Source organism: Myotis myotis, unplaced genomic scaffold, assembly GCF_014108235.1.
Source record: "Myotis myotis isolate mMyoMyo1 unplaced genomic scaffold, mMyoMyo1.p scaffold_m19_p_11, whole genome shotgun sequence".
Taxonomy (NCBI): domain Eukaryota; kingdom Metazoa; phylum Chordata; class Mammalia; order Chiroptera; family Vespertilionidae; genus Myotis; species Myotis myotis.
Window position 1 is genome coordinate 25,974,117 of NW_023416315.1, and position 144,179 is coordinate 26,118,295.

A 144,179-nucleotide genomic window follows, 5' to 3' on the forward strand; every position below is an offset into this window, starting at 1 on the left:
CAAGTGTGGCTCCAAAGGCCCAGTGTGAATGGCAAAGACTCTCCTTCCTGTCAACTCCCAGTAACCAGGCACAAAGGCCAGACATATACATTATTAAACAAAGGGAACCAAAATATTATAGGAGAGTGGCCTTGTAGAGAGAAGATGATGGAAATCTGATAATTGCACTTCAATTTTTAGATTATTTGTGTAATTATAATTATATAAGTTACTCTGGGACACAATGTCGTTTGTGCTTAATGAGTCCAACTACAGGGTGAAGGTATTGCTGTGCATTTATCACACTGACTGGTAGCAAAATGAATTTTTAAGAGCTCTTTTATTTTTGCGAGTTTCAACTATCCAACATTCATTTTCATTTTACAAAGAAAGGAATTACCAGGACAGCACAATAGTTGTTAGCTAACTATGTGATAGAATATGGCAATTTTCTTTTTTTTGTAAAATGTTAAAAAAAACACACCTTTCATTTTGATTCAGTATCAACTTCCTTGTATAGGTAATTTGATTTTTTGAAAGGAAGTCAAGATTAAAATTCTGACTTACTTTGAGTTAATCAACATTTTGCACGTTACTCAAAAACTAATATATTCTAACTTATTATTAAGACTTAATGATGTTTATTCACTGAGTTTTGTATTTAACTGCTTATAATTAAACTAGAGGCCCAGTGCACAAAAATTTGTAGGAGTGCACTGACCACCAGGGGGCATCTCCTGCATTGAGCATCTGTCCCTTGGTGGTCAGTGTGTGTCATAGTGACCAGTCATTCCCAGGTGTTCTGCTGTTAAGGTCAGTTTGCATATTACCCTTTTATTATATAGGATAGAGGCCTGGTGCATGGCTGGGGACTGGCTAGTTTGCCCTGAAGGGTGTCCTGGATCAGGGTAGGGGTCCCGCTGGAGTGCCTGACCAGCCGGGTTGAGGGGCTGAGGGCCGTTTTCAGGCTGGCACTTAGGAAAGGATAGAGGGTTACCTTAGTGTAGAAGGACCACACTATGGGAATTTTATGTTACACAATGTTGTTTCTGTGTCCTATCTTTTTGCCTTATGAGCCATCTCATCATCAGTGTGCAAAAAACTCAGCCAATGGAAAGTGCCTGGAGTGTGCTATAGGACAGACACAGGAGCAGGGATGCCTAACCACAGCTGTAGCTTGCCCATTAGCTTGCTGAGCAGTTGTAAATATTATCTGCATGTCTCAAGTAAAGGACCTGTGAGCCAGAATGAATATCATCAATGGAAGGGGGGCATTTAAAAATATAAATATTGACGATCTCATGAATATCTCAAATATTTCTTTGACTCAGAAATATTTAAATAGAAAATGAATTTTGGTTTCTCATGTGCCATATGAATATTTGGTACCTTTGGTCTTTCCATCTTCACCTGTGTTTATCATTTTTGTTCTTTTTACTCTATGGATGTCTAAGAAACCTACCTCATGGGTTACTAACTTACTACCTATGCATAACACAAATTAAGGGTTTCTCCTGTGCCTCATAATCTACTTTTATATTTGTTATCTGTGTTTATTGTTTCTTATGAGTTTCATTGATTCTATCTGGTTCTCTTATCTTCTATAGGAAAACTAAATATTCTCAAATAAGATGGCAAACACACCTTACAAAGGGGAGGATATGAAGAGAGGGGATCAGGGGATATACTGAGGGAAGATTTCTGTGTGTTTGTGGAAAAGTTTCTCAGTGTGGTATGGCTCTGCATGAGCTGACAAAGGGTGAACAAGGTACAGTACTCCTCTTCTGGGTACGTCCTACATTCCCTTTCAGCTCAAATACTCTTGATTTTCTATACTGGTTCTCATGAATGATTTATAGAAGTCTTCTTCAAGAAGACTTTTTAGCCCTAACGGGTTTGACTCAGTGGATAGAGTGTCAGCCTGCGGACTGAAGGGTCCCAGGTCCGATTCCAATCAAGGGCGTGTACCTTGGTTGCAGGCACATTCCCAATAGGGGTGTGCAGGAGGAAGCTGATTGATGTTTCTCTCTCATCATTCTAACTCTCTATCCCTCTCCCTTCCTCTCTGTAAAAAAATCAATAAAATACATATATTTTTTAAAAGGAGACTTTTTACATAGCTGTAAACTTGTAAAACATTCCTTTTATAAATTATTTTATGCTGTTTATTCTTCTCCCATCACATCTTTACTAGGACTAATACATTATTTACTTGAGGATGACAAAGCTTAACTGGAAAAACATACCAAAAAACAGAGTATCAGAGGATAGAAGAAAGGAGAATACATAGACTTTCTTAGGCAGATGGCTCCTAAATTATTCAAGGTAGAATTAAAACTTGCATGTAGAATTTGATTGTGGATAACACGTAAAACTGGCATTCATAATTTATTCTAATCTGTAATTCCTACTGCAATTAATGTTTGTTTGTAGTTCAAGGTATACATTTGACTTTGACCATTGAGTGCTATAAATTCTAGCTGAACTTAGTTAGCTGGGTACTAATACAAGGGAGAAAAATCCCCACTATCATTTACAGTATAAGACTTTCTTCTTTGTTTTTCGTCTTGGATCATGGAAATCACCAAATTTTTACTGCTGTGTTTTAAGATTCTGATCTAGGGGTTAGGGCAGAAGGTAGTGCTAATCCAATATTTGGTAATTTCTGTTTACCCAGGCAGTTACCATGTACTATGTCTGCCACACTAAGGCAAATAATTTTTAAAAGGATCATTAAACAATTTTTAGTTCCTTACCCAGGTAATTTAATAATCATCTGGAGACAGTTATGAAAGCCAAAACTGAAAATGTCTGAGAGCTTAGGTGACAAAATACTTCCATGGAAACAGGTGCCAGTTTTATCACAGGAAATCCTGACAGCACCAGAAGCTGCACTGTTCCAAGATCCCATACAGTTTTAATTAGAAAACCTGGCTTTCACCAATTCATTTTTAATTTTTAATGAGAACCAGTTTTCTAGATTTTAACTGGGTTTTCTAGTCAAAGATGAGAAAATATTCAACATGAGTTTTACAGATTATTTAATAATTGATAATGAAACTGGTTGTGTAAAACTATACAAAATAGTACCAAGTTAATTATGTTTTTATGTAATCATGTATTTTAGTATTTGTATATTGAATAGCACTTTTTCCTGGTTGGAAGGTAGCTGAGTGTGTGTGTCTGGGGCAGCAGACTACAAAGGAATAGGGATTTCAAAATAAGAAAGAATAAGTATATACAGGATGTTATGTGTAATTTAAATTTAGAGATGTCAAACAGGTTTATTTTTGTATCTCCACAAAGCTTGACAGTGTTTCACACAAAGTACTTCTGAGAATTTATTGAGTAAATAAATGTAACATTTTATCTTATTCTTTTACCCATATTTTTACAAAAGATTTTCAGAGAACAGGACAGTCTCTTTATCTTTTCAGTTCCATCAAAAATAAAAAATAAAATTGAGTAGTCTTCCAGAATTGTTCCAGGAGCAGTAAGGGTGGGAGGAGGATTGTCTACGAGCATAACATTACTGGAATCTCCCCAGAACTAGTACAAGAAATTCCCTGTGTAATTGTACCAGGAAAAAAATCATTTGTAATACTCAAATACTCTTCTCTACCTTCCCAGTACTTTCTCACATTGACTCTTATCTCCATCCACTGATCCCCAGCAGTTTCTTCCTCCTCTTAACATGGTTTCTTGCTAATAAAAAATGGTTTGGAAGAGTGCTCAAGTCCAAAAGATTGGCCCATGAAGAGGGAATTTAGAATGGAGAGAGGTTCATGGAGTAGGTGGAATTAAATTAAACCTTGAAGAGAGATAAGGATCCAGATAGTGAAGGGAAAAGAACATTGTGGGGCAAAGGATGAGCATCAGTCAAACAAGATGGATAGGATTTGTGATTGTACCTTGTGCAAAATATGGTTGAATCTGTAGAGTGAAATTATGGTGGGTCTTTAAAAGCAGGTGAGTTATGGTGATTACCAGAGGGGAAGGGGTTGGGGAGAGGTAGAAGAGGATACAGGGGGATAAATGATGATGGAAGGAGACTTGACTTGGGGGGTGAACACACAAAACAATGTTCAGATGATGTATTATAGAATTGTACATCTGAAACCTATACAATTTTATTAACCAACTAGAGGCCTGATGCACAAAATTCGTGCAAGCAGTTTGGTCCTCGCAGCTGCAGCAGCTTGCCATGGCTCTCCCAGCCCTGGCTTCGTCCAGAAGGACATCCAGAAGTTTGTTCGGCTGTTCGGTCTAATTAGCATATTATGCTTTTATTATTATAGATATCACCCAATAAATTAAGCAAATGAATAAATAAGAAACAAATAAATGCAAAAAAGGCAGCTGGGTTAATTCAACATTTAAAAAAATCAATGAATGTAAATCATATCAATAAGCTAAAAAATGACATGTCAATAGATGCAGTAAATACATTAGAAAAAATTCAACATCCATCATGAAATAACTCAGCATATGAGGAATAGAAGGTAATTTCCTCAACTTCATAAAGGGCATACATATAAAAGCCAATAGCTAATAAGTGAATGGTGAAAGACTGAATGCCTTTACCTGAGAGTTGCAGGCAGTGCAAAGTGCCTGCTTTTCTCATTCCTATTCACATTGTACTGGAAGTCCTAGTCAGTGCAGTAGGGTAAAGAAATAAATGCTATACCATTTGGAAAGGAAGAAATAATATTATTTTATTTACAGGTGATCTAATTGTCTAAATTCAAAATCCCAAAAAATCTATGATAAAGCTACTAAAACTAATAAATGAGTGTAGCAAAGTGACAAGATAAAAGGTTAGTAAACAAAATTAATTGCATTCTCTATGCTGAATGGAAAATTTAAATATAACATACATGAAGATATTAACAAAATATGGGTAATATTTATAGATGAAAGCTATAAATCATTAATGAGAGAAATCAAAGAACATTTGAATAAATGGAAATATATCTTTTTATGGACTGGGGAATTGAGATTATTAAGATTTTGATTCTCCCTAAATTGATCTATATATAATAGAGTCCTAACCAAAACCTCAGCGAGATTTTTTTTATAGAAACATTTTAAAATGTATATAGGAAAGCAAAATATCTAGAATAATCAAAGAAATTTTGGCAATGAAAAACAAAGCTGGAAAATTCATAGTAACTGATTTCAAGATTTATACTCTATAATTAGTGTAATAAGGCCAATACATTATTGGCATAAGGACAGACAAACAGATCAATGGAATAGAATGGAATCTAGAAATAGAACCATACACACACAGTCAACTGTTTTTTTGTTTGTTTGTTTTTACAAAGGTGCCATTTTACGTAATGGGAAAATCATGCTTGAAACAATTAGACTTTCAAAAATTGAACTCAAAGTGTTTTTTTTAAAAACTCAAAAATGGATTATATACCTAAAAATAAAACCTAAATTTATAAAACTTCCAGAAGGAGGTAGGGGGAAAAATCTATTGACCTTTTATTAGGCCAAGAATTTTAAGCTATGACACCAAAAGCATGAACCATAAAAGAAATAATACTAGTAGACAAATTGAACTGCATAAAAATACATTTTTCCCTCTTGAACAATTCTATTAAGAAAATGAAAAAACAAGCCAACAGCTGGGAGAAATATACTTGAAGAACACCGATCCTATAAAGGACTTATACACAAAGTATATAAAGAACTCCTTATTAATAAGAAGACAAATAATCCTTTTTAAAAATAGACTGAAGAGTTGAACAGACATTCTACCAAAAAAATGTGAATAATGTATTACCTGTTATTGTGTAATAATTTACTAAATGTTGGCTTAAAATAATAACAAACATTTATTTTATAAGTTTTTGCAGGTTAGGAAATCAGAAACATCTTAAGTGGTTGCTCTGGTTTTATAGCAGTCTTCTAAAACCTTAACTTGGGACTTGAGGATCTGCCTTCAAAATGGCTTACTCACCAGTTTATGTTGTTCATTATAATCCACAAATGACTGAGAGCACGTGATATTTATCTTTCTCTGACTATTTCACTTAGCATAATGCTCTCCAGCTCCATCCATGCTGTTGCAAATGGTGCTCAAACCTCAGAGGGAAGGTAGGGAAGGATGGGGGTGAGGATATCAAGGGTTGGAGAGATCAACCAAAGGACTTGTATGCATGCATATAAGCATAACCAATGGATACAGACAACAGGGGGTGAGGGTGAGGGCATGATTGGGGGGGGCAGTGAGGGGGCAATGGGGGGATAAGGACACATATGTAATACCTTAATAAAGAAAAAAAAAATGGCTTATTTGCCTTGCTGGCAAGTTGCTGATGGCTACCGTCAGGAGACCGGAATTCTTCATCATGTGGCTCTCTCCATGGTGTTTTTTTGAATGTCCTTATTACATGGCTGGTTTACCTCAAAGTTAGTGAGCCAAGAGAAATCAAGGAAAAAGCAGCAATGGCTTTTATGACCTAGCCTTAGATGTCACACACTATTGTTTCCACAGTCCAGTTGTTACACAGCCCTATTAAATTTAGGAGCTAGCTACAGAGAGGTGCGAATACCCGTATTTAGGGATCATTTTGGGGGCATCTTGAGTGCTGACCACTACAGATAACAAAGAAGCACTGATATGTTTCACATCTTTAGTCAGCAGGGAAGTGCAAATTAAAACCACAAAGATAGAGCAGTACACACCTACTAGAATGGCTTTTAAAATCCTGACACTACAAAGTCTTAACAAGGATGCAGTGCAATGGGAACACTCCTATATTGCAGCTGGGAATGTGAAATGGTAGAGCCAGTTTGCAAAACAATTTGATAAAGTTAACCATACACTTAACCATTTAACCTAGCAATTTTACTCCTAGATATTTAAAGGAGAAATGAAACATATGGACTGTGCAATATTTTATGAGAATGCCTATAGCAGTTTTACTCACAATAACCAAAATCTGGAAATAGTTCAGATGCTGTTCAACCAGTGAGTGGGTCATTAAATTGGACTCTTACAGTTCAGCAATAAAAAGGAATTACTTATACATGCCAACATAGCTGAATCTCAAAAGCATTATTCTAAGGGAAAGAAGCCATATACAAAAGGTATATATTGCATAATTCCATTTTTATAATACTCTAGTAAAAGGAGGCTATTGAGACAGAAATCAGATTAGTGGTTGCCAAGGGCTGAGGATAGGGAGAGTGAATTGACTATAGGAACATTGGAAAGTTTTGGAGATTGTGGAAATGTTCTATATCTTGATTGTGGTAGTGGTTATACAACTTAGTGTATATTTGTCAAGATATTTCTGAAAAGAGTGTAGTTTTCTATTATACTACAGTAAACCTGACTTTTAATAAAGCAAATGTAATGTATTTAAATATTATGCTAGCTTTCATACTTCAGTATTGTTATGAGAAGAGTAGGTTTGCGTAAATGTCAGGTGAGTGCTATTCTGAGGGAAATGACAAGTTAGAAAGTTGTTTAAATAGAAAGAGACAACAGACTGACAGTTGTCAGAGGGATTGGGGCATGGTTGGGAAGCTGGGTAAAAAAGATAAAGGGATTAAGCTTTACAAATTAGTAGTTACAGAGCAGTCACACAGATGTAGATGAGAACATAGGGAATATATATATATATATATATATATATATATATATATATTTCATAATAACTATATATTGGGCTAGGAGAGTACTTGAAGCCGTGGAAAGGAGGTTGCACTCTGTAAAGTACATGATTGTCTAGTCACTTTGCTGTATATATGAAACTAATCCCAAATAATATTGAATGTGAACTGTAATTGAAAAAAAAAATAAGCTGTTTGGTTATGGTAAGCGAAATCAGTGATTGTATTGAAGAGGAGGGATACTAGGTTTTCCAGAGGAACAGAACTAAAAGGGGGTGTGTATATGTTTGCCTGTATAACTAAAAAGATTTATTTTAAGGAACTGCCTCATGTACTTGTGGAGTCTTGATAAGTTCTGATGGGGGAGGCTAGAGACTCAGGAAAGAGTTGAAGTTTGAGTTCAAAGGCAGTCTGCTGGAGAAGCAGAAAGAGCTGATGTTTCAGATGAAGTCCAAAGAGCTGATGTTGCTCCAAAGGCAGTCTCCTGGAAAATGTTTTCTTGCTTAAGGGAGGTCAGCCTGCTGTTCTATTGAGCAATAGAACAAACTGATTCAACCGAAACTGATTGGATTAAGCCCATTGTGGAGGGTAATCTCCTTTACTCAAAGTCCACAGATTTAAATGTAAATCTCACCCTAAAATGCTTCACAGAAATATCCAGAATGGTGTTTGACCAAATATCTAGGCACTGTGTCTCAGTCAAGTTGACACATAAAATTAACCATCATAGGAGGGGATTTATTAACTGGAAAAGGACATAAGAAACCTTCTGAAGTGACAGAAATATTCGATATCTTAATTGGAGTGGTGATTACGTAGGTGTGTACATTTATCAAAACTCAAGTTGTAATCTTAAAATCTGTGCACTATATTGTATGTAATTACACATAAGAAAAAATCCTAAAGTGCTGGGGCAGCTGTGTCATGAGGTGTTATCTCATAGAGTATATGTGTGTGTGTGTTTCTGTGTGTGTGTGTGTGTGTGTGTGTGTGTGTGTGTGTGTGTGTGTGTGTGTAAGGGCTGGTAGATAAGTGAGGAAGATTTTCCCTGCTGTGACATTGTCTTCCCCAATTGTCTCTTTTAAAATATATATATTTTTTATTGATTTTTTACAGAGAGGAAGGGAGAGGGATAGAGACTTAGAAACATCGATGAGAGAGAAACATCGATCAGCTGCCTCCTGCACACCTCCTACTGGGGATGTGCCTGCAACCAAGGTACATGCCCTCGATCGGAATTGAACCTGGGACCTTTCAGTCTGTAGGCTGATGCTCTATTTACTGAGCCAAACCGGCTAGGGCTCCTTTTTTTTATTGAACTACCCACACACATTATAAAGACTCACTGACACCTTCACTCATCATCATTTTAAAGAATGTATTACTTTCTCCCTAATTCTTTGGAAGTGTATGAGTTTCTTCATCTATTCTCTTATTTTCAAATGATTACTGACTAGGCCAGTGGTCGGCAAACTCATTAGTCAACAGAGCCAAATATCAACAGTACAACGATTGAAATTTCTTTTGAGAGCCAGATTTTTTAAACTTAAACTATATAGGTAGGTACATTGTTATTAACTTAATTATGGTACTCTTAAGGTTTAGGAAGAGCCACACTCAAGGGGCCAAAGAGCCACATGTGGCTCGCGAGCCACAGTTTGCCGATCACTGGACTAGGCAATTATCTACTCATTACTAGAATAGAGAGTTAAGATATATGCTGTTCTTACTAAATGACTAAGGAACTAGGAAGAAACTAAAATTGAATACTTATTTTTTATTAATAAAGGTAGTTTAAAAGATGACATATATAGTTACCATTCTAGTCATCCAATTTTGACATATTTTTTACTCAGACTCAGTGTCATCAGATTGAAATGAAATCTTGAAGCCTTCTGCACAGCAAAAGAAACCATCAACAAAACAACGAGAAAACCCACTGTGTGGGAAAACATATTTGCCAATGTCATATCTGATAAGGGCCTAATCTCCAAAATTTATAGGGAACTCATACAACTTAACAAAAGGAAGATAAACAATCCAATCAAAAAATGGGCAAAGGACCTAAATAGACACCTTTCAAAAGAGGACATTCAGAAAGCCAAGAGACATATGAAAACATGCTCAAAGTCACTAATCATCCGAGAGATGCAAATCAAAACAACAATGAGGTACCATCTCACACCTGTCAGACTGGCTATCATCAACAAATCAACAAACGACAAGTGCTGGAGAGGATGTGGAGAAAAAGGAACACTCGTGCACTGCTGGTGGGAATGCAGACTGGTGCAGCCACTATGGAAGACAGTATGGAGTTTCCTTAAAAAACTGAAAATGGAACTCCCATTTGACCCTGTGATCCCACTTCTAGGAATATATCCCAAGAAACCACAAACACCAATCAGAAAGGATATATGCACCCCTATGTTCATAGCAGCACAATTCACCATAGCTAAGATCTGGAAACAGCCTAAGTGCCCATCAGTAGATGAATGGATTAGAAAACTGTGGTACATCTACACGATGGAATACTATGCTGCTCTAAAAAGGAAGGAACTCTTATCATTTGCAATGTCATGGATGGAACTGGAGAGCATTATGCTAAGTGAAATAAGCCAGTCAATGAAGGAAAAATACCACATGATCTCACTCATTCATGGATAATAGAGACCATTATAAATTTTGAATAATAATAGATACAGAGGCAGAGCTGCCTCAAACAGATTGTCAAACTGCAGCGGGAAGGCCGGGGAGGGTTGGGGGGCAGGAGGTAGGGGGGTAAGAGATCAACTAAAGGACTTGTATGCATGCATATAAGCATAACCAATAGACATAAGACACTGGGGGATAGGGGAGGCTAGGGGACTGTCTAGGGCGGGGGGATAAAATGGACACATATGTAATACCCTTTGTAATACTTTAAGCAATAAATTAAAAAAAAAATCTTGAAGCTTAATAATCGGTCTTTCACAATTCTTCCAAGGGCAAAAGAGAGCACCTTTTATATGTTAATGTGGTTATTTTATTTTATTATTATTATTTTAATTTTAAAAATATTTTGTTGTTGTTTATTCTTACCTGAGGATATTTTTTCCATTGACTTTTAGACAGAGTGGAAGGGAGGGAGAGAGAAACATCGATGTGAGAGAGACACATTGTTTGCCTTCTCCATGGACCCCTACTGAGCCTGCAACCTAGGTATGTGCCCTTGACCAGAATCGAACCTGGGACCCTCAGTCTGCAGGCTGATGCTCTATCCATTGAGCTAAACTGGCTAGGGCTATTGTCATTTTATTATTATTATTATTTGTTATTATTTTTTTTAACCATCATCCAAGGATACCCTTTTATCAATAGCCAGAGAGAGTGGAAGAGGGAAAGAGAGAAACATGGATGTGAGAGAAACATGTCAACTGCTTGCCTCCTGCATGTGCCCCAACCAGGGCCTGGCAGGGGAGGAGCCTGCAACCAAGGCACAGGCCTCAGACTGGAATCGAACCCAGGACCCTTCGGTCCCCAGGCTGATGCTCCATCGACTGAGCCAAACCAGCTAGGGCTCAACATTGATGTTTCGATTTCTCTCTCCCTCCCGCTCCCTCTTTGAAATAAATAAAATCAATAAAAAAATGTATTAAAAAATAAATGTTGAAAAATATCTTGTCTCCCTTCCTTCCTTCCTTCCTTCCTTCCTTCCTTCCTTCCTTCCTTCCTTCCTTCCTTCCTCCCTCCCTTCCTCCCTCCCTCCCTCCCTCCCTCCCTCCCTCCCTCCTTCCCTCCCTCCCTCCTTCCCTTCCTTCCTTCCTTCCTTTTTAAAATAAAAGCTCTTAATCAAACAAACGGTAGCTAGGAAATTGCCAAGTGAAAAGTAACCTATATTTGCAAAATCAATCTGTAGATTAAGGTGAATATTTTTATGCAAAGTAATCTCATAAACTTTAAATGCACTATAGTATAACAATTAAAGAATATAATAAACAGTATTATTGAAAATTTCTTCAATATATACATTTTATTTTCAGATTTTCTGGTCAGGTGAGAGGGAGTTGTTAGATCAAAATCATTCTTGAGAATTATTATTTTGATATAATCTGATATATAATCTGATATTATTTTGATATTTGAAAGGAAAAAATGTCATTTATTTATTTTATTTCAAATTATACTCTAACCGACAGAATAATAATAATACACAATTAGAATTAGTATAGACACACCTAGTCCTGGCCACTTATCTCCGTTAGTTTTTCCTAGGAGATAGGATCCAGGCCATAGCCATATGTGTTATCAGCACTAATCTGTGAGAAAGCTTTTTCTGGCATGAGCCAGACATCAGACTTCTCTCTTTATCCCAGAGGTCAGGAATACATTTCAAAGCTCCTAGTGGTTCCCTTGAAACTCCATTAGGCTAGAGGTTAGAGAATATTCCTTACCCTATCATTAAAGAAAGGTGTGGTAGAGACTTCAAGCAGAGATCTCTCAAAGAAAAAAAAAATTAACCTTCTTTCCTTCCCATCCCTGCTGTCTCTTTATATCCAGAGTCCCAGAATAGGTTCTCAGTACCATTTCTTATTCTTTGGGTCTACCTTACCCTTGCATACATACATATTATCTTTCTCTTTTACTATTTATTGGTACCATAAGGTTTTCCCCCTTTTTCCAAGCCCAGAAATACTTGCAAAATTTAGTGGACTAGAGATAGATTTGGATGCATGCCTGTAGAGCTACATTTTTTTTTTTTTTCAAGAGGAGATAAAACTGGATCTAGGGCAAGGGAGAAAGGAGTGTTTTAGATATGAGAGGAAAAGAGTAAGCAAATGTGATTCCTCAAAATGTGACAGAGCAGAAGGATTTTCTACTACAGTGACCAAGAAGTGGAAGGAAGCGATGCTGTGTCCAGCTGTTCTGTGTGTGACTGTTCATTTGTGTTCCCTGAAGACAACCAACAGACCCAGACAGTTTTTGTTATTAATCTTAGAGAGGAAGGGAGAGAGAGTAAGAGAGAGAAACGTCATAAAAACCAAACTGTACATGGGGATGGAACCCGCAACTTAGGTATATAACCTGATTGGGAATCAAACCCACACTTTTGGTGTATGGGATTGCACTCCAACCAACTGAGCCACCTAACCAGGGCCAGACCTAGACAATTTTCAGTGTCTTTGAGGGAGGAAGGAGAGAAGTTGTATACTTTGGTGGAGATGAGAAATTGAAAGATTTAGTCCTCTAAGATGGAACTCCACAAACCATGTTAGGAATTTCTCTATTATTTAGGGCAGTAATGGATATCCTCCAGCTGTTTCATACACATACAGTCTGTATGCATTTAGCCTTTGCTAAGACTAGAGAGGGTTTCTGTGACAGAAAAATGAGACCTGGCTGTGGATGATAAGGGTATTTAATGTAAGACTCTGCATATTTAATGTAAGATGTGTCTTGTTATAAAAAGTAATTGAAGTCCACCTTATTTTTTAAAATGACATGCAGAGAATGATTTTATTACTTTGATTTTAACTATAAAAATATAAACATTTTGAGCATAATATTTTCTCAGGGACATGTCTGAGGGGCTCATAGAAAAGAAAACATCTTTAACTGACTCAACACTTATTTGAGTACTGGGTATTGAGTATCATGTATTGGCCCAGGTCAGTGATGGCGAACCTATGTCACGCAAACTCATTTTTTTGGTTGATTTTTCCTTGTTAAATGGCATTTAAATATATAAAATAAATATCAGAAATATAAGTCTTTGTTTTACTATGGTTGCAAATATAAAAAAATTTCTATATGTGATGCGGCACCAGAGTTAAGTTAGGGTTTTTCAAAATGCTGACACGCCGAGCTCAAAAGGTTCGCCATCACTGGCCTAGGCGCACTGGTAAGTATAATCTATAACTATGGTCTCCTGATGCTAGTTTTCACTCTTCATGGAAATGGCTCTCAAACTATATTATAATTACTTAGAGAGTTTGTTAAAACACAGATCACTGGACCCCATTCTCAGAGTTTCTGATTCAGAAGATTTGGAGCAGAAACCAAAAGTCTACATTTCTACCAAATTTTCATGTGACACTGATGCCTCTGTTCTGGGAACTACTCTTTGAAAACCATAACATCTCAAATATAATAGGGGAAAATGTATAAAAATTGTTGGTAATGGTAAATTAAGATTTTCTTAAGTGGTTAATTATCTCTCATGACTTTAGTGATGGTTAGAATATATTTTATAGTCATAACAATGTTAAAACAGTATGAAGAATGACAAAGCCCAATAAAGAAAGAATTCCCCTTTCATCACTATAGTCTGAAAATATTTTTAGACCTAAAGGTAATTCATTGGAAGAAGTCTAAACAGTATTAGGATCTAAGGACTAAATAATATACCAGTCCAAAAGAATACTAAAATATTACCAAGTTGAAAGCCAAGGTTACACTTATTTTTTGCAGTCAGCCCACCACTGCTGCTAATTATGATAAAAACTAGATGTCTGGTGCATGAAAATTCATGCACTGGAGGGGGGGTTCCCTCAGCCTGGCCTAACCTCTCGCAGTCCAGAGCCCTCAGGGGCGGGAGGTGACCCTGTGATCAGGGGAAGGCGACGCCCCCATCACAACTCTGCAGCAAAAGCCTCAGCCAGCCCTGGTTACCTGAGCCTCCGGCGGCCCTGGGCGTCTGGGCAGCTGCCACCTGAGGCTTGCTTGTGCCTCATGCTGTCCCTGGGCGGCTGGGAGGCTGAGGAGACTGGGGGACTCTGGAAGCAGGAGTGTGCCTGCTGCCTCGGTGGGGCTGAGGGGACTGGGCGCTGTCATCTTGGGGCTGTGGATGTTGCCATCTTTGAGGGCGTGGCAGTCAATTAGCATATTCCCTCCTTACTGGCTGTGGGCACTGCCATCTTTGCAATGGTGTGAGGGTCAATTAGCATATCCAATCTTTATTAGATAGCATATTCATAGATAAAAAGAAGTTACTGTATATCTTTTTAGATGGGTTTATTTTCATAATATTGAAAGCATAGTAATTGACATAGTTTAAAAATTTACAGCTTTAGTTTTGTCTGGCCAAATGTTTTGATGAAGTTAGAATTTAGTCTAATAGTCATGGATTGGCAAGAACAATGTGGTGTGCGAGACCAGATTGGGAATTTTATCCAATTTGGATAGATGTCTATAGTGACTTTCAGAGTTGGCATTAGAATTTCCTTTGACTAACTTCTTTCTTCATCACCTATATCTAGCCAGTCCCTAAATTCTCTCACATCTTCTTGCAGCTGTAGCTCATATTCCCTCTCTTTGTCCTTTTGTCTAGATATTTACTTCATGAAAATTCTCCAAGCTTGTTTGACTGACTCCTCTTTGTCACAATTTGAAATGTTCCCCTATTATACTTTAGACCAATCCAAACTTTCCTAACATAAACATTTCTGTCTACATTTATTCATTTTCCATTATAAATATGTGACTCTTTCCCATTCAGAAAAGTTTATTTAACCATCTCTTGTTAAATGCTGAAGTTCTTAACCAATATTTTATACTTGGTATCATATCCTACTCATTCTTTTTCTCAATGAATTTAAGAGCTATGATTATGGCACATTCATGTTTGGGATATATCCACCTAGCAAAATGATTGTTTAAATTCTTGACATGGAATTTTAGCATGTCCACACTCACCTTTCTTCCAAAGCCTGTAAGTCAAATTTGTCTTCATGGACCCTGCTGCAGTCTAACTCAAGCATCTGAGTATGCTTAGCTTTTTGTTTTTCTTATTCTAAAGGTCTGTTTACTTTTTCCTATGTAGTATTTGTACACATATATTAGCTCAACTTTATTACACATTTTTGGGGGCGTGGAATAGGGACATAGTTAAACTACTAAAACTAGTTAAACTAGTAAAATCTATTATTTCATAACATAGGATCACTCATTTATGGAGAGTAAAACAGATCTGGGTATGAATCTTCCCTTGGGCACTTGCCGGCTGCATGCATTTATACAAGGTCACTAACTTCTCTGTGCCTTGTTTTTCTTATTTGAAAATTTGTGGAAAATAGAATTTAGTATTGCTAAGGATTCAGTGAGACAATTTTTTGAATAACACAGATTATCTGATATAGCATTGAGTGCAGTGGTTTAGCTAAAAAGAAATTGTTTTCTACCAGGGATGTCTTGAGGTGAACATTTGATGACTGAAGAGGAAGCTCTGACAATTTCAGCACATGGCTTCCTTTGCTAAGGTAGCTGCTTTAGTTGATCCAGACAACAAAAAAGTTGTTGTGATCTGGGGTTGCACATATCATTTCCTCTCCCATCCTGTTGACTAACATTTAGTCCTGTAATCACATTTAGCTGCAAAGGAGTCTGAATAGTTAAGTCAGCTATGTGCTCTACTGAAACTCAGGCAGGTGGGTCTCATTACTAAACAAGGAAGGGAAGGTTGGGGCCAAACAATATTCATAATGAAATCAGGATTCTGATCCCAAAAGACTGTAACTCACACTTCTGAGTTGTGACACCTCCTGATAATTTCCCTTTGATCTCGCTAGCCCAATCCTATAGATAGAAAGATAGATAGATAGATAGATAGATAGATAGATAGATAGATAGATAGATAGATAGATATAGATTTGCTACACATACCTTTTCCTGCAAAGTGTTAAAACTTCTAAAGGACAGGGACTCTGTCTACATGTCTTATTTAGCTTTTAATGTGTCCCCTCATCTGCTTTACTACATTCTCTACATGAAATGAAAATATAGCATTGAGTGCAGTGGTTTAGCTAAAAAGAAATTGTTTGCCTACCAGGGATGTCTGGTAGGGGCATTTTATAAATTTCAGTAGTTTAAACACGACTCTAGAGAATGTGCGATTGAAGTTTGTGAACATGCATATTTATATTAAGGTGTTACTTTTTCAGTTCTTTGTAATTAGGATAGTCATTCTGCTTCCATCATTGGGCAGCAATCAAAAGGTAAGTAGAGCAATTAGGATGGTCTCCACCCTATGTCATTGGCCCTACAGTTATCTAGAAGTAGTAGTTTTTGGAATTATGTAATGTTCTCTACCAATGACAACATATGAATGTTATGACATTTCCTTTTGTGACAATGTGGTCTGGTAGTTGTGAGGGTTATGTATGACACAATGGTAAATAAAAGAAAATTCTTAGATTTTTAGATTTTTATTTTAAAACATAAAATTTTATAGTAATTAACAGCTACGTTTAAACAGAATGATGCATTAATTAAATGCCTTGTCATAACTATTATAAGCTCTGTTAGAAAAATAGACATCTTACAACTACAGTGTCAGCTCTTTAATAAATACATAAAACAGCAGTTAGTAGTCAATCAGAATTATATGAACAGCTTCATAGTATATTATATGAAATTGTCATATTCCCCAATCTTCTGTGTCCTCTAAGGAGATTTTATTTTATGTATAATTCAAAGCCAGACATAATAAGAAACTTGCTTAATGAGAATGTTTCTTACACCTATTTTATATTTAAATATTTTAATTTAAAAATATACTCTATGTTAAAAGTTTTTTACAAAGGCAACATTAATTAAATGAAACAAATAAGGTTATATCATTGATAATTTAAAAACATTTCTAAATTTTCTTTGCAGAGGTTTAAAAATTAAGTAGCTATTAAATGTAAAATAGTTCTAGTTATGTTAAATATCCAAAAATGAATTTTTATATTAATATGTGCAAATTTGTATTTTCCTATAATTTAGAATGAAAGTATTTGATATTCAATATCCTTAATAAAATTTACCCTATTTATCATTGTGTGGAATTCTTATCAAAATCATATTTATCTATGGTATAATATAAAGTTAATAAAAGTTCTTTAGACAAATCACAGTTTCCATCCTTGGTAACTGCAGTGTGTGTGTGTGTGTGTGTGTGTGTGTGTGTGTGTAATTGTTGGGTTAAATAATTTTAAACTGAAATTAGATTATAGATGTTCAAACCTGATTAAAAGAGTTAGCTTAAAAGATACATTTTATGTAGAAAAGTATTTCAGGTAGATAAAAGAGTAGTGTTGTTACTCTCAGGTATTTTATTAACATCTGCCCAGATAGCTGAACAACTGTTTCATATAATTAAAATAATTTAATAACATTTTTATGACAGTCATTACATGGGCTTGAAGGTAAATTTATCAGAGCCAAAGGGAAAAAAATCACTCAAAAGAAGGGAAATGTTAAGAATAAAAATGTAGAAGGACTCAAAGAGAAAGTTATTTTTTTCTCCAACAGCACTGATTGGTTATATCATATTTTTCTCCTGTCACTGCTGTAACATATGCAAGATGCTGTAAAATGTAATCATGATGTTTACGTGTAATATTCTCCCACTTAATTTTGTTTAACAGAGAGATGATAATATAGAAGTATTCATTACAAAGGATAGAAAGAATAAAAAATTATTAACAAGACTAGGAGAAACCCACTCATTCTTATCAGTTAAACCAGGGTTTGCAGAAATCATAGCCACTGGCATAAAGAGGAGGTTAAAAAGCTTTAATAACCTAAAGGTCTGCAGGATGTGAGCTTATTATCAGACAGTTAGGATCCATGCTTAGTTGTATGTGATTCAGTTGTACTGAAAACTGGCTCATATGCCATCATAAGTGAATTTTCAAATGTTTGTAAGAAAGCAATGTCCCTATACCCATGAACATGTAGTTAAAAATTAATTAGTGTACTATTTATTCAAGCACAACTTTCAACACTGCATTTAACATGCCAAAAATTGCAAGATACATCACAATTTCAGAGATGTTATACTGAAAAAGCGGATGTGTCAGAATCAATGAAATACGAATGTGTATAATCAGTTACCCATAGTAAATTTTCCATAGGGGAATTATAAAAGAGAAGGGAAATGATCTGAAAGGTAATTCTATATTTCTTTGAAAGGTGATATATTTCAATTTGCATTGCGTGAAATGGAGTTTTTAAGGTCAATATATATTGATAAGGACAGTCATAAATTAAATGTTTAGAGCAAATAAAACAGAATACATTATGCACATGCTTGAACTCCCAAGTAGTTATATTTCTCTTGAAACTTTTATTAAAATAAAGGTCTCAAATCCTTTAAAACTGAATCTTTAACAGTTGTGAGAACTTAAAATTCTTAATTTTCAATGGATCTGTCTTTGTTCAGGTACATAGATTCAAATGAGTTTTAAAATTATTAAGAGGTGTTTGGAAATAAACATTATTCCATTACATTTGATTATTTTTAATAATTGGACTTACTGAGTTTGAGGGCAATCCCTTAGAAAACTGAGTAGAAAAAAAAATAGGAGTAAGGAAAGGAAGTAAAAGCCACTGAATCTAATTTGCTATATCAGGTACCCAGACTAAATAATTCTATAGAAAAAAATTTTCATAGTCCCTCATAAGAATATTTCAATGTCTCATGGATGCCATAAGTATATCTTCAGTGGAGATTAGGAAATATTAAGACATATTTGGAATTTATTCTTTTTCTTTACTTGTTCTTTAATTTAAATTGTTCTTTATTGTTTAATGTATTATATTGGAATTTATTCTTTAGTGAAGGATTACATCTGATGCATGCAGTAATTTTAATAATGATTTTTTAAAATTTTCCTGAAGACAAAAAATGTATTTTGTTTATTTTAATTTTTAAAATCTTTATTAACTAAAGCTGCTTTGAACATTTAGGACATAATCAGATTTCTGGTGAATTTCTCAGTCTTGCAGAGAATATGTATGACTTCTTAAATGTTAACAAATTTTGAAGAAGATATCAAATGTTTAAAAACCCATGTACACTGCAGTGTAAACATGTCCCCAGAGAAATCAAGTGCATACAGTTATATTGTAGTGTTATGTCTGGCACATTGCTAAGTCATTACATGGCACATGTAATTTAAATGTAAGTCATTTAGGGCACATAAAAGCTGTCGTACCAAAAGTGTTCAAGTTCCTAACTTTGTTAACCATTAAAAATGTCATTACTTGTGTTTGATATCAGTAAATCTTAAAAGGCTCCTGTGGTCATATTGAAAATAGGCTCTATTTACAAATATTATTTAATCTAAGAATACCCTGTTTTCCCTTACCTTTTAATTAATTCTAATTAGTCAAATATTAATTCTCTTCTCACAAACAATTATACAGGAACATACCAATTATTCAAGTAAAATATAAGCTCTAAAACCTTTAAGAATTAGATCATTAAGTGGAAAAAAAAAAGAAAACACATAACAGTCATCATCTCGCTTTGAACAGCCTATCAGGAAGTTTGTCTCTCACTAGGGTAACAGCTTCTGTTCAGTTCGTTATAAATTAGTGCAAACTAGTGAGAGTGTAAAAATATAAACTGTGGACTTTCAGGGTTTCAATTTATTTTGCTCTTTTGGATAATTCATTCCACATGGAAATTAGTTTATGAACATTGTAATGTTCATTTTTAAATTGTCAGCATTTTAATAAATGGAATTTTTCCACTTTTTCCTTTTGGGACTGTCAGGTATCAATTTATTTTCCTTTTAAAAAGGATGCTACATGTGACAGACAAACTGAAAAATGTGATTTTTACGTTATCCTTGGTGGTCAAGGGTATCTTAAACAAGTGAGTCACAGTACTGAATTATGTCAGTGTCCCCAATCTCTCATTTGGGGAAGGAAATACAGTTCAACTTAGAGTCATAATTGCTTGGCTATGGGGACAGCTAATGGAGTTGCCCTATTTGTTAACTCCAGAGCAACTTATGTATTAAAATACTCTTTTGGGTAGAATGTGGAGTGCAGACTTTAGTCTTCATTGAAATGCAAATATCTAGCACTTTGATTAACTCAAGTGCTGAAAGACAGCAAATCTGGGATGTTAATTATAAAAAGACATTGTTTTCATAGGCAAAACTCTGACTACTGGACTTCTAGCCAGTAAAATGAGAATAAATCTGTAGGGCTGTGGTAATTGTGAAGAAGTTTCCATTGGGGAAGATAAAAGCTCATCGCCTCTGTATCAATCTCGGGGTGAGCACCGCACAATTTTAGGGGGTGCTGTTCACACAGGCTAAGGTATGAATGGATTTCACACCTGTAAACTCTTGGGAGTTGATTGGCAGGAAAGATTGCAGCTAGTCATGGCCAATTCAGTCTGAATGACTCTTTCAGCTTTGCTTTGCAATTTTCTCATGCTCATATACTTAAGACTTCAGTAAATCACATTTAAAAAACACTTGCCAATTGGATATTCTAAAGACTCAAGAGGTAGCATGATATTGTGCAATGAACACTAGCCTGGCAGTAAGATAGAAATTGTCTTCAAATGCTGCCACTTAATCACTGGGATGGTTTTTGAGATATCACTTAAACTTGATTCCCTGACTAACTAAAATGATGAATTAGCTTATTTCTTAGATACTGTTTATCTTCTGCCAATTGCATACTTTTAAAATTCTTGTCAGTGGAGTTGAGGAGATACTATTTTATATAGCCTAATATAACTTTTAATTTAAAAATGCTAATATCTACTTAAAGTAAATATCTGAGAAAGCTCAGTCAAAATTGTGGCACTTTGCTTGACAAGGCAGTTTCTAAATATCTTCTGAATTTTAACCTGATGATTAGACAAATGAAATGGTGAAATAGTCTGTCCAGTTAACCAGGTAAGAAGATATAAGACTCCACATCTTCAAACAACTAAGCTGTTCAGATTTTGATGTTACTTTACAGTGTCCCTTATTAAACATTCAGCTTTTAAAACCAGTATTCTAATAAAGTGACATTATATTATTAAGTTTTTATGGCAGTAGTAACTTAGCACTTATTTAATCCAGTCATCTGTGACTTATATAAACTTATCCTGTAAGAAAGAAAACCAAACCATAAAGGCAAAGAGGAGAGAATGTTGGAATTAGTATCCATCTTGTAAAAAGAAGAAAACAAACACACATATGCATAAAACTAGTTTCAAAAGCAATAACCCCCAAGATTAATGTTTTATCTGTTCACCTCTTGAGCGAAACACTAATCATTTACTCATCTAGCTATTCTTGTAGATTCACTGCCAAATGTTGAAGTGTTTGGCAACATTAGAATAAATGCCTTATTATTTTTCATTTGCATGTTCCATGCAGGGATTACTGTACCCTTGCAGTGACACAATGCCATTGCTTCTCTCTGGGAAGCTTAGGAATGGCCAGGTACCTGTAAAGTGTAATCAGTGCTCTTCAGATGATCTACATTCTATGCTGATCTAAATAAGTTATATATTACAGTAAAGTGCTACAATGACACTAGTCTCAAACAGTAGTAAGACACATTTTTTTTCTCTGAAAAAGTCAGCAGCGATGTGAGTCACATGATGATGAGGAAGCTTGTCAGTCTCCATTCCAGTGAAAACCAGAAACTAGCATGATCTAGAACAATTTGTCTCCTCCTGTGACTTCTAAAACTATAATTTTAGGAGCAATTATTAAAAATCCAGTTTCCCATAAAGTACTTTTAAAAAAATCTTTTTAGTAGTTGCACCTGAAAGTTTCATGAGCATTTAATTTGCTGATATCCATTTTTATTTCTTCAGGCTTCTCACGTCGGTAGGTTACTGCTCTTGTGCAAACACTTTGCAGAATTGACTTGTCCTTAATGGAGAAGAAATATTAGCATTAATTAAGGACTGAAATATTGGAAGTAGACAATGACATACTGATAGTAATTCTTTTTTTTAGAATTCACTGACCTTTTTTGAGGCCGACACCCTGTAATCTGCTGAGGACTTCATTTTATTACTATTCCATTGTAATATCACCTGTCTAATGATAAGGACTTTAAGCAACCCAATCAAGAATGTAACTATGAAAATGATGAAAAATATCCTCACATAGCTTGGACTAGAGAAGCATTCTGTAATGAAGCAAACAAATAAGTTGATTAAAAATGGGAATGAGTAAGTCAAAGGATTCCAACAAGTAAACAGAGTTTAGCATCTCAATGAATAGGAGCAGGGATATTTGCAAATTTACATTTTGAAAACAGAGGACTGCCATTACTGTAGATTCAAAGAAGACTCTCAAATTTTTATTACACACTTATTAAAATATTTTCAACATAAAACGCTCCTTTGTAGAATAGCCACAATTAAGTATTTAATAAAAGTATTTATTTGCAGCTTGCTTGATTCTTAGGAGTATTAACTGGAATATACCCAAATCCATAACCAAATATAATTGTATCCATGATAGAGAGAGGGACAGTTTTGTGATGTGTTCCCTTGATCACAAGTGGAAACTGGGATTTAAAAAATTATTTAACAGCACCCCTCATTAGCTTATGTTCCCTTTGTTTTGCTCCTCTTCATTTGTTGCACACCAGTAATGGAAAATAAAGTAAACATCTGCAGAAGCTAAAATCAGTACTACTCTAACAGATGAATAAATATTTCCTTTGAAATTGCAGTGTCACTTTTCATAATTATTACACATAGATTCTCCAGGAAATAAGAGTGTCCAGTTCAGGACAATACACAATATCTCTTTCCTCAATTTTTCTTTTTCTTTCTTTCTTTACTTGTCTGTTAACCAAGTTTTGCATCTAAATATTCCACTTGTAGTGTTTTAAGAGTAAGTAATTACTAGCTGGAAAAGAATATGCCTCATTCAGAGGAGGAGCATGCTAGGTCTCTGTTTTAGCACTAGACTTTTGGCAAACTCTAGTTGGAAAGTCTAAGACTCTGTGGCTGCCAGAGGTATTATCCAAATCTAAGAGGAACATGGTTGCACAATATGTCAGTATTCCACAGAACTTACCAGCTGTCCCAGACTCAAAAAATTACCTCCTGGACTAAAGAGCCATGTGTTTTTGCCTCTTCTTTAGACTTTGGGGACTTCACCTAAACGTCTGAAGGTCTGCCTGAGAGGGCCTTTCAGGAGGGGACTTGTCAAGACTTAGAAAAGAGATCACCCGCTATTGGGTGATCTATGACTGAATTCTCAGGGATGACCAAGCGTGCTCTTAAATAAGCCAAGAGCTCAGTAACGAGCAAGGGCTCCTCTCCAAATGGGAAGACAGAGCGCAGTTTTCTTTTGGTCAATGATAAGATTTCCTTGAAAGAAAGGTTAAAGAGAGGCTGGAGGACCTACTAATTGGAATAGAAGCACCAGACACAAAATGCAAGTTTTCCTTTGTTTCACACACTGAGAATCCAGGATGCTCGATTCAACAGTGATGCCCTTGGAGTTTTTCACAGTGACCTCAACGTTTGTGACATGCATGCCTTCCATCCTGGCAGACTGTCATTTCCCCTAGCTGACTCAGAGCTACTCAATCAGCTAATATCCTTATAGGGGGCATGTGGCTTGATCCCACTTACTGGCTTCTCGCCTAGTAGAAGCTTAACTAGAAAGACCAAAGAACACTCTTTAAGTGTGATTGAATGAATAGATAATAGAGGTGGCTAACACATGCCCTTTCTCTCTCCTTGCACAAGAGTTGTGAAGGGAGGGGATTCCCCTAGCTACCCATACATTTTACAAATGTTTATCATGGGTTAGGATACATGACATTTTCAGGGCCCAAATCTGCGTGCATTTTTTAAATGTCATTTTGGATCAGCAAACATTAAGCCATGGCCATGACTATCATCTTAGTTTAGGTCAAGTAAGGGCTTTTTCTAAGGAGCTTTAATGGAATACTTTTTGTAACCACAATTAGGTCACAGTAGGTCTGTTTACTTAACATAATAAATGACATGTTGACAGTAAGGGCTCCATTTATTAGAAAAGGCACTTGGCTTTTGGGAGTGATTGCTACAGCCCCAGCTGGCAGCACATGGACTCTTTTCAGAGCCAAATTCAGTATGGGCTAAAATCAGTATGGATGGGAGAGAAGCAAAACTCGAGAAAGTTTATTATTTTGTACACTCTCTGTAAGAGCTGGGATTATTCTTACAGATTAAGAGAGATTATAGTAGCAGTTAAGAATGTTTTCAGTGAAGTCATAATTTTATTATGTGTAATCTTTTAATTTACATAATTCTTTCATGTTCACTGGCTCATTTAATCTTACACTACTCTGAGATTGGTATTACTATCTTCATTTTACAGATGAAAAAAACTAAGGCATAGGGAAATATTGTAAGACACTGATATTTCTTAACTACTATGTCAAGGGACATGGCTTAAGCCAAGGTCTTCAGACTAAAAGTTCCATACCCTTTCCATTGTGTCACCTTTATAATCATTCATGCTAACTTTTATTTATATCATAATGAAAAGTATCAGGAAGGAATAGCCCTTTTGAACTTACGCACTTTACAAAAGCAGATCATTGCTACTTTGAATTTTTTTGGCTTCACCCGAAACATGAAAATGTTAGTTTGACACGAGGAAGGTTATAACTGGAAGCAAGTTTGGCTTATGAAAAATAATTATGGCTCCATAGATACTGTCTCTAAGGGTGACATTGACTCCACATAGGAAACTCCTTGGTTCACTGAGGCCTCTCTAGAAAATATGTTCGGTGTATTTCCATGGAGATGCACAGCATGGGAATTTACCTGGGTAGTTAAGAAGGGGGATCTAACAGTTCAGCCAACCGTGGCAGACATACTCAGCTAATTTTATTGAGTACCATCTCTGAGATATTGAAAACATTGAAGCAGTTAGTCCATTCTTTAGGATGGTTGCTATGGACCCTTTTGGGGAACATGATTCGATACTTTCTCGGTGCTTTGCTTACTAAGCTTTGGCTTACCTGATGTTTGGTCCACATAATGCTGTTGCATGAAAGCACATGAGGATTTACACCGATCAAGTATAGCTTGAGACAGATTGTGGGGGTGAAGGCATTGCACACAATTCCTGTAAGGGGAAACAGAAATGGAAACATATAATCTTTAAAAGGTGGTAGACTGTAGTATTTTCTACAAGAAATAAATTAGGATACTGCTTTAGGACAGCAGTCTTGTAAAACTGGGAAAAAAAGCTATGACACTTATTTGTAATTTTGGCTGAATTTAATACCATGGCAAAGTTACTTTCTAACCACTTAAAATAGCTTAATAATGTATAAAATCAAAATAATGATTTTTCTGCCTATTTTTCCTTCTAGGATATTTAGGGTTTCAAATCCTACATTTAAGCCTTTAATCCATTTTGTGCTTATTCTTGTATATGGTGTGAGAAGGTGGCCTAGTTTCATTTTTTTGCATGTATCTGTCCAATTTTCCCAGCACCATTTATTGAGTAGACTGTATTTACTTCATTGTATGCTCTTGCCTCCTTTGTCATATATTAATTGGCCATATAAGTGTGGGTTTATTTTTGGGCTCTTTATTCTGTTCCATTGTTCTGTGTGTCTGTTTTTATGTCAATACCATAATGTTTTGATTACTATAGCCTTATATAATAGTTTGATATCAGGTAGCATGATACCTCAAAACTTGTTCTTCTTTCTCAAGATTGCTGTGGCAACTTGGGATCTTTTGTGGTTTCATATAAACTTTTAGATTATTTGTTCTTGTTCTGTGAAAAACGAACTTTGGTATTTTGATAGGAATCACATTGCATCTGTAGATTGCTTTGGGTAATACAGACATTTTAATGATGTTAATTCTTCCTATCCATGAGCAGGGTATATGCTTCCATTTATTTGTATCTTCTTCAGTTTCTTTCTGGAGTGCCTTACAATTTTCTTAGTACAGGTCTTTTATCTTCTTGGTTAAATTTATCCCTAGGTATTTTATTTTATTTTTTGATGCAATTGTAAATGGAGCTTTTTTTAGTTTCCCTTTCTGACAGTTCATTATTGGTATAAAAATACCACAGATTTCTGACCTAGAGGGTATTATGCTAAGTGAAATAAATTGGTCAGAGAAAGACAAATACCATATGATTTTACTTATATGTGGGATCTAAAGAACAAAACAAATGAACAAAGTAGAAGCAGACCCATGGATACAGAGAACAGACTGATAGTTGCCAGAGAGGAGAGGAGTTGCAGGACTAGGTAAAAAAAATGAAGGGGTTAAGAAGTACAAATTGGTCATGACAAAACAGTTATGGGGATATAAAATACAGCCTAGGTTGTAGTTAATAATATTATAATAACTGTATGGTGCCAGGTAGGTGCTGGAAATATCAGGGAGGAACATTTTGTAAAGTATATGATTGTCTAACCACTATGTTGTAGACCTGAAACCAATACAAAGCAATATTAAATGTAAACTGTAATTGAAAAATATTTATAAAATGACTTTTCCATCTTGAGAAGAAAATCTATAGGAAATGAATACTCTTAACACACACACACATACACACACACAAACTAGCATAGATGTTTTAGAAGATTAATATTAGACACTAATAGAAAAGTTTAGCAATAAATACACAGTTCAAATTTTTGTTTAGTTCTTTAGAATTAATTCCATCATTATGTGTAGGAAATGCATTTCTAAGAGAGAGACATAATTTGCTATGCATTCTTTAAAAAATTTTACTTGTACTATTCAAGAAAGTGGAGGTTATAAAAATTTGAATAAAACAAATTGGAAGGCACAGTGATGTTTAGAGTAGTGGCTTTTGTTTGAACAGGGCTCAAACTGTTATTGGGAAATTAATTATTGGCACAAAATAATAATGCTATCTTTATTTAATATATCACCTTTAATTTATCCATAATTTATTTATTTAGTGCTTCATAACCACCATCACTCAATAATACTATCTAACATTTTTCTATGATAACTGTGTATAAGTACAAAGATTTTTTATATGAATCATCTAATTTAATTCTTTCATAGAACTATAGCAAGGTATTATTATTATTCTCATTTCTGATATCAGGAATATTGACAGAGACTATCCTCAGAAAATTCACAGAGAATTTCAACAACTTGCCCTAGATCAAACAGCTAATTAATAGCAAGCTGGGAAGCAAGCAACCCCTAAGTCATCACATTATAAACCTTAAACTTGCATAAGGTTATATGCCAATTATATATCTAAAAAGCTGGGGGGAAACCAATGAACTGCTGTAAATACTGAATATTATTCTTAAAAAAACTCCACCTTATTATCAAAGTTGAAGGCAGTGAATGCCTTGTTAAATTCTTATACTCCACAGCTATCTAGTGGCCAAAAATTGGAATCTAAGTCTTAAAATTCCCAAATCCCCCACTCAGTTCTCTTTTAGCATGATGGTAATTAATTTGGAGGAGAAGATGCAGCACTTCTAGAGTTATGAAAGGCAGAATTAAAAAGGACAAGCATAGCTGTAATGGAGTACTGCTTTATGCATGTTTGGAGTCAGAGAACACATACCAGTTTTCATTGCAGCCTGTGTGACATGTGGGGCAGTGTTCACAGAAGCGGCCGAAGCTTCTAGGATCAGTGCACTCGCACCTGCCACATACACACGTGCCTCTTCCACTGCACACTTGGCCCTTTGGATTGACGCAGTGCTGGGCTGATGTTGATGGGCACTGGCACCGATCTCCTTCCCAGCCGCTGAAGCACTGGCATCTGCCTGCTTCACATTCTCCGTGCCCTGCAACAGACACCACAGGACCTAAGTTATTGGGGCCACCGACTTTGTGAAGCTTTTCCAAATGTGAATTCCCCTCCCATTTCCATGGAAACACACTGACAGTGAAGTGAGTGCAAACAACATCATTTTCTACTTGTCTGACATAAACAATGCCAGGATGTAGTGTCTACTTCCAAAGCTGTTATAGTGTAATCTCCTGATGCTATTTTATTGTGCTGACAATTGTGAAGTCTGCCCAACTACATGAAAGTCACTGTATATTCAGTTTTAAGTTAAAAACACAAATATAACTAAGCTACCAAGACTGAAGTAATGTTAATTGCCTGACTTGAAAACAGGGGTATTTGATTAATAGCTTCCATAATTTATTCTCTTTGTCTCTCCTTATTGCCAAGGGCCTGAGGCAAACCTTCTAGTGCTTCAGTTCTGGAAGTTTAAAGATAAGATTTCTAGAGAAGCCAAACTAATCGTTTCACGTCTTCAGGAGATCAGTTGGCAGGGACCATCAAAAGTATGCTGTGCACTATTATTATGGGGTATTGAGAGAAAGCAAGGTGTGGTAGATGTGGATGTTTGTTGGGGTTGGGGCATTTATGCCAACAAATAAGGAAAAACACTAGTTATATGTAGTTAATGCATTTTAGATTGCAGAAGTATCCAAGATTTAATATGCTAATGTGAACTAGAAGTCTTCAAGAGGGGGTACATTTTATAGGATTATGTAGTGTTTTTCAGGCTTATTTAGCCACAGGCTCCTCCCTCCCTCTCTCTTTCACCCTTCATCTCTCCCTCCCTACCTGCCTCCCTCTCTGCCTCCCTCCCTCTATTGCAGAGCACTTAACAAGGTAACTGTTACATAGAGTTTACTGTTGGATTGGCTAAATTTGCTAGGCGTAAAATTAATGAGGTTCAGACCAAACAAATGCCTGCCAGACCCTGTTCCCTGTAAGCAGGCTGCACCACTGATCCTAGGCAGCCGACCTATGAACATATGTTTTTATTCTCAAAGGAAACTAGTGAAGAAAATGCTTGTCAGCCTACAGTTTGCACTTACAATTTATATACAAATAATTCAAAGCAGATTCTCAGCTGCCTGTGTGTCAGTAGTATCATAGTCATATAGAAGAGCGCCAGTAAATTAATTTTTGATATCTATATATATATAAAAGGCTAATATGCTAAGTGTCTGTCCAGATAATGACGTCACTTAGCAATGCCTGGCTTCCTCTCCCTAGTGACGACTAGCCTCCTTGCAGTTCTTTCAGCCCAGATTTTATAGCCAGGTTGAAACATTTCACACTTTAACCAAATGTATGTGAAGCGTTTTCCAGTGACTCATCTCATTTGATCCTCACAGAAGTCCTGGAGTAGATAAGAGATTTAGAAAGCTTAGAAACTCGACCTGACTGAAAAGAAGTAAGAACTGGTGGACCTTGAGAATGACTTCAGGTTTTCTCACTGTGCAGAATATAGTCAAACACTACTGCAGTTAAATATTTTACCCTTTGTTCTCTCTGTGTGATCTACAATAATAATCTGCTTGGTATTGATACTTACTGCTGTGTTGCTGATAATTACTTGAAAGAGAAGTTGGGGTGCTTCACTGGGCTGGAAAAAGTTTAGTTACATCAGAAAGCAGGTCTAATTAAGAAACTTTAATATATATATATATATATGTATATATATATATATATATATGGCTAAGTTGACTCGCAATATGATGTGCGATACATATAAAGCTCTTGCTGGCACCGATCGCCCACGTGTGTTTCAATCTGTCAGTGTCAATCATAAATTTGGTTGACACTTCTATTATAGAGAAAGGGTGAATAGTGATATTAAAATATTTCTTCTAATTTCCTTTCAATGTGCACGAATTCGTGCACCAGGCCACTAGTTTTATTATAAACAGAGGCTGGGATTTTCAATGCATTTCAAACTACTTTGAGATATCGACAGCTGTGGGAAAGGATCTCAGATTCTTTCTCTTCCCTCTCCCAAACAGGATTAGCTCTAAAAAATTAGCAGATAATTACTGCTTTGTTTTAAAGTCATCTATAATCCATTTTACCTATGATAGCAGGTTAAGCTGAACACATGTTTAAAATATAAAATATTTTGTGTATGTAATAGAATAAAAAGGCAATATGCCATTGCATATTTATGTGATACAGGGCAAAATTTTAGCTTACACCCAAAAAATTTATTTTGTATAGCTTTTTTACTTTCCATATGCTTATGACAATGAAATATTTATCAATAATTTAATTAATGTTTGTTTACCAAAATGCAAATACTAAAAAGGCATTTTAACAATAAGTGGATTTAGCGCACTGTCACAGAAAAATTAATTCATTGAAAAACAAGTGATTTGTATTAATTTTTAAGTGCTGCAGATTTTCTGGACTCTAACCTCTAGATGGCAGTAAACTGAATTAGCCAGAAAGTACTTAGGTTTCTGTTTTAAAATTTGGTCTGTAGGGGCCTCTGGGACTACTCTTCTAGATTACTAATGAAATGAAACCACTATTTTCTTGAAGAATGCTGTCTTTTGACAATTTTGTGTCTGGTATTGTTCCAAAAATAAACTGGAGAGTTTTAAATAACTACAACTTTTCAATATCACCTATAATAATGCATTAAGCATTTTCCAATGAATGAAAAGTGTATTTTTATAGCTCACTATACTCTGAGCAAGCTAGAGGGAGTGACCACTTATGAGAATGAATCAGATCCTCCTAGAAGAATACCCTGATTATAGAAAGCCTCTCAGACATCATCTGTAATTTCCTTTTCTGGCATATATCTTCACAAGGGCAAGTCATACTTGAGAATAACAACTCATTATTGTTTTTTTATTTTTAACTACTTACTGCATACAATTATTTAAGATATAAATATCAGACTCATGTGATATAAATTTGTTGCCATGCCTTAATTTCACAGACTCTGAAACTTTAAAAAATTAAATTCAGATTCAGGGTTAGTAATTATAAAGCTGTGATTTAAAGATACTTTAACATATATGCTAATTTAATAGTGACTAGTGAAAACTGCATGTATATTTATATATTTATACTCACCAGCACACAGATTTCCTTGGTGATATGGACAAGAGAAATCATCCTTTTCACAGTATTTTCCATATACTTTTCCAAGCTTAGTTTTATGACACAAACATTTCCCACAAATACAAACTCCTCGACCGCTGCAAAAAGGTTGATCCTTGTGTGACTTGCAACTCTCAGAAGGGACTTGATCTTCATCAAAATGACATTTATTCTCATCACACTGGAAACACTTGGAGTCTAGTAAAGTTTCATCTACACACTTTCTTTTAGGTCCTCTGATTTCATCACACTGACAGCTGCAGTTTCTGTGTATATGAATTTTAGTGGTTTCATTGAAACCAATAGGTTTGATCATTGCATAGCTTTTTCCTCCTGTGACATCACATTTTTTCATTGTAACTGTTACATTGAAAAGAACCTAAATTTGGGGTAGGGGAAGAGAAAAATATATGTTTTGATTATTTTTATTACCAATATTATATCTGTTAATGATATTTTGAATCAACATTCCATCTTACAGAAATTAATATTTATAAATTGCACATGCACTCTTTCATACATAGATATAACATCCCTCTTTAATTTTACTTGTTTCCTAATTAATGAACTAGAGAGTTAAAGGATGCATTGATTGCTACTTTCTCTGATTTAGTCAAGGAAAAAATATCCAGGACTCTTACTCTCAGTACTTCAGATATCAATGCAAGGTGATACATTTGTCTTAGTGGAGAGGTTTAGTCCATAACGAAGAATCTGGGCTGGGAGATATTGGTTCCCTTATGAAACTACAGAATTTCTTTCTCTTGTCAAATTTTTCCTTTTTATCTATTTTTATTTTTTGAACACAATTGGTTTTATGTGTCTATTTATATTTGTTAACCCACCTTATGATCTAAGGTATTTTGACAAATAAGATTATATGGTTTTTTCCATGTTAGACTGAAATCTGTTATAATTTAAAAATAATCTGTACTAGACTTTTTGTTTGGAATAGAGATAAATATATATAAAGATATAAATATAGCCGGAACCGGTTTGGCTCAGTGGATAGAGCGTCGGCCTGCGGACTGAAAGGTCCCAGGTTCGATTCCGGTCAAGGGCATGTACCTGGGTTGCGGGCACATCCCCGGTGGGAGATGTGCAGGAGGCAGCTGATCGATGTTTCTCTCTCATCGATGTTTCTAACTCTCTATCTCTCTCCCTTCCTCTCTGTAAAAAATCAATAAAATATATTAAAAAAAAAAAAAAAGATATAAATATAGGTAGATGGGTATCTATCTATCGATATTTCTATATATCCCAAACAAAAAGCCTAGCACAAATATATATGATACTATGAAATATCTAAATTTAGGCTTATATATTATATATATATGAATTGAAATCAGAATCAGTCTCATAACATTAAAGTCAATGCAGTTGGTGTTGTATTTGACAAATTTTTTGTCTTTAAGAATGTTAAGGATTAATAGATATGTACAATAATATATTACTGCCAGTATTAATAGTAGAGCAAAATGTAGGGTTTATATAATTAAAAGGTCATATAACTCTTCCTAAGAGTCAAACTGTTTGTATTGTTTACTGAAAGTGAGGAGAACGAATTAAAATAATTAATAACATCAAACAGCATTAGAAATGGAAGCAAAGGGAATTATAAATCTCCTAGTCCAAGCTATTCATTTAAATATGAGGCAACTGATGGCTCAAGAGGTAAATGACTCACTGGAAATCACTTCATCCAAGAATAATTCCCTTTAAAAGCATGGTTTGGTGTGTTTACTCTCTATTGTGCTGGTCACTAGAGAATCTCTATCTCCTCTGGTCCTGTTTCCTGATGCTACCTTAATCTGGGCCTCTCTTTTCTACATTTCATCCTTTCTTAGTTAAATGATGACACTTCTTTTTTATTGTTCTAACAAATTTCCCTACCTCCTCCTAGATCATATGAGTGTACTAGAGGCCCGATGCATGAAAATCCGTGTAAGAGTAGGCCTTCCTTCTCCTGGCTGCTGGCACCGGCTTTCCTCCAGCACCTGGGACCCGGGCTGGCTTCCCCCTGGCCCTGGCTTCGTCAGGAAGGACATCGGAATAATGTCTGGTCTAATTAGCATATTTCCCTTTTATTATTATATCACAAAATGAAATAATCACAATAACATAGTGAAAGATTTTGGAATTCTTAGTCTTTATCAACTGCTCCATAACTCCCATTCTTTTCTGTGGCTTATTCACCTTCAGTTTCACATTTGCTCTGAGAATTTTCAGATTTGAAACCAAAAAAATTATTGTCATCATCGTAAGTGCAGACACTACTTATGTGAGGAGCTGTGATTTCCCAATATTTAATGGCTGTGACACCTAGATTTAAAGATATTGTCATTGAATAAGTATTTAATATAATAATATACTTAACTTGAGAGTTTGAGAGAACAGTCAATAAAGTTAAAACAAGTAGGAACTTTGCAAAGAGACAATAAAAGTTACTTTGAAGTCTAAATAAGATCCTTGGGGTCAGAGGCAAGTAAGTTTTCGGGATGTTTTGATTTTCTGTGAGGAAGCATACCAAACAGCTTAGTTTACTTGAAATAGGGAAAACGCGCACCCACATACTTCGTCATTGCTCGTTACATTTCTGCATCCTTCTGTGCCTTGCCTTCTGGTCCCATCTGGACAGATCGCGGTAATGTTTAAATAGATGCCTTTTACCTGGTTTTCCACCTGAACTTTCACTTCTGAAATAAGTTTCTGTAGAGACATCATTTTTAAATTTTATACTATAGCATTATCAAATGTAAGCAACTAACAGTTTTATTGTCATTCTAGATTTAACTTAAGATTCTGTCTCTATGAAAGGATGAATAAAAACATCATTTCCACATAATAACCCAATTATATTTGAAATATGTAAGAAATACTGAAGATTAAACTATCTGCATTTAATTGCTCTATTTTAAGTATGTTTCCATGCATTTCTTTCATTTTGATAACTTCAAAGATAAATCTTACTCAGCCTGTTACAAAAATAATCATTTAATCCAATAATATTTATATTATGTAATAAAATTTAAATAAAATATTGAGAACACATACCATCAAAGAGGGTAAATCTTGACAGCTTAAAATCTGAAACATGCTTCTGACCTTTACAACTGTTCAAGAAACATTTCAGTTTCAAATACTTGAGATTATCATGAAGGCTAAAATGCCTTATTAATACAAAATTGAAAAGAAATTTTTGGGAGGCAATTTCTATACAATAGGCAAAAGAATTACCTGCCCAATATGGTCCTATATTAGTAAGTTCTCCATGAATGGCCTAGGATTTTTGCCAAGTTCCCGAGGCTTGTTTGTGTCAATCAAATCTGTTCCAATTCCTAATACTGAACTAGATCCCCTTACTGAGCAGAAAACCATCCACTTATTTGTGCAAACTTTGAAAAATCATTTATGTAATGCCATTTATGTAAATGTATCAAGCACACACTAATTTCTTCCATTACAATCTCTGAGTTCCAAAAATTCTAACTACATTAAATATATACTGTAGATCTGTATGTATTTTCATTTTATAAAACTAAGAGTCTACACATGCTAAAATCCTTAACATATACTTGTAAACAAAAGGAAGGAAAAAGATGATGTATAGACCTAAGGAAAGAGTTAGTGGATGGATATGAAGAAAATAAAATAATTTCTACTGTCTTCCAATTCTTTTACTTAAGTAATTTTTCTTCAAGTGTATATTCAATAAAAACATGTATGCTAATTACAATTAATCATGGAATTATGGTAGTGACTCTTTAAAACAGGATACTTCCTCAAATTAGTAAATTTTATTTTGGGTTAGGTAAGACTATATTAGCCACATTTTTTGTCTCCCAAAGAGCTCATTCATTATAATCACTTAATTGAACAATTTCGGCAAACCAAAACTTTTAATGGTATACAAATAGGGTTGATATGGTGATGATTTGACAGGTCAGAAGGAAATTCCTCATATGCTGAGTGCTCTTCTGAAATTCTGCATATCTTATAACCTTGAACTAGTTATACCAATGTTTTCAAGCAGGGTGTTGAAGACAAATATCTAAAGTGTTGATCACTTTTGGAATTTAGAAGTTAAGCTCCAGACACAGGCTTAAGCTTCACTTTTAATGACTAAAAGGTACAGAGGTAGAATCTATTTTTTGTAATGTATAATTGTTTTATTCAATATATTTTCCCTTAATTTCAGCTAAATTACTATTGTTTTTAGAGTTATGATTTTTATGTCATTTTAATTCTACTGATGTTGTTGATGTAAAAGATAAAAAAATAAAATGTAATTAGTACATTCACCATGTACTAAATGTGTATGTACTTTTATAAAATTCTTAAAAATGAAGTGCAAAAAGTGAAAGGTTAGAATGAAAATATTTTTATTCTTTTTTCCATCAATGAATTGTGAGTTGTTTCTGTTGGACTGTGAAAACAAAATGAAATTTCAGAAGAATTTTGAAAATATAGATATATAAAATAATAACAGAATTTCAACTTAAGGAGATTACTTAGCCAGAGTAAGTTTTTGTTAGATTTACTAGTATTTTTCATTGTTTAAGGTTAATCAGAACTGCAATTAGCTTAAGGCTTCACATACCTACCCTAGGCAAATAAGAAACCTAAGACCAAATGCTGCTGTTTCCTTTTCATTGGTGCAGCCTGATACCAAGGCAAGTCTGTCAATTTATATTAGTTGTTTGAGGTAATAGGTGGATTCATATTATAAAAACTAGGGTGGCTTCTAATACTGTGAACTCCTTCCTTATTTTGATTATTCTTGAGAACAAACTATGGATGGGAATGAATTGTACACACTGTTGATTTTCTTTGATAAGAAGCTCCTCCAGTCCTAATGTTTGTTTGTAATAGTGAGAAAGAAATAGAATTAAAAATACATTCATAACCAATGTACATAAGACACTGGGGGATAGGGGAGGCTAGGGGACTGTCTAGGGCGGGGGGGGGGGGAATGGACACATATGTAATACCCTTTGTATTACTTTAAGCAATAATAAAAAAAAAATACATTTCCTTACTTCATTCAGTGTATTTTTGGATATACAAACAGCTTTTTGGTAAAAAAAAATCTCACAGGATTTATTTTCCTTTAAAAACTTTTTTCACAAGATTAATTTTCTTTTTTTAAAAAAGGAAGTTTAAACAAGTCCTTCATTTTCTATCCTGTGTCTACTTTCTGTCTTTCCCATCTGTACCCAAGTTGAAGGCAGATGTTGCATGGAGAAAATGAGTAGAGAAGCCTGGGATTTCTCATAATGCTTGGGCTACTATTTCTGCTATTCAACTCTACTGTGTCAGAAAGGGAATCAGAGAAATTTGGGAAGTGAGACTTTATTAATTGTCCATGAATTTAAGGTATAATAAAGCATGTCTTTGGACGCTATGTAAAATTAAAACAAAAGAACACAAAACAAAATGGGTGGCATCACTTGGGGTCTGGGGTTAAGGAAGACCTGGATTCTTTTCCTGCTTCTTCTGCTTGTTAGTTGTCTGACCTTTGCTTAGCTTCTTTGGGGGTCTACAAATGCATAATGGGAATACTCATCCCTGCCTTATATGTCAGGTGTGCAGATTAAATGAGGTCACATGTGAAAAGTAACTGGTTCTTAGTGGAATTAAAGTAACAGTCACTATTATAACAACATCCTAACAGAAAATTCTTTTCAGGAATGACAAAGGTTGAAAGAGCAGCTGTTTCTTTACATCTTGGCATTTGGCATCCACTCTTCATAGCCTGGAGACAGCATACAACTGTCAATAAAATAGAGTATCTCTTAAGGTGATTCTTTTGCTCAAAGTAGTTTTATAAAACTGCTAAAATAACTGATTGGACAATCAAGTGATTGATCCAGGAAACCCTCTTAGTAATCTCTATATCCCAGGTTTTCATTTTATCTGACAGGTTGCCACTTTAAATACCAGTATGGATTTCTTACTTTATCTTCATGATATACGAAGTTGTGAAATATCTTGGTAAAAAGTGTATTCTATAGTCCTGATTTGCTGACTCACTGAATGTTTGATTTGGAAGGAAATTTAGATTTCCTGCAGCCCAACCTGGATTTATTGTCAGTGAGACACACTGAGGCACATAAGGCTGAAGTGACTTCCCCCCAAGGTTCCATGGCTTGTCAGTGGGAGAGCCAGGACTGAATTAGCTTCTCAATTCTAAATGTAATGTTCTTCCTACCACGCCTTTCAAGATGATATGGCACTAGTTTGTACCTTGTCATAGAAACTGGGGTTAAAAATTATTTGGAATATATATGTACATACCTGATAGGCTTCTACTACCAAATTATTAAGGTTTGCAGCCTTGGATTCTATTTCACCGGCAATGGTACCAGGCAAGAGGGGTAGAAGGTCCTAGAACATATACCAATAAAATTTATTAATGACAATTAATAAATGGTTTAGCAATGGTTTAGCAGTCAACAAGTATAAAAATTCTCATAGTTACCAGTGAGCAGTGACATTACATGAGTCAAAAAATATGAGAAAAGAAGATGGTGTGTATATGTGTATATGCAAGAGTGTGTATGCATGTACAAATTACATGCTGACCTAAAACCCAATCAAAGTACAGGCCAGCATTTCTCAAAGTATATTCCATGGAACATAGTATCAAGAGATTTTAAAAATGAAAGGGTCCTAAGAGAAAGTAAGTTTGCCAAGTTCTACACATGGTTTCTTTCACTTAGAGACTCAAAACGTACATTTGCAAATTAAAGGTTCAGAGAAGTCCTGCAATTCAGAAATGATTTAGCATTATTTAGTGCAGCATTTCCTACCATTTCTTTTAAAAAAAATATATTTTTTGATTTAAGAGAGGAATGGAGAGGGAGAGAGAAACAGAAATATCAATGATGAGAAAAAAATCACTGATCAGCTGCCTTACATGCCCCATTCAGGGAATCAAGCCCTCAACCCGGGCATGTGCCCTGACCAGGAATCGAACTGTGACCTCCTGATTCATAGGTTGACATTCAACCTCTGAGCCACACCAGCTGGGCTCCCACCATTTCTTTATTACAAAATTCTTTTGTTATGTAACATATATAAACATTTTGTAGAATGACTGTTTCATGGAATGAACTTTATCACGTGTTGGCCCAGACTGGAGAAAAAAATAATAGTTACAAGTGGAAGCTTCATGTAGTAGGTGTTCTTGATGGATCTTTTTAATTACTGAATAATTATGGAGAAGACTCTACGTATTCCTGGTGAGAAAGCAAAGCCTTAAGGGTTTATCTGAATTATAGATAAAATAAGAACAGAGAAGAAACCAGTCTGATTAGAGTGAAGGATGCATAACTAACCTACAAGGAATCAGATTATGGAAAGTCTTGAAATCCATTTATACACTCATTTTTGTCATTCATAAGTATTAAGTTCCTGCTGTATGCCAGCCACTATGTAGACACTAACAACTTGGAATTGTAGGTAATAGGGAAAATGTATTACCTGTACATTTTAAAAATCCATTTGTAAAACCTTTGTTGAGCACCTATTGCGTACCACTTTGGAAACGCTAAATTGCTAGGCCACTTACTTTCCATTCTTTTTTTTTTTAAAATATATTTTATTGATTTTTTATAAAGAGGAAGGGAGAGGGATAGAGAGTTAGAAACATTGATGGGAGAGAAACATTGATCAGCTGCCTCCTGCACACCTCTTACTGGGGATGTGCCCACAACCAAGGTACATGCCCTTGACCGGAATTGAACCTGGGACCCTTCAGTCTGCAGGCCGAAGCTCTATCCACTGAGCCAAACCGGCTAGGGCTACTTTCCATTCTTAAGGATCCCACTGGTACATAAATAACAACTTCACAAAACAATGTCCACATGAAGCAAAAGAAGGAATGCACAGACCCTAATGGGAGGGATATCCAGGAAGCATTTGAGGGTTGCTGAAGGTTGTCAGGGACTGCTTCCTGGAGGAGGTTACACATGAGCTGTGTCTTAAAGAATGAGTAAGATTTAGTCAAGTAACAAGGGAGAAGGGCTTCCAGGCATGGTAGGTGCATGGCAAGAACATTGGCACAAATGATAGAGCTTGGTGAATGGTGTGCACAGGAAAATTAGAAGCATGGCTGGGGGGACAGATGTAAGACAAAAATAGTAGGGGATGAGTCCAGAGAGGCAAGCAGGGACCAGATGGTCTCTTATGCTACATTAAAGAATTGTTCCTTTATATTAGAGGGAATCCTGAGAATATTTTACCTTAGGGAGCACTTTGGTCACACTTGTGATTTAAATAAATCTAAATGTGTTCCCTCATCTTTACAATTGGGCATATTATTTATATTACCCTCATTATTAAGAGTTGTTAAGAATATTAAATGAATTAATAAACTTGGTGCCTGACAATAATAAGTACAGTGGGGCCTTGACTGACGAGTTTAATTCGTTCTGAGACCGAGCTCATTAAGGAGCTCGTTAAGGAGCTTGTTAACTCAAATTACTCTGTCAACTCAATGCAAAAAATCAGCCGAGAGACAGCTGGTATCTCAAAAAACTCGTTAGTCAGGACACTCGTAAGTCAAGGCCCCACTGTATTCAATAAGTGGAAGCTGTTACTGTCATTAATAAAGTGGTTTGGGCATTGGATTTGGACAAGAGTCCTACTTCTGTGGATGTTAATGGTTGTTACATTAAAAGGTGGGTTAGGTATTTACATTTGGGAAAATAGTGAATTAAATGAAGTTTCACTATAGATTTCTAAGGAAAGAAACTATGATTAAAGTAGTGCTTTCAGATGGTCAATATGATAAGTAGCCAGGTATTATGGAAGCTAACGGAGGGAACACCGGCTTCAGGCAAATGGAAATGGGTTCAAGTATATATTGAAGACAAATTAAAATGTAGTTTATCTGAAGTATTAAAAAAATAAGTAAAAGGCATCAAGAGTAAGGAAGCACAAGGATGACAAAGGAGATGAAGGAAATCCAAGAACAGACATGTGCAATGAAAATTAGGGTGTAACAGCATCATGGAAATGAAGAAAAAAAGGGTTTCTTGGAAGAAAGAACCTAAGACTGCAAAAAGCAAGCTATAGTAGGGTACAGAAGAATAGTGTTGGTGGAGGGGGATGATGGTCCCGTGATGCTGCCAGAATGACATATCTGCCAAATGTCTATTCTGCTTGTGGGTCTCTCCTAGCCAGAAGGATTCTGGACATAAGATTATTCTTATGTGGGAAGGCTCTGGCTGGTCAGCCACTTCCATGGCTCCTCTTGTTCTTTTTTTTTTTTTTTTTTTGGATGACCTTGACCAAATCTAGGTAAGCTGCTGCTATTGACAAGCTGATATTCCCCAACATAATCCTATATAATAAAAGCCTAATATGCTAAGTGTCCGGTTGTCCGGTTGTCCGTTCAACCAATCAAAGTATAATATGCTAATGATATCCTAAGGCTGCTCAACTGCTCGCTATGACGTGCACTGACCACCAGGGGACAGATGCTCTGATTGGTAGGTTAGCTTGCTGCTGGGGTCCAGTAGATCGGGACTGAGTGAGACGGGCCGGACATGCCCTGGAGCCCTCCCACAGTCCCTCCCCGGCTGGCCAACCTCCCACATCTCTTCCTGGCCCTGATTGTGCACCAGTGGGTCCGTTGGCCTAGCCCAGGGGTGGGCAAACTTTTTGACTCAAGGGCCACAATGGGTTCTTAAACTGGACCGGAGGGCTGGAACAAAAGCATGAATGGAGTGTTTGTGTGAACTAATATGAATTCAAAGTAAACATCTTTACATAAAAGGGTACAGTCTTTCTTTTTTTTAAGTTTTATTCATTTCAAACGGGCTGGATCCGGCCCACGGGCCGTAGTTTGCCCACGGCTGGCCTAGCCTGTGCCCTCTTGCAATCTGGGACCCCTCAGGGGATGTTGGAGAGCCAGTTTTGGCCTGATCCCGCAGGCCAAGCCAAGGGACCCCACTGGTGCATGAATTCGTGCACTGGGCCTCTAGTCCTATCTAATAAAAGAGAAAGATGGTAATTGGCATACGACCGCTACCCTTCCCATTGGCTAATCAGGGAGATATGCAAATTAACTGCCAGCCAAGATGGCAGCCGGCAGCCAGGCAGCTGATGCAAACAGGGAGGCTTGCTTGCTTCAGTGACTGAGGACTCCAACGTTCCTTGCCTGACTTGCCGGCCTCTCAGCTGCAACTCTAAGCAACTATGTTGCAAATATAGAAGCTAAAAAAACCCCCAGAAACCTGCTTTACTCAGCCGGGCTTCAGCCAGCCGGACCGCAACATTGTACCAAATACAGACTGTAAACAAAGGCCAGAAACCTGTTTTCAGCAGCCGAGGCCTCAGAGCTAAAGCTGGCCTAGAATAAAAAAAGAAAAAAGAAAAAAAGGAGCGGTTGGGAGCTTCAGTCACCCGTCAGCCTGAAAACGGCCCTCAGCCCCTCAGCCACACTGGCCAGGCACCCCAGTGGGGACTCCCACCCTGATCCAGGACACCCTTCAGGGCAAACCAGCCAGCCCCCACCTGTGCACCAGGCCTCTATTCTATATAGTAAAAGGGTAATATGCCTCCCAGCACCGGGATCAGTGGAGCCGCGAGGCCTCCCAGCACCGGGATCAGCGTGACACGGTGCAGCGCCCTAACCCCCTGATCGGCCCTGCTCTGTGGGTGATAGAGGGCGGCGCCCCAACCCCCCCCCCCCATGGGCCCTGCTCTGTGTGTGATGGGGTAGAGGCATAACCTCCCCATCGGCCCTCCCTAAGTGTGACAGTGGCGGTGCCTCAACCCCCTGATCGGCCCTGCTCTGTGGATGATAGAGGGCGGCGCCCCAACTCCCTGATCCGCCCTGCTCTGTGTGTGACAGGGGGCGGTGCCCCAACCCCCCTGATGGGCCCTGCTCTGTGAGTGACAGTGGGGAGCTCCTCAACCCCCTGATCAGCCCTGCTCTGTGTGTGACAGGGTACGGAGCCCCAACCCCCCTGATGGGCCCTGCTCTGTGCATGACAGGGGACAGCGCCCCAACCCCCTGATCCACCCTGCTCTGTGTGTGACAGGGGGCGGTGCCCCAACTCCCCTATTGGCCCTACTCTGTGCGTGACAGCGGGGAGCTCCTCAACCCCCTGATCGGCCCTGCTCTGTGCGTGACAGGGGGAGCTCCCCAACCCCCTGATCAACCCTGCTTTGTGTGTGACATGGTACGGAGCCCCAACCCCCCTGATGGGCCCTGCTCTGTGCATGACAGGGTGCAGCGCCCCAACCCCCTGACCCGCCCTGCTCTGTGCGTGACGGGGTGGTGCCACAACTTCCCTATTGACCCTGCCTTGAGTGTGACAGGGGCGGTGCCCCAACCCCCCAATCGGCCCTACCCTGAGCGTGACTGAGGGTGGCATCACAACCTCCAGATCCGCCCTGCTCTGTGCATGACTGGGGGCAGCGCCCCAACTCCCCAGTCGGCCCTGCTCTGAGCCCGACCAGGGGCTGCACCTAGGGATTGGGCCTGCCCTCTGCCACCCGGGAGCAGGCCTAAGCCAGCAGGTCGTTATCTCCCGAGGGGTCCCAGACTGCGAGAGGGCACAGGCCGGGCTGAGGGACCCCCTCTCCCCCCCGAGTGCACAAATTTTTGTGCACTGGGCCTCTAGTCTATTATAAAGAACTAGCACATAAGCAGGACTCTAGATGTAAAAGGTGTAGTTGGAGTGTGAACTATTTTTACATTATTGCCACAGTTAGTACCACATTAAGTATCTGTGCCCACACTTGATGCTAGTTGCTATCAAGAAAATTTATACTTCATCCTAACTTAAGACACTGTGTAGTATACATTAGTTAATACAGTATTCAATTTAGATTATACAAAGTACAATAACTCTAGAATTTTTACCTGGGGTTTGAAGAAGTATTCTAGTTTCAACTACCAAAGCAAACATTTTAATTTTTGTATTTGGGAATGAACATACCTTATACCAATGGAACTGTTTTCCTTGAACTGCAAAGATGACATTAATGTTGTTGTCTATTAACTTTTCTGAGAGTTGGCCTAGCGAGGGATGTTCCTGTTAATGGACAATGAAATAAAGAAGGGAGTGAACTTTAGTAGCTTGATCCCACACATATCCAAACATTTCTTAGGAGGGAAACCACATGGCTGACATAAAAACGTGTTTTGTTGGGAAGGGTTATGGTTTTACTGGAGACATTTAAATTGTTTAAAGAAATAAAATCAACATCAATGTATTAAAGAATATTTTATAGACAAAAGCTCCATGAAAGCTTACAGCATTTGTCTAATGAAAAGGGATGAATTTAACATAGTACACAAAGTATTAAGTGCCTCTTTAGATTAACATTGCGATCAAAGTGATATAACTGAAAGATAATTTAATATTCAGACAGATATATTAGTGACAATCACATTCTGAAGCAAAATTCAATAAAAAGTGTTTAAATGCAAGTATGTGCATATGCATACACATTTATATACACATAAATATTAGTATATGTATATATTTAATATATATGATATAGTACAAACTCTGCTTAAAAGCAGAAAACCCTGTACTCAAATTCCAAGTTGTCACTTTATGATAAAAGTTCTATCTCAGGTCCATCCTCTCTAGCATGTGAATGGTATCTGATTCCATTATTGCTGGCAAGATGAAAAAGATAACAATAGTATGTGAACTATTTAGTGCAGCTTCTTTCATAGAGTAGGTACTCAAACTAATAGCAATTATCATTATTTTACTTCCCTCTATAGTTTACAGATCTCTCAACGTATTATTCTACTTAACCTTTTTGTCACATATATATTATAAATCTGTTTTACTTTGATAAATAAAACTTACATAGAGCCAACTGTGACATTCTTTGTAGTAGTGAGAAAGCTTGGGATGAGTAGAAGGGGAATGAAATTTATTTTAGTATATATGAGAAATCTGACAATTTGGAAATTGGTACATCTAGTGATATTGTTAGATATTGTAGTTGATATTTTTTCTTTCTGTAAATGCTCTTCTAGAAATTAAACTCATAATCTCAAATAACAACTTCATACCACACACCTCTCAGAGAGGTGATGTCAAACTTTACCTGCAGTGGTCCCCAGTGCCTAGTTACATTAGCCACAGATCATGTCATGTGACTGAGCTTAATTAGTATCATGTGGCTCAAGTTCAAATTACTATGTAGTTTTTATTCCCCCTTTTAGCCTCCAATTCTAATTGTGTTTGTTTAAGGGAAACTTTTGTCAAACCATCTTGGTTAACATTTCTGTATTTTGGCAAATAAGTGAACTTAGTAAAAACTAATTTTATTAATTTTGCTTATAGCCTAAGTTCTATGACCCATATATTAAATGTATATACAAAGACGTAGAAGATAGCCTTGTGCTTAAAATACTATCACTAACATGAGTAACTTCTATGATCTGAATATTTGTGTCTCCCTCCCGAAATTCATGTCTTGAAATCCTAACCCTCAAGGCGATGGTATTAGGAGGAGGGCCTTTGGGATATGATTATGTCATGAAGGTGGAGTCCTCATGAATGGATTAGTTCCCTTATAAAAGAGGGCCAGTAGGAAAAGCTCCCTTGCCCTTTTCACCATGTGAGGTTACAGCTGGAAGTGTCGCCTATGAAACAGATAGTAGGCTCTCACGAGACTCTGAATCTGCCAGTGCCTTGTTCCTGGACTACCCACTCCCCAGAACTGTAACATTTAGGTTGTTAGTAAGCCCCCCAGTTTATGGGTTTTTGTTACAGCAGTCCAAATGGACTAAGATAATAACCAGAAAAAATATGCTTTTTTTGGTATATAATTTATAATTGCTGTGGTAGAAGCAAATCAAATTTTTATGAACTGCATTTAAATGTGATATGAAGCCAATTCATGAAGTTGAAAAAGTATTAGCACATGGATTTCCATAAGAAAAATTTTGCCCAGAGCAATTCGTAAAATATAAATTGAAAGTAATGGAAAAATAATTTCCAAAAAATATAAATATAATATAATAATAATAAATATAAATATAATAATAAAAAATGTAAATATAATAATTTCCAAAAAATATAAATTCTACCAGGTAAATTCTTACTCCTTGTTCCTAATAATATATACACTCTTAAAATAAATGCATGACAGTTTGCATAATGCTAGTAAATTAAAGAGAACAAGTAAAGGAAAGGCAAGTCTAGCTGTATTGGGTGTATTTCTAAATGGGAGCAACTACTTTTCAAATATTTTTGCTTTGACAAAAAAAATAATAACAATTTGCCAAGCATTCCCCTTCTTAATTTTTAAAACCATTCATATTTTAAGGAAAATTAAATCCATATGTTTTTAAACTAGCTTACACTAAACTCACAGTCCAAGATATAAGCAGCTTTTGAAGCCTTCTTAATCTCTTTCCCCTTCCAAAAATAGGAAGTTACGTTGACCAAAAGTACACAAAATTTAAGTCTAGAAAGTTCTAGTTTGGTCAAAAGCTCATTAAAAAAAAAGGTCAGCTGGACTTTTAAGCTTAAAAGAACGCATTTATTTTGAACCCTAAAAATAAATCTATTTTAAAAGAAAATTCCAAGTACCTTGATGCAGGTTTGTTAAAATTACAAATGTTTAACAGATGTTTAAATAAACCACTGTTGACAGGAGAGTTGTGGATTAATGGCCATCGTTGAAACCCCTTCCCCTTTCCTCCATGAAGCACATTATCTTTTAAGTATTTTATCTTTTATGTCTAGTATTTCACTAGCAGGAACACTCCCTCTCAGCCAGCTGTTGTGGTGACGTCACTGCTCCTCTTCTACTCCCCCTTTGTCTAACCCATCACACATTGTTTCTCTAAACTCTGAAAATAATTAATAGTGACAACAGGCATTCCTGGAAGAAGGGAAAGCAGTGTGCCAAGACAGCTGCAATGTAATTAAAGGCAAAAGGATTCTTTCACATTTTTCTTCTTCACCAACACCTTCACTGTGACTTGTGGGAAATGACTAAAATGTCAGAGGGAAGAGGGGGTAAGAAAGATGTGTTGAAAGCAATTTTGGTTAAAGAGATAACTGTGACCTGATGTATGGGAGAATTTCTTAAATGTATTTTTATTGATTTCAGAGAGGAAAGGAGAGGGAGAGAGAGACAGAAACATCAATGATGAGAGTCCTCCTCCTGCCCACCCCCTACTAGGGATCGAGCCCACAACCCAGACATGTGCCCCGACAGGAAATTGAACCATGACCTCCTGATTCATAGATTGATGCTCAGACACTGAGCCATGCTGGCCAGGCTATGGGAGGATTTTAATATGTGCATGTGTAGTGGCAAAAAAAGAAAAAGAAAAAAAAAAGAACTGTTTAAGATTCTCTTCATAAAAGTGAGAATCATAAAAAAATTTTGTAAAATAATATAGGATTTGTAGTATTGAATATCATGATATCCCCCCCTCCCCCAAACCCCAATGCCTTCGTTAAAGTTCTCAATAATCTGGACTATTTTTTACAGTTTACCTTTTTGGAGGAAAGAGACAAATAACATGAAAGCAATCTTGCAACAGAGATTTATTTGGAGATGAAGACTTTACATTATGTGTCTTCAGCCTATTTTCTATGTACATGTCTACACAGTAAAATTCATAGACCAGGGTTGACACTATTGACATTCATGAGCCAGGTGTTGTGTTTGGTTGGAGGTCTGTCCTGTGTGGTGGAGGAGATTTAGCAACATCTGTGGCCTCTATTTACTAGATGCTAATTCCGCCCACCTCTCCCAGTTGTAACAGGCAAAATGTCTCTGGACATTGAGATGTCCTCTGGTGGACAAAATTGCTCCAGTTGAGAACAATACCATGAGCAGGATCTCTGAAAACAGACAATTTGGAACCTCAACTCCTGCTTCTGCAGTCACTAGCTATGTAACACTGGCTAGCTGTCTTAACCTCTCTGTGATTCAGTTTCCTTATGTATAAAAGAGGTATAAATACTCGTATCTACTTCTCAGAGTTATGATGGAAATTAAACGTATTACCATATGTAAAGGCTTTTACTTACCATTCTCTAATTATTAAGCTTGCATTAGCGGTCAGTAGCAGCTCATGTCCTGATGTCACACTGCTTGGCATTTACCATAGGCAATACTGATTAGGGCTGGGCTGTCTGACCACACGCAAGTTCCTGATCCTTTTATTGTTTCCATTTTCCTATTTATAAAATGGAGGTGATAGCAATATCTGAACCTCACTGAGTTGTTGGGTGGTGGTGTGTAAATGTAAGGGACAAACACCACACAACGACTGCCTAATAAAAAACAGCCTTCACTCAAAAACTTAATGAAACACATTTTGATGCCATTACTAAAGGCTAGATATTGGGCTCTTAGGTATGCTTTGTTTGACTTGTCTGATTTATGTACCCGTGGTAACTGGCCCCTGAAGCGTTTGAGTTTGTGGCTCCTGCCTGACCCAGTATCAATTGTAATCATGATGTTCTAGTTACTGAAGTGAGGGACATGGACTAATAATTTTTGTATGCTTGTCAATCAATGAGAGGGGTAATAAAATGGTTTGTGCTTAAATGTGAACTGAAACATAATTTAATTGGAACACTGCAATTCATAAATATTTTCGTCAAATTTTGTTTTCATTGTGTCACAGGCAAACCATTATTTTTTTCTCATTACCAGAGCCATTATAAAAGCAATGCTAGTGTAAGCCTGGCCCATTTGATTCTGTGTGCAACTTTTGCTTTCAATTTAAAAGAAAAAGTAAACTAAATATTGTTTGCAGAGATCATTTCCTGGTTACTTACTGCTAGTATGAGAAGCATTCAAAATTAGGTCTCTTCTGAAGTTACTGAAGTCATTATTGTTCTCACAACATTTACAATTTAAAGCAGATCAGAGAGCAATCAGCTGATAACAGGCATGTTGTTAGTTTTAAAAGTTGTAACAATATTTAAAAAAGCCTACTGCACATGGACTTACTAGTAAAACTCTTTTGGGGCATTCTACCTGGGGGACAGTTCCTTTACTTTCCTGATTGTTCATGTTCATAATGCCCAAAAGTGCTAACACTGTAAACTGATCTTATCTCTCTAATTAATTTAAAAAGTTACATTTTTATGCAATGTTAAGTAGAGATAAATAAAATAGGAATCATGAAGTAAGGTGAACATTTTTATTATATACTTTAGTTTGGCCATATTAGAAATACTGTTCTTCTTATTATTCTGAGACTAAATAGATTATACAAATTCCTGTTGTCATAAAAGCCTTAATACTTTGTAAAATTCCACCAGAGTTATAATTTATTTCCACAAGGTTATATGGCATGGCATATGTCTTAAAATTATGAGAGCATTTCTTTGCCTTAAGGAATCCTTCCTAGATGAGCAACAGCACCCTCTAAAATGCAATTATGGAGAGATGACTTCAGTAACTTGGCAAGACTTCAAAAGAATAATGCATGGCAATTTGAGAATAATGTGATCATTGTTTTTATTTTTAAGAAAAGCTTCTCCTTGTTTCACAATAGAATAATTCCTCTTGTCTTTTCTACTCCCAAGAAAATAAATTGAAATTCCATCTCAGATTAAAAGAGGTAAACTAGAAGAAAGGAAAGTTAAAAAATGACTAAATTGAAATGGATGGGTCAACCAAAGTGAAATGTGGCTGAGTAGAAGAGAATTACCAAAGGGAAAGACAGCTGAAATAACTCCAAACCCTACATTTTAAAAGTCAAATTCTAGTTAACTTTTAAAATCTTTAAAATTTGAGGCTGCCGCCCTGACTGGTTTGGCTCAGTGGATAGACCGTTGGCCTACGGACTCAAAGGTCCCAGGTTCGATTCCAGTCAAGGGCAAGTACCTTGGTTGGGGGCACATCCCCAATAGGGAGTGTGCAGGAAGCAGCTGATGGATGTTTCTCTCTCATCCATGTTTCTAACTCTCTATCCCTCTCCCTTCTTGTCTATAAAAAATCAATAAAATATATATTTAAAAAAAATAAAATAAAATAAAAGTTGAGGCTGCCTTCAAGAGACTAAACCAACCAAGGGTTGAACTTATTTTATGCCGTAGTACAATTGCTCCTCTAGACTTTCAATAAGTCTGGTAGGGTGTTCCACATTAACTAAATTTAAACAACTTAAATTTTACTCATGGGAACCACACACTTTCCAGCATAATTTATATGCTTTAAATATTGCAGTTTCCAAACTGAGCAGGAGGTGTCTTGGAGTACTGCAGTACACTCACCAGAGTGCCTCGCAATGTCTTACATTTTTAAGGGAAACACAGTGATACTTGGCATCTCTCAGGTACCTGGATGTAGTTCACAGTTTTGAGACTATCTTTGGCTTGGTTCCTTTAGAAGACACTGTGTCTTTGCAAAGCTGGGCAGAATGAAAATCAGTGTGAAACAGGAAATGAGGGCAGCCATGTCCAATCTGATTCCAAGGCTTGGAAGTTCCCGTTAGTAACTGATTTACTAAGAATGACACAAATATATGTATATGAGTTTCCTAATGTGTATTATATTTTAACTGACTGCTCAGTTTTTAGGACATAAATAGTTAAGGTTTTTGGACTTGACTACTTAAAAAACAGAATGGTCAGGTTTTTGTTTGGTTTGGTTTTGGCTTAATGGCACCAGGGTAAAAATTACTGAGACACTAGAGTACAAAGATGTGAGAAAGTTTGGAAGTTTCTGTTCTAATATTTGTATGAATGTATAAATATGTGTCAGTGTCAGAAATAAATGATGCTTTATGCAGTTGATTTTCTACATGTAGCATAAATAATGCTGGGAAAGATATGATACTAGGAGAGTATATGTAAATATGTGACTCAGAGCTAAAACACCCTCAGGAAGCAATCCAGATATTTGCTGATTAAAAAGATAAGTCCCTAAATATAGATAAACTTCATAGGGAAGGAGTGAGATACAGAATATTGAAAGTTGGCCTTATTTTACTCCCCCTTCCCCCCTGGCCCCCAGCTCTACCTGTTATATTGTGAGGCTTCCTCAGGCCAAAGATACTTTTCTTACCAATCCTTCATATGTTTTTAGATACTAACCCCGAAGAACTAGTTTATTTATATAAAGCAAAGGTATACATGTAAACATATATATATTTTAGGGTCCTTCAATTACATGAAAAGTAAGCTCTTCTATCACTTTTGTTTTCATAAATATAGTGCTTTGTAGCACATCAGAAAGTCAGCTGCTAGATGTTGTCAAAGTATTTTAGCTTTATATTTCATTGACCAGCATTTATAGATTTCATTGTTCCAGAACTTCTCTCTCATGGCTTATCCTGACTATGTGTGATGCTCCTTGAGGTAATTTCTTGGTACAGAAATAGCTGAATTGCCCACTTAAACTTATGCTTCAACCAATAGTCATAACTACTAAGAGGCTACAGCTACATTACCATGCTTGTTGATCTGACATAGACGTTGTTTTTCAGATGGCAGTTTCCATCATTTGGCACCACTATGCCTGCCAATTTGCTATCAAGAGCAAGATGAGATGTCTGATCAGTCATCACCAGCAGCAATCTTTTAGCTTCTTTTCGCCATCCAATATGACTCTTAAAAGAAACATGTAATTAGACCTTGTACAATAACATAGATTTGTACTGTGGTCTTTCTCTCAAGTAAACAATAAGTTCACATGCACAGACATCAAGTCAGGCTGGAAGGATGTTCATAAATACAATGCTGTCTCATAAATAGAATTAATTTTTATTTCCATATTCTCTATTTTATTACAGCCACTTGACCACAATAGCTCTTGGCTAGAGATTTCTGTGATCGCCAGTGAAGACAAGCCAGGTATAAGAAGTGCAGATCACCCAACGTGATGTGAGTAGGACAGCTGGCGCTTCCTGCGGGTGAGTGGAAAGTGCAACCCTTTTGGAAAGGATTTTCCAAGTACATAAGTTAGTCTTTCCCTTTTATCTTTTCCTATTTATAACCCACTCCAAATTTAGCTCCTCAGTCCTAAACATAGACCAAAATGAGTAACATTGCTGATGAATAAGAGATATAGGTATTCTTCTATGCTATGTTTTCAGTCCATAAATCAAAAAGAAAATGAAAATCCTAAATTCTTGGGGAGTTTTGCATTTGCACAAACACTCAACAGTGTGAAACTTCTTACCTCACAGACAGCTGCCTGAAGCATAGCATCAAAACCTCCTTCAGGTGTATCGATATTTCCAGAGATCTTCTGTCTATGTACCGCTTTTTCAAACTCAGTGATGTTCTCTGTCAAAGATAGTACATGGATGTATCCATGGGGAGGCATACAGTCTAAATTGTAGTCACTGTGTGGGTAAAGAAGAAATGAAAATTCTATTTTGTTATGCTTCCTTCAAAGATCCAAAATATTACTCACTGTAAAATTATGTGGTTGGTGTGAGAAGGTAATAGTTGTTGTTTTTTGTTTGTTTTGCCAAGAAAATTTTATTAGATAAAATCTGTACTTTATAAAGTCAAAGGACAGTTCAATATTGGTCAGTATTTCTTTGCAAGTAGGAAATAGGAATATAATAACTTGGTGTTAAAAAAATAAAGAATATTAAACATTTCTTATATAATACTAGTGGGCCAGTGCACAAATTCATGCACATTGAAAGGAAATTAATTAGAAGAAATATTTTAATATCATGATTTGCCCTTTCTTGTAATAGAAGTTCAACCAAATTCATGATTGACACTGTCAGATTGAAATACACACGTGCAATTGGCACCAGCAAGCGCTTTATATGTATTGTGCATGCGTGAGTCAACTTAGCCTTTTGTTTATATATATATATATATATATATCTATCTCCTATCTAATAATAGAGAAACATGGTAATTAACCGTAACTTTGCTACCCTTCCCATTGGCTAATCAGTGAGATATGCAAATTAACTGCCAACCAAGATGGCGGCTGGCAGCCAGGCAGCTGAAGCGAACAGGAGGCTTGCTTGCTCCAGTGATGGAGGAAGCCAAGGTTCCACGCCTGCCGCTGCCAGCCTCTGAGCTGCAACTCTAAGAAACAATGTTGCAATTATAGAAGCTAAACCATCCCCAGAAACCTGCTTTCAGCCGTCAGACCCTGAGCGAGCAGGACCACAACAGTGTTACAATTATAGAAGCCAAACAAACCCAGATCCCTGCTTTCAGTAGCCAAGGTCTCAGAGCTGGAGCTGAGCCTCAGAGCTAAAGCCAGCTCTCAGTTCCAGTGACAGCCATAGAAGGTCACTAAATCCCAGAATAAAAAAAAAAAAAGAAAAAGAAAAAATGGAGAGGTTGGGAGCTTAGGTCACCACCAGCCTGAAAACGGCCCTCAGCCCCTCACCCAGATTGGCCAGGCACCCCAGTGGGGACCCCCACCCTAAAGGGGGTGTGACCAGCTGCAAACAGCCATCATTCCCTCATCCAGGCTGGCCAGGCACCCCAGTGGGGACCCCCAACTTGAAGGGGGTGTGACCAGCTGCAAACAGCCATCATCCCCTCATCCAGGCTGGCCAGGCACCCCAGTGGGGACCCCCACCCTGAAGGGGGTGTGACCAGCTGCAAACAGCCATCATCCTCTCATCCAGGCTGGCCAGGCACCCAAGCGGGACCCCCACCCTGATCCGGGACACCCTTCAGGGCAAACCAGCCAGCCCCCACCTGTGCACCAGGCCTCTATCCTATATAGTAAAAGGGTAATATGCCTCCCAGCACCGGGATCAGCAGAGCCACGAGGCCTCCCAGCACCAGGATCAGCAGAGCCGCGAGGTCTCCCAGCACTGGGATCAGCAGAGCAGCGAGGCCTCCTAGCACCGGGATCAGCGGAGCAGCGAGGCCTCCTAGCACCAGGATCAGCGGAGCAGTGAGGCCTCACTGCTCCGGTGTTAAGCGGAGCCACGAGGCCTCCCAGCACTGGGATCAGCAGAGCCACAAGGCCTCCTGCCCCTTGGAGCAGCATGACAGGGGAAGGCACCCCAACCCCCTGATCGGCCCTGCTCTGTGTGTGACAGGGGGGAGCTCCCCAACCCCCTGATCGCCCTGCAGCTCTGTGTGTGAGCGGGGGGAGCTCCCCAACCCCCTGATCGGCCCTGCTCTATGCGTGACAGGGTATGGAGCCCCAACCCCCCTGATGGGCCCTGCTCTGTGAGTGACAGGGGGCAGCGCCCCAACCCCATGATTGGCCCTGCTCTGTGCGTGACAGGGGGTGGCACCGCAACCTCCCCATCGACGCTGCCTTGAGTGTGACAGGGGGCGGCGCCCCAACCCCCCAATCGGCCCTACCCTGAGCGTGACTGGGGGTGGCATCGCAACCTCCCGATCCGCCCTGCTCTGTGCATGACAGGGGGTGGCGCCCCAACTCCCCAATCGGCTCTGCTCTGAGCCCGACCAGGGGCTGCACCTAGGGATTGGGCCTGCCCTCTGCCACCAGGGAGCAGGCCGAGGCCAGCAGGTCGTTATCTCCCAAGGGGTCCCAGACTGCGAGAGGGCACAGGCTGGGCTGAGGGAGCCCCCCTCCCACCCCCGAGTGCACAAATTTTTGTGCACCGGGCTTCTAGTATATATATAATAAACTTGCTTAATTAGATCTGCTTTCTGATGTAGCTAAACTTTTTCCAGCCCATTGAAGCACCCCAACTTCATCGACTCCATTTACAGGTAATTATCAGCAACACAGCAGTAAATATCAACACAAAGCAGATTATTATTGTAGATCATGCAGGGAGAGCAAAGGGTACAATATTTAACTGCAGTATTGTTTGACTATTTGTGCACAGTGAGAAAGCCTGAAATCATTTTCAAGGTCCACCAGTTCTGCCGTTTCTCTGTAAATGGCCAGTGTACGTCACAGCAGCTCCTGTGTTGAGTGTCTGCCCCCTGGTGGTCAGTGAACATCATAGCAACCGGTCGGACGGTTGGACACTTAGTATATTAGCCTTTTATATATAGAGACTAGAGGCCCAGTGCATGAAATTCGTGCAAGGGGGGGGGGGAATCCCTCAGCCCGGCCTGTGCCCTTGGGGGATGTCCAACTGCTGGTCCCCTGGTGGTCAGTGCACATCATAGCAACTGGTTGTTCTGCATATTAGGGTTTTATTATATACTAGAGGCCTGTTGCACGAAAAGATTCATGCAATATGCCTTCCCTTCCCCTGGCTGCCGGCACCGGTATCCTCCGGCACCCGGGACTCAGGCCTTTGCTCCGGCCGGAGCTGCCTTCAAGCCTTCGCTGCTCCGGCCGGAGCCACCTTCAGTCTTTGCTCTGCTGCTTCGCGCCTACGTATGCAAATTAACTGCCATCTTTGTTGGTGGTTAATTTGCATATCTTGCTGATTAGCCAATGGGAGGCGTAGCGAAGGTACGGTCAATTACCATGTTTGTCCATTATTAGATAGGATGATAGGACACTTAAGGGACTTTATTATGCTAATATGCAGTGTTAGTTTTGAAGAGGAGATAAAAATTTGTAGTGATTTCCTATCACATTTGACCATGGAACAACTGAAAAACACTTTTTAGGAAATGTTTTTTAGGATTTTAGTGAAAATACTATACTATTATTAGGTTATTTAAAAATATTGTCCTATTTGTTAAATTGATGCTTGGTGTGCAATTATTGACTAACATTCAAAGTTCATTAAAATTGTTTTGAGCCCTAGCTGGTTTGGTTCAGTGGATAGAGCATTGGCCTGCAGACTGAAGGGTCCCGGGTTCGATTTTGGTCAAGGGCAATGCCTGAGTTGTGGCCTCGATCCCCAGTAGCGGGTGTGCAGGAGGCCAGCCGATCAATGATTCCTTCTCATCATTGATGTTTCTCTCTCTCTCTCTTCTTTCCTCTCTAAAATCAATAAAAATATTTTTAAAAAATTGTTTTGAGAATTTCATGGTGTTCCAAAAAGTGGGCGTCATTTCTCAGGTGCATTCCTGCAGGGAGAAATCTCAGGAACCCCCCTGCAGTGTTTCAGTCCTGGCTGCACTATGGCAGTGCTGTTTTGGTAATAAATGTGTGTACTTACTATAAAGTGGCCTGGGCTATTTATGGAAGTAGGAAATAAGATGTTAAAATGAAATGTTTTATTAAGGAGGCACTAAACATTTATATTTCTCTCTGAAAACTCAACAGGCTAATTAGACTACTGTAAGTAACTTGTATTCTTAAGGTCGGTTTTGTTTTATAGTGGGGCATATGCTATTTAGAATTGGACTTTCAAAAGAAAAAGGGCTCTTTCTAGAATGCAAATTCTCATTTTATGACCTACCCTCCACGTGTTAGCTGAATTTGCTTAGTAGTCACATCATAAGTAACAGCGTAATCCATAGTCACAATACAGTAAGGGGAAATAGACACAGTACTGATAACATAAGTAGTATAAATTCAACAAACCTTAATTCAACAAATTTGAAGCAATCAAAAAGGAGAAATACAGAATATTCAAAGAGGTATTTACATACATGGAAGCCTGATTATTGGACGTTTGTCCAAAATTACTCATATTATTTGTGTTTTATGTGTGACAAAAAGTGAATGATATTTGAAAAAAATAAAAAATAAAAAGCCCAAGCAACAGATAATCTCAGAAGTTTTCAGATAGGAATATACTTCCCCTCCAAATATTTTCACTTCTCTAATAAAACAAAAATATAAAATTTAGTAATTTCTTTATATAAAAACAGTGAGATTTAATACGAAGAAAATTTCATTCAGCATTATGATAGCCACCTCAAACACTAGATACCTGCATTGATTGTGAATCCTTTCTGGGTGTATGCTAATGTATGGTGAAACTGTTTTATCAACATATGAACCAAATCCAAGACGAAAGTCATGAGAGAAAAATGCCATTTTTCTGGATAAATCATTTCCAATGGAATTTAGCTTTTCAATATTATTGTGCATTGATGCCGAGACATCAACCAGATAATAAAGATCCACAGGATATTTCTTCAGAGGATGAATTTTCAGCATAAAATTAGCTTCAGCTCCTAGTTCAAAGAAAGACAAATATCATGTATTTATTTTAAATATCTCAGGATAAACTGTCAATAAGTCGCATTTTAGATATAGAACAATAATAACCAATTTGTGTGTAATTTATGAAATCAGGAATATTCTGGAATAATTTTAAGGCAGTTTGAAAACCACACAAATGTGTGAGTTTCCAACTTTTACAATGCATTTCTCACAATTTTATAGGGCAGATAGAGATAATACCATCAAATGGACCAGCTCAATATAATTGCAGTAGGGAATGTATTTATTACCATCTGAACCTATAGTTCTAGTATCTAGAAAAGCACAGCACAAGACAACAAGCAGCATTCCATCTCAAGAGAGAGTAGGTGGCTATGTTCATGTAAAGGTTGCTTTCAGGTACAAATTCATTCTTTCGGATTAAGGCATATTTATATATGAGATGTGAAACTCCGTTACTGAGCAGTATATTAAGCAATTCAAAACAATTAGTACATCATCAAAATTACTTGATATGATTCTTCTCAGCAGTTAGTTGTGAGAAGGAATGAGAAAGTGGTCTAAAGAACAGTAGCCAGCAGTGCCACAGTGAGGACCATGCTGGGTTCTTTCTCAATAAACATGTGCAGAGGGGTCATGGAGGCAAGGGAGCTGGGTGAGAAGAGGGTGACCACAAGGAGAGCCGTGGGAGTCTCCCAGGGACAGCCCTGCAGAGTTGGTAGCTCTGTATTCTTTTTTAAGTAAATGGTGAAAACATCAATTTAAATACTTTGTGAATTTTACTTTTTTAAATAATAAAGCAAATGCTTTGTAAGTCATTAATTATTTGTCCATGGAGAATATTTTGAATGGAAATATTTTTTAAAAACACCAATTTGTATGCATAATTGGTAGTCTGATCTATCCATTAAAGGTATCCCCTAATCTAGCCAGTCATACCGGTATTTGTAGTCTTAATGTGCTTAACAGTAGCAGTATTTTCTCTTAAATTATTTCACAAATCAGAAGTTTTCCAGCCAGATTAAGGAATGCATTCAAAGTAATGTTTTTTTTCTGATACCTAATAATTATGGGAGAAAAGGACTATTCACTCATTCCCAATTTGCCAACATATGGATGAAACCCCTTTACTGTAACACTCCTAATTTTTTGGCCCATGAGTTTGGGGGAGAAATTTGGCATGTGTCATCCAGCCCAGCCAACTCTCTGTCCTAACATTTAGGAGCTGGGCTGCCTTACATTTAAGAGCTGGGCTCAGCTTTCAGGTACCTGGTGTAAAAGCCTGACCATGTAGAAGTATCTGCAATTTGGGTAGAGCATTTTAATTCGGGAGAATGATAGAATTTGGCAGATAGGGCTGGATCGGTGAAAAACAGAAATGGAGTAGAACTGGGGAGTGTGGTTCATGAGGAGGACTTTGAACTTTAATGTGTGGGTCAGTATTGAAACATTTTCATTTTTATATTTTTACAAATTGCGTAGTTGCTTTTTAATCATTGACTTGGAGATACGGCTGAAGGCCTTAGGCACTGGCCACATGTTATTTTCATCTTGGTGGATCATTGCAGTTTATGGTGGCTCTGTCTAAAGATGAATGGCTGTCTGTTTTTTATAGTCATTGCAAAATAAACCAGTTAAGTGTATTGTGCAGGTGGTTATATTGTTGGTTATCTCAGCCAACAGGCAGAGTCTGTGAAGCATCAGCAAAACACAGTCCTTGGAGGCCTATTCAGGGAGCTCGAAGCAAATGCTAGTCACATAAGGGCCCTCAGCATATGCCAGTTGCTCATAGCCCAGCAAACAAATCATGGTCTCACTAGATGTTAGTAATTATTATTATTACTATTACTAGAGCAGCTTTAGGGTAAGAACTGTCTATCCATCTCTGAAGCCTCTAGGTTTTGTACATGCATAGCCACTTATAAATGTTCTTTAACTGGACAATATTTGAAGCACGTTTATATATAGCCTTTTAAAAAGCCCACATATTTATCACAGTAAGAGGCTAATATCTATGATTTCTTTCCCACAGTTTAGGGGTGTCTTCGTTTCTCTCTTTAAGAGGAAAAAGGATAGCCCCAAAATGTTTATGCTACTACCATGTATATTATTATCTCCAGGAAAGCTTCATTCTCATATCTTTTGAGATTCTAAAGGCTCAGATCCTTTAATAGAATGAGAAAGAGGACTTGGAGGAAAGTTGAGACCTACTTAGAGTTACTGCCAGTATTGGTTTGAATAGCCCAAAGAATTAATTAAAAGTTCTTAGCATGATTTTGAATTACTCAAATAATGGAGTGAGCATCTCTGAAGTACTGGCTACAACAAATATGACTGGGCATTAAGAAAAGATAATTTTAAAATGATCTTCATAAGGTGAAATTGAAAAACCATAACAGAATATACAAGAGTGTAGCAGGAAGAAAGAGCAGCCAATTACTATTAATTATACTTGGGCAGGGGAAGGAGAAGGCCCAAGAATGAGACTGGTTTAAAACAGGAAAGCACAGACTCCAGCACAATTCTGAATTTTTGTGGTGGGTAAAATGGGGTATATGTGCAGGTGTGTGTGGGGGGAAATGCATAATTTCTGCATTTTTATGTGTGTGTTTTTAAATTATTGAATTTAGGAAGAATACCTGAGAAATCTTACATTTTAAATTAAGCTGCACTAATAGAGAACTTTTTTGTTTACAATATTAAAATGAATCAAGTTTGAAATATTTTTAAAATGAGTGAAGTATAGATTATACTAATTCTTATCATATATTCTAGAGGCCCAGTGCACGAAATTCATGCACTCGGGGCAAGGGTGGGGTGGGGAGGGTGTCCCTCAGCCCGGCCTGCACCCTCTCGCTGCCCGCGAGCCCTTGGGGGATGTCCCCACAGGGAGCGGGCTTAAGCTGTCAGTCGACCATCCTTAATGCTACCACGGAGGCAAGAGAGGCTCCTGCCACCACCACTGCGCTCGCTAGCCATGAGCCTGGCTTCTGGTTGAGCTGTGTTCCCCCTATGGGAGTGCACTGACCACCAGGGAGCAGCTTCTGCATTGAGCGTCTGCCCCCTGGTGGTCAGTGCATATCATAGCAACTGGTTGTTCTGCCATTTGGTCGATTTGCATATTAGCCTTTTTTATATAGGATTGTATTACTCTAAACCAAAATTAGAGAATTTTCTTCTCTTTCCTATTTTCCTAAAGATTTCATTTCAGTGTTCTTAGGAAACATCAACTAGGATCAGTGACCTATTTCTGTTATTACTTTTCCATAGGATTGATAGGTAAAAGTAAGAAAAAAAAGTATAGTTTAAGAAGTGAAAAATAAAATAAAATGTCATTTTAAAAGCTCATTTTAAATATTTATTATATATTATACATATTTTTATATAGTCCTAACATTCTTTTAAACATTTAGTAAGTATGTGGTGTTATAGAAATATTTATAAATTTATTTTTTAAATTCTTAATAGATGTTATATTGAATGTCATGAATTTTTTATCAGTAAGCAATAAAATGATTATCAATAAAATGATTACCAAGCCAAATAAATCACAACAATATTAGGGAATAGATACAGTTTACACTTATGTATGCATTGTATCAAACCCTCAACTTTTTTTTTTTTTAAATTAATTCTCACCCAAGGATATTTCCCATTGATTTTTAGAGAGAGTGGAAGGGAGTGGGAGAGACAGAGAGAGAAGCATTGATGTTGAGAGAGACATATCAATTGGTTGCTTCCCACACACACCCAAACCAGAGCCGGGGTTTGATCCTGCAACAAAGGTACATGCCCTTGACCAGATTTGAACCTGCGACCCTTCCTGGGCTGATGCTCTATCCACTGAGCCAAACCAGTTAGGGCAAACACTCAACTCTTATATGTATAATGGTGGAATGGACTTCGACATTATGAAGAGTGATGTTTCTATATGTCTGGAGTTGGTACAATATAGCTCTATATATTCTGCCCCAAAGCTGGGATGTCTTTGATGTCACAATGCATTGTTTAAATCAGCGGTTCTCAACCTATGGGTCGCGACCCCTTTGGGGGTCGAACGACCCTTTCACAGGGGTCGCCTAAGACCATCGGAAAACACATAATTACATATTGTTTTTGTGATTAATCACTATGCTTTAATTATGTTCAATTTGTAACAATGAAAATACATCCTGTATATCATATTTACATTACAATTCATAACAGTAGCAAAATTACAGTTATGAAGTAGCAATGAAAATAATTTTATGGTTGGGGGTCACCACAACATGAGGAACTGTATTAAAGGGTCGCAGCATTAGGAAGGTTGAGAACCACTGGTTTAGATGAACTTAATAAACCTAATTTAATGACTCTTTGCTATATTTGCAGATTATAAAATACTAGAGGCCCGATGCATGAAATTCGTGTAAGAGTAGGCCTTCCTTCCCCCTTCCCCCGGCTGCTGGCGCCGGCTTCCCTCTGGCACCCGGGACATGGGCTTCCCTCACAGCCTTGGCTTCATCCAAAAGGTCGTCCAGAAGGACGTCCGGTCTAATTAGCATATTATGCTTTTATTATTATAGATAGTTATGTCATAGCTATGTTGGAAAGATGACTTACACACATGAGACAGTTTTATTAATTTTCAAACATAAATTCAAATAGTAGAGGGAATGTGAATAAAATCAAGCCCATAATAACTGACATAGACATCAAAACATTTCTCTTTTCACTCTTCTACTACCAATGATCACATGCATACTGCCTTCACTTATCATCTCATGCTGACATCTCCCATGTCTCTATCTTCAGTCTGTATCTTTCCCCTGAACTTCAGCCTCATATAGATAAGTCACTACCTCAACCCAAGTAGTCCCAATTTGAACTCATTACCACCCCCTCTACAGAGGGCAACCCTCCCCTTCTCACCTAGATGCTTGAACCTGAGCCCACGTGTGACCACACTCATCATCAATCACAAACCTCTGAGGATGCTACCTCCCCATTATCTCCCAAGTCTGTCAATCTTTCTCCTGCCTCAATACCATTATGCCATTATTATCATTATTATTACTATCATTGTGGAAATAGCAGTGAAACTATTTTTCAACTTTTGAACTGTTAATTAATTTAAAGTCTTGGAGGATTCAATCACCATTATATATAAACAAGGGACCAAGCTAAAGTCATTGATGTGTATAAATTTAAATGTAACAAACCAGTAGAAAAAAATGCACCTTGTAATTTCAAATCTTCAAATATTTTTAAAAAAGACAGTTTTAAAGGACATAGTCATATTAATTAGAGGTAAATTATATATACACTTCATGTGTACTTTTATATCTTCATTAGGTTTTTTAGGGTTTCCTTGTTTCTTGAGTCAATTTTTAATCACACATTTTCTACAAAATTATATTATCAAGATTTATACATTTTACCATGGATTTTTGTGTTTAACATTTTCTTAAAGTCTTTTTTCCCATTATTTGATTCTCTAGTTATAGTCTATATAGTAAGGTTATTTACTTTTTTGTTCTTTTTCTTAATTAGATTTGCCAACAATTTATCTATTTGATTAGGTTTTATAAAGAATTTGCTCTTGGATTTATACGTTCATTTTCCATTTTTATTTCTATTTTACATTTCATTAATTTTGTTTTATTCTTAAATTATGAATTCCTTCATCTTGTTTTCCTTATGGTGATTTTGTTTTTGTTGTTCCTATACCTTTACTTGGATACTTAGTTATTTTTTTCATTCTTCTTTAATAAAAAAAGCATTTAAAATTTTGAATTTTCCTGAGAACAGTTTCAATCACACACCATATATCTTGATGGTTTTTGTTGTTGTTATTATTATTAAATAGTCTATGACTACAGTTGTTATTTATACTTGGTGATAGAATTTAATTAGAAGTTTTTATGAGTTTCTCTGTTATTTAATATTTGTTCATCCTCTCATAGTGATTTCAAATTTTATTGTACAGTACTCAGAGATATTGGCCTATAAAAAGTTTCACTTTTTGGAAATCAGTTTTCTTGTATAAATTTGATTTACTTCTGAAATTATGTCATGACCTTTGAAAATATTATTTTATTTATCAAGTGTTATGGACTAAATTGTGCCCCTTACCATTTATATGTTGAAGTCCTAACTCACCAATGAGATGGTGTTTGGAGATGGGCCCTTTGGGAGATAATTAGGTTTAGATCAGGTAGTGAGGGTGGGGCTCTTATGAGGGGGTTAGTGTTCTTATAAGAAGTGACACAAGGGAGCTCTTTCACTCTATCTTTCTCTCTCTGTTACTCTCTCATCCTCTCCAGGAACTGAACCAGCTAGCACATTAATCTTGGATTTCCTAGCCTTTCAAACTATGAGAAAATAAATTCCTGTTGTCTAAGCCACTTTGTATATGGCAGCAACAGAAGGTGGCAAGCATCACAATCTTACTTTCATTTTTGTGTGTATCCTTTTCCAACTGTTGCTCATACTTTGTGCTGTATAATTGTTTTATATGGTGACAAGCACAGTTTTAATTGGAAGCTTGGAATATGCTTATGGCCAAAAGAGAAATGGACTTTGTTTCTCTGGTAATCCAAGAGTGTGGAAGAAATAGTTCAGTTTTGGAATAGGGAGCTTGTGTGTCAATAATGGTTATTTAAAAATTTAATGACAGGACAAGATCACCCAGAATAAAATAATGAAGGCTTGCATATTAGTTAAAACTAAACATTTAATTGAGTGATGCACACCTGTGTACCTGAATTTATCTCGCCATAAGAGGTTGTACACTGGGATTCTCTAGCACTGGCAGAAAAGGAATAATTTCTAGTGGCCTATTACTTATGCCAAACTGTGGAACAATGCGATGGAAGGGCAAGTACAGAGGAAATATAGGAGGTAGAATATGTACTAGTGTCAGGGGCCATCACAAAGCTGTTCAAGTTAATTATGACAATTATGAATTGTAGTTTTGTGTCTAAAAGTTTATGTCTAAAAGTCACAAAGGCTCTAAGGACAGCTTAATTCACATCTCTTACTAATAAATTATTCAACCAATAAATTCAATAAATACTTATAGAATGCTTACTATATGCCAGCATTGGAGAAACAGAGTGGAATAAAATATGTTCTCTTTCTTCCAGGGCTGGCAGTAGAGCAAGAATACAATTACGCTACAGCATGATCAAGTCTGGAAACACATAATTATAAAATAGTGCCGTCAAGTTTGCTGGAGTGTCTGAGGCCACACAGCTAGCTAGCTATAGGCACAATAAAGGCTAGAATTCTGATTTCCTGATTCTGAGCCCACTGTTATTTTCACTACAACAATACTGCCTGCCACAAATTATTAAATATGATCAAGTAAAAATTTCAAATTAATAATCATCATCGATTTATTTGAAAATCATCAAACCTGGTCGCAGCTGGACCAATACTTCTCCTGGTGTCACCTGGGTATTAATTTCATTTTCAGTTGGTATTACATTCACAGACGGGTATTCTATTGAATCAATCAAACATCCTTTGCTTATTAAATTGGAAACAGTATCACAACGTTCACTCCTTGATCCACCTGAAATGAAATCCTGTTTAAAAGAAGGAAAATCACTGACATTTTTAGTGCATATCATCTCAATTAAAACCAAAGAAAACCACATAACAAATTTTGCAAAGAAGCCATCTTCTAATATTGCACCACTTATGCAACTATCCCAAAGAGCCACTTGTTTCCAATAAGAGTACTGGCAAATTTGTTTTAAGTAAGCTTTAATTCCTAAATCTTATTTAAAAAGAAGAAAATGAATATTAAAGAGGAGATTTAAACCAAGTACTTTTGTTAACTGATCACTGTAAAATTATACCAACTTAATATTTTACTTTGGAGAGACTGCTCCAGAAGAAAATTTATCCAAAATAGACCATTCAGCGGTTCCAGATTTAAGCCTTAGTTCTCAAAGAACTCAGCTGGTATGTTTATTACGTATTGTTATGTTTGGAATACGAGAGCGAATCCTCAGAAGTCACATGCTTAAATAAGTACAGAAAATTCATAAGAGAATGAATTGGAAATCTTCATTTCTTAGCCTGTGAAATCTGCCAACTTCTTATACACACAACAGTAATTCAATAATCAAGTACGATTGATGCTCATAGTGAGGCAGGGAGATAAGATGGCAGCTCAGATTCTCCTTATTTTGCAACTGAATCTAAAATGTTCATTATCATTCAGCATTGGCTAGTTGATGTTTATCCAAGAGCCATCCAATAAACTTGGAATTAATGGAACAACCTTGAAATTTAATTTATCTTAACTGTGAAGAAAATGGTATTTTTATTCTTCATGTAATCATTCAGGTTTTTTTCCTAAGAACAAGATATGTCTTGAAAAGTACAGAAATATGTTTATATATAAACATATGTTTATATATAAACATTATATATAACGTCCTGAATTATATGTGATATTTGCTTACACATTAGCTAGATACTTATTTGCTCAGTGATCTTCCTGGCAATTTCGTGTTTTTTTTTTTTAAAAAAATATCTTTTTATTGATTTCAGAGAGGAAGGGAGAGGGAGAGAGAGAAACATCAATGATGAGAGAGAATCATTGATAGGCTGCCTCCTGCACGCATCACACTGGGGTTCAAGCCTCAACCTAGGCATGTGCCCTTGACCTTAATTGAATCAGGGACCCTTCAGTCCTCAGGCCAACATGCTATCCAGTGTGCCAAACTGGCTAGGGCCTTCCTGGCTATTTCCATCTGGCATTCAGTTATTCCTCCTTTAGTTCAGCTGATTCAGAGAACTGGATTATTATCAATTAATCATTCAATCAAAGAATACTTACTCAGAGACAGAAGTATTTTAGGTGCTGAGGATAGAGAATAGAACAAGGTAGACATAGTTCCTGTCATCAAAGAGTCAATAAACCATCGGTGAATTCAGCCATGAAGCAAGGAAATGTAATAATCATGGCCATTAAACTTAGGGGAAGCACAGATTGTCCTAGGGTTATGGAGATTATTAAGTTTAATATTAGTTGATTATGAGATCACTCACTAATTATGGACAGGGACATCCGTGGCAGTGGAGAGTAATTAGATGGGATGGTGGTAGGCAATATAAAAGCATTCATACAAGGATTTTAATTTAATTCCCATCTCAATTTAGAACAAGGGTTGGAAAACTAGTAAGGAACAATGGGACAAATAAAACCCATGGCTTTTTTTCTATGGCTTTAATGCTAAAAATGTTTTTTATAACGATTTTAAAATGCTATAGTACAATAAAAAGGAGAATATGCAACAGAAAAAGTATGTAGCTCACAAAATGTAAAAAATTTTACTATGTGACCCTTTACAGTACTGATCATTAGAGGGTAGAGCACACTCTGTAATATAAATATAATGAAAAGACAATAGAGAATATTTCCAATCAATTTTTTCAGATGTCATTTGGTAAATCACTTCATGGAAATAGAAAAAATGTAATTTGCTTTTCTATTGACCATACACCTAGATTTTAGACGGAAATTAAAAATATTCAAAGCCTTAATTTTGTGTATTCAAATTTACCCTATCTACTGATAAAACTTAGAGGTACTAAGAATGTGAGATTTGGTTTATAAACAACTTGGAGTTCCTCAGAGAAAGTGGCATATACTTCTATTGTATGTGTAACTTTTTGTCAGAAAGCCTCTGGCTAGGTGGGGGTGGGGAATCCCACCTGTGCCAGAGCTTAGGGAATATGTGCTCATTCATGCCTCACATGAAAGGACACAGACCAAGAGCCACATGTGTTTTACAGATGTAAAAATCCCAAGCCTTCAAATCAGGAAAGGGATAAAGTATAAATAACTGATTTTTTTTTTCAGCCAGGGGTTTTGCTATTTGTATATACAAAATGGAAAAGAAGTGAGTGTGGTTGATTCACTGCAAGTATAGATCATGCTATGCCATTTGACCTTTAAATGCCAAATAAGTTTGCTGATATAGACCAAATAGTCTCAATTATTCTGCAATGTCTAAATTAGCCTGGTTGTTTTTACTCCAATGTAAAAATAATGTTGTGCACTTGAAATGAATATAATATATGTCAGCTATCATTTAAAAATTTTTTAAAAGATGTGAAAAGGAGATGGGCTCTTGTTTGCATTTTTAAATAGCATGGTCAGATGAAAACTGTGAAGGATCAGAGAGTGAACTACAGGAATTTCTGGAGGAAAATACACGAAGAGGAAGCATAGTGTGTAAATGCCCATGCAGAAAGAACTATGTCTGGCTTAGGCAAGGCCAATTCAGAGGCCAGAAATAATAATAATAGGAATAAAGTAGCTAACTTCTATTGAAAACACACACACACACAACTAAGTCATAAAAACATTGCCAATTTGACAATTAGGGTTGAAAAGGGAAGAACAGACCATGGCATCAAAATGAAGAATGGAATGCTGCCCTTATCCACTGTGGCCTACTTTCCACTTTGTATAAAAGAAAAGAATTTGAAGCCACACCCGTTTAATTTTTGTGTTTTGTGGCGTTTTAATTTCTTCTAATTCTTATGTTTTACTTTTTCTACAAGAAGCACTCAAGCAAACTCAGACTTCAGCTGTCTGCATCTAAAACCTATTTGGTGATGATGTTTTGTTTAGTTATACACTTGAACCCTGCATGGTTTTGTTAACCGATGTTACCCCAATTAACTCAACAACAGCAAAACTAGAATCAAATTTGAGTTTTTAAATTTGGCATCAAATTCTATAGTATAAATTTAGTTATTTTGGGGTTATTAATTGAATTGATATTACAGTCCTGGAAATTTTTTTTTTCAGTCCTGGAAAAATTATGTCATATAAAAATCTCCTCTAAAGTGTTTCAGTATTCTTTTTCTTTCTAAAAGATATTACTTTATATTTTCAATAAATAAATAAATAATAAAACCTATTTGGAATGAAAAGGCCATGTTGAAGTTACCCTGGCTGGCTTTTCTTCAGTTATTACTTTCACCCATTTAATGGAATAATCTGGGGAGATACATAAGAAAAGTGTTTTATTCTCCTCATTTCTGAGTCCTGAGTTTCAGATTTGGCAATCTGCACAAAAATGAAAGAATTCTCTCATCTTCTTTTTGATAGTGAATGCCGTTTATATCATATTTTAATATAATTATGCTCCACGGCTGCCCTCTAAACTTCTGGTTATGCAATCACAACCAGTATGTGACATATCAGGCAGGAGAGGAAGAGAGACTGGTCAAGTCCTTCACATATGTTAAAAATGAACATGCGGCAAACTAGGTAATATTGATAAGGTTCTGTTTATCTTCAATATTTTTCTATTGCTTTTCTATAGCATGGAGGGAAAGAGAAGGTAATATATATATATATAATGGCAGATTTACATGCTACACAAGAATGTAAGCAAATTGAGTATATATCCTGTGTAAATTTTCTAGAAATCTTTTATTTTTTGTTATTAAAAAGAAAGAGATGGGTGGGGGACGGGAAGAAAAAAGAGAACAGGGAGAGAGAGAATACACAGAGAGGGGGTTTTTTTGTTTGTTTTTCTTTACTGATTGCTTTGTTTATAGTACAGTTGTCATTCTTAGTTCTAGTTATTTCACTATATATAACTAGTGAAATAACTAGGCATATATATATATATATATATATATATATATATATATATGTATATCTACTATATGGTCATAGGTTTAATTTTATTCAGGTCTTAAGAGTCTCTTAGCTAAAGTGTTTACAACAAACTGATAATTAATTTAGCTTCAGGGCATGAATACTGAAGAAAAATAGATACCAATTAAGTTTCTTTAAACTTTTTAAATTTTATTTTTCAATCACAGTTCACATTCAGTGTTATATTAGTTTCAGGTGTATAACATACTGATTAGACATTTATAAAACTTGTGAAGTGATCATCCTAATAAGTCTGATACCATACATAGTTATTATAATATTAGTGACTATATTCTAAGCCAGTGATGGCGAACCTATGACACACGTGTCAGAGGTGACACGCGAACTCATTTTTTTGGTTGATTTTTCTTTGTTAAATGGCATTTAAATATATAAAGTAAATATCAAAAATAAAAGTCTTTGTTTTACTATGGTTGCAAATATCAAAAAATTTCTATATGTGACACGGAACCAGAGTTAAGTTAGGGTTTTTCAAAATGCTGACACACCGAGCTCAAAAGGTTCGCCATCACTGTTCTAAGCTGTACTTTACATCCATAACTGTTTTGTAACTGCCAATTTGTACTTCCTAATCCCTTCACCTTCTTCACCCAGCCCCTCAAACCCACTCCATCAGTTTGTTTCTGTATCTATTAGTTTGTTTCTGCTTTGTTTGTTTATTCTGCTTTTTAGGTTCCAAATATAAGTGAATTCATATGGTAATTGTCCTTCACTGTGACTCATTTCACCCAAGACAATTTCATCCTTTTTATGGCTGAGTAACATTCTATTGTATATTCAGGGTGTCCCAAAAATGTATACACACTTTGAATAATTATAAAGGCAGTGTTTCTTAAAATACATTTCATTTTCAAAATGTAATTGAGTCAGCTAATAAAGTATATATACATTTTTTGGGACACCCTGTAGGTACCATTTCTTTTTTATCCATTTGTTTTTTGACTGGCCCATTTAATCCATTTACATTTAAGGTAATTATTGATAGGTATGTACTTGTTACCATTTTATTAATAGTTTTCTGATTGTTTTTGTAGTTCTCTTATTTTCTTAGTTTCTTGCTCTCTTCCCTTGTATGTTGATAACTTTTTGCAGTGTTTGTTTGGATTGCTTTCTCTTTATTTCTTGTATATCTCTTGTAAATTTCTGGTTTGTGGTTTCAATGTGCTTCATATATACCAAGCTATGATTATAGCAGTCTATTTTAAGTTAACAGTAGCTTAAGTTCAAACACATTCTAAAATCACTACCATTTTTACTCACCCCCTCCATGTTTATGTTTTTTTTTTTTTTTCAATCTATTCTACCTTCTTTTGTGTGTTTGTGAGTATCCCTTAATTTACTATTGTAATTACATACGATCTTCCTACTTTTGCCTTTTAACCTTTGTACTGGCTTAGTGTTGGTTGAACTACTGCTTTTATTATGTGTTTGCCTTTGTCAGTGAAAGTTTTCTTTGCAATATTTTCTTATTCATATATTTTTAAATTTTTTTGTTCTTCATTTTGAAGAAGTCCCTTTAACATTTCTTGTAATACATTTCTTGGTTTGATGGTAATGCATTCCTCCAGCTTTTCTTTTACTTTGACCAGCTTTGAAAATCATATAAGCCAGGCTTAAGAACAGATAAAACCACATCTTCCTTCTCTGTCCCTCTACCCTGCTGATTGAGGAATAATAGACATCAGTTGCATGCATACCTAAGTGGTGGGCGATCTTTCAAAACCAACCACGGCATTCTTTCTCTTGGTGATGTCAGGTCAGCCTGTAGGAGTGGACAGCTCCTTCTGTTAATGATGTGGCTAGTGGCCAAGTTCTAACCCTGGTTGCTTCACCTAGAGTTGTGTTCTTAACACAGGCTATTCTGATTTTCCCAAGCCTGAATGAATTGCTCCAGAGTTTCACCGAAGTTCCTATAATAACAACTCCCATTTCTTAAGCAATGTCTGTTTGCCAAATGCTTCCCACACACTGTTTCACTTAATCTTCACAACAGTGTGTCATCAGTGCAGTTATTATTTCCATTTTAAAGCTAGGGAAAACTGAGGTTCAGAGGACATGTTAATATGGTACTATGGTTAGAAATTGATGGAACTGGGATTGGTATCCAAGGTGATCTCATTTCAGAGCCTGCTTTTTCAACCTCTAAATTACCGTAGACTACCCTTCAGTACATAGAATATTTTGGGACATGAACAGCCAATTCATTTCTAAATATTTTCTGAGATCCCTTTATGGGGATTTGATCAAGAGCATAAACAGGTTTTGTCTTCTCTGCCCTGGCAGCCACCCACCTCTTCCCTTGGCTTACCTCCTTCCATTTGACCTGTCATTCCTCTGAATACGCAAAATCCCTCCTGCCCTGGCAGGACTGACATTGCAACTCACATAACTGTGACTCTCCAGATTTTTTGTGCCAGCAGAGGTGTGAGATGGAGAGGAACCCTTTGGAACTAGACCTTCTATATGGCTGGCATGGTGCATTTAGCTGACAACTGGGTTTCCAAACCATCTTTTGCAAGTTCTTCTAAACTACATACACTAAAGTTCTTAGCAACTGATGTCAAGTTGGCCCAAACTCCATGACTCTAAGGATCTTCCTTATTGATACAGTAAAAATGTAAAATGGAGTATTGGGTTAGGGTCAGGAAACATTAAGCTATGACGCATTCTTGACAGAGAAACTCTAGTTTGGAGTGACATCTGATTTTGTCACTGGTAAAACCCAGGCCACATTCAGAAGCCTTGAGGCTGTCAGTAGGAGGGGCACTTACTTTCAGACATGGCTACTGTTCCATGAACCCCTCCCCTACCACTTTCTTGCCTTGCCTCATGAAAGAAAATAACATCCACTATCTTTTGCTACTTTTCACCTTTCTTTTTTCCTCCTTGGGGATGCATAAGAGCAAGCAGTAATAGGAGAGGGTGGAAAGATGATGGTAGGTGCAGTATTTGAGCTAAATGAGAGGACGTAAAGCTAGAGGTTTCTCTTCATCCCAAGCAAAAGACCATTAAAGATCTATCTGTTCCAATTCTCAGGGGCTACATAAATAAATACAAAATTACCTACGCAGTCTCACCCCAAATTAGCAGATGGCTTCTTCATTACAACTTATATAATAGGTGGTTCTAATTAGAGATTACCAACAACAACACCCACAAAACTACTTTAGAGAAGGAATACGTTATAATTATTTTACTAAGAAGTTATTGGGATATGTTTCTCTTGTTAGGATGTAAAACAAATTTTTAACAATAAACATTTCTTAATTATTTTCTATACCACAGAATTTAAATGTACACATTATCACATGTCAAAAGAAAAGCACCCCATTTTCCATAAGTTACTAAAGAATTGATATACAATGTTATGATAGGGTAAATCACTTATCTCCAAGTATTGCAAATAAAACAAATTAAACCGACCAATAAATTAGCTTGCTTTTCTGTAATAAGCAAGTACAAGACAACGATCCAACTTGGATATATAACCGAATGCCCCAAGCTGCAACAAGAATTTCACACAAAGCCTTCTGACCTAAGCAAAAGTTACTAGCTGTGTTTGCCAATTTTCTCTATAGAACAGATGGAAAACATAAAATGGTTTGCACTTCATTTCAAAATTACCATAATTTTCCTAATAAAAAGGTTATACTTTATATTCAGCCAGATATGCTGTTTCCAGGCATAAAACCAAATAAAATTTTCCTGATGCTCATCAGTATCGTTTTCCTGATACACCTTCAAGGTTACGGAGTTTCAGGGCAATGAAATTATGCTAGAGAGAAGTTCAATTGTGAGAAAAACAGAAAAGAGAAATAAGAACAAAGAAAGAAAAAAAATTAGGCACACCTCTTGAGCACACCATCCACATTCTGGATCTAGCGCAAGGCACTTGGTGCAGGATGCTGCATTCGAAGATGCACATCTGCTGTTTTCTGAAATGGAAGACAAAATGAGGGGTTATGGCTTATTTTCCTACTGGGAAGTATATACAGTTCTAGACCAAAATGTTTTTTGAAAACTGAAATAAGATGACAATAGTTTTAAGTACATGACATCAAAAAATACACAACTTCTTTTGGGAGGAGTTAACCTGCTCATTGCTATTAATTTCCTGGATAGTTATTTGGTTTTATTATTTGGGGGAAATAAGCGTGGTAGAAATACGATTTTAGCTAGGTTTTGGGGTTTGGCTTGAATTCTCCTCCAATAGTGGAGGACCCTCCAAAGTGTTTAATGTGTTGAAGTTTCACGGTATTTATATTATCTGAACCAATGAGGTGTTTTTGGATCTAGAATTTTTCCTGTAAGAATAATCAAATACAGACCTCAATCTCAACAGGAAAATCCACATGAGTCATAGTGAATGACGTTCCTGAGAAATAATCTTGAAGGACATATATTGTAATTAATTTGTGTTAATATTGATTATTTTGACTTGAAGGATAACAGAATCAGATATGATTCAGTATTTTAAAGGTAAAAATGGTTAAAATGAATGAGTTGTTTTAGTTCATTTAATTACTCTGACTGGACCACTTTAATTCATGACCAATTCACTTTTCTGTAGATACCCACACTTGGCTGTGACATTTTAATAACATAATTGTGCTTTGAAAATATTTACCTTTGTTCCTCTAGCCACAAACTACTTACACCATTAGAAAGAGGCTCATTATTATAGACTTAAACACATAAAATATAATAATGAGTCATAAATTACTTTATTATGAGTTTTTAGTGGCATCATCACATCCTTTTTTAAAAAATATATTTTTTATTGATGTTGGAGAGTAAGGAAAGGTAGAGAGAGAGAGAAACATCAATGATGAGAGAGAATCACTGATTGGCTGCCTCCTGCACACCACCTACTGGGGATCAAGCCTGCAACCAGTGCATGTGCCCTTAACCAGAATTGAACCTGCGGCCTTTCAATCCACAGGGCAATGCTCTATCCATTGAGCCAAACCAGCCAGAGCCACGTCCTTTCTATATTATCCCTACATGCTTCCTACATTCTATCCTTTACTGTTTACTCTGAAATATCCCAAGGACACTGGAAACCACAGAATACTGTCCAACTCACTCACAGGCACACAGTAAATAGCATTGACATGCTGGCTGTAAGTACCTCACAGTCCAGGTGAGAAGAGAACTCTTTAAGCAGACAGTGAAACACAATGTGATAAGCACAAGGGAGAGACCATCAGGGCACTATGAACATAGTGAGGAGATGCTCACTCTGCTTTATTTTTATTTTAAAAAATATTTTTTATTGTTAATAGTGTACAGATATCTCCTATTTCCCCATCACCGCTTTAGAGGGACGGTTCCCCTGAGGCAGTGATATCTAGTATGTCTCTTTGCCATCCCTCTTTGTTTCTTCTCATCTGTGCCTGTTTCTTTTAAAAATGTAATAGGCATGAAAGAAGACTGTGTGCATGCACAGTCACACATGGACATGATGGTTTGAAAGAGAATAGAGCCCACAAAGTCTCTAGCTGTCCCCATCCAGTTGGTTTCTCTTTTTCTCCTTTTTCAGCTTGCCCCAAACATTCTAGAAAACAGGGCTAAAACAGTTCAGACCTGGAGATGGTATGGCGTAGGTGTTTGCAGTGAGAAGAGAGAGGAACTGTAGGAGAGTAATCAGAGCAGAGAGGTGCTAACTGGGGTGGTAGTGAGTACTCTGCCCTGTAACTCCCAAGGTAGCAATGAGTTAAGCTGCAAGTATCCTTCCCTAACATCCCTGCTGTTCTTTTATCTCCTCTCTGTATCCCCTTGCACCCTTTGTCCTTGGCTTTCTATCAACTTTTAAAATACATTATCTAAAACTTCTTCACTAATATAGATGCACTGGCCTGGAATTCCAAGGACAAAAAATAAATACTGTTTTGGGCTCCCTTTACTACCAGTGTGGCCATCTACTAGTAACTAGGAAGACTCCAATAGCCTAAAATCCTTCCAACTGGCTTAGCACAAAACTGTAAAAGATGCTTATTTTTTAAGTAGTCAGAAGAGGGAGTGACCTTCTTACTTGTTTCCAGAAAGAAAACCAATTTAAGTCCAGAAATCAAGCACATTTGCAGACCCAACTTGACCTTTACCAGCTCTTTACAACTCTTAAACTTAACCCAATTGGAACATGGAATTAAGGTTATTGCAGATCATACTTGACCAAGCCTTTTACTGACTCAGTAGGACTTTTGCTCTGGCAGTTAAGATTGCAATCTCCTGGAAGGAAGCAGCAGATCCTACAGCTCTGCTCCTCATGTTTGTAATGGTTTTCTCACTCTGTCCTAGGTCAACCCAAATTCAAGTTCAGGTTAGGCTCCCACTCCCATAGCACATGAGGTAAATAATGAATATATGAACAAAAATGTGTTTTCTTTGTATTCTGCTTTCTGGCTTTGTCCTTTAAAAAGCTCTAGGCCAACCTCTGTTCTGAAACTTTAGACACCTAAGGATGATGACTACGAGGGATAGAGACTTGGTTCTGTCAATACTTTCCAGGTTTAAAAGCTGACATTTCTCAGAGTCTACAGAACTACCAGAAATTGATCCCATAAATGGATATGGAGGAGGTGGGTAGGCCTTACGGTTCTGCAGAACTAGAGGAAGGCCATAAATTGAACTCCAGGGGAATAGTGTCCAATGTTATTGCTGTAGAGTGTCATGGTTAGAATTTACAGAAGACAAGCCAGATACACTTTGGTAAATAGCATTTTAAGGAATTTTTTTTGAACTTTAAAACATGCAATTAAGTAAAAACCTAACACAAAAATGTTACACTAATTATAGCAATTCTTTACACTAAATGGATATGCTATTGTGGGGCTATTTGTTACTACGTGTTAGGAATCTGTGTGTGTGTGTGTATCTGTCTCTCTCACACACACTTCTGTGCAAATAGAAAGCTTTACACTGCCCACACATCGATGTATGACATGACTTCTGTTTACTGACACTGGCAGTTTGTCATCAGCCTCTGGGTCTACTCAGTTCATCCCCATCCCTGATTCAACATCACAGGAAGGCAACTTTCCAGAGTTGGTTTCTAGCAGCTGTCATTGCTGACACTTCATTAGAGGGTGTGCCTGAGTGGTTCTTCTTCCCTCTAGGACAGTGGGAGCTTCTTGTCCAGTATTTGTCCAGTGTTGTGCATTAAAGACCGTGTTCTTTACATTCTAGCACTGTGTTTTCATTAAGGATAGTTTTTTAAAATGGATTGTACTGGAAATTCTTAAGCCAATGGAAGCAGAAGGATAATATTTTAAACCACATAGCCTCAGAACCCTCTTTTATACTTTTTTTTTAAAGTCCTAAGTGCCTCACAAATCACACGTCATTAAAAAATGTGCTGCCTTGACAGAAATCAGTGGAGGATTTAACATCATGTCATCAGTATGTTTGTACTTTCTGAATAATTTTATTCCTTCATAAGCATGGGCTGTGAGTCTTGCTTTTCTCTCATTTTACAACTGGAGGTAACAAATGTGATGAGATAGTATTGCTAAATGAATACTGGGAACAAAGTTCCAGATTTTCATAGCACTGCTCCATAGTAGCTATGTGCCCCTAGGCTGGTTACCTAAATTCGCTGGGGCTCCATTTCCTCCACAGTATCACTGGGCTAACCACTTATAAAAAATACCAATAGGAGATGAAATGAGCAAGTATATGCATGCCAAGAATAGCACTTATGGTATAGTAGACACTCAGTAATGGGACTATTGTAGTGTTATTATAATTAATATATGAGTTAATTGGATATATACATATATTCATACATAAATGTGTATTTAATTCTAGCTTTTGAAAAAAGAAGGCATTATGTGTCTTTAAGTTTGTTGTAAATGTAATCGGCTGTCTTTAAAATAAAGTCACTTGGGTCATAAAGGCAAAGGTTTAAAAATATAACTAATATATAAAAATCATTATTAAGGTAAAAGTTACTGTATTTTAGTTATTTAAAAATGATTCTTAAGATCTAACTTAGTCAGGTATACACACATCAATCCAATCTATCACAGGTAAAATTTTGGCACGACTATTGACTATAATTTGATTTCTGAAAATGTCTTAGAACACCTTCATTTTGTTCACAATTTGCAAAGTGAACATTGACTTAATCTGAATAATTTTTGAGTTTTCCCCCAGAATTAAATGTTTAGGGCATATGTGAGATGACTTCTTTAACTTATTTCATGAGGTATAATAAATACCCATTGTTAACATGATAGAATAAACAAAAATTGAGAAACTGTGTACTCATGACACTCTCTTAGATGCTCTTTAATTTAGATAATGGGCTTATTCATACTATTTTGAGAGTGTTTAATCCATAGAAGGGAAAGGAGGAAGAAAATGGACAAAAAAATTTAAAGACAATAGAAGGTTCAATGTTTAGATTGGGATCTTTCTGTAAATCAAGTGATCAGATCAGTGAAAGTTTTAGGAAACACTTTTAATGTTTTTCAGTTCTAAAATTGATGCCATAAAATTTCAGCAAAATTTAAAGGATCTCCACAGTTAACTGGAAGAAGGAACAACTAAAAATGATAAATATTGTAGTCCTTGATATTAAGAATAAATCATTCAAAATTCTCTTGTTACCCCTAGACAGAATGATTTGTGAAAAAAGCAGAAATGCACTTTTCCCCAGGAAGTATTCTCTTCCTAATTACATTTACTCTACAAATTAAATTAAACTTGGGTAATTATAAAAGCTACTTCCTTGAGAAAACAACAACAAAGTAAGAACTATTATAATGGGTCCATAATATACTTTGATAGCATTCAAAACTAGGCAAATCGACCACAAATAGAATAAAGTTTGAAGTATAACTTTGGGTATTCCTGGCTCTTGATGTGTATCATGGTCATGTACATTTTACAGAAACCTTTAAAACATATTGCCTGAGTATTAAAAGCTCTCTTGTATACAGAAATTTAATATATGCTATCATTTGATTTAAAAAATCACAACAAATAAATAGATAATTTGCCATTACCTAGTTATTCCACATTTTGATTGAGGAACTGTTTCCTAAAAGCCCCTACAAAAACATAGGGAGGGGAGGGGTGGTTAGGGATACTTCTTGGAAAAGCAGGCACAGGAAATAAAATCAAAGGCATTCAATTTTAATAAGGATTAAGGAAAGGGGCCTGGGAGGAAAGGTGGAAAGCTCTGAAAATCTCCAGATGGATTTAGAGGAAGATAGAGCCCGAGGCAGTATCTCAAAACACAGGGAACAAGGAAATAGGATAACTCTGGTATTTCTCTCTTCCTCCTACTTATTTTCCCTTGAACTTCATATAAACATAATACAAAACCACATTCTTCAGTTATTAGCATTTTTCATTTGCTATTTTACCTAGTATTCAGAATATATGAAATATAATTTTACTGTTGAAATAGACAAAGAAGCAGATATAACTAAATTAATGAATTTGTGGCAAAACTTCAGCTTACTAAAATATTTTTTGCAACAAATGCATATTTCATCTATGCTCATATACAATTAATTGAAAAATTCATTTTAACTATTGTAGTTTGCTATAAAATTATACATTCAAAAAGTACTACTCCTTAGCAACACCCAGCGGAGTATTCCTCTTTTCTACCATATCGTTTGTTTCAAACTTGTAGCAAATAAGCATTCGGCTCATGAAAATGAAAATGGTATCTTTATGGGGAAAACCAGTTTATCTAAATAATTTTGCCTCTACTTGCACTTGAAAAACATACACCCATATTTATGTTTAGTGGAAAGCAGCTTGGATTTGTTTCTTGTCTTTTCTGTTAGCCATTCTAGAGATTAGGTTTGATAGTCTAAAACTGTATTTGGAGGAATAGATGGTGGTATAATAATGTTCAGTTCTTATATAGGGACTTAGAAGAAAAGATGAGGGAATGAGGATATCATGAGAAACATTCATTGTCTTACCTCCCCAGAGGAAGAACTTGAGATAGAGATTATTGACAAGTGATTTATTGAAAAGGGAAGTGAGGTAAGAAGGTCAGAACTAGGCAAGGTGCCAAGCAAAGATGTAATTGCAGTTGAAGTGGGCCTCAGCCTGATTCCACCCAGAACTTGGAGCACAAATGGTATGACAATGTTATGCTACGCTGGAGCAAACAGGGGGTGGAGGAGAGCTAGAAGGTGAGGATGGGTTAAACTCCAGACATCCCTGAGCCATGTGGCTTGCTTTGATGAAGGCCAATTCTTTGGAGAAGGTGGCAGCTCTGGGCTATTAATGGCCAGAACTCAGAGCAACTGGGGATAGTGCACCAGCTGTCCGGAAGGATGTCTAGACCAGCAATAGCCATCTTCAGACCCAAGAGGTCCTTTCTCCTGGAAGCTAATGCTAAGGGTGGCAAAAGGTAAAGGAGTCTGAGCCACTCACATCATCAGGGAGTTGCTGCCCCCTTTCTGGGTTGTGTCTGAGAACTGTTTCTGATGTAAGGAAAATTCACCCAAGTTTTGATAATGAGGGGAAGACTTGAGCAGGATTAACGTAAATGCTTTTTTACAAATTTAAAGCAGAACATTACTTTACACAAAATAGACCATACACTTTGAAGAGGTGGGTTTTTTTGTTGTTGTTTTTCATTTTTTCTCTTTCCTTGGAAAAGTAAGGCTACTAGGCTGGCAGTTCTTGGAGGAAAGGTGCTTATGTGTATTCTTTAGGCCCAGAATCTGAGCCTAGTGCCTGAAACACACTCAAGAAATGTCTGATGAATAAATGATATCCTAAGTTGAGATCAAGTTGGCAGTTTAATTTCTTAGGCTTATAACTCTTGAATATTTACATTTTAAAATAATCTTCATTTCCAAAACCCATTTATTGAACAAAGCAATATAATTGCATTTGCTTTTTTCCCCTTATTTCTCAGATCTAAATCAAATTTCAATTGACCCCTCCCTCCCCCACATAAGTTTGAGTAATTTCTTTCTGAGAACTTCCATATGATACCAATGTTAAGAAATAGCACTTTATCTTTCCTCTCACTAACCAGGTTTATTAGGCTTTTATTATATGTAATTAGAGACCTGATGCACAAAATTCGTGCAAGAGTAGGCCTTCCTTCCCCTGGCTGCCAGCACCAGCTTCCCTCTGGCACCCAGGATCCAGGCTTCCTTCTGGCCACCAGCAGGCACCTAGGACCTGGGCTTCCCTTGCAGCCCCGGCTTCATCCAGAAGGTCGTCCAGTCTAATTAGCATATTATGCTTTTATTATTATAGATCTTTATGTTTCAGAGACAAGTTTCAACCTCCCTTGTTACATAGCAAAAAATTCATGAGAGTCCAGGAGGATTTTATGCTTGGCATAAAGGTTTTTGGGAAGTAAAGAGGGGAAAAGCCATTTTTAATATTGGGCAGGTTAAGAAATGTTGGGGCACCGCTGCACATTCCATCCGCCTGCCCTGCCCTGTTTGGAGCAATCCCGACTTGAATCAGAACTTAAAGTGGGCTGGGATGGCATAAATCAAAACGCTGTTCATGACAGAATTTACAATAAGAATCACTGAGAAACCACTAATGACACTCGTTTGTGTTCAAACAGGCCATCCCAAGAAGGGTGCTCATTGTTATTCATTTACATACTATCTAATAAACTTTGCAGCATACACTGGATGACTATATAGCTCATGCTCTGCATGAGAACAGTTGAAAGGGGGAACTATTAATTATACTGTACAGCAGGTGTACACCTCCATACTGAGGTGACAGGAAATGTGACAGGAGAAAGAGAATGCCAGTTAGTGATGAAGAAGTCTCTTCATATTAAGGAGGGCCTGACAGGTTTTGAAGGATAGGTATCATGCTGAAACCTGGTTAAAATTTGTTTGTTTTTAGATTACATGCTATCTACACCTTAATATATATTCATTGATGTGAGGAAGAGATAAAAGAGTATTAAGAATATTTGTCATTTACATACGAAAATAACTTTACAGTTTATATTATTTCCTAGACAATGTAGTTTCTCTTGGTGGGCCAACCAGGTATCCAACATACAACAATAACCATTCCTGAAGAGGGTCACGTTTAGTTTTGCAGTTGCTCCTTTACCTGAGCACATCAGCTTGTCTTCTGACCCTCACTCACCTGGTGGGAATTTGGGAGAAAGTGGGAGAAACTCGGAAAGAAAGAAGGGGGTCAAAACACAGCACCTCTCAGTAAAACCTCGGACTTGGAACTTCAAAAGGGATCAAAATCTCAAGATTCAGGGAGGGCTCTGGAGTCCCCCCTGAGGCAAAGTCTGGTTAAAACTGCATTTGTCTAACTTGGAAAAGCAATATTAGTCATGTGCTTTGTGTCTTGTTTTAACTGGAACTTTTCCATACATTCCATCTGTCCTGTTTATGAGGCACACTCCCTTTTTATAAAAGCCAAAATATTCACCGGTTTCCCACTCTGTTGCTCTGAATAATGTTTTTAATCTCACATACTAGAGTTCCAGGGGCTCTTCCTATTTTCCTCTCCGACTCTTGGCAGGTATGAATGTCCTTTCTCCTCCCCACCCCCCCAAAAAAATATCACACCGCAATTCATGTCAAAACCACAAATGCCATAGCTAAGGAGGTAAAAGAAATGCCTCAGGATAGTAAAAATGCATTTTCTACATTATATTTTTTAAAGCTGAAGTTGCATCACAGGTGTGCACTGATTAGAGCAGCAAAGGAATGCCCTATATTATAAAGACTTGTTCTAAGTAAAATAAATAAATTAAAACCTAAAGTGAATTTTAGTTCATTTAGCATTTGGTTTTCCTGTAATTACATTTGAAAGACCAGAAAGGTATTTATATTTTACTCTGCCATTTGAAAATAAAATATATATATACAATAGGTTAAAATTAGAGAGAATAAAAAATAATAATTTACTAAGTAATTACTCTGGGGGCCTGTTCTAAGCACTTTATATGTATTATCTCATTGAAACTTTGTGAAAATCCTATGAAGAAAGCATTACTATGCTCATTTAACAGATGGGGAACTAAAGCTTAGGCGAAGTATCATCCCAAAGTCATAAAGCTGGTAAGTACAGAGACCAAGTTTGAATCCACTTCTGCCTAGAGCCTTTTTTTTCCCCTTTAACACTATATGCAATAGGAAATACCATAAAGAAAGATAATTATACCAAAGTGTGATTTAAAACCCTTGCTAATTGTACTATTATAAGTTCTTAAGTGATGACTCAATAATAATTCCCATTTAGGTCAAGATAATTCTTTCACACAAGTAGCATGTCGTTATTTTTTCTCTCATCAGTCCCATTTTGTAGATGAAGATGTTAGATTCTCCCTGTAGGATTATTTTCTGTCTTCAGTGCCAAAGACCTCCCTAAATGCTTCCTTCAGTGCCCTTTTCGAATTCATTTTGTTTCCATGCACAAGGAAACTTTGAGTTTTAACACCAAAGCCCCAACCTGAACATCTCACCCACTGCCTGAATTAGATTGGTTGGCAGTTGCTCAGTATGGGGGAGCACTTCTCCATTTACAACTGTGTTTCCCCATCCTCTTGCCAGGGGATGGCTCTGGGCTGCATGTTAATTAGGCAGAAGCACTTGAAATGATGTCTGTAGTTGCTGTTTCCATTTGTGAATTTCCAGTTCTGCACTGGAAGCCAAATCTGGAAAGGGCAGCAGGCAGCTTGTTCTATTCTCTGCCTGTCCTCTGACCTTGGCTTCATAATTTAACTTTGCTGAGGTTCTGTTTCCTTGCTGATGAGGTAGGGAAAATGCTCCCCCTGTTCATGAACTGTATGCATCCACTGAGTTGTAAAAACATTTTAAAAAGTAGAATGTGAGACCCGCCGGCATGGCTCAGTGGTTGAGCATCGACCTATGAACCAGGAGATCACAGTTCAATTCCTGGTCAGGGCACATGGCCAGGTTGTGGGCTTAATCCCCAGGGGGCATGCAGGAGACAGCCAATCAATGATTCTCTCTCATCATTGATGTTTCTCTCTCTCTCTCCTTCTCCCTTCCTCTCCGAAATCAATAAAAACATATTTTAAAAAAATAGAGTTTTAAAAGGCCATCAAAACCCTCTCTGCTAGGTATACCAGCTGCCCAGTAATGCAGACTCATTTACTGTTTAATGTTTTAACACTGTCAGCAAAGAGGCACAAGCAAACTTTTTTGGGGATGAAATTGTTCTGTATGCCTACTGTGGTGGTAGTTTCTAGGTCCATCCACACATCTATCAAAATTCATTGATTGATACCTTAAGTAGATGCAGTTTATTGATTTAAATTATATCAAATTTGTTTTAAATTAGTATTTTAAATTTTACTTTTGGGCTCAGACAAAGGAAATTCTGAATTATAATAAAAAGATTATCATCTAAATACTTTATAAGATAGAAATTTAATCTTCTATAATACTTTAAATTATTAATAATAATTGCCCCATTTAATTTCATTGGCTGGAATTTTACTAGGTACTTGCTTATACAAATATATAAATTTCCAATGCTTTACTTCATCATCCTCAGTGTATACTTCTTAAGACCAAGGATATTCTCTTACAACACCACCATAGAAGTGGTTAATTCAGGACATTTATTATTGACACTATATCATGAACTAATCTTTAGTCCATATTATACTATAGAATTCTTGTTCCATATTATTCATATTTCCCAAAACAGTCCAACTCCTATTTCTCCTTCATCAAAACTCAGCTTTGTCAGAGTTCATTATTGTTTGGGTAAATCTTCAACCAATGCTTGTCTCCTTGTTCTCACTGGCTGCTTGTAGAGTTAATCCCCATGCCCTACCTCCCAAAAGTATCAACCTCTATTCTTTAAAGTTCAAAGCTCATATTTAACATGCTCTTCCATCTTTTTTATCACCAGAGATTTTGCTAAAATTTACAATGTATTCATCACTTTGCTGATGGGTTTTCTGCCTCACTAGATGCCATGTGATCATCCAGATTATGCCCTCTTCATACTACCTTCACCTTAGAAATTCTTGGGGTGAAGGACTGTGGTGGGGAATTCTCATGAGGTAAAGGGGCCACTGGATCATGAAACCATGAAAGAGTTCTTAGGTCCAAACGCCAAAGAAAAGCAGAATGAGCGACAAATTCAAGAGGAGCCACAGCATGGGACAGACGGACAGCTCCTGACCCAATAATTCTAAACATGAAGTTGAATAAACAGAAGTAGATCAGACACAAATGGGGTGATGCAACAGCATACATCTTAGCATCTGAAGCTGCCTTTATGGGGTACTGTCATGGGCATATTAAGGATTGTGTCTCTTCCAAATTCCTTTCTTACCTCACTTAGACCCGAGGCCTTCCTTTTCTTCATCTCGTTGACTTTCCATCATCATTTCTCACATTCAGCTATTCTAATTCTTTCTCCTCAAATCCCCAAACACTTCTACCAAGTCTGAATACTTAAGATATGGCCCTAATCATACCTTTGTATTACCCAGAACCCTATCTAATAAAAGAGAAACATGGTAATTAGCGTACATCCGCTACCCTTCCCATTGGCTAATCAGGGCAATATGCAAATTAACTGCCAGCCAAGATGGCGGCAGGCAGCCAGGCAGCTTGAAACTAACATGAGGCTTGCTTGCTTCAGTGACGGAGGAAACCAACGTTCCCCGCCTGCCTTGCCGGCCTCTGAGCTTGCAGTTTGAAACATAGTTAAAAATATAGAAGCTTGCTGAAACCGGTTTGGCTCAGTGGATAGAGCGTCGGCCTGCGGACTGAGGGGTCCCAGGTTCTATTCCGGTCAAGGGCATGTATCTGGGTTGCGGGCACATCCCCAGTGGGAGATGTGCAGGAGTCAGCTGATCGATGTTTCTCTCTCATCGATGTTTCTAACTCTCTATCTCTCTCCCTTCCTCTCTGTGAAAAATCAATAAAATATATTTAAAAAAAATATATAAAAGCTAAACAAAACCCCAGAAACCTGCTTTCAGTGAGCCGGGATCTCAGAGCTGGAGTTGATACAGTGTTTTGATTATAGAACCCAAAAAACTAGATACCTGCTTTCAGCAGCAGAGGCCTCAGAGCTGGAGTCAGAGCTAACGCTGGCCCAGAATAAAATAAAAAAGAAAAAAAGGAGCAGTTGGGAGTTTCAGTCACCCGCCAGCCTGAAAACAGCCCTCAGCCCCTCACCCAGACTGGCCAGGCACCCCAGTCAGGACTCCCACCCTGAAGGGGGTGTGACCAGCTGCAAACAGCCATCATCCCCTCATCCAGGCTGGCCAGGCACCCCAGTGGGGACCCCCACCCTGATCCAGGACACCCTTCAGGGCAAACCAGCCGGCCCCCACCAATGCACCAGGCCTCTATCCTATATAGTAAAAGGGTAATATGCCTCCCAGCACCAAGATCAGCAGAGCCATGAGGCCTCCTGGCACCGGGATCAGCGTGACGGGGCAGCGCCCAAACCCCTGATCGCCCTGCAGCTCTGTGTGTGACAGGGGGTGGGGCCACAACCTCCCTATCCGCCCTGCTCTGTTCGTGACAGAAGAAGGCGCCCCAACCCCCTGATCAGCCCTGCTCTGTGCCTGATAGGGGGGAGCTCCCCAACCCTCTGATCGCCCTGCGGCTCTGTGTGTGACAGGGTGCTGTTCCCCAACCACCCCCCCAATGGGCCCTGCTGTGTGTGTGAAAGGGGGCGGCGCCCCAGCCCCCTGATCGGCCCTGCTCTGTGCCTGATAGGGGGGAATTCCCCAACCCCCTGATCGCCCTGTGGCTCTGTGTGTGACAGGGGGCGAGGCCACAATCTCCCTTTCCGCCCTGCTCTGTTCGTGACAGAGGAAGGTGCCCCAACCCCCTGATCAGCCCTGCTCTGTGCCTGATGGGGGGAGCTCCCAACCCCCTGATCGCCCTGCGGCTCTGTGTGTGACAGGGTGTGGCGCCCCAACCCCACCCCACGGGCCCTGCTCTGTGTCTGATGGGGTAGAGCCATAACCTCCCCATCGGCCCTGCCCTGAGTGTGACAGTGGCGGCGCCCCAACTCCCTGATCGGCCCTGCTCTGTGGGTGATAGAGGGTGGCGCCCCAACCCCCTGATCTGCCCTGCTCTGTGTGTGACAGGGGGTGGTGCCCCAACTCCCCTGTCAGCCCTACTCTGTGAGTGACAGTGGGGAGCTCCCCAACCCCCTGATTGACCCTGCTCTGTGTGTGACTGGGTATGGATCACCAACCCCCCTGATGGGCCCTGCTCTGTGCATGACAGGGGGCAGCGCCCCAACCCCGTGATTGGCCCTGCTCTGTGCATGACAGGGGGTGGCACCGCAACCTCCCCATCGACCCTGCCTTGAGTGTGACAGGGGGCGGTGCCCCAACCCCCCAATCAGCCCTACCCTGAGCGTGACTGAGGGTGGCATCACAACCTCCCAATCCGCCCTGCTCTGTGCATAACAGGGGGTGGCGCCCCAGTTCCCCAATCGGCCCTGCTCTGAGCCTGACCACGGGCTGCACCTAGGGATTGGGCCTGCCCTCTGACACCCGGAAGCAGGCCTAAACCAGCAGGTCGTTATCTCCCGAGGGGTCCCAGACTGCGAGAGGGCATAGGTCGGGCTGAGGGACCCCTCCCCCCTCCCCCAGTGCACAAATTTTTGTGCACCGGGCCTCTAGTATCTAAATAACTTTAAAGAACACACAACAAACTTAAAATTGTCTTTGTTCTCTTTTCAGAGGGAAAAGAGTTTTCCTTTTTGCCAATATCATTCCCTCTATCTGTTTAGTGAATCACTCACTCAAAGGCCACCAATGATTTCCTAATTTTATTTAGCAGCTAGCATTTAGCAATGTTTAAATATCCTCCATCTTTTAACAGTGGGTAGACATTCTATCACTTCTTCCATCCTCATAACTAATCATCTTCTTATATCTTTGACTATTTTTCCATCTCTCTAGACTACACCTTGATGGCTTCATGAATTAACATGACTACTAGTATGTCTCACCTTCTTGCACATGATCACCAATTAATATCTGTAGTTCCAAAGTCTTATGCAAGTTGCTGTCTTGAATTCTCAATCTGCTGGAATTTCCACTTAGATTCACTAGAACTTCCAAATCTGTAAGTCTCAGGTAAAAACCATCTTCCTATCCACCTGTAGCTCTTCCTGACTTGACTGACATTTCTGCTAATTATGTTATTTTTCTGGTTATTCTGCTTTAAATCTTTGTGGTGAACCTTGACTCCTCCCTATACCATAATCCCAACAACCTGTGAATCACCAAGACTTCTTTACTCTTATCTAGATCTCTTTACATTCATCTCTCCCTTAGTTTATTGTAACAACTTCTCACAGTGTTTTACCTTGGTCATCTAAAACTAAGATTCAATATATGCATTAGTGCCAGATTTGCTCCCTGATGCACTGTCCTTAATATATCACATTACTACCCTACTAAACAATAAAAAGCCTTTGGTGATTTATTTCCTGCCACCTGAATAGTAAAGTTCAAACAAATCTACCTATATCTAACTCTGTGTTCTCTTCCACTTCTCCCCTGATGCCCTGTGTCCTGAACAATATGTGTGCCTCCTCTCTGCTGTCGGGGCATTTCCCTGTATTACAGTCCTTCCAGTTCTCCAGCATGCAGTTTAGATACTTATCTCACTTCCATATCTTGGCCATCAATTCCTTTCTGCTCCCTTCAGATGTAGGTGATCTCTCCACTTTTTAAAAATTTGTGTTCTGATCTTTACATTCTACATTGAAATATAGTTATTTTTTATTATGTTCCTTAATTACTTTTGTTTTGTTTATTTAGTTGTGTGTTTGCACATGTGTATATAATTTACATATTACACATATGGAACTATATTTAGCAAGAAGCAAATTCCCCCAGGAAGAGGTAGGTAGTTTTTAGGTAGTCTTCGGTAAACCCTTTCACTTCTAAAATATTGCGGGTTTGTGCCACCTTCAGGTATAATCCTCAGGTATTGTGCACTTCTGCAGGCAGTCAGCTTCATCATCTGGAGTCGGGGATCCCAAGGCATTCAAAGAAACCCATCTCCCACTCGGCAGATCAGCAGATCAGGTAAAGTGAACCCTGTCAAACCAGAACTAAAGTAGGCTTCCTCAGACCTCCTACCTTCCACAGGAATCCAGATCAAGCCCCAGAACCTGCCCCTCCCCCTCACCACTCAGAGCCTCACTACCACTGTCTACCGTGAGTCCACAAAGACTAATCTCTCTTCCACACGTTTACACCAGTCCCTTCAAGGAGTCTGAGACTTGCAGATGCCCTAATTTTCCCCACATACTCTATCCCTAGATGGCTCTTCTTCCCCCATCTGCACTCCTTTACAACCTAGAATCCCCTCCTTGTCCTCTCCAAAATTCATAGTCCATTTCCAGAAGAATTCCCTGTATTAATTTGCTATTAATTTTCCCATTCTTTCTTGCTCTGATGAACCCTGGCTCTCCCCTGAGGTCCGGGCTTCCCTTGCTGACTTCATGAATAATGGCTGATGTGTCTCCCCAAGCCTTCAGGACACTGGGCCTGGAGGCAGGTAGCTGCCCTCCTTAGCTCTCACTGCCACTTCCAGGGTTTTCTGCCTCTCTCATCTCTAAACCCTCCCAGCTTTCACACTCTGTACTCAGGTCATATCGCCCAGAATTCTGAATTATTGCAGGCATTTACTGCCCCAGGATGATGCCTTCTCATTTCTAGAGAACTTTCACTCTTTGCCTGTTACCACACTCTCCAACAGTACTCCTAGTTAGTTCTTGGCAACTTAAGTACATACACAGATCATCTTTGCAATACCTAGATGCCTCACTTCCTTCTTCTCTTCACCAATTATTTTATCTTCTACTCTGATTTAACCACTTGCTTCCATGATCATAGATTTAGACCTTGTAATTACCAGTAACTGCAACCCCTCTACAATCTCAATTTCCCATATTACCCTCTCTGACCATCACCTCCTGTCTTTTAATCTAACTCACTTCTTCTAGGATCTAGACACCAACAATCTGCACCTCCAGTCTTTCCATCCTCCCACCTGTTTCACATCTTACATCCTGTGATATCCTCTTTTCTTGACCCCTTCTCCAGTTATCCATAAGGCTAACTTGGTCACTGCCTTCAAAACTTTGCACAAACATCCCCTTTCTTAATCAGATCAATCCTGTCTAATCCATTTAAAATGGCAACTCCTGCCTATCCCCCTAATCCTGCTCTACTATTTCCCACAGTACATATCATTTTCTAACCTACTACATAATTATAAGTAATTATGTTTACTTTTTATTTTATTTCTTCTGCATCCAAGATGTAAGACTTATGAGGATGAGGTTCTTTATCCTTTGTTTCCTAAGGTCTTTTACACAAAGACCAGAGCTTTCCACAGTTATTGGTGAAAAGTTATTTGTTAAATAACTAGCAATTATTGGATTTTAGTTATGTTATATAACCTATTAGATTATAATATAAGTGCCAATCTCTGCCTTTAAAGTGGTATATCATTGAGGTAGATGTTGTTCTGTTCATATTTCCCTCCAGGTTTAGGGACTGGGCTCAGGTACCACATTCTAATGGGAGAAGGCAGACCATAGACTAAATAGAATGTATAGCAAACTAGAAGTTGCTGTATGTTTAGCACCTTCTGTAGAGAAAAACACACTCTGATGGGGAGTAAGAAGTGCTAGTGGGCAAGTCAAGCTCTACACTATAATTCTCTGCTAAAGATAGGAGATATTATAACTAAGTATTAATATTTAAAAGAGAATTAAAGTTTCTCTCTTGGCATCAGGACACATTTGACCTATATCCTGTCTGAATTAGAAGAAGTCTAAAGCCCTGCGGCATTAATGGTCCAGACCACCCACATCAGCCTCACATCACTCTCTTGTGTTGTTTATTCACACAGTTCCTCAAGCTCAACTTTCCAATCTGTGAAATCTTACTTCCCCTCTGTTCCTACTGCAACTAGTTCAAGCCAAATGTACTGAGTAGGTGCTTAAGAAATACCTTTTGAGTTATTGATTGAATGATAACTGTGGACTTTCTTCAAATCTCAAAGGCTGAATTCTTACCATGACAGGAAATTTTACAAATACATCTTTAAGAGATTTTCAAAAGAAAGAGTCAAAATATGAATGATCATGGATATAGTTAACTAAAATATTACGTTTTACATGCACTCTAAATAACCAGGATTTTACTTTAACTCTTTTTCACATTCTCATGGGCAGCTCTGTTAGTATTATTACAAGATTTCTTGATTACAATGAAGAGAATAGGCAAATATTTGGCCAAAAGAGGAAAAGACATTATCATCTAGGAATAGAAAGCAGAAAATTCCACGTTTTAAGGAATTTGGAAGTTGTATTGATTTGGATAGCATTCATCCATCCATGAATTATCTGGTAGTTATTTAATACCTGCTATAACCATGCCATTATGCAGTATATTAAAAATAGGGTACTTATCTTGCGAAGCTTATGGAATAACAGCATAATTGACATATGACAAATATGCTACAAAAAGGACCAGGCAGGGTGCTGTAACAACAGATGACAGAAGGATGTCACCTCAAAGGGAGACAGGGAGGGGCAGTGAAAACTTGAGGAATTTGCCAGGTCTTTTTATTACATGATTGCCTCTCTATTCTGTCTGGCTCCCAAATGCTGTCTGTTAGAAATCACACAGTATTGTTAGGTTGCTATTGAGAGTTAGCCTGATTAGCTGGATCAGTGAAATCTGGCAAAACATCAGCAATCCACTCAGAGAAATGAAATCATCTCCCAGCATCCAGTACCCCAGGTCTAAATTTTGTTATCTGAACCCCTGTTTTCTACTCAGCTTTCTTTTGTACCTCAGATCTCTTTTGTCTTCCAATAGTTAATTACCCTTTTCACTTCTGCTACAGACTCCCAAGCTGTCTTTAAATATATATGTACAATCAAGTATGATTATATTTGAATGAGTCAAAAGGAGCTATGCCCTCGCTGTGACTGAGGCTATAAAGAAACTCTCTATCTTGTCAGACTTATGTTATAGATCCACTGAGCATGCTGAGATAGGCCAGTTTATATACTTCTTTTAGCCCGGAAGGCTCTGCTCTCTTTCCAAATGACAACCAGACTCCAAACTCTGTTCCTAGCCTTCTGTGCTCTCACCTGTGGCCTCACCTCCTGAACAACCCCCAAAATACCCAGATTTCCAGCACGCTTCACCTTTGCATGCCAAAAGTTTAGAAAGGGAATAAATGAAAGAACTTTTCCCAAATATGCCATGGGTGTGTATATATATATATATATATATATATATATATATATATATATATGTTATTGGTAATATGCTATCAGATTCTGGAATTTCCTGCCAGTCTCCCAGTATTCATGGGATATCTGCTATGATCTTCTGGATGGAGGGGGTCACATCCAGCAGCCTGCCTTGTTTAACCAACTCATTTGGACCATTGTAGGCCATTTACTGTACAGCATCCTCAAAGCCCTGGAAAAGTGAGTTTGTGCTATTATGGGTGAAGTTCTTGAGAACTGAAATTCTTTCATATATAAATAGGAGTGCCACTATTCTGGAGAGGTACTTTCCAAAGTATGTATAATTCCATATTTCTTGGCATTTTCTGGACCCCTAACAGATTGCCACTATGGCAGCTCTACAGAATTTGAAGGCCCAATTCTGGTTGGAGCTCGAATTCTTTATCGTAGAGTTAGAAGCATCTAATTTAGTCAAAGGGTCAAGACAACCCTGGTTCCATATGTGGGGTTTCTTGTTTTAAAAAATAAGCTCAAAGAAATTGTTAAGTACCCAGTGTAGCAGGAAAAAAAAAAGCTATACTATCAGGGAGTATTTTAGAAGTTGATACTGTAGGGAAGAGGCATATAACACCCAGTGATAGTTCTAACTGATCAGACATTTCTGTACTACCAAATAATTCAGTAATTTGTCCAAAAAGCCCCGATATCTGAATTCTCATAATGCCTATAAATCAATTTCTTCTCTAACAAGTCTATCACCCGGTAATCTAGTCTGCAACCATATTCTCAGAGAGCAGTGACCTCTGGCATCAAAGCTGTGCTGATCTCTAAGTAGCTGAAGGTCAGCCCTAGATATGTATATCAACACTGTATGCACCCTGACAGGGAGCACCGGGCTTTATTCTCCAGCTGTTCTATGCTGCCCTCAGTAGGGCATAGGTACATGCTCAGGAACTCCCTCCCCTGTTCCCACCTCATCTTAGTTCCATCAGATGTCACCAGCATCCTGTGGCCTGGGATCCTTTAAGAGGCATCAAGCATTCTACCTCCTCTGAATTAAGGACTCCTGCTAATAAGATTTAGTCCTCATATTTCCATTACCAATCTCAGAGGTCAGGCACTGTGATTCTGTACATTGGCTCTCACCTTAGTGCTCTGGTTCTATGTGATTGTGGTTGAAACACTTATCCAAAGAGACCTTTTATTTTTTAAAATCTTCATTGTTTAAAGTATAACATTTATCACCTCCCCATTGATCCCCTCTAGCCTGAACCTTCCCCTTGCCCCAGGCCTTACCACACTATTATCTATTATGCATAGACCCATAGAAGTTCTTCTATCTCTTCCCATCCACACAACCACCCACACACTCACCCATCACCTTCCCTCTGAGAGCAACAGTCTGTTCCATGCTCTGTGTCTCCTTTTAAACCAAAATTCAGGATGCCTGAAACTGACTCCCTTCTTGGGTGTGTTTTATAGTGTTAGTGTCTTCCAGATACATTTTCTTGGAACTTGAGCCCCAGGTATCATTTCCAGAAAGTTTTCTTTTGCAAATTATGGTCTACTTGACTTCAATTCCATAAAAATCCAAACTAAATGCACAAAAAGACAATAGAGCAGCGGTTCTCAACCTGTGAGTCGTGACCCCTTTGGGGGTTGAACAACCCTTTCACAGGAGTCGCCTAAGACCATGGGAAAACATATATATAATTACATATTGTTTTTGTGATTAATCACTATGCTTTAATTATGTTCAATTTGTAACAATGAAAATACATCCTGCATATCAGATATTTACATTACGATTCAAAACAGTAGCAAAATTGCAGTTATGAAGTAGCAATGAAAATAATTTTATGGTTGGGGGTCACCACAACATGAGGAACTGTATTAAAGGGTCGCGGCATTAGGAAGGTTGAGAACCATTGCAGTAAAGCAATACCTTGGGAGGTATTCCTTTTACTAAGAAACTGGCTAGATCATTTTTCTGCTAATAATACAGTTCTGCACAATGAGTTCTTTGTTTCTAACTAGAACAGCCAGTCCTACAGCAATTCCAGCACACCCGAAACTTTCCTGCATTCTTTGTTCTCCTGCAGTTAATGAATACCTTTACAACACTAGCTGTAGCCAGCCTGGCCTCCTAGCTCCACTCAAGCAGCCAATTAGGAACGACATTCCCTAGTTTGGCACCATTTAAGGTACTTCCTGACAACCTAATTTTGTAGAATTTTGAACTTTTAATTATTTTCTCCGTTTTGACCTCATAATATTCTGAAGTCCCTTTGAAGCATAGTAGTAATACCTCATTCCCTAAGGATGAAGCTTTCCCTTAGGCTCCTTTCCCTACCCAGTATTGGTAATAGTTTCCAGGGAATTATACTAAATATCTGGCCCTCACTGAAATCAGAAAAAATTCTGTACCTGGGAAAACGTGGTTCAATTTCAAGGAAAGGACCCTGATATGTATGCATATGGAACAACAGTATCTCAACTCTGGCTGCATTTTTCCTTCAGCATATCGTGAAATATCAAGTATTTTTGTTGTAAAAAGAACTTGGATCCAAAAACCATGCAAAAGACTAAAACATTCCTGGCAAAAAGCCACTGCACACCTCACATACTTAATAAGACATATTTCTAGTCTTCATTTTCCTGTTTTCATTACTAGTCTTTTCCTCCACTTGCAAATTAGGTCTCTTCCTTGGACCTTGGCTTGAACTAGCCTTTGGCAGCCACTGAACTACCTGGGGACTGTGAATTTTGGAGACTATTCTCTAGACTAATCAAACTGCACCAATACTGATCTGGAGTGGCAACAGACTGTCTTTGACAAATATAACAGTATTTGTTGAATAAAACAAAAGAAAACAAAACAACAAAAATACCTGGGAAAGAAAGATAACCCACTAGAGTAATGATGGCTGGCTTCTTGATAAGGCCAGCATGAAAGGCCAGTCTTTGAGACCTTATATGCTATCTTACACGTGAACTTTTAGTACTTTGACTAATAGCGCTCAAAAGAAAAGCATCTTTTAAAAGCATCTTAAGAGTATATATCCATTAAGACCACCATAATTTAACATTTCAATTTTAATTCAATTATCTTACTCTGACTTCTTAAATTAATTTTAGTTGGGAAACTTTTAAAGTAACTCAGTAAAGATAATTTTTTAAAGTAATTTATGCACTTCTTTACTAATGCAGTATATAATAAAAATACCTTTTAAAAAGCAACACATTTAAGTTTATTTTTGGGAAACATTAGGGTGGCTTAGCTTGAATAATTGCATTCAACCATCGGGTGGTCTTTGGCAAGACAAATGCATCTTTTGTTAGATATGAAAATACAACTGTAATCCCTTTCCAAAACTAGTTCATGGACACACTGAACTCTCCGTGGACCCAGCACAATATGATCTGACCCTCTGCTCTTAATCCCTCAGATCTCCTCCCTCACCTACTCACCCCTCTTGCTCCTCTCTATTCACACTGGCCCTGGTGCTCTTTTCCCAATACTCTAGGCACATTTCTGCCCCAGGACCTTTGAGCCTGCTGTTTTCTCTATCTTGACTCTTCTTGCTAATATCTATATGGCTCACTCACTTCAGGAAAGATAATTTTAACTTATGTTTAATATTAGTAGTTTCTGAGCAAAAATTGACCCTATTAGTTTTGTTGATAGATAAGACTGTTTTAATTAAATTATAAAATGCCAATAGAATCCACTTTGACTTTAATTACATTTTTCTTTGGTATGCAAATTAAAGAAATCCTTTACACACTGCTGCCTTTACAAATTGCTGCCTTTACACACAGCAATTTACTGTGAAAACAGAAAGGAGGTCACATTAACATTGGTTTTTTAAATTGAAAAATAGTCCTTTTAGTCCCTGAAGGCAGTATGGTAGTTTTTTTTTTCCTACATATTCATGTACTTATAGATAGTCAATATAGGACAGCTGAATGATTCAGCCAAATTTGGCTACTTTGTGTCCATAAAATGTTCTTTTCTGTGTCATGTTTTAAGTTAATAAGAGTTTATAAAAATAAAACTAAATCTAAAATATGCATATACTAGACTCACTATAACACCATTTACAAGAAACTGTAATTCAGTGTAATCAGTATATATCTTAAGAGCTTAATAAAAGGCATTTAGTTAGAGCTATCTTGACATGAGGTAGTTCTTATGCAATGATCTCTGGTGCTTTCATTGCTTGTCAACCTCCCAATAATATTTAAATTAATAGGAAGTCTGCTCCTAACTTTTTTAAGGCCAAAACAAAAATGCATATTGTTGTGGGCATAACAAGACTAAATATTTACAACCCAGGCTAAGAAACCAGTAAGTAAAATAAGTTCTGTTTTCCTAATATACATTTATAAAGCCCTAGAAGGCTAGGTCTGAATTTAGAATTTCACACTCCAGATTTCTGGTTGAGAACTGGGCAGTGTGTAAAGGATTACTCTCCATTCCTTGATCTGCCCCTCTTCTTCTCACTTCTAGCTTTATCCTATATTAAAAGTTGCCTATCACTTACCTGCATGGACATTCCTGCCAGCATGGCCAAGTTCTGTATACTTCCCCTTTTCTAGGGTTTTGGCCTATGGGTGGCAGAGTGATACCATAGTATGTCCCTGAAAGTTGTCTTGGACTATTTGGGCAGAGAATTCTGGAAATGATCTAGAAGAGGTTTGAAGTCTCTGGAGAGGTATGCCTCATGGATTCCTTGCCTGTGGGGAGAGGCAGAAAAGGATAGGGATCCCTTTACCCCTGAAAGATAGTTTGTAATAGTGATTCAGAGTGCAGAGTCAACCCCAGAGGTCTGAATTCTGGTTCCATTACTTGATAGTTAAGAGATCTTGAAGAAGTTATTCAATGTCTCTTTAATTAATTTACTTGCCTACAAAATGGGGAATAATCAGAGTATATACCTCAGAGGGTTGTGGGCATGAAAATATTTATTTTCATACAGCATGTCCAGGAGGGTGTCTGGCATAGAGCAAATACTTCACAAATATTAACTATAGTCAAACCCAGAACAGTGCCTGGCACAAGGATGTAAGTGGTTTAAGAAAATTTGAATGAATAATTATTTAAATGGATTAGAATAGTTTGTCTTTTTATTACCTTTCTTAGTGTTTGGTTAAAAATGACTACAGACCTAGCCAGTTTGGCTCAATGGATAGAGTGTCAGCTTGTGGACTGAAGGGTCTTGGGTTCAATTCCAGTCAAGGGCACATGCCCAGGTTGCAGGCTCGATCCCCAGTGGTGGGTGTGCAGGAGAGGCAGCCAATCAGTGATTCTCTCTCCCCCTTCCTCTCTGAAATCAATAAAAAATATTTTTAAAAAGACTACAAATTCCAGTTTATATAGCCCAAATATAAATCAGTTTTAAAATACGTATTGAGGTAAAAGGTCAGGATTACTTTTTATAATTAATTTTCAATGAAAATAATTATCAGAAATTTTGAAAGAAAACAAATTTGTAAAAAGTAGATTAAAAATTAGTGTTTATTTTGATCTTAGCTAAAGATTTGCCTACAAGGTCAAGAGCCTGCTTTCTGGGGTGGACTGAGAAGGCAGAAAACAAGTGTATTATTGTGTTAAACCATTTATAATAGAACCTGCTTTTATAGGAAACTACTAGAGGCCTGGTGCATGAAATTCGTGCACTGGGGGGGGGGTGTCTCACAGCCAGCCTGCACCCTCTCCAATCTGGGACTCCTTGGGGGATGTCTGACTGCCTGTGGGATCGGGCCTAAACCAGCAGTCGGACATCCCCCTCACAATCCGGGACTACTGGCTCCCAATTGCTTGCCTGCCTGCCTGCCTGATTGCCCCTAACCGCTTCTGCCTGCTAGCCTGATCACCCCCTAACCACTCTCCTGCCAGCCTGATCAACGCCTAACTGCACCCCTGCCAGCCCAATCGCCCCCAACTGCCCCCTGCCGGCCCGGTCACCCCCAACTACCCTCCCCTGCTGGCCCAGTCGCCCCAAACTGCCCTTCCATGCCGGCCATCTTGTGGCTGTGGGCACTGCCATCTTTGAGGGTGTGACAGTCAATTAGCATATTTCCTCCTTATTGGCTGTGGGTGCCGCCATCTTTGGGGGTGGGGCAGTGGATTAGCATATTCCCTCCTTATTGCCTGTGGGTGCCGCCATCTTTGTGATGTATGAGGGTCAATTAGCATATTCACTCTTTATTAGAAAGGATAGTTCTTAAAGTGCAAATTCTAGTGTGAATTAAATAGATCAAGGATGCCACCAAAGTGTTACCCTGAACTACAGGAAGACTGATTTACCACCTACTCACATGAGGAAGAGTATGAAAGGTGCAAGCTTGAAGGAGAAATTTGGAGATATGTTAGGATAATTCTGCCTTTAGACATACAGTGGAGATGTTGAATAAGTTTGCTATACCATCTGAAGATTAGATAAGAGGTCAGGACCGAAGTTGTCATCATAGAAATGGTACTTAAGACCCAAAACTGGGTTAGTCCACCTGAGGACTTAATAAATAGCTATAAGAGAAAGTCCAGTCCAAGGACTGAGTCCTGAGCCACTCCTACATTTGGAGGTTGGGACATGAAGAACTGACACCAGAGATAGAGAAGGAGCTTAAACCAAGAGCATGTGGGTCCATGAAAGAAGTGCTTTGAAGGAGGGAGTGGTCAACAGTGTTAACTTACTGACAGATAATAGGATGAAGACTGTGGCTTGGCCCTGGGATTTGGCAATAGAGAGCTCACTGTGTTTTTAACAGAATAGATACTGGGAGAGGTGATAAATAAAGCCTGATTGCAAAGGTTTCAACAGGCAGGTGAGGAGAATTGGAGACAGCAAGTATGACAGCTCTTTCAAGAATTTTGGCTATAGCAGAGAGTGAGAAATAGCAGAGGGATACTACAGCGTGTATGGATATGCATACGCTGTAAGTGATCCAGTAGAGAGGAGAAGAAATGATGATTCAAGATAACAACCCCTCCAACAAACCCTAACAAGGTATACTTTCTGTGATTCCATTGGGTTAAAGAAATTAGCATTTAGTTGGGGAAGTAGATGCATTGATGTTTTTTCCTTCTTCATATACATGCATGTCAAAAAGCCTGTTACATAGGCATATTTTAAGAAAAATATTTTTAATGGAGCCATAACAGAACCATTGAAAAGTAAGTGGTTAAAATTGTCTTTGCTCCAGGCCCTCACTTCTGCATTCCTCCCATGAAAGATAATGAAAAATCTTGTGGCCCTAAAATTCAGCTAAAACAATTCATGCCCTGGGATTAATGAGTGTGTTACTTCTCCAGTAGTATTTTAATTTACAGAAATATTTAGGATAAAATTATATAAGCAATTACTTCAAAATAATCTCGTTGGGGAAAAGAGATAAACTGGGTAGGGAGAGAGAGAAAAAAAAGTTGGCTCTGAGTTGATAGTTCATTTTAAAGCTGGGTGATGGGTATATGGCAATTCCTTATACCATTATCTCTTCTTCTGCATGTGTTTCAAAATTCCCATAATATAAAGCTAAACATTAGAAGAAACATAGTGTCAATACCATGCTTAATCTAAATAAATCCATTAAATGGTGAAATTTTAGATAATTTGGTAACAGGTAAATATTTGGGGGCACAGGAATTTTTTTGGCTTTTTCTAATCTTATCAGTTATTTTGCTTTTATATACAATACAAACTTATTTTTTACTCAGAAGGTGTCTCAGTTGCTTTAAGATAGAATTAATTTGGATTCCTGTTGCACAAATAATTTGAGACTTGGTTCTCTTAAACAAAGGCTTGGTTCTCTTAAACATCTTCTCACTTTAGGTAACCATAAAAATACTTAAGAACACTTATGTTACAGAATATGTTCTGAGGTAAAGTAATACTACAGTTAAAAAACAATGATAATCTAGTTGGTTATTACTTAAAAGAATAAATAGTTGATTATACACAGAAGGTGAAATCACATAAGGTTCGATTCCTGGTCAGTGCACATGCCCAGGTTGCGGGTTCTGTATGGGAGGCAACAGATTGATGTTTCTCTCATATCTCTCTCTCTCTCCCTCTCCCTCAAATCAATAAAAACATATTTTTAAAAAGTTTCTAACCTTTCAAAAGTAGCAAATGTAGAAACAACAGTGTTGCTACCTTAAGTCTTCAAATAGTAACCACTAGGTATTCTTTAGTGCAAGGGGTCCTCAAACTACGGCCCGCGGGCCACATGCAAATACAAATATTGTATTTGTTTCCGTTTTGTTTTTTTACTTCAAAATAAGATATGTGCAGTGTGCATAGGAATTTGTTCACAGTTTTTTTTTAAACTATAGTCCGGCCCTCCAGTGGTCTGAGGGACAGTGAACTGGGCCCCTGTTTAAAAAGTTTGAGGACCCCTGCTTTAGTGTATTCCAGTTACTCATTAATCACTCTTTAGTGTTATTGTTACAAGAATTGTCAGTAATTTCCACCAGGGAAAACTGAATAACAAAGTCCAATAAATTTCCTAGATCAGAAGAATATTCAGATTTTATTAGTAGCATTCTTCTTACTCGTGATATATTCATTAACAAAAGTTCACTATGTAATTTGGGACCTATACATTCTACTTCAAAAACTAAACCCAAAGGTATGTTGTTGTGCAGCTTATGGTTTCTTTTGTATGGCTCTAATGCCCTCAACGATTCCTTGGTGTAAACTACTGAGCAAGGGAACAAGATTTCCTTTGTAACTGATACCTAAATTTCTATTCTGCTTTAAGCGTCTAATTTGCACTGTGAAGACATATAATTTGAGCCTTGTAGCTATATCACAAAAGTACAACAGTTTATGCTGATCTCTAATTTTCTGAGTTGTGCTGGCTATAATTTAAATTTTTTGCATGTTTTTAACTGCAATGCAAACCAGTATACATGAGAAACCTTTGTATATTGACAGAGGCTGGGAAAAAGATGCCTTGTTCTGATTTCAGATAAGCATTCCCTTTTCACAACAGCAGGTGCAAGGGAGCCCATTCATAATATTTGCTTCAAGTCAGTTATAGTTACTGACTGGAAATGCATTGCTATTACAGGAGAACTTGACTAATCATCACAAGCCCAATGAATAAAAATTATTACTATTATTAACAAATTCTAGAGGCAAGTAGGACTTTTTCCTTCGCCTACAAATTGGGGACATAATATATGCTGTTGACACAATTTTGGTCATTTTACTATTGTGTATCTGTTTACTAAATCTAGAAAAACACTATGTCACTTATTAATACAGGATGGAATTATGCTCAGTGGAAAATTTTCTGTAACAAATGCATGTTCCACTTAAGAGATAATTGATAATGAATGTTATGCTTTCCTTTGCCTTAAGTTTCACTTATTTTTAAATCAACACATAAGGCAAAAAATAACCACAAGATAAAAATTTACTCTAATTGCTCTCATTTCACATAAGTGGGTAAATTCCTTTTGAAACACATATGAGACAACTATATAAGCAACCAATAAGTGAAGCTAGCTGGATGTTTCCATTAGAAACCCTTATTTATAAGGTTATGACTTGACCATTTTAATTAGCTTCAGGCAGAAACTTGGCACACCAGTTCAAAGCATTGGAGAAAATTTTGGTCTACAAAACAATTATAATTCTCCTTCAACAGGAGAGGTCAGAGAAAGGCTCTAATAGAATTTAAGGACTGGATGGCCACACACAGATAAAGTAAATTAAAAAATAAACTGCAGCAATAATCATTGCCTTGGCAAAAATAAGTGTTTTGCTTATGTATAAAACCAGTAAGAACGCATCCTAAATTGATGATTATTACTATTACTTATACTGTGTTTGCTAGTAACCTAGTAATGTCACCTAACATTTGCATATAATTCAAAAATGCCAAAATGCTTTTGCACTTTTAATTCATTCAGGCTGAGCACTGTGACAGAAGAAACTTCTATGCTGCCATCCTTTTCCTTCATGTCCCCAAAAAACAGAAGACTCACTCCTGTTACACCCATTTATCCTCAGCCTTGAATCAGATACAGGCTAGTTATTAGACCCACATGCTAGAAAGATGTGGAGCATCTTTAAGGATGCCTTCAAGGATGGGGCAGAACCCCTAAACTGGCTTCTGTAAATACCACTGTCCACACTTCCAAACGTCCATTCTATTACTGCTTTCCCAACATCCAGGAGCAACACACAGTATCCCCACTTATAATTAGTGATTGATGTCGCTCCAGGGCGTTCATGCTTGACACCTGGCCTCCCTCAGGCCACATGTGATGGGGGATAGTGCCACATACCACCCTTCTGAAGTTCTACAGGCAGATGGAGGAGACTGACACCCGGCCACTTAACTGGCCGGGATGCTGCTCCTCAACCCTTGCAAGACCTTTGAGGAAGAGAAGAAAACAAAACACACACACACACACACACACACACACACAACTTACCACTTTGGCCCAGTCCAAGAACAACTGACAACACCCAGGCCGCCCGGAGGAATGGGGTAGGACCGGGCCGGCAGTTTTGAAGGCAGACAAATGCGGCAGTAAGAAAAGCCAGGGCCGAGCAGCACATAATGCAAAGCAGCCCACACAGCGCCCGCCGCTTGGCTGCTCTCTGGATGCGCGCTCGCGCCTCCCAGGCGCACCTTGGGGCCCGCGGACCAAGTGTCGCTAGGATGTTTCCAGCAGGCCCGGCAGGCGGACCCCGCGACTCGGAAGAAGCGGTGCAGGTACGCTGGCCCAGGCACTGCTCGGCATCTCAGGGCCCCTGCGGCCCTCCCAGCTCGGCGCGGTGGGTCCCCGAAATCTCCGCGAGAAGCACCTCCTCCGACTGCCAAAGGCTCGGGGCAGCAACGCGAGCGGGGCTCCGCAGCCAGCTCTGGGACAAAGAAAAGAGCTTTTGTTTCTCTCCAGCCGACGGGAATTCTGCTGCATAAATCAGCTTAGCGAAGAGCCAAACACAATCAAACCCAAACAAAGCCCGAAGCTGGGGGGAAAAACCAGCCTAATGTACATTCACTGGGTGATGCTGCATCTGTGGGAGGGGACGCCAGAGGGGAAAAAAGTCAATGTCGCATCAATCAGCGAGAGCTTCTTCCACAGGTGGGCAGGGAGGCCAACTCCACTTAGTTGCAGCTTTGCAGGCTCGTTAGTTGACCAGAGGACAAAGTCGAAGTGGCAGCGTCCTTGCTGGCCGGGAGGAAGCTTGGGGCGCCAGCAGCCAGGGGAAGCGGCTCCGGGAGCGCCCTAATAGTCCCCCTCGGCGCTGGCGGACTCAGAGCAAGGCATCGCAGCTCCCGGCTTGGGTAGGAGTGGAGCGCACCGCTGCGGGGGTGCTAAAGCCCGGCCTCGGGGGGCGGGAGCTTCGTGCCCTCGTTCTCTTGGCCTCAGTGTACAGCTCAGATGTCCGGCCGTCCAGAGCCCAGGCTGTTGGCGCGCTCAGGGGTGCACCCCGTGAGGATGAGAGGGAGACCAGTTGGTGGGGGGCGGTGAGGTGTGGCCCTGCCCGGGCCCGCGGGTGCCGGGGGTAGGGGGGTGACTCCCTATGTGCTGATAGTTGGGCGCGCTCAGGGCCCTGAGTTGCTAGGAAACCGCCCCACGCTATGGAGCGCCCGGCCCCGGCAGCGAGAGGCTCGGAGGCAGCTCGCTGCAACAGCAAAAGCTCGGAGTAGCGTGGGCGGGACATTAGTGAGGCATGAAGTCACCGCGGCCCACACTCGCTCTTTGTTTTGCTCACTCCAGCTCTTTCTCTCCCCCTTGACTCTAATGGTTGCCATTCCCATAGTTCACAAGAACTCCTGAAGTGTAGCCGCACAACAGGAATCGCACGCCCTGTTCTTTTCCTTCTCCTCCCCGAATTCCTGCTCCCTAACGCTCGCCTACCGGGTGCAGAGGCTGGCTCAGCGCAAGCGGCAGCTGCGCGCAAACCCCAGCCTCTCGCCCCGGGCTCTGCGCACTCCTTTGTTTGGAGATACTCAGTGCTCTGCAGCTGCCGCCTGCAGAGCGGAGTCCCGGAGCCTCACCCCACCTCCAACACCCTCTGTTCTGGGAGCGCTCGCTGCCTACTTTGCTTGCAGTCAGGAGCTCATCCTTTGCCCCACCCCAAGACTGTCCCGCGTCTCCCCAACACTTGGAGAGGTGATCCGTCCAACCAGATTAAGGTGAAATATGCCGGAGTTTCCAGTCTGCAGGAGCTGCACTAGCAGCTGCTGGCTGAAATTTCTCGTGGCTCCTCCACTCGGAGCATCAACCCTGGGCTGGGCAGCCCTGCTCTTTACAGGGTCTGGTGGTGGCTCTGGGCATTTGCTAGTTTACCTTGGGTCTTTTGACCTAAAAGTCAACTTCCCAATAAACAGAACAAAGAAGTTACAAAGGCCGGCGAAACAGGGGAGAGAAGCAGCGAGGGAGGGAGGTGGGATGGCATTTCTGCTGCTTGCAGATCAGAAATTTAGGGCCTGCAGGGAGGGGTGTTTTGCTGGGCAACTGTGGGGGAAGCCATGCGCCTCCTTGGGTCCTGTCACTAACAGGCTAGGCCGAGGGAGAAAACGCAGTCCTCCGGATTGAAAACAAGGCACTGTTTCCAATCAGACCCAGAGTGATGCTTCCCTTTTACCTCTAGGGGCAGGAGTGGTTCGCCCTGGTAAAGTCTGACCTCTTGTTTCCCACTAGCTGCCTGCCAACCTCTTTCAAAGAGCAGCCTCCCCTTACCGGCATCAGACCCCTCCAGCCAGGTCAAGGTGAAATATGCCGGAGTTTCCCTCTTCACTTGCTTAATAGTTTCTGTCTCCATATTTGGAGTAAAAAATAAGTAGGAGGCGTTCTCTCTTTTTTCTTTCTGTTTTCTGTTTGTTAACTGAGTGAATGGAAAGTACCTGATTAATAAACCACAACATTGAAACTCCCCCTTTTCAGGTGTGGACTGCACATTGAAGCCCACAGAATTAGCTAAGCAGACCAGGAACCCAGTTGGAAAATTACAAGTGCCCTGGATCTACAAAGCAGGTTTTTTTTTGTGTGTGTGTTTTTTTTTGAGAGCCCAAATGAATAATTCAAACCTGAAAAACTGGTACTTGTAAGCACAGTTCCACTATAGGCAATGTACTCTAAATATGTACAGTGAAATCCAGCTCAGCTTCATTATTTATTTTCTTTCCTTAGTTCCAACTTGGAACAACTCTAGTTTTGCTTTTCGTGGTCTTAAAGGAAAGGCCTGAGAAGTGGCTGGATGGGGAAGAGGACTTGAAATTTGAACACAAAATGAACATATTCAAACTCTAATTAGTACTCTTCAGTGGGGTAGCATGTATATTTTCCAGAGATTATTTCACAGTCCAAAGGAATGCAGCCACCCTTGAGACAGTGCAGTGCTATAATAAAGAAAAAAAGCCATAATCCCTATAAGGGTGTATGTGATGTGCATTCTATATTGTAAAGAAAGACTTCCACATTTTGTTTTATGAAGCCCAGGCAAATATATGTCGGGATGCCACTTTTATGGAGTTGTTGGAGAAAAAGCACAGCATCATTTATTACCACTTCCCAGTTTCAAAAAGGTTATAATCCGGTTATCAAAATAAAATAAAACAGAATATCCCAGTTGTGAGGCTGTGATCCTTGTAAGTTATTTACAAACAAGTTATCTGTAAATTTTGGGCTATAACGTTAAAAGTGAATTCTCTCGAGTTCTGCAAATAATCTGTAGAGTTTTCTTACAGTAAATATAACTAGTGGCCTAGAACAAAAAGTTTCCTTGTTTTTAATAAATGCCACCGGTCACCACAATTCATTCTTTTTCCTGTAAGAAAATGTACAGAATATTGTGAAGAAATGTGATATTATCTTCCTCATATTACCTGAAAAATTCTAACAGAGAGAAAAATGTTCCAGATTAATTCCTGTCTTTATGTTGTTCTGCTGTCTTGCTTTGAAATTTCTGACAGCTAATTTTTCATCATTTGTGATAATGAGAGCAAATGAAATTCACAGATAGTGTAAAAGTAGTAACATTTTAGCTATTCATTCCAGCCTTCCTATCATCAGATTCTTTTAGTTGTTAATAAGTCATAAAATTAGATGAATTAAGTTTCTTTCCTACTACTTTAACCTTGATTTCTCACTAACTCAGTTTATGGTGAGAATGAATAAGCTATAGAGGAATCACAGGAATGAGAGAAACAGCTGGGAGACTGCCCTTTTCCTGTGTATTCAGCCTTTTAAGTAGATTTTGTCCAAATTATTGACCTCATAGTTACAGCTAAAACCATATCCACATTTTAATATTACAGATGCTCCTCAATTTATGATAAGGGTATGTCCTGATAAAACCATCGTAAGTTGAAAATACCATGTCAAAAATGCATTTCATACACCTAACCTACTGAATATCATAGTTCAGCCTAGTCTATTTTAAGCATGCTCAGAACACTAACATTAGCCAGTTGGGCAAAATCACCTAACACAATGAATACACTGTGGAGTATCATTTGTTTACCCTTGTGATGGTGTGGCTGAGTTCAAGCTATGGCTGGCTGCCACTGTCCAGCATCATAAGAGAGTATCATACTGTGCATATCACTAGCCAAGGAAAGATTAAAATTCAAAATTTGGAGTATGGTTTCTATTGAATTCATGTTGCTCTCACAAAGTTGTAAAATAAAAAAAAATTGTAAGTTGCTTCATCGTAAGTTGGGATCATCTGTATCAGAAATTGGTATCAGAGATATTTAATAGGTTTAACAGATATTCACAAGTTGTCTATAAGCTTGTTTCATCCATAGCTCTTAGGAGATGATGAAACAGCCCAGCCTTTGAGATGTGTTATTGTGACTATGACTTCAAGCTTCTTCCAATGATAAGGAATATAAGCCAGTAAAAGTTACTTTTCACTGAAATATTACGTAAATTACTGTTCTTCATACTGTGGACTGAACACTGCCTCCAACATAACTATCTATAGAGTGATTCCTTAGTTCTATTTCAGGAGTTTCTGGCTTTGTAGATCTGGTGTGCATTATTATGACTTTCTAAAATGGTTCTTTATGCGCTGAGGTTTAAGAACCTCTCCCATAATGGATTAATACAGAGATTCCTGAAAGGCCCCCTGTGTGATTATGGACAAACATCAGTATCAGGTGCAAAGTCAAAGAAAAATGAATTGCTGGAGCCAGTTCTCTTCCCAGGTTATTCTGTGGATGATTAACTCTGAGATATTAGTGTTTTAGGCTATAAAACTTACATAATTAAGTTCGGGAAGTGCTGGGTTAAAGATAAGTGAAATCATTTACTGGAGGATTTTTCCAGAAACTTAAACAGGCCGGAATGCAATTGGATTCTTCAAAGGAAGAACCCTTTATTCGGGGAACATTTCACAGGCTAGTTTTCTATAAAGTACAGTGGTGGGACTTAATCCTACTTTACAAATGTGGAAACTAAAAACCAAGTTGGTGAGGAGACTGACCTCACTTCAGGAGAATTACTGAGCAGCAGGAATCAGAGCTCTGATTTCTTCTCTATCATCTCATATCAATGATGACTTTTGGTTTCAAGTAACAGAGTCAGACTGCGTCTGCCATAAGTAAATAGCAGTATTGGCCATAAGTAAAAAAGGAAATTATTGGAAGAAAATTGGGAATTTCTAGAATCAGCAGGAGGCTGAGTGACCAGGATTGAAAAGGCCAGAAACCAAGGGAGGAGGTATAAGCAATAGCAGTATTGGCCAGGTAGCGATAATGCTTTCTAATCATCCCTTCATTTTTGGACAGCTGGTTCCAAGTTTCACAATCCTGGTTGGGAATGTCTAATTTTCAGAACCTTGGTCACTTACCAGTCCCTTGGCTTACTAGGGGTGGAGTGTGAAGAAGAGGAGCTCTTCTCTTTGGCTTTCTCAGTGGAAAATCTGTTTCCCAATAACATGACATAAAATTGTCTTAGGTTAATGAAGGGAGCCTTGCAAAGTGACAAACACTCATTACTCACATATCCCAATTTCCACATGCTACAGCTTTTCATTACGGTTGGATTTTGGGTAATGATGCAGCTTTAATTTAGCTACCCTGCCCACTAACCCATGCTTTGGTTAGCAGTTCTAGTTATCTTCATAGGTACTTTTGAATAAAACATTTTATCTATGCATAGTTTCATCCTAGCTTTGTGTTATCCTTCCATAGCATGCAGCAAACTAATGCTTATTTAGCCTTTAACTCATTATCAGAATGATTATAGAGATGTGGTATCTGAACTAATTTTTTAATTTACGTTATTTATTGACCAAGTCTGCAACAGATGCTTTGTTGACCCCACCCCCCACCCCCACCCCGCCACTCCCCCTCCTCCCCGTGTCCCTTCAGGCACACTGCTTCATTCCACACAGCTAGAAGTGCAGGGGAATGAACACTTCTCAACTAAGGACCGGCCGGACAGGAAGTGGGGTATAAGTACCCTAGCTCCCTGGCTCCTTCTTTGGCACCACCTTGGGTCTTGTGTTCTACACCAGTGTATCTCACACTATTGTTGGACCAGTGTTTTATTTTCAGTCCATCATGAATTGTTACTTTAAAAAATGAATTATAAAAAAATGGCTGTCATCTTTATTCCAGAAGTGGCTCTGAGGGGGCACACGGCTTAGTGTGGTCTTTGTTAGCTTTCACCATGGCGTACCGTGGCCAAGGCCAAAAGGTGCAGAAGGTGATGGTGCAGCCCATAAATGTCATCTTCAGATACTTGCAAAATAGATATCGGATTCAGGTGTGGCTTTATGAGCAAGTGAATATGTGGATAGAAGGCTGTATCATTGCTTTTGATGAGTATATGAACCTTGTATTAGATGATGCAGAAGAGATTCATTCTAAAACAAAGTCAAGAAAACAATAGGTCGAATCATGCTAAAAGGAGATAATATTGCTCTGCTCCAAAGTGTCTCCTCCTACAAGTGATGTAATGAAGTGAGAAATTATTGAAAAGCAATATAGTTTTATAGGTGTCCTTTGTTGGGAGAATAGTTCTTACCTGTTTATTCATATTGGCTTACAATACCCTTATGTTACTACCAGATGACAATAAATGATGTTGAATTATTTTTATTAAAAAAAAATGAGTGTCATAAAAGTATCAAATTGTTATAAAAGTTTCTAAATATTTACTTTTACTTTTTATACATTCTTTATACTGAACCAGTCTCAAACAGTTCAAGGACTGGTACCATCACACAATACATTTTGAGGAAAGTTGAGCCCCTTTGTCCCAGGTTCCTTATAGGAGTAAGTGCAATCGCTCACAGTGATAACTGTATTCAAGCATATCCTCTATTGGATGCCTTTCCCTCCCTCATTTCCCCACTGCTTCCTGGTATTTCCTTGTCTCAGGGTCTTCTAGAATCTAGAGGAACCTAATGAAGACAAGTAATTAAGGAGCCTGGAAACTACTCTCTGGTGTCCTCCATGTGTGAGTTTGAATTTTATTCTTGTCTAGCAATAAGGCAACCCAGAGAATAAAAAGCACTACGGCTTTGGAGTCTGAAAAATATTAATTTTGAACCTGCTATTTATTAGCTGTAGAACCATGAGAAAATTATTTAACTCCTTGTGCCTCGGTTTATTTATTTATACAATGATGAAATTAAAATAACTACCAGAATCGAAAATTAAATACCAAGATACTTCCCTAGCTGGTTTGGCTCAGAGGCTGGAGCATCAGCCAGCGGAATGAAGGGTCCTGAGTTCGATTCCGGTCAAGGGCACGTACCTTGTTGCGGTTTCCTCAGCCCTGGTCTGGGTGTGGGCAAGAGGCAACCAATCGATGTGTCTCTCTCACATTGGTATTTCTCTCTGTCTCTCCCTCCCTCTCCCTTCCATTCTCTCTAAAAATCAATGGAAAAATATCCTCAGGTGAGGATTAACAAAAAATAAAGTAAAATACCAAAATAGCACTACACTTCTATTAGAATGGCCAAAATCCAAAACATTAATAGCACCAAATGCTGGTGAGGATAGGGAAAAACAGAAACTCTCATTCATTGCTAGTGGGAATGCAAAATTGTATAGTCACTTAGGAAGACTTTTGTGGTTTCTTATAACACTAAACACCTACCATATAATCTAGCAATTGCTCTCCTTGGTGTTTATCCAAAGGAGTTGAAAACTTATATCCACACAAAAATAGAATCTTTATTCATAATGGCCCAAACTTGGAAGCAACCAAGATGTCCTTTCATAGGTGAATGGATAATGAACTGTGGTACATCCAGACAATGGAATGTTATTGAGCACCAGAAAGAAATGAGTTAGCAAGCCATAAAAAACATGGAGGAACTTAAATGCATATTGCTAAAGAATATAACCCAATGTGAAAAAGGCTACATACTATATGCTTCTAATTACATGACATTCTGGAAAAGGCAAAAAATAAAGAGATAGTGAAGATGTTTGCCAGAGTAAGGGTGATAGGGATAAATCAATGGAGCACGGGATTTTTAGGGCAGTGAAACTACTCTATAATACTACAGTGGTGGATACATGTCATTGTACATTTGTCAAAACCCATAGAATGTACAACATCAAGACTGAATTCTACTGTAAACTATGGCCTTTGAGTGATAATGATGTGTCATTGTAGGTTCATTCATTGTTACAATACTGCTTTTATGGGATGTTGACAGTGGAGGAGGCTATATGTGTGGAGGAGTAGGAGGCATATGGGAACTCTGTATTCAATTTTGCTGTGAACCTAAAACTACTCTAAAAAAATAGTCTATGAAACACACACACACACACACACACACACACACACACACACTACCAAATAAGATTACTGTGAGAATCAAAGTGGAGGTCATTAATGCAACATTATAGAATTCACCATATTTTTTCTCAAAGGTTTTTGCAATGCTAATTTAGATTATTTAAATTTCATACTATAAACAACATTGAAAATGCATAAATGCTTATTTCAAGACTTCCATATTGTCATAAAAATAACATCAAATATCTTTGCTTTGCTTAATACATAACTTTCCTTTTCTGGTAACTATACAATTCTTTACCCACATTGATAGATGTAATGAGCATGTCTTTATATAGAAGCCTGTAATCCTAGCATTCTTTATGACAGTCTAGTTTTATGTCTCCTTAATCAAAGCAAATTGTTCCACAATCGTTTTGGCCTGAAGTCATCCTTGTACAGTTTGACATAAAAGCTTTACTAATTTGTACATGATAGAGATGACATACTTAATACTGCCTTTTATTTACAATTTAACATGTTTAAACTTATATGTAGTCAGGAGGTTAAGTAAATATATATGTTTTAAAAATTACTACTTTATTGCTCAGTACTCTGAATGTGTAGCAATTTTAAGGATCCACGACTAGTTCTCTCAACTAAAGGTATCAGCAGACATTATAAATACAACATTTCACTATTGACATAGTTCATCTGTTGAGCCATGGTGGTATGTGAACTGATTTGCACATCATTATACTGTTAAAGGTCTTTGCAAACTTCAATAACTCACAGTGAGTCCACGACTAACATTCCCCCTTTCAGCATTTTCTCATGATCACATTGCCTCTGGAGAATGAAGTCATTACAAATTTTAAATTATTCTAATCAAATTCACATGGTATTTTTATTCTTGGAATGCTTCCATTTTCAGCCCCCTTCTCCAATTTCAAAATTACTTCATGTTTCACCTTGAAGAATGTGACCTTTTAACATAGTGAGGAAATTCTTTGTAAATTAGGCATAGGATATTCAATTTAAACATCCATTTAATAAATATGTAAATATTTATTGAACATTTAGTATGTGTAAAGTGATAGGTCCTATGGAAAATACAAGCATCAGTAAAACTCAGTCTTTTCTCAAAGATATTATTTTACTTAGAAGTAATATGTAATAATAAAAATAGATGACTAAGTTGGTAAATAGAATAGGTCAGAAATATATTCTAATATCAGTAATAATTTAACATTACACAAAATATACTTTGAAATCAATGCAGAAGGAATAAATAATTTAATAAATGCTGTTGGGACAATAATTAGCTACTTATAAAACACATTAATTTAGAAAGTTACTTTATACCAAAATACATTCATGATGGATTAAAGGGCTTAGTATAAAACTATATATATATATATATATATATATATATATATATATATATAATTTTTATTATGAATAAAACTTTTTCTAAATGTGAAAATGATTTATCCAATTTTAAAGAACAGATGAACAAATTTGATGATTTCTTTAAAACTTAGATGTTTATAAATATTTCAGAAGCAGATAAAAGTACATACCATAGAACATGTTCCTACAACTAAATCAGAAGACGTCTCCAGTAGATAAATGGGCAAAGAGCATGAGCATATTATTCAAGGATAGGGACTACAAATACTTAAAACCTGGGAAAAGTTCAGCTTCACCAGTTTTTAAAAATATTAATTTTAAAACTGAGATGAAAGACTTACCCATTAAACAAACTTCAAAATGACAGTACTTAATGCTAACAATAGAGGGTTGAAATAGGAACTCATTTATAGTGGAATGGTAAATTGGCTTTCTTGCAATCAGTTGGCAACATGTAATAAAATCTTTAAAGTATTTGAAACACTAATCTTATGTCTGTGAAGTTTGTCCTCTAAAATTCATAAATATAAGAATATTTTTCTAAAGATGCACATTTCAGTATGATATGCAATCACAACAAAAATGTGATTGATATTTTCCATCAATTGAAACCTTTTCAAGTTAAAGTAGCAGAGATTATTAAGTTTTTCAGTGTGTCCTGGGTATTGTTGTTCTGTCTTAGGGATGTATGCTGCCTAACCCCTGTCTTTTATTAGTTAACAAATTACATTAAACCCACCTCAGTGAAAGGTCTCTAGTCTTTTCGTTTCTATTTAAATATTTTATTGCTCCCTTAGTTCAGACTTTTCCTTTTTTTTGAACATCCCCACATTGCCAGGAGAGTTTTCTTCTGAGACACAAATCTAACCTTATCCTTAAGAAAACAACAACAACTTTCTATGGCTTATCTTATGCTTTTCCCCCAATTTTTCTGCAGGCCCTTCGCATCAGCTATGAAACCATAAATATTCTGGCCCCACATCGTATTTCCAGTATTATTTTCCACGATATCTTCCTTCCCTCTGGCCAACTCCATCTACCCTGCTCTACAGAACAGAAACTGATTTTTTATAAGCACTTTCCCTTGCCTTTTCATTGGTTTTAACCTCATCTCAGCTGACATGATTTTCCCCCCTTTCCTTCTCATTTGTCCTGTTTGATTGTCAAGAATCATTTATAATGACATGCCTATAAAAGCTTTCTGAATTCCTCTAGGCATAACTACAGTGTCTTTCACTTTTAAGTAATCTGAAATAAAAAGGTTTTTATTAAAAAAAGTAATGTGTTTTTAGTATAGTAAATTTGAAGCATATATTGCAATTTTCACGGTGAATTTTATTTGTTTTTTTAAAAAATGGAGTTTTGCTCATACTGGATTCACCATTTTTGTTGTTAATATGCAGGTTGGGGCAAACATAAGTTTATAGTTGTGAGGATGCTAAACACAGAGTTTATTCTTGTGTTATTCTTTATTAATTTTTATATTATTTGCCATATGAGCAACTGTAAATCTACTTTGCCCCACCCTATAAATTCTTCATGAGTATCTTTCTATGTTATGTGTTACTATGTACATATATATATATATATGTACATAGTAACACATAACATAGAAATTCGTGCACTGGGCGGGGCGGGGGGGGTGTGTTCCTTAGCCTGGCCTGCACCCTCTCACAGTCCAGGTCTCTTGCAGTCCAGGACCCCTTGCTCCTTACTGTCCACCTGCAGCCGAGGCAGGAGAGGCTCCTGCCACTGCCGCTGTGCTCGCCAGCCGTGAGCCTAGCTTCTGGCTGAGTGGCGCTTCCCCTGTGGGAGTGCACTGACCACCAGGGGGCAGCTCCTGCATTGAGCATCTGCCCCCTGGTGGTCAGTGCGCATCATAGCCATCAGTCATTCTGCTGTTCAGGCAATTTGCATATTAGGATTTTATTATATAGAATTCCCTAGTGAGTTTGTTGTTCAGTTTACTTAAATACTCTCCTTGATTCCCCCAGATTTTTGGCATACTCAAACTGGGTAGTTTGAGGAGAATTAATGAAAGGACTATTTATAAACATGGGGACAGGGTGTTAGTGATAGTGCTGTATCCTTGAGTTAGAAACTGTGGGGACACATATCACTATTCTTAAGCTTCAGAGGGCAAAAGAAGGGTGCATTACTGAACCCCAGAGATATTGAGTATGTGAATACCACCTGACAAGCTATGTCACCTTTGTTCAAGAGTCATAGCAAGTCTGAAATAAACTACCCCTACTTCATTCTTTTCCACTTTTCTGATTTCCTATCAAGACACACTATTGGTCAAACCCATCCCTAAGCCAAAGGTTTGGAGCCATAGATGGAGTCCAGAAAGGCTGGACCCTCAGGCATAAAGAAAGCAAAAAGTAGTGGGAAGCTGGTGCACAAATGAAATATACCTGGCATGTTCTTAGAATGGGAGGTGGGTTGTTTATCATTTTGACCATTTTATTAATAAACATATTTGCATGAATCTGTATTTAAATTCTCAAATAAGATTCTTTTCTTAGGAAAATTATTTCCAAGGTGAAGTTACTGGATCTAAAATTTGATACATTCTCAAAGTTTCTGATACTTCCTGCCAAACATCTGCTTTTCTGAAGGACCCAGAAAAATAAGGATTACATGAGTTGATGAGAAACTTTGCCTAGTTAATATCCCAACCCTGGGGAATGATTATGTCCTTGGAAATGGCATCTTAAGGCAGGCTCCAAGCAGGAAATGGAAAGTAGTTAAGCTGGGTAATTAAAACCTACAGGGAAGGTTTTATGGAAGGGAACAAGTGATAGGGCATATAACAGTGGGAAGTCGTTAGTACCCTTGGCTTGAAGGGTCAAGAAGAGGTAGTATTGCAAGGAATACACGCACAGAGGGCACAGGGAGCTGTATAAAGACAGTCTCCAGATAGGAAGAAGGGAGCCAATCAGAGAACCAGCAGGGAAAGAGCAGGGCAAATAAAAGTCCCGATGTCAATTTCTTTCTATCCTCCAATCTCCTGCCAATGCCCCAGATGGGCCAATCCCAATGGAAGCCAGAGATAAGTAACCTCTTAATGCAATCTATACTGGCCAGCATCTTGGGACACAAAGGGAAAAGAAGGGAAATGGATGGTCAAATGGAAAATATCTAACACATTTCACTTTAAGAGCGATCAGATGGCCAACAGAAAGGAGATTGGCTTTATTAACATAGCTATAATCTATCTTGGCAAGATTAGCAAAAGAAACATAATAATTGCTCCATAGTCTAAATTTCACACCTTTACCTAATAAGTGTTTGTATTGCGGCTAGCTAAGGTCCCTTGCCTCTCAAATATACCCTCGTTTGCTTGGATTCCTGGATCTTCTTGACTAACTGTTAAACACAAGTTTCAGAATGAAATATGAACATATAAGTTTTGTTAGGCCCTCTTGCTATCTGCCTATAGAGTCGTTTAAAAATTGTTGGCTTTGCCCTAGCTCAGTAGTTCTCAACCTTCTGACCCTTTAAATATAGATCCTCATGTTGTGACCCAACCATAAAATTATTTTTGTTGCTTTCTCATAACTGTAATGTTGCTACTGTTATGAATCGTAATGTAAATATCTGATATGAAGGATGGTCTTAGGTGACCCCTGTGAAAGGGTCATTCGACCGCCAAAGGGGTCACCACTCACAGGTTGAGAACCACTGACCTAGCTGGTTTGGCTCCTTGTATAGAGCATCGGCCTGTGGACTGAAGGATTCTATTCTGGTCAAGGGCATGTACCTTGGTTACAGGCTCAATCCTGGTCCTGTTCTGGGTGTGTGCAGGAGGCAACCAATTGCTGTGCCTCTCTCACCTTGATGTTTCTCTCTCTGTCTCTCCCCTTCCCTTCTACCTTCTCTAAAAATCAATGGAAAAATATCCTTGGGTGAGGATTAACAACAAAAAATTGATAAATTTTTGCCAATTTTATTAAAATCAGAAGATTTCGCCGAAACCGGTTTGGCTCAGTGGATAGAGCGTCGACCTGACCTGCGGACTGAGGGGTCCCAGGTTCGATTCCGGTCGGGGGCATGTACCTGGGCTGCGGGCACATCCCCAGTGGGAGATGTGCAGGAGGCGGCTGATCGATGTTTCTCTCCCATCAATGTTTCTAACTCTCTATCTCTCTCCCTTCCTCTCTGTAAAAAATCAATAAAATATATTTTTAAAAAAATCAAAAAAAAATCAGAAGATTTCATAAAAGCCTACTTTCAGCTTCTCTTGAACAATCACAATATTGGGCACAGCTGGGCCTACATTTCTGCAAGGCAGTGAGCTGAACTGCATGACTGCTGCCACATAAGAAGGAACCCAGGCTCTCTAGTTGCCAGACTCCTCACTACACTCAGCTGTATATTTGAGTTAGTTTCCATTTCTCACTGCGAGTATGATACTGCTTTTCATATACCTAGGCTGGGTTTGTTCATACATGTTAAGTGCCTGAGTCCTGTAGACATTTAAGTTTGCAATCCCTTCCTAGTGTCTGTCTCATGGACAAAGCGGGCAGTGCCCAGCTTCTGATTCTTTTTGTTTCCTTGGGATCAACTGAACATTCAGTATCAAAGCAGTAGGAACTACATGATGGCTAATGGGATGTGACGTAAGTAAAATTACACAATCTTTTCACAATTCCTTTCACCAAATAGTAATTACCTGTTACCTGCTCTGTATCCTGTCCCTCACCAGTTTCCATCGTGCCTCTTCTCTCTGTGTTTTATTTTGCCTGCAGAAAGTCATTTAGAATTATAATAGCTTCTCTCTCATTAAAACAATTTATTTTTATGAAACTAGACCCTGACCAGTTGTTTTGTGGTCCTGGAACTATATAATAATATGACTGTCTATTGTGGACACCAAAGACAGTATAAGATACTAATCAACATCAGATTTTATCATTTACATGCAATGTTCAGTACGACATTAGGCCTAGCATCTTTAAGGAACTACTTATAAATACTCTTTAAAGTATTAACGGATAAAATATAACACAACTTTGAAGAACTTAAAGGTTCATCTTAAATATTTTACCCAGATATCAAACAATATATTTCTAGAGAAGGGAGAGAAGTACCGACTTGAGGCAATTGCCTCACGACCTTCCTTTAGAAAGATACCAGAGCTTGAAAAATCATCCCCAAACCTTATTCTTTCTTGTTCTTTCCTTATATATTTAGGCCCTAAGACAGAAGATTCAAGGAACTATTAGAAGACACATACATTTATGTTTTGAGGAAGGTGAAAATCAATTTTGCTAACCAGGAACCTAATCCTTAAGACTAAGCAGGATTCATAGAGATACAGTTCTTGGTAGGACATGCTAGGTTAAGTGAGTGATTAAAGCTTTTGAAGTAGAACACAAGAAGTTTCCTCAAGGCTTGGTCATCCTGAGACCTAAAAGAACCCAGAGCAGCCGAGTAAACAGGGCCAGAAAGATTAAGCTTGGTACCAGAATGGAGGAGTGGCAGATGTGGGGGCAAAGTGCAGGTGTGAGTGAAGTTTAAAGACTAAAATTAAGAGTTTTAATAAGATGAATAAACCTGAGGATCTAAAGTATAAAATGGTGACTATAGTTGATAACACTACACCGCAGGGTAGGGACAAAATAATAACTATCCCTACTTCATTCTTTTCCACTTTTCTGATTTCCTATCAAGACATACTATTGGCCAAGCCCATCCCTAAGCCAGAGCTATCCAGAAGGTAGTTGGAAGTATAGGTTTGAAGCCTAAAAGAGAAGTAGAAATCTTACTATAGACTTGGGAGTAAAGATATACAAGATGGTATATAAAGTCATGGGCATTCCATGGGGGAATATTTAGGAGGATTATAGAATACGGCCAAGAAGAGTAATCTGGGAAACATAACAATTGAAGGCTGAGACAGGATGGTCAGTGGAGCAAGAGAACAATGATACTAGAGGCTCACTAATAGAAACCAAAAGAGCTGAAACATTTCTAAAAGGAAGGAGTTATTCAGAAGGTCAAATGCTACAGAAAAATCAACTGCCATAAGGCTTCCAGTTCTCGACTGGATTGGAATCCAGGAGGTCACTCTTATTGCTAGGGAGAGCATCCTCCATGAAGGACATGGTAGAAGCTTGAGAACAGTACATGAACAAGTTGGAGACGTCTTTTGAGATGCTGAAAAGAAGTCAGAGAATCATCTGAGAGGGTGAGACTTCTACATTTCTCAAAAAATCTTTACGTACACTGTCATATTTCATATTTTAGAAGATAAGTATGGAAACTTTTGTTTGGGATCACAATATAAGTCATATTGATAAGACGGCTAGCCTGTCAGCAGCTTACCTGGGAGAAGCAATTGATATTTTAGATTTCAGTTTAAGAGGAAATATTATATGAAAAACTTAAATTAAATACTAGTAATCAAGGCTTTTATAATACACATGAAAAATTGAAACTAGAGAGGTGAAGTGACTTAAAGTTGCTCAACTAATTAGTGACAGAGGCAATATCACTTGGTTTTGACAGATTTGATTTTCATTCATTAAGTACATCTATGTGCCATGCAGTATGCTAAGCACTTTCTAATTATGTTATTTTTTAATCTTTAAAACTAATTATTACATCAGTACTATTATTAACATTTTGGAAAAGATAAAACTGAGTCAAACAAGATAAAATAGTATGCCTAAGATCACATTGTAAATGGTGGATTTAGGATTTAAACTTAGGCAATCTGAGTAAAGGGCTAATGGTCTTAATCATGACCATTTTCTACCAGATGTAGCACATACACTGTACAATTAACATTGAAACTATTATAGACATTTATGTTTCCCTTTTATAGAGAGAAAGCATAGTTTTAACATTAAAGAGTCTTTCTGGTTTTGGCTTTAGTGGGAAAGAGTTAAAAACAGAAAAGCTACAACTCGATAATTATTGAAAAATTTAATTTATTAAGTTGGCGTTTTCCTTTGACAAATACATTTTGAAAAGAAAAGTATAGTTGTTTTGTTTTCAACTACAAATGTAATGTAATAATAACATGTTCAGAGAAGCTTACTGTCATGATGTAATAATACATTTTTGCCAAGGTAATTATTTAAATAATAGGCTATTTCACATTTTTTCCTTCTCCATCCAAGTCATTTGAAAAAAAAATGAGCAGACATTTATCTGCTTAGTAGCGGAGGCAGATGGCAATGCACATGCCTCACTCGTGTTTTTCGGAGTGCAGGGGACAAGGCAAATCCCAAATTATTTAGAAGAAGATTAACCTCATCAGGAGATCATCCTATCGACAACTTTAGTCAACATCTTGAACTATATAAATGATATGAATGATCTAATTTAGCTTGACACTTCAGTGGTAAAATTCTATAAATATTCACTGATTTTTTATATCCACCTTAAGCAATGAATGGAAAATCTAGTAAATAGAGCTGATATTTGGTGGAAATGTGCTTAGAAGACTGAGCCCATTATATAAGAATTGGCTGTTTAGCATTTACTAAATGGTGCTGCTTCCTGACTTAACAAGAATGAACTAATAAGCCTTAGGGTTTGCTTCCATCCCAAATAAGTGCAGAAGAATGAAGTAAGAGTCTGGCACCAGATTCTTTTCTTGCCAGAACATGATAGGCTAAGTGCATGAGAGCATGTAGACCAAAGGTTCTCAGTGGAGCAAGGAAGAGAGGGGTGCCCACAGAATTCCCTGCCAGGATTTTTCAACTTCACTCTCTAGATTCCACCAACACTTCTCACAAAGTTAGGAGTCAGAATCTCCAGGAAAAGGGGCCAGTATCTCTGGTTCTCATGTTTAGTTACACATTAGAATCACCTAGGTGCTTTTAAAAACTACTGGCATCAAATATTTTTTGAATCAGAATCTAGAGTTGGGAATTGAGCTGGTATAGAGTTAGCACTTTAAAATACCAAAATATTACAGTAAAAATAAGAATTTCAGAAAAAAATTAAAATTTGACAAATTTTTCTAATTTTTAGCTAGGATTGAGCACCACAAGTTCACCTATATAGGTTTAAAATCCTCACAGATAATTCTGATATTCTAATTCTGTGCCCACTCCCCCAAATACGCAATTTTCTCAAGTCCTGGTTGAGAACTCTAGACCTATATGATGGTGAAGAAAATCATGATGGTGAGAATGGAGTACCTCCCTGCTGGACCAGATCTGGGTCCAAGTTTCTCAACCTCTGCACTATTTAGGCTTCATAATTCTTTGTTGTTGTGGGGAGGAGCTATGCTGTACATTGTAGGGTGTTTACCCAGCATCCGTAGATTCTACTTATTAGATGTCAATTGCATTTTCTCCCCAGTTGTGACAGTCATTAAATGTATCCAGAAATTGCCAGATGTCCCCTGGGAAGCAAAACCATTTCTGATTGAGAACCATAGATCTAGGAAATAAACTAAAATGAGACCTAGCAAGGGAGTCTGGGGTGGATCTGGCTGGATAGAATCAGATATCCTTAAATGCACACTGGAATGCATGAAGGTTTATCTAGGGCTTTATGTTTTATCCAAAGAAGCCATAAAAATATTTGGAATTTGTTCTAATTATCTATTCCTCTGTAAAAAAAAAAACAACACAAAAAAACAACAAACCACCACACTTCAAACTTAGTAGCTTAGAACAGTGACAACATTAGTTTTATTCACAAATCAGAAATTTGCCCTTAACAAGGTAAGATAACTTGTTTTTCTTTACTTGGATTGCTCAAATGTTGATGGCTCAAATCATCTAAAACTTCACTCACATGTCTGGTGGTTGATGGCTGGCTGTCGACAGGGGTTTCATTGGGAGTTATAGCTGAAAGACCCGCACGTGGCCTTTCCTTGTGTCTGCTTAGCTTTCTCACAGCATGGTGGCTGGATTCCAAGGGCAAGTATCCCAAGAGAACCAGGCGGAAGTTATTTTGCATTTTATTCATTGGTCTTGGAAGTCACATAACATCACTTCACTGTAGTCAAAGTCTGTCCAGATTCAAGGAGAGGAAACATGCACCCCTTCTTTTGGTGGAGAGATGTCAATATCACCTTAAAGGAAAAGCATAAAGGTATGTATTGTACAGTCATCTTTGGAAAATGCAATCTGCCACAAAGTTGAAAAGGCAGATCATTTAGGATTGCTTACCTGGAGTCTTACGACAGTGCTCTCTAAAGATTCTTCTAAGGACCACCTATAGCAATAAGCTGGGGAATACTTGTTTCAAATGACAATTTCTGGAGCTATCTCTTAAAGATTCTCACTTGGAAAATCAGCTTTAGGCACCTGGTATCTGGTTTTTCACGAAGTCCTGAAAATAATTCTTACGCGCATTAAGACTGTTCTTTCTTTATACAGATGCTTTAACACTTTCACATTTCCATTACATATTTATTCATTTTCTTCTGTGAAACAAGGTGGTAATACAGAGAGAGCTTTGAGGAATGTAGCTTTCAGAGAGCTGCTGCAAGCATGCCTTCGCATTTGTAATATGCACATGTTACTTGTCAAAAGACACTTTGAAAGGAGTGTTGCTGATTGGGGTTTTGTGGACATTTGATTTGTTTTCGTTTCCATGCATGTCAAAATGAAAAAGGGAAAGAGATAACATTATAGTACAAGTCAAGAAATTCGGGATTTTTTTTTAGTTTAGTTTTATGGTCAAATTTTATGTTACATTTGAAAACTATATTTTAAGCATCAAAAGAAAAACCAACATTTATAATGATGTAGCTGAAGTTGAGTCATTAGGACAGATCCTTTTTAGAAACTTAAAAGGGTAATGTATATGGTAATATGAATTCCATTTTCAAGGAGCATCTTAAAAAATGTGGGAAATAAAATGCTAGGGCATCTCCCTGATTTGAATTTTGCTGATCAAGCAATGACCTAAAATATTCTTGTGAAAACAGCATGTAAAAAAAAACCAACCCGAAATCTTTGTCCAGTCAAAATAGAATGCAAAAGCTCATACTTTACTTAGAGTCTACTACTATTAGATTGCCTGAAAACCTGATAGCAGGGTTCCCAGTTTTAGAGCAGAGGGAAAACATCGAGTTAGAATGGGGAGCTACAGTTCGGCACAGGAGTCTACAGTCTGGCACAATGAGAACTAGCAGCAACATCAACAAAAATTTATTTCAAAGCAGATTAGTTTTAAGTGTTTCAGAGTAAAGAAACCCCCTTTTTTCTCTCATTACATTTAGAGGTACCACTATATTACAGAGACACACAACTATTTCTCAATATTGTAAGCCTGAGTTTTGAAAAGTTTATTTTAAATATATTCCGTTTAAGAGATTAGAGAAATATTTAACAGTTTTAGAAAAAAAAATCCCTTTAACTGGTTAAAATTAAATAAGCTTTGATGTTTTTAATACAAACTAAAATTATTTTTTTTTTTGGTAGATTGCTTCATTTGCGTAAGATGCTAGATAATGTGTTTTTTAACTGGTGTACAAATAGATCATTCTAATTACATAAAACTATTGTTTTTGCTAAATTAAAGCTTAGGTGTGATATAAAATCTAATTTATATATTTAAATCTAATATGGAAATCTATATCAGCATTTCAAAGCTATATTTATATCAGCAAATGATAACAATCTGGGAAAGAATGGTAGAACCAAGTGGTCATCTGGCCTACCACCAAGTCCTGTTGAGTATAGTTCCAAAATTCATCTCAAATGTATTCACTTCTCTGTGCCTCTGCTGTCACTACCCTTGTCCATGCCACCACAGGTCTCCCATCGCATTTATGTTCTAGACTTCTGTCTCCATCTTCTCTTGACTGTCTCCAATACCTTCTTGCTATGGTTATTTTTCATTTTATTTCAAATAAAACCCAAAGTCCTTAACCTACACAGTTGGGTTCCTTCTTACTTCTCCAATACTGTGGCATGAAACTGCTCTTGTCCCTCCCTCAGTATTTTGGCCTTTGCGCAGACAATTCCCTCTACCTCTTTCTATTCTTGTCAGAGCTGGATCCAGGCCTGGTGCACCACATTCACACACTTGGCGATGGAGGGTGGGGGAGATGGTCCCTCAGCCTGGCCTGCGCCCTTTCACAGTCCAGGAGCCCTTGGGGGATGTCCGACTGATGGCTTAGGCCCGCTCCCCACAGTCGGACATCCTTAGTGCTGCTGTGGAGGCTGGCCGCTATGTTCGCCAGCCTTTAGCTCAGTTTGTGGCTGAGCGGCACTCCTCCAGTGAGAGTGCACTGACCACCAGGGGGCAACTCCTGCGTTGAGCGTCTGCTCCCTGGTGGTCAGTGCGCATCATAATGACAGGTCGTTCCACCATTTGGTAGATTTGCATATTACCCTTTTATTATATAGGATATAATAATCAAGAAACCTTTCCTGATTACCCTACCTATAGTGTAGGTTTGTTTCTCCTCAACATTACCTTCTATCACAGTACATATGTTACGTTTCCTTATAGTTTTCTTATTGATTGATTGATTGATTCCTTTACAAGCCCCATGAGGGCAAAGACCAGTCTGTTTTAGAGAACACTGACAATGATGGATACCTGGCACATAGTAATTGCCTAAAGACATATATTTTGAATTAATAAATAATGAATAGTGATCTATAAGTAAAATAAAGGCTAAATAAATGGAATTCATAATGGCAAGTACTCATGCTAATAAAACATGTCTACACATCCAAAAATTATTTTGGTGATTCATAAATGCTCTATGGATATGGATTTTGAAATGAGAAGTTTGTAGAGCTCATATCTAACTTTTCACTATGATATAATAGCTTGCAATAGTTTAATTCTTGAAGCATGACTTTGTCAGAATCCAAGTAGGGGTTGGAGATAATGTGCTTGATTAAATCAAGTGTTTCTGTGGAGGAAAAAATTGAGTGAGAGACTAGGATATGGAGCATGGAATTATTAATTCTGTTACCTCATTTACCCTCAAGCATAATCATGAGGTTACACCTGTTATTAATGTTATCTGTAAAATTTGAAGAGTTTAGCATATACATTGTATTCAGCAATGGTTTTATAAACATCAGTTTGATTGAATTACCTTGGAAAGTTATAAATGAAAAACATTTCTCTTTGTTTAGACGTCTAGATTCATGTCATGGTATCTGATTAATGATAATTCTAATCCAGATTATGACAAAAGAGAAGTTAGTTTCTTACATCATTGGCAACTGGTGCATGCTTCTTGAGTCAGAGACTGTCACGTAAATATTTTCCTATTTCCAAGATGGGCCTAGGATTGTAGGTGGTGCATCATAAGGACACACTCTTTCTAGAGGAAAATTTTCAGATCATTTAGAGGATCTACTTTAAATTGCTTTTGTATATAGAATATATTGGGAAGTGGATTTAATTATATAGGTTGTTAATGTAAATACACAAAGTGAAAAAGACATACTGAAAGAAATCTCTTTACCCTATACTTATGTAGACACATGTGATCATACAACCAACAATTTTATCATAAAAGGCATGCACAGTAGGTCTTATGTAAAATACAACAAGAAAGAAACCTTTAGGTGGCGGCCAAGAGCTATGATTATGAATTCCTTAGCTTGCTTTTGTGAGAATTTATGATCTTGTTTGAAAGTAGTAATGTTAAACGGGCTATTTAAATCAGAGTAATTCAGTACAAAGCAAATACAAGAAACAGAATTAGGCCTAGAAAGAAATGGATTTGAATATTAATATCAAACAATCAAATCTTTGATTAAATAACAGATATTCTGATTATAAGTTCAAAAACTCGATCTGGAAAGATAATTGTTTGGTATTGAGACATGAGATTGGGATTAATTACCCTTGGCAGTTAAATAATTGTTTTAGTCTTGAAAGAAATTATCTTTAAACAAAATGGTAGCAGTTTAAGAACTGAGAGTGTAATAAAAATGTCAAAACTGTCCAGATGATCATTGTGCAATTGGAAACTCCACTCAAAGTTGACACAAGGCCACAGAAAAAAAGAAGGTCAGAGATCTAACTCATTCTTGCAACATCTGCCAGAAGCTATGGCTTCTTGGAGTACTAAAGTTTTTTCTTTTCTTCTTTCATTGCTCCTTGAAATGAAAGTTTGTTATCAAACCCATCATATACCTCTTGCAGTTCTAAAAAAAAAGAGAGAGAGAGAGAGAAAGATTTATTTAAAATTTTTAAAGCATCATGATTTTGTGATGGTATGCACTAGTTTTCCCTCCCTGCTTGTTCTCTTCATTAATATAAATGTCTACCAAAAGAAGAAACATTTTAAACATTACTATTAGCTATTGCTTTATAGTAATTTTAATTTTTTTCTTTAATGATTACCTCTGTTAGCATTTAGATTTGTGATGTACCCTTTTGACAACACTTTTGGCAGCACAGCCTAAATTTGGATGAAGTTTGGATATCACTAAATCTGTGATGAAGTTTCTCTAGGTCAATTCTTGTCTACTTAAATAGCCCATGTGTAACCTCAACTGAATGAATATCCAGGATTGTGGAGGAAAGAAAACAATTATAAGATAAATTCAGTACACATGGAGTTAAACTTTCTAAATGCAACAAGAAAACACAAGCAAAATACTATAGCAAAAACCACACATTATTACCTATATCATAAAAGGCCTGTGGTCGTGACGCCGTAATGGCATCATGACCAAACAAGCAGTGGCTCTCGCAGTGGGCAGGGCGGGGTGCTGGCAGCATCCGCAGAATGTGCAAGGTGTTGGGGGACATGGCCCTGATGTTAGGCTAGGCCTAGGGGACCCTACATGCACATGATTTAATCGTGCGCTGGGCCTCCAGTTGAATAATAAAAAAGAAGACAAGGAAAAGTGTGGGTTGATATTAATAAAGAAAAGTTCCATAGAGAAAATAAATAGACTGATAGTTTCTCAATGCATTATTGAAAAGTAAACATTTTAATTCCTAAGAAACTCTATTTCAATCACATATTTAATATTCTAAAACAATACTGAAGTAATATAAATGAAAGAGTAGCAGTGAACATTCCTTATCTAAATATTCTCAACTACATTAGCCCTCTCTCAGAAAACCCCTTAGTATGCTTCTGGATTGCATAGCAAACTGCACAAGGAGAATTAGCCAGAAATTAAGTCCGTTTTCTAACAATATAAAGTTGTCTAGGAATAAAGTTGGGCTAAAAGTCTAGAAAATTATACCTATGGGATTTATGTGGTAGAAATGTAATATTTTCCTGTGTCACCATGGATGTCTTAAAAAATGATATTCCTGTGGCTAGAAATCAGGAGAGTTGGCTCCAACCCTGGCTGTGTTGATATATACATGGTGATAAAATTGTGGTCAGGATATTAGAGATATTGTGAGTTTAGTTCCACACTACTGCAATAAAATGAATATTACAATAAAGCAAGTCACACAATTTTTTTGTTTTCCTAGTGCATATAAAAGTTATGTTTACAATGTACTGTAGTCTATTAAGTATGCAAAGTATTATGTCTAAAAAATGCACATGCTTTAATTAAAATATACTTTATTGCTAAAAAATGCTAATCATCATCTGAACCTTCAAAGAGTTGCAATATTTTTGGTGGTGGAGGGTCTTGTCTTGATTTTGATGACTGCTGACTGATTGGTAGTGGTTGCTAAAATTTGGTATGAGTGTGGCAATTTCCTAGAATAAGCCAATGATGATGTTTTCTGCATAAGTTGGCTCTTCCCTTTATGAATGAATTCTTTGTGGCATGAGATGCTCTTTGATAGCATTGCCCACATTAGAACTTCTTTCAAAATTAGAGTCAATTCTCTAAAACTCTGCCCCTGTGTTATTAACTAAGTTTATATAATATTATAAATTCTTTGTCATTTCAAGTCTTCACAGCATCTTTACCAGGAACAGATTCCATCTCAAGAAACCACTTTCTTTGCTCATCCATACAAGCAACTCCTCATCTGTTAAAATTTTGTCATGAGATTGCAGCAATTCAGCCTCATTTACAGGCTCCACTTCAAATTCTAGTTCTCTTTCTATTTCCACTACATCTACAGTTAGTTCCTCCACTGAAGTCTTGAACCTCTCAAAGTCACCTATGAGGGTTGGAATCAACTTCTTCCAAACTCATGTTAATGTTGATATTTTGACCTTATCTCATGAATCACAAATGTTCTTATTGGCATCTAGAATGGTGAACACTTTCCAAAAGCTTTTCAATTTCTTTGCTTAGATCCATCAAGGAATCACTATCTATGGCAATTATAGCCCTGTGTAATGTATTTCTTAAATAATAAAACTTGAAAGTTGAAATTATGCCTTGATCCATTGACTGCATAATATTGTATTAGCAGGAATGAAAATACACTAATCTCATTGAACATCTCCATCAGATGTCTTAGGTGGTCAGGCACATTGTCAATGAGCAGTAATATGTTGAAAGGAATCTTTTCTTTTTCTTTCTTTTCTGAGCAGCAGATTTCAGCAGTGGGCTTAAAATATTGTAAACTGATATGCTGTCATCCAGGCATTGTTCCATTTATAGAGCACAAGCACATTAGATTTTGCATAATTCATAAGGGTCCTAAGGTTTTTGGGAATGGTAAATGAGCATTGGCTTCAACTTAGTCACCAGCTACATTATCCCTTAATAAGAGAGTCATCTTGTCCTTTGAAGCCTTGAAACCAGGCATTGACTTCTCACTAGCTGTGAAAGTCCTAGATGACATCTTTTTCCAATGGAAGATTGAAAATTTATTGTTTAGAATAGCTACTTTCATTAATTATCTTAGCTAGATCTGCTGGATAACTTGCTACAGCTTCTTCATTAGGACTTGCCACTTCACCTTGTACTTTTAAGTTATGGAGCTGTCTGTCTTTTTTTAAACCTTCATCAGCCAACTTCTGCTAGCTTCAAACTTTTCTTCTGTAGCTTCTTCACCTCTCTCAGCCTTCATAGAATTGAAGAGAGTTAGAGCCTTGCTCTGAATTAGGCGTTGACTTAAGGGAATGTTGTGCCTGATCTGTACAGACCATTAAACAGTTGTCAATATCAGCCATGAGGCTATTTGCTTTCTTATCATTACTCTGTTCACAGGAGTAGCACTTTTATTTTAAAATGAGAGACAGGTGACTTATTTCTTTCACTTAGATGTCATTGTAGGGTTATTGGCCTAATTTTAATATGATTGTATCTCTGGGTATTGGGAGGCATGTGGAGAGGGAGAGAAATGGAGGAATGGCCGGTAGATGAAACAGACAGAACACATACCACATTTATCAATTAAGTTCTCCATCTTGTATGGGTTTAGTTTGTGAACCCCAAAACAATTACAATAATAATACCAAAGGCCACTAGTCACAGGTCACTATAAAAATATAATGAAAAAGTTTGAAATATTGTGAGAATTACCAAAATGTGATACAGAGACAATGAAGTGAGCAAACAGTGTTGAAAAATTGTGCCAATAGACTTGCCACAAGACTTTAATTTATAAAATTCAGTACCTGTGAAGCACTATAAAGCAAAGTGTAATAAGGAGATATTCATGTACTTTGTTTCTGTGGAAGCATCCTTCTTCTCTGTAACAGGAGAGAGGGAAACCAGATGATTTCCAAGTTTTTTCCCCAAGTCTAAAATGTTATGTTTCAGGATATTTTGAGAATAAACCAAACATTTATCATAGTAAAAATTTTTTCCATCTGGTGAGAAAGTGCATGGCATAGAATCAGTGAGCATTGCAAAATGAATCCAGCTCCATATAGTGCCCCACACATGGGTCAAGAATGGCCCCACCACCTTGCAATGTTCAACTTGCATGACCACATGTGTTGGCTCTACAGTTAGATCAGAAGTAAAGAAAAGAAGATATGGCAAATTCCTCTGTAATAAAAAATTGTATATAACAGTGGTTTAATTTCCAAATTATGGTCTTTGTTAGAACCTGGGGTCTTTAACCAAGATAAAAACTGTTATATGCAAAAGCAGTAAACTGAGGAAAACAAAAAAGTGTGTGAAAATGAGCAACTAAGTCTTTGAGTGCTATAAAGCCAGTAGATGTTGTGTGGTATCAATATTCTCTCATGGATTTAAAAGACTGGAAATTTGTCAGTGGATGAACTTGACTTTTAGGTACTTAATAAATATAATCTACATTAAAGATTAATTTCAACTATACCCACACATAAGTAAAGAATCTGCCACTATGCCAGCGGATTTAGTTATATATAGCTTTCTCATATAATTTATAAAACTATATGGTCATGAATAAATCAGATATTAGGATATATATCTAATAGTTCAAAGAATGCATTTAAACCTGAGTGGACTATTTATCTTTACACTATTGTATACTTTTGGAGATTAGGTGAAAATATAGAAAAGAAAGATGAACATCCAATTCCCAAAACTAAAAAGAAGAAGAAGAAGAAAGAGAAGAAGGAGAAGAAGGATAAGGAGAAGAAGGTGAAGAAGGAGAAGAAGAGGAAGAAGAAAAAGAAGGAGAAGGAGGAGGAAAAGGAGGAGGAAGAGGAGAAGGAGAAGAGGAAGAAGGACGAAGAAGAAGGAGAAGAAAAAGAAGAAAGAAGAAAGAAGAAGAGCAACTCAAAATGTATGTCATTTGATGATATGGGACCAGAAAAAAAATCTGTATTCAAGAAATTTTTACTGTTGTATCTGCCATCTACACTAATAAAAGAGAAAGATGCAAATTGACTGTACCTTTGCTACACTCACCAGCCAATCAGGAGCAAGTATGCAAATTAATCCAACAAAGATGGCGGGTTAATTTGCATATACAGGCGCCAAGCGGCCAGGGGCCGGGCGGGATGCATGCATCATCGCCATGGTGACAACGCAGGTGTTCTGCACCACCCCAGCTGCTCCGGGCCTCTGGGCAGCATGGGAAGGCAGAAAGGCGGCTCCGGCCTGAGCAGAGATGGTGCCAGCAGCCAGGGGAAGGAAGGCTCATTCTTGCACGAATCTTTATGCATCAGGCCTCTAGTATATAATAAACAATATAAAATGATGAAAGTACTTCCACCCCAACACCATACAAAAATGAGTAGGACAAAAACCTTTGTGTCCTATTTCCTTGTCACTATTGCTTCAAAAACTACAATTAATTCTGGGACACATCTCTATTCTGCTGCCTGTCAGTTGACCACATGATATACAAAAATTATTTTATCTTGAGTGGCAACAGCTCAGTATGCTGGACTTACTGATTTCAGAGTCCTGCTCCTCACTATTTGATCAGGGTGAATAATGCCTCATCCACACAAATATAGAAAATGACAAATCTCATTGATTCTATTCACTGTGAACATGGGGAACAAAGAGACTGATTTGTCAAAAGACTGTCTACTGTTTAAGATGTTATTTTCTGAGGCTAATATTTCTTCTCACTTTTATTATATTAAATAAATATTTTAATTTGGTCCAATCATAATCTTTTGCACACAGTCAGCTGGACTAGGATTCAGACAATCAAGGAAAAATAATGCATGGCAGGACAGAGAAAAAGAATGCATCCAGAAGCAATACATAATAAGAAGAAGAGCAAAATGCACAAACATCCAGGAGAAGAGAGGGTGCAAATAGAGGAAGAAACGATGGCAAGAATAAAAATAAGCTAAAGGCAGGGAGGGACACTGAAAATAAGGATAATGCACGACAAGCTAAAGAATGAAGAGGAAAGAATAAAAAACAAGAGTGAAGCCAGAGAAAAGGTGAGGAAAATGTAGAGTAAGAACATCAGAACAAAATGGGGAAAAGGAAGTCAAGACTTAAGGGCAAACAAAACACAAAGGCTGGAGAACACCACACAAAGAAGTGGGATAGAAATGGAGGTGTCTAGATTATAAAGTGGAGGGAAGTAGGCAGGCAGAAGGGAGGGAGGTTGCAGAGCAAAGAGACAGGGGAGTCTGGCTGTCTTTTACAGGTGGAGTTATGTCACTTGAATGCAGCTTGCAAATGAGTGTGAATTATTTTACTGGTAACATTCAAAGTCCTGCTATAGTAAGTGTTAGGAATTTGTCATTGTAGTGTGAGCCTCAACTAAAGCTACTGACTTCCTTTCATATTCAGCCAAAGCACCTGAAATTCCATCCATTTGCAGTTTGCAAGCTCTATTCAAATGGCACAAACTGGCAAGAGGTAGGCTAGGAAAAGTCTGGACATTAAAAAAAAAAAAAAGAAAGAAAAAGAATCTATTTTTATTTAAAAATAATCTTACTCTCATTTACTGACAGTTTCATTATTTTAGTGAATAAGTTATTTTTTTCAAACCAAGTTGAATTAAATTTAGACAGCTTTATGAAAATTCCAATAATTCTTGAAATATGCAAATTGCCACTATGAGAACCAAATTGCTAAAATTAAACAAACCATCAAATCACCATTAAAAAGGCCTGTTGCCAAGGTAGTGAAAAGAAAAACTGACTTAGGGAAAAGAACAGTTTAAGGTTGTTATTAAGGACAGCAAAAATGATTTTGTTACTCACCAAATCAAAAGAGATCAGAAGTAGCTTCTTAGCTCTGAACTGAAAGTTGAAACCTATATATAACTTCTGCTTTTTTGTCTTGTCATTTTGTTCTTTAAGAGCCTCTGAGCAAATTATTCATTGAGTGAAGTTTTATATCTTCAAGTTCAACTCGGTTTAGGTATTCATTTTTTGTTTCTCCATGGAAACAAACATGTTGCCATGGAAACTGAGTTGCACAAAATATAGATAGTACAGAGAGTTTTATAGAAAGAATTAGGCTCATAACACAAAGTTAACCACTTAATCCAAGTACTAGCTGGGCTCTCTAATAGCTAACATATTATGGTATCTCAAAAAAAATAATTTGATCCTACTATGGCGTATCAAATTCTGGAACAATAAAACAAAAGGAAACTATGCTGTTTTTTCATTAGAGAAAATGTAAAGGTTTATTTTTCACTAAAAAAGAAACCAGCAAACGGATTAATTGTGGTGATTGTTTGCATTGAATGAAAAAGATGCCTTTAAGATTACTTTATGTGATGAGTGCTTTTTGCACACTGACAGTCTTATTCCACATCTCACCTACTGTAAGATGTGCTAAGCCTCAGGTCAAAGAAAGAGTAGAAAGCAGGAAAAAGGGGTCTAAGTGTGTAAAGTAGGTGAGTGACCAGCATTTCCAATCACAATATCTGAGGGAAGGGGGACTAGCATTCTGGGCCTTGAATGGTTTATTATAAGGGGTTGGAATCTGGTGCGGAGGATATGGCAACAGGAATTCATGGCAGTGCTATAGTTTCACCTCCAGGCTAGGAAAGGAAAGAGCTCATTCAGTTGGAAGTAGAGCTCCAACCAGTGGCTAAGGGGCAGGGCATGAGGTATTAGGCTAGCTTTTAGTCAGGGTGCAGGACACCTGTCAAACCAGTGGTTGGTTAGCTTAGGACACCACTTGCAGCCTGGGGTGTGGTGTATGTTTCTAGGGCAGGCATCCAGCAATGAGCACTGGGCGACAGAATTGCTGGATGGGAGAGTGGCTGCAGTTTGCTGGGTACATGAATGTGTGGGACACTCCACAGGCACTTTGGATTTTGGGCCCACGACACGTGGTTAATTCTAGGCTCCATTTAATGGCTGTGGATATTGCCTGGTTGCAGTAAGATCTACTCAGAGAGGGGGTGGGTCAGAGAATGAAACAACAAAGTTTTAGGCAATGGAGTGATATTGATGCAAGTAGTGATTAAAATCAAAGACTTGATATGCCAAAAGATCAACCCACAGTAAAGATTCTACATTTATCGTTTACTGTCAGTGCAATTGCATGTAGGAAGAAGCATTTACAAGTTATTGACAAAATAAGGACACTCACACAGGCCCCACCTTTAGTTTTACATTTTTAGTAGTGTGCTAATCCTAACCATTATTGTGTATTAACTTTAAGTATGAAAAATATATCTGACACCAACCATTTTAATAACAGTAACAAAATAAACTTCAGTAAAAGAGATAACAATATAAAAAAATGTGCTGCTCCCTACCTTGTGTTTTGCAGAGTCCTGCAGGGGCTGTTTGACAGCAGCTCACAGTTCCTGCAGGAAATCACTGGAGCTGCACTGTGGTCCATGAGGTCTGAGCTCAACGGGCTGGCCACTCTTCAGCTTTCTGAAATAATGTGGTCATGCTGTGTGTGTCTCACTGCACTTTGGGGTTATGGTTCCTTTAATTTTATGGCAGGAAATGAAGTTGAGGAGTAAGATCATAGCAGGCTATTGAGTCTGGATTTTCTTTCTTAGATGAGAGTCTAGTGCTTCCCAAAGTATGGCACTCAACTACAGATGACGTTTTGCTTGAGGACACAGTTTTAAATCACAAGTCCCACAAAGCAAAAATAATTTTCTTTCCAATTATCTTTTAATCTCTCTAAGGAGAAAGTCTTAGATTGATACTAATCTATGTCTTAAATTGTATTTGTTAATCAGACTTTCAAACAAAGAATGAGTGGATTTCTGCTAAAATTCAATGATTTTGCTTTATTTTCATTGACTTTTTAAAAATATATTTCTTTTATAGTAACTGATAATGGTTTTTCAGTTTAATTAATAATATGAAAATTTTCTTTTAAACACAACTTATTTAAGTTTTTAAAATGCTGAGTCTATTTAAAGACAAATATTAAGTGCAGTAGCAGAAGGAAGAATCAGGATGAGTCCCTTGCTTTCCAGTTGCTCAAAAGAGGGGAGAGGTGGTTTCATTAACTATGATAGAAGTTACAGGAAAGTAACCAGAACAGAGGAAAAGGAAATAAAAACTAAAAATAAAAATGTCTTATCTAATATTACTGGATGTCCAACCAAGTTTATTTAGACCTATAATCTTCCAAGATCCCATTACTTTAAGATCATACCCAATATTCTCTATTATATAGCCAAAAAAACAAACAAACAAACAAAAAACCGAGCCATAAAAACAACCTTATTTGGAAAGCATGAGTGCTTTGCTTCACCTACAACATGCTCAGGTTACTTTTTTTTCTGCCAGGCATTAACCTTAGGTTGTAATCTTGGTCTTGACCTTAAACTTCAGGAATTTCTTTGGCCTTCATTTTACTGCTTTCACTGGGCATTTTTGGAATACCAGGTCCAGCTAAGCTTTGGGCCTTCGAGTCTGAGATCCTGGCACCAGTGCAAATCTAGTAGAAGGTTGTCTTGTGTAGGTATTTTTTCTTTCTTTCATAGGATGATTCCTTGCTCTTTCATGGGGGCTTAGTAATAGAACTTTGCAGTATATGGTTTTTTTGTGTGTATCGTGTATCCAAGGTTAGAAATCCCGAAGTTTTCTTCACTATTGGATATCAGCCAGCCATTTTTCTTTTTTAGAGTAGTTTAAAGCAAAAACCTTCTTTTTGAGCAAGACCTCAAACTTGTTTCTTCCTTTTGAAATAGATAACTTTTTCTTTTTAATTTCTCTTTGAGGCATTCATCTAAAGCTATTCTCTGTCTTCTGAGACCCTGTGCTCTATCATGTAAAAAATGTATATGCTCTGTACTGGGTGCCAACCATTTCCCTGAAGATAGGCATTTCCTGCTGAATTTCCATAGTGAGGTCAGTCTTCCTTTTAATTTCAATAGACTTCTTAAAATTGAGTTTTAGAATAGCCGAATCTTTATGTGAAAAATTAGCACAGCCATATTTTCAATTCATCATAGATTATTTATAATTAAAGGAAGTACTTCATGATCTCATTTTGGGAATTTTTTTACATTTGTTAAAAAAGTAATGCACTTTTTAAAATAAAAAAACATTTAAAATTTTCATGTGAAACTTACTAGTATAATTAAATCCAAGAGTAGATGCTTCTTTCTGCTGATTACCTGTTATTTTTCAATTATAAGCTTCCTTTTACTGAAACTTTGACTTAGCCAAGAATTAAAGGCCTGCAAATGGATTAGATTAATATGTAATACCACAATTACATTACTTCCTATAATTTATTTAAAGAAGTCCTTTTATTTTAAACTTAACACTTCCAGTTTTTAGAAAGATGAGTCATTTCCTCTGTCTGGGGGATGACTATGAGTGGTAAAAGTCTGGGTAAATATGGTAAGGTCACAGACATTGTTAGAGTACAGATCTAGTTCAGTTTTGAATTTTATCTTGACTTTACAATAAAGTGATGGAGTTATTTAGATAAACCAATGAAGTTATGACTGATTTGGTAGGTAAAAATTTAACTTTTTTCTATTACTGTCTCTAGTAGAAACAGGTGATGTCCCAAGCCTTAGGCTTCTGAGATTCTCTTCCATGGATCTGGAATGAGTCTAAATTCTTACTAAGGCATAGGTTCCTGGCTTAATTTGTGGTCAATTAGCGCACACAGGAGCAAGAATTTATATTGAAGAGCGATGTCAAAGTTATAACAAAGGGATGTTAAAGAAAACTTATACATTTATTTTAATATTTAATTCAACATTTAATATGGACTTCACCTGCCCTACTTAATGGCAGTTGTGACCTTGAGAAAGTTACGCAGTCTCTTTAGCCTCAGGATTCTCATCTGAACAAAGAGGGTTTATAATACTCCCTTTATTAATTTGCTGTGAAGTCTCAAATAAAAAGATATTGAATGTAGTAATATTTGAAATATGCCTCAAATAGCATATAGTCACCTAGTATATAGTTTGTTTATTTTCCAGATTCCCCATCTCATTCCCCTTTTCTTCTTTGAAAGAGAAAGAAAAATGTGTTTTCTTCTCAGTGTCGTTCATTTCATGATTGAAGATGATTTGTTAAAGTCTATGAAGATGAGTGATAGGTAATGATAGGTAATGACAGATAATGGCATATACCAAACATATCATGATCTGAGTAAAATATCAGATCCCATTATGCAAGATTGACTTCTGCACTCATATATATTACACACATGATAAAATAGAGCAGTTTTTATTTATTTAGTAGATGGATAGCATAATTTATTTGGAAAGCTCATGAGAAGTTCTTAGATGAGGTAAGATTTTGCAGGTATGGTGTTGGACTCACTTGGAGTTCAGGAATCCTATGTGATGTAGAGATAATGTTGTTGATTTACAAGGGAGCAAAGAACAGAATTAAGAGATGAGAGGGATGAAAATGGAAACAAAGCAGAGGCAACAGGAGATGCAACACAGCTGCTCTATGGATAATGTTGCTTTTCTCATGACCACTGAAGATCCTAGACTCATGGAATGCTTATGGGGAGTGAGGTTCGCAGATCCGAGAAAAGTGACATGTCTAGATTCATGTCAGGCCAATAGGCTGCATGGATTTAGAATAGAAGCAACGGACCTAAAAAAGTAAACCCTAAGAAATTTGTAGGTTAGGATTTAGAGCATCAAACTCAAACTGATGGTTTGAATGAGACTTATTTGGGACTCTATGTGTGAGGGTTTTGGATGACATTTGCTTTATACATGGCCACATATCACTTCAGCCTTCTATATGTAATGTTATGGTTTACATTACTGCTGGTATATCTGCATGTATAGCTCCCTAGAATTATTTTGAAATAGAAATGTTAAGTTCTTAAATTTTTGTAGTCAATATGTTTTACATATATAAATCAAAATCCTTTAATACAATTCTAATTCTGAGTTATGCTATAGATCAAATTATATCCTCCTATCATGACAACACAAGACCTAGTAATGGAGATTCCACTCTTATTTCTAGTTACCAACATTTTAACAATATATATATATATATATTTTTTTTTTTCTGTATTCATGAAAAGTCCGTTTTATACATTGACAAAACATTTTTCAAGTCTAAAAATTTTGGCCCTGGATGGGTATCTCAGTTGGTTACAGTGTCATCCCAATATGTTAAGGTTGTGGTTTTGATCCCTAGTTAGGGCACATAAAAGAATAAACTAAGGAGTGAATAAATAAGTGGAACAACAAACCAATGCTTCTCGCTTCTCTCTCTCTCTCTCTCTCTCTCTCTCTCTCTCTCTCTCTCTCTCTCTCTTCTCTTCCTTCCTCTCCCTCTATTTAAAATCAATAAACAAAAATTTAAGAAAATACAAAATATTTTTCAAATATCCTATATAATAAAAGGCTAATATGCAAATCGACCGAACGACAGAATGACTGGTCACTATGATGTGCACTGACCACCAGGGGGGCAGATGCTCAATGCAGGAGCTGCCCCGTGGTGGTCAGTGCACTCAGCCAGAAGCTGGGTTCATGGCTGGTGAGCACAGCGATGGTGGAGGGAGCCTCTTCTGCCTCCACAGCAGCACTAAGGATATCTGACTGCCAGCTTAGGCCTCTAGTGTACCTATAAAGACAAATATACTCAAATGACCAGCAAAGCTGTCAAATAGAAAAAAAAATATATGATAGAGGGTAATTTTAGAAGGCAAACAAAGAAATGGTTGACTTTTACTCTCATGGCTATCTGATTTCATAGGTATCCTAGCTCCCTAAGCTAATCCAGCTTGTTAGGAAGTAAGGGTGACTAGTAAGGCCTCTTATTGCTTTATACCCTCTAATATATGCCATGGTGGGTCCAGCCTTTTTGAATAGCTGTTACAGTTAGTGGCAGTCAGTATAGTAAGGATGACTAAATGTGGCAATTTCATGTTGCCCACTTTTCCCTCAGTGGGACCTATGGGAATTCAAAAGATGCTTATGAGAAACCTGTGGTTGATCAGTAGGATTGTTGAGGGATGCTTGTTTCCATCTCTTTCCCCATAGGAGTTAGCTGAAATTCCCCTGTAGCCTCATAACATGGAGTTAGCCCCTTTCAGTTCTAAGAGGGAAGAAATTGGGATTTTCCAGGGGAAAGGAGAATCCCCTATCTCAGTCCCATCATTGTTCACAATCATAAATGAACAAAATTCATCAGGTCTCTCTCTATATTTTCATACTTTATATTCTGTCACTTCAGAAACTTTATATTTGTATTTATATCTTACTAGAGTCCCGGTGCATGAAAATCCATGCACTGGAGGGCAGGGTCCCTCAGCCCGGCCTACCCCCTCTCACAGTCCAGGAGCCCTCAGGGGTGGGAGGCAACCCGGCGATCAGGGGAAGGCAATGCCCATCACACCTCTGCTGCTGCCACTGCCAGCAGCGCAAGCCTCAGCCAGCCCTGGTTACCTGAGCCTCGGGTGGCTCTGGGTGGCTGAGCAGCCACCATCCGAAGCTTGCCTGTCCCTCGGGCTGGCCTTGGGAGGCTGGGGGCTGAAGGAATGGGGGACTCCAGAGGCAGGCCCATGGAGTGGCCAGGCCTGCTGGGGGTTGGCCCAGCCTTGCCATGAGCCTGCCACCCCAGCGGGGCTTAGGGGACTGGGCACCACCACCTTGTGGCTGTGGGCACCGTGATCTTTGAGGTCGTGGCAGTCAATTAGCATATTCCCTTCTTATTGGCTGTGGGCGCCATCATCTTTGAGGCTGGGGCAGTCAATTAGCATATTCCCTCCTTATTGGCTGTGGGTGCTGCCATCTTTGCAATGGCGTGAGGGTCAATTAGTATATTCCCTCTTTAATAGATGGGATTGCAGTTTTGTGCACTGATTTTATTCTTATCTAACAGATTATGGTTCTTTAAAAAAGTTATGTGGAGATATCCTTTTTTTTAAAGATAACTCAAATGATATTTACTTTTTGCTTTGTACTTATTGCTCTTCCCCAGTGTCTAAGTTGGGACTTTGAAAGCAAATACTTTTGATACTACAGGCAATATTGCCAGGCGGAAAATCATTTCTGTAAATAAGTATTCCATGGAACCACAGGGGAAACACACTTGTATATTTGAGTTGGAGAGACACTAAGCAGAATAATACACAAGAAAGAATGCTGAAAATTATTAAAAATCTTCAATGCCAAGTCTTCAACATATCTACTAGAGTATATTTTGGAATCACTGGAAAAAAGACTCAAAATTGTGCAAATGTATTGAGAAAGCAGTTGGAAATGGTCCTAGCATCATATTTCATCTTCAATTTAGAAAAATTTTTAAATTTTATTCTCACTCCAGTGATCCATTATATTCATTTCAAGTACAGCAAGCTATTGATAACCCTTAAAAGGGCTTATCGGAAAGGATTCTGGGAAGATGGTGTAGTAGGAAGCACCAGAAATCCAGCTTTCCACCCAGATACAGTTACACTGGCAGGATTTGTGTGATATAACTATTTTGGAACTCTGAAGTTTACTGAAGACTTGATACTACCAAAGGAAGGTTTGGGCATTAAATTGTGATTAATTTCAGTTAATTTCATCACTTTTCAGCTACTCATTCCCACTCCCAAGCCAAATGTCAGGCCACTGTGCACATGTTCCTGAAGCAGTTTACACACAGCTTGCCGGAGCCAGAGTGACAATAAGGACCCTGTCCTCCAAATATCAGGAATCTATGTTCTGATTGCTAGTTGCTGCTTCTGATCATAGAGGTACAAACAGAAAAGAAAATGAGAAGGGAATTAAAGCATTTCACTACAAAAAATAATACTAAAGAAGATACTAATACAGAACCTGAGAGATAAAAAAAAAAGGTGCAAATCATATAGAAAACAAAATGACAGAAGTCTCTCCTTATCAGTAATTACTTTAAATATAAATGGATTAAATGTCTAATGAAAAGACTGGCAGAATGAACTAAAAAATAAAAACAAGATATAGCTATATGCTATCTATAAGAGATTTACTTAGATCTAAAGACACAAATAGGTTAACATGAAAGTATAGAAAAAGATATTCCATGTAAATAGTAACCAAAAAAGAGCTGGGGTAGCTATATTAATATCAGACAAAATAGACTTTATGTAAAAGAATTTTACAAGAGACAAGGAAGGACATTATATGTAATAGAAGATTTTTTTTATAATAGAAGATTTAATACAGCAAAAGATATAACAATTGCAAACATTTATGTACCTAATAACAGGCCATCAAAATATATAAAGCAAAAATTGACAAACAGTTCCAAAATAGTAGTTGTAGACTTCAATACTCCACTCTCAATAATGGATAGAACAACCAGATCAATGTTAAGTAAGGTAACAGACAACACAATAGGCCTACTAGATCTAACAGATATATAAAGAACATACTCCTTAACAACAACACAAAACATATTCTTTTCAAGTACACATGGGACATTTTCCAGGATAGGTCATAAATTAAGTTTCAGTAGATTTAAGAAGCTATCATAAAAAATATATTTTCCAACCAAAATGGGATGAAGTTAGAAATTATTAACACAGAACACTGAAAAATAAGTTAAACAGCACATACTTCAACACCCAATGCTAAAGAAAATTATCACAAGTGAAATTAGAAAATACTTAGAGTTGAATGAAAATAAAAACACAACATACCAAAAACACCAACATGCTGAAAATCAATATTTGGGACACTGCGAAAACAGTATTAAGAGGGAAATTATAGCTATAAGCTTGGGAAAGAAGATACATCTCAATCTTGTAATTGGCTTATTGTAACCTATGTCTACAATTTAAGGAACTAGAAAAATTAAACCCAAAGCTAGAGAAAGGAAATGAAATAATAAATATTAGAGAGGTAGAACCTTTACTTAGCACCATCTAGAAAAATGAACTCAAAATGTATCAAAGACCTAAATGTAAGACCAAAAACTATAAAATTCTTAGAAGAAAACATAGAACAAATGACTCATGGCATTGAATTTGGCAATGGTTTTTGGATATGACATCAAAGACACAGTCAACAAAAGAAATAAATACAAATAATATTTAATGAAAAAGTAAAAATATTTGTTCATCAAAAACACTTTCAACAGAATTAAAAGGCAACCTACAAAATGGGAGAAAATATTTGTAAATCTATGTCTCATAAGAAGTTATTATCCAGAACATATAGAGAACTTCTAAAACTCAACAGCAATAAAAAAGTACTGCCTGAATAAAAAATGGGCAAAGGACTTGAATAGACTTTTCTCTAGAGAAGATGAATACATAGATTGGTCAATGAACATTTGGAAAGATGTTCAGTATCACTAATTATTAGGGAAATGCAAATCAAAATTACAATGAGTACCACATCACACACACATTAGGATTGATATTATTAAAAACAAACAAACAAAAATAACAACACATACCAACACTCTTACCCCCCCCCCCCCCGCCAGAAAAATAATAATGGATAACCAGGATTTGAAGTAATTGGAACTCTTGTGCACTGTTGGTGGGAATGTAGAATGGTGTTGCCGCTGTGGAAAATAATATGGTAGTTCTTTAAAAAAGTGAAACTTAGAATTACTATATAATGTACTAATACCAATCTGGGTATATATCCAAAATAATTGAAAGCAGGGTCTCAAAGAGATATTTGTATACCCATGTGTATTGGAGCATTATTCAGAATAGCTAACACATGGAAGCAAACCAAGAGTCCATTGGTGGATGAGTAGATAAGCAAAATGTGGTGTATACATACAATGGAATATTATTGAACTTCTAAAAGGAAGGAAATTCTGGCATATGCTCCAAATGCATGTAACTTGAGGACACTATGCTGAGTGAAATAACCCAATCACACGAAGACAAATACTGTATGACTCCATTTTATATGAGTTATTTAAAGAAGTCAAAAACATAGAGAAAAGTGGGGGCAGGGCTAGAGTAAGGGGGGAACGTGGAGTTATTGTTTAATGGGCATAGAGATTCAGTTTTATAAGATGAAAATAGTTGTGAAGTTGAATGGAAGTGATGGTTGCACAAAAATATTCATGTACTCAGTAATACTAAACTGTATACTAAAAAATGGTGAGTTCTGAGTTAGATGTATAGTATTTTGGAATCATTGAATAAATGATAGTTGAAGCCATAAATTTGAATTAGGTAACTTAGAAAGAGGAGGCAGCCCTAGCCAGTTTTGCTCAATGGTTATTAGCCCAAGGACCAAAGCGGGTGGGAGGAGGCATTGATTCCTGGTCAAGGGCATATACCTCAGTTGCAGGTTCCATCCCCGGCCCAGGTTGGGTGAGAGCAGGAGGCAACCAATCAATGTGTTTCTCACTTCTCTCTTTCTCTCTCTCTCTCTCTCTCTCTCTCTCTCTCTCTCTCTCTCTCTCTCTCTCTCCCTCTCTCTCTCTCTCCCCCTCCCTTCCTTCTACTCTCTCTAAACATCAATGGAAAAATATCATATCCTTGGCTATAAACAGAAAGCAGAGTGAAAAATGAAAGCAGGACCCAAATTTTTACAAGCCAGTTGAGGAATAGAAGATCTTGTAAACTGTGTTTCTCTCTTTTGCTTTCTCTGTCAATTTTATCCCATCTACTTTCAATTTACAGAAATCCCTCAAAAAATTTAGGTCTATTGTTGACCCCCTTTCCTTTGTGGTTTATATCTTGTAGAATTTTAAAATCTGTTATTTCAATATGGCTTGGGGAGAAAGGGCATGTTGTGACTGAGATGCATCCAAGCAGTGTCCCCAACCAGATTCCCCAACTCTCACACTTCAAACTGTGGAACTTTATCTCTGAGTTTTCTTCTGAGCTATTTCACCTGGCTGACATGATGGATTGTTTTCCCAGATATTTGTCTAACTTTAAGGTCCATATTAATTTTAACTTCCTTCAAGAAATGAAATTCACAGCCAGTCTTCTTCCAATCTGTTATTGTTCTCTCACCTGCACTGGTATGATACTCATTCTTTCATACTTACTTGGCATTTATAATGCTTCTATTGCCTCTTAAACTTGGTTATTTTTCAGATCTATGTGCCTATCTCCCCAAAATAATTTCTGTCCTTTGGAAGCAAATTCTCTTTTCACATTTAAAAATTTTATTGTTCTAAATGCTATGCCTTATTCATATAGGTACTCAATAAATATTTTAAAAACTTTCCTTTTAAAATCATATAATTTTTTGTGTCAAAAATCATAAAAGTTTCATTGATCCTAAGCATTTCACTTGTGGACAATGTGTTGAACATTTCCACAGGGAAAAAAAAAAAGGCTGAATTTCCTGTTTTGCTAATTTGGAATTATAGGAAACTTTAAAAAAAAAAAATCCAGGTAGTTATATACTCTATTCTGATTGGTTAAAACAATATCACCCATAGACAGTTATAACTAACTTTGGGGGGTAATGATAATCTATAAATATAAAATGCTGAAAACTCAATGGATTATTATAATTAGTTAATAAAAAGATCTCTCTACTACCAACAAAGGCTTAATTATGTCCTGGTAGAGCTCCTAACATCCTTGGGATACTAAGAATAGTTTGAATCTACAAAGAATATAGCATTTATTCCAAAATGAATAATAAGAAGAAATATGTGTAGACTTTAAGCATCTGCCTCTGTAACTTATTTTTTAATAGAGCTCCATTTGCTTTTGCAAAACTGTTGGATGAATCTCATTTGCTCTCAGGGCTTGCTTGAACTTTTTACTACTTTCCTTCTTCTCTAGTCTGTGTTATCTTCAAGTCCTTACCACTTCTAGATTTCTAGAAAATTCTAAGCCAAATAAGCATACATGCAATAATACAAATATAAACAAGATTTAAAATCAATGTATATTCCTGAAACCTTGTATACCAAAGCGAGAGTGTCATTTCTTCAATTTCTTTAGATAAAATACTGTGACGTGAATGGTCAGGGAAGAAAAAAAAATACTTGGTTATATTAAACTCTTGATTTCACCTCAGTTACAATTAAAAGTGAGCTCTATGAAGTTCCCAACTGACATTATTTTTTATTGAATTATAGTTGACATACGATGGAGAAACTGTTTTTTATGTTGTTTGTTTCCTCATCAATTTGATTGGTAGTAGATACTTGTTATTATTGGCTGTATTCCAATGCTTTGTGGTTGCCTATTTGTTTCTTTTTTATTAACTCACTAGTGTCCCAGTGCATGGATTTGTGCACATTGAAAGGAAATTAATTGGAAGAAATATTTTAATATAGCTATTTTCCTTTTCTCTATAATAGAAGTGTCAACCAAATTCACGATTGACAATGATAGATCGAAACACAGGCGTGCGATTGGCTCCAGCAAGAGCTTTATATATATCGTGCATGTATGAGTCAACTTATCCTTTTATATATTTAGAACAAACTTGCTTAATTAGACCTGCTTTATGATTTAGCTAAACTTTTTCCAGCCCAGTGAAGTACCCCAACTTCTCTTTCAGGTAATTTTCAGCAACACATCAGTAAATATCAACACGAAGCGGATTATTGTTGTAGATCACACAGGGAGAACAATGTATAAAAAGTTTTTTAAAAATATTTTATTGATTTTTTACAGAGGAAGGGAGAGGGACAGAGAGTCAGAAACATCGATGAGAGAGAAACATCGATCAGCTGCCTCCTGCACACCCCCTACTGAGGATGTGCCCGCAACCAAGGTACATGCCCTTGACCAGAATTGAACCCAGAACCCTTCAGTCCACAGGCCGATGCTATCCACTGAGCAAAACCAGTCAGGGCAAGTATAAAATATTTAATTGTAGCAGTATTTGACTGTATTCTGCACAGTGAGAAAACCTGAAGTCATTTTCAAGGTCCACCATGTCTTACTTCTTTTCAGTCAGGTCAAGTTTCTAAACTTTCTAAATCTCTGTCTTCCAGCAAATGAAAAGAAAATAGAATTCTACTGAGTCTCCTATCTACCTACTCCAGGACTTCTGTGAGGATCAAATGAGATGAGGCACAGGAAAATGCTTCACAAACATTTGGTTAAAGTGTAAAATGTTTGTACCTGGCTATTAAGCAAGTTGTGTTCCTGGGCTGAAGAAACTCCAAGGAGGCTAGTCACTAGGGAAAGGAAGCCGAGCGTTGCTACATGACGTCATTACCTGGCACCCACAGTGACCATTTCTGGGCTGGGCTGGGCTGTGGGCTGCATTTTGTGCCATGGGGTCTTGGCCATGTTGGCTGCGATTTAGTGGGGTGTCACTCCAGGGCGGTGGCGGAGCTTGTGTCCCACTTGAGGGAAGCCGAGTGTTGGTTTGTTGGCGCCATTTATTTTTAAATGGCCAATGCGCATCATGCCAGCTTCTGAGTTGAGTGCCCCCTGGTGGTCAGTGCGTGTGATAGCTACCGGTCAGACAGACAGACACATAGCCTTTTATATATATAGATTTGTTCATTAAGATAAAATTTAAAGGTAGGTAAGGTGTACATTAAGTAAACATTTTTGGTTTTCACACATGAGGAAACAGAGTCTTGTTAATCACCATCTGCCTCCCCACAGCTCGAGTTGATCATGTGACTCTATCTTATTATAGTTACAGCTCCTAAATGAATCCTTAGGTTGATCAGATGTTTATGATAATATGCAGTGACAAAATCTGGGTAAACATTAAAGAAAGGAATAATCATATATCTTCTTTAGAAATTTGGAATCAAGTTTTTGAGGAATCTGAATCATTCTTAATTCAGCCCTAGATCTTACTGGTGGTAACACAGAGTTGGGTTTGTAGATATGTTGCCTGGGGTAAAGATGAGTAAGCAGAGGAAGATGATAAAAAAATATTACAGATCGAATATATTCATAGAGTAAAATAGAGAAAAATAGTCTAAACAGTTCTCAAAAGACTGAGTAATTTTGGTTTCCAATCTTGTAGTCCTAGGTCATGAGAAGCCCAACCATACTTCATTTTCTATATTAGTATTCTGGGATATTTTACATTTTCTAATAAACCTCTCTTTTATCTTGTTAATTTGAGTAAGTCTTGTTTATTGTGAATAAAGGAGCCTTGTCAGGAGCAATGATTTATATTATCATGTGCCAGTCACAGCATCCTCTTGCTAAGGGCTCAAGGTGACAAAGACAACCAACATTACATATTAAAAATGAAACAATGTAATATAAACCTATACCTCGGTAAATACTTAAGTCAAATATTTTATAAATTTAGTATTGAAGAGGTAGACACTGTTTTATTTTAAAAGAAAATAATATTT

At 37.6% G+C, this 144,179-nt stretch overlaps 1 protein-coding gene, 1 long non-coding RNA gene and 2 pseudogenes across 5 annotated transcripts; 2 read left to right on the forward strand and 2 right to left on the reverse strand.

Annotated features, from left to right (window-relative positions):
* Nucleotides 1–16,220: 16,220 nt before the first annotated feature.
* Nucleotides 16,221–102,022, reverse strand: ITGB8 (integrin subunit beta 8). 4 transcript variants are annotated; one of them, XM_036327953.1, is made up of 16 exons: nt 100,619–100,738; nt 76,941–76,985; nt 71,779–71,864; nt 63,628–63,786; nt 55,993–56,239; nt 51,414–51,579; nt 50,683–50,841; nt 43,220–43,315; nt 37,560–37,649; nt 33,837–33,971; nt 31,236–31,641; nt 27,927–28,152; nt 25,360–25,466; nt 22,349–22,512; nt 22,141–22,250; nt 16,221–21,472 (listed from the first exon to the last, which is right to left on the reverse strand). In XM_036327953.1, the coding sequence occupies exons 3-16, from the start codon at nt 71,852–71,854 to the stop codon at nt 21,427–21,429; spliced, it is 2,187 nt and encodes a 728-aa protein (XP_036183846.1). In that variant the 5' UTR covers nt 71,855–71,864; nt 76,941–76,985; nt 100,619–100,738; the 3' UTR covers nt 16,221–21,426. The 4 variants fall into 4 exon arrangements, with proteins under 4 accessions (XP_036183846.1, XP_036183845.1, XP_036183843.1 ...); XM_036327952.1 differs by lacking the exon at nt 76,941–76,985 and having other exon boundaries at nt 100,619–100,750; XM_036327949.1 differs by lacking the exon at nt 76,941–76,985 and having other exon boundaries at nt 16,223–21,472; nt 63,628–63,799; nt 100,619–102,022.
* Nucleotides 102,023–102,107: 85 nt separating this feature from the next.
* LOC118666146 lies at nt 102,108–111,576 on the forward strand. Its single transcript, XR_004970864.1, has 3 exons — nt 102,108–102,333; nt 103,085–103,174; nt 111,237–111,576. It is a non-coding gene; the product is annotated as an uncharacterized LOC118666146 (long non-coding RNA).
* Nucleotides 106,559–107,406, forward strand: LOC118666145 (annotated as a pseudogene).
* A 13,230-nt stretch (nt 111,577–124,806) lies between the features above and the next one.
* Nucleotides 124,807–128,094, reverse strand: LOC118666573 (annotated as a pseudogene).
* Between the last annotated feature and the right edge of the window lie 16,085 nt (nt 128,095–144,179).

Excerpts from the sequence above, each read along its gene's own strand:
- ITGB8 (XM_036327949.1), bottom strand. The coding sequence starts at position 100,745 with ATGTGCTGCTCGGCCCTGGCTTTTCTTACTGCCGCATTTGTCTGCCTT. Across the intron at positions 43,316-50,682 it reads ATGTCAGATCAACAAGCATG|GAACATCCCTCGCTAGGCCA; the intron begins GTAATGTAGCTG and ends GTCCATTAACAG. Across the intron at positions 22,251-22,348 it reads GGGTGTCGGCCTCAAAAAAG|GACAAGTCAATTCTGCAAAG; the intron begins GTCAGTGAATTC and ends TTCTCCATTAAG.